The following is a 144,179-nucleotide window of genomic DNA, read 5'->3' as shown; positions in this document are numbered from 1 at the left end:
ATCCAGCATTGCCGCCACACTTATGAAAGGAGGACGAACTGCCCATTCCGCCCTGCAACTACCGTTGAATATAGCCGAAGAACAATTCCCGGTATGTAAAATCTCAAGAGTATCTGGACGGGGTAAACTTCTAAAACGAGTTAAAATTATCTTCTGGGACGAATGCACAATGGTACATAAAAAATCATTCGAAGCCATGGACAGAACATTGAAAGACTTCCGAGGAAACTCTGAAGTGATTAGAGGAGCTCTACTCATACTCTCAGATTTTCGACAAATACTTCCAGTTATCCCCAGTCAACACCAACAGATAAAGTCAATACATGCTAAAAAAGCCCATCTCTGGCCACACATACAAATCCTGTGATTTGCAAAAGATATGAGAATTGAACTATCGAAGGACGAAACAACAGCCCATTTTGCTCTAAAACTTTTACAAATAGGAGAAGGTACGTATCCTACTGACCAGACAACCGGCGTCATTGAACCTCAACAGTGATTTCTGCAACATAGCCACTACTGAAAACGATCTCATCGACCAAATTTATCCAAACATTGTTCACAACTATACCAATCCGGAGGGGCTATTTCAAAAGGCAATTTTGGCAACTAAAAATCATGTTGCAGACGATATCATTTTGTAGAGTTCTTCACTTCGGAATTCTAAGTTAATGTTGGAAGTGAAGAATCTAAGAACTGATAAGCGAATAATCACTTGAGTTCGGTGACAAGAAACAACAAGATAGAAGGGTAACTAACCCTTTATTATTTCAATAAGATTTAACTAAACTCCGCCTGGGAGTGTACAAACAAAGCCCGCACTTTGGCTTGAACTTAAAAGACTAAGAATTAAACTAAAACTAAGATTAACTAAAGAAGTATAGCCGAAGCTATCAAGGTTCAAAACGAGTTGGTCCCCTTAACTTATTTGACTACGAAGCTTAGCAAGGGCCTGAGTACGGCCGAGCGAAATAACAGCTTTGAGAGAGAGAGAGAGAGAGAGTGGCCAAAAAGGCAGACGCTCATCAATCAGAAACTCTGATTCTCTCTGACTCAGTAAGTAAGTTCGTGGTTTAAATACCGCTCCTCCTCATTAAATATTCAGCAAGATTCCAAAACTACGTTCTGGCCGGAAGTAATAAGTTGGAGTTAAGAATTTGACAGGAAAGGAACTTAAAATTTAACTGTTAATAAAATTAACATAATTCTTACAATCTTCAATATTCAAAGGAAAATTCTCGATGAAGAGTGAATATACAAACTGATTGACACAACGGGGAAAGCTGAAGAAAGTGCTAACTTCCCTACAGAATTTTTAAACTCTTTGCAAGTACCAGGAATGCCACTACACTGCTTTTGCCTGAAAATTGGATCTCTGGTGATACTACTCAGAAATCTCAACTCACCAAAACTATGTAATGGAACAAGGATGGTCTTCAAACAGCTATCGAATAACATCATCGAAGCAGAACTTATGAGCGGAAAGGACAAAGGACATACAGTATTTATCTCCAGAATAACACTTATATCCACTGAACTGCGAATCCAATTTAAAAGACTGCAATATTCAATCAGATTAGCCTATAGTTTTAAAATTAACAAAGCTGAAGGACAAACTTTAAAACATTGCGGCATCAACCTCAACGACTGCTTTTCTCACGGTTAGCTATATGTAGCTGCTCTCGAGTACGAAATTCGAAAAATTTGTACATATATACCTGGATAACAAAATGAAAAATGTTGTTTATAAACAAGTATTGTAAATAGTTAGAAATGTTTTCAATAAAAAAAATTACCTCTTTATATTTTAAACTTTATCCTTTTATTCCAACTACTACACAATCTCATATCAGCTTCCTGAGCAAAGCCGGGTACTCCAGCTAATAAGGTTATAAAAAGAAGTCTTAACCCTCTGTGGGCACAGTGCATTTACTAGATTTGTATATGACATTTATTTCTTTCAATTGAAAATAACATTAAACAGTGCATTTTATTTATTAGAGAATAAAACTTTAATTGTAACATTTATTACAGAATTTTAGTAAAAAAATCGATAAAACACGGTATCATAAAATTAAAACAAATTTATCAACATGTAGACATAATGAAGCCTTATTCATTACTCCAATTTATTTACAATCAATCTGTAAGAGGCATTTTCATTACGCCTGTTATATATTAAATGTAAAATAAAATACCTAATGAATAAATTTCAATAATCAAATTATTCTCAACTTTATTTCTGAAATGTCTGGAACAGCATTATACAGAAAAAAAATCTTTCGAATAATATAAAAAATATATTTTTATATGTATCAAAATTTTCGCAGCGAATCCTGAGATAAAATTTCATTTTCGTGATTAAAAATATTCTTTCTTTCTTTTTCTTTATTTTGATTTCTTTGTTTTTGTAATGTTTATAGGAATTTATCAGTTAATATTATAACTTTCTGTTCGAGGAAGTAGAATCAACTATATTTTCCCCCAAATACAGTTGAGTTCAAGTAAATGTAGATTGTAATTTTATTTGAAAACTGATAAAGCGTTTGCGATAAAAGTTCGAAATTATTAGAAAACAAATATGCACAAAAGAATTAAAATATTTTTGCTCATTTAGAAGTGCATTATATTATTAAAAAACGTGTTTCTAAATCAATGTGAATAAGAAATTGAAAATACTCAGATCTTCATTACAGGGTGTTTATAACTAGCGTTATTTTCAAAAGGCTGTAAAAAAAGAAACACTGGTCAGTATGACCTGAAATTTGACCTGAATATACATGAAGGAATGGGAATTTTGGAGATTTCCGGAAATACTAAAATTTCGTAAGAAGTTTGCCTATAGGTGGTCAAAATAGTCAGAGAGTTCACGGACCATAAGTTGCATTTTGAACTTCAACATATACACATGTGGCCGGAGCTATTACACATTCATCTAATTTTGCCGGCTCCATGACAAATGAGTCCTAAGCAGTGGCGTAGCTATGGTGGGGCAAGGGGGATCATCTGTCCTCGGGCGCAGCATCCAGGGGCCGCCAAATTGATGTCACAAAATTTTAGAATGCAATGTTTTCCATTCTTGGCACACAGAAAGTGGCGCAAAATCTTCAGTTATCCCCGGGTGCTGAAAATCATAGCTACGCTTCTGGCTCTAAGGCACGTGACTTTAAGTAGTTCCTGGAGTAGTAATCTCGCTAAGGAGAAAATGGAGGCAGGGAGGAAGGGAATGGGGGCGTTGAGACGAAGATCGGAGATACAATCGTAGAAATATTATAAACCAGAAATCTGACTGGATTGCTGAGATGAGAAAACAAGCAGTAATGTGATATCCTTTGATCCTGTGATAAGATTAGCAGCCTTATCATTGACCGAGATCACAATATCTGGTGTATTTGTCTCCATGTTAATTTTCGCAATCGAAAATGTACGAATAATTTGCATATCCACTAAGGATAGCTGTGTTGAAAAAGCATTCGTTAGTTCTTCGAAGATGGGTTTTAATATTCTCTGTTTTGAGATCTTTCTGAAGAAGAGCATTTGTAGCAAAGTAATGAGACTATCTTGTTCGCAATAAACTCTTACATAGAGACTTAAAGATAGCAGAAATTGAGGACTACATAAAAAGGACTAACAATAAATTCTTTAATAATGCTATTACGAATGACTTTGTCAATTATTCGCAAGTCTTCAACTCGGAGATTCTCCAAGAAAACAGAACCACCAGACCTCTCGCAGCTCATATTATCACAGGCTGTGGACAGAACTTTGTCACATAAATCTACATCAATTTTACTTGCATCATTATATTTTGCATCTGTATGATTTTCCCTTTTGTTTAACTGTATTTATTGTATGTTTACCTTGTAATTTGTACTCTTTTTGTATAACGTACCGGTATTTCGATATATTTTATTAACATGTAATCATGAAATTTATTCCGCCCACTCCAGTCTGTTTCCAGAATTATTTCTGTTTTTTCAGAAAGTCAGATTTTTCTCTCTGGGTTCTTCGACCTTTCGGTCACCCCACCTTTTTTATATCTTCCCTTGTCTCCGATTTTTCCTCTCAAGATTCCCATTCCCAGAACTTTATATTGTCATGTGCCTCAGTGCATTATTTCACAGAGCCGGCAACGTTGTGTTAATGCAATGTTTCGGTCTTAAAGCGTATGCCTATGTCTATGGTTGTATGCTGAAGCTCATGGAGCGATTCTCAAAAAATGGTTTTAAATGTTTCAAACATATTTTTTGAGAAAAATTGATTTCAAGGTTGGAAGACTTTCTGTGTTAATCTGGTTTACTGTAATCGCTATAATGCAACACAACCGCTGTTCTTACAGATAGCCTTCGCTTTCTGTACCGTAACTGATGAAAATTGTAAATCCATCCAAACTGTACATCAATTAATATGTTTTTTAATTATTTTAAACTGTGAAACTAATTTTTAATGTAATTTTATTATTGCTCGCTTAATCTTTCTGCTCAATAGATCGTATGGAAACGTTTTTAATTTTTAAAAGAATAACAAAACAAATCTTTCTTCACAGCAGTTAATGGTAGCTGTAAAATACATATGTAAAACATTTGCTGCTAGGTAATCTGGTGTTTAAAAAAATGCTTATTTTAAAAATTTATTCCCAATGTGCACCTAAAATTTTATTTATTTATTTATTTTTTTTTATTTATTTATTTTTTTTTAAATGCGTTAAAAATAATTTACCGGTTGGAAAAGCGATCCAAATATACCATCAGCAGCGCTAAGATCCAGTGGTTGTGATAATTTAGGAAAAAATGGGTCGTAATGAGCATCAGTGGCCATACTACATAGTTTGCAAACAAGAAACTCAGAACCTGTATGTAAAAACAAACATATCAAAATACAATCAACTGCATTTTTATTAACAGCATGCAAATCTATAAATCATGAAAATATTACTCTTTTAAAACCTTGTAGGGTATATTTTAAAACCATTATTTTAATTTAATTTAACTTTCCTATCTTCCCTCGTTTCAACTTAGAACTCCCTACCAGAATGAGTTTTTAGAATCGCGTTGAATGCAAATGAGTAAGAAATAGTATTAAAGGAAAGTTCAACTTCCAGAGAGAGAGCTACGAATCCTGAGTAGCGAACGTTTTCCTTTGGGCTAAGCTTCTGTTACGCTCGCCCATATATTACGTGCCTTTTGGTAGTTCGCCGGGTAGTTTAGATTATGGACCAACTACGTTAGAATTGTGTTAGCTTCGGCTAAATCTCTTCTGCGAATAATGGTAGAAATTTGAAGAGTCGATCTCATATAATATACCTGTATTTGTCAAATACATTTATTACAGCAGTCACCAACATGTTTTCTTTTTTTTTTAACCATTCATTTTAAATTATCTTGTAGCATATGAAGATGAATAGGATGTATTATAAATTAACTAGACTGCAATATACTATACTGCATTACTGAATGCTCATCTGATTACGAAACCGCAATTAACTAGACTAATATACTATATTGCATTATTGAATGCTCATCTGATTACGAAACCGCCTGCACTTCGTCATCTGTGATGTGATACTGACATATAAAAATTAAATTTATCATCTTTGAGATGTACGAAATGTTAATGTTAAAAAAATGGGTACTATTCCGTTTTGAGAACCGTAAAAAGTCGCCAAAGTATTGTTGATGCCAGTGCTACCAAAAATAATTTCGGCAACCCTAACGTAAGAAAGGAAGTAAAATAACTATTTAAGATTATTGTTTTAATTTAGATGAAAGGTTAATTTCATGTAATACTTTTTTATTATTATAATTTATACACTGACTACCAATAAGTATTTGGACACCTGTGATAGAAAAGAAAAACTAACTTTATTCAAAATCAATAGTTGGTAGAGCCTCCACGAGAGGTAATTACAGCGTGGACCCTCCGGGGCATACTTTCCACAAGTCTTTGTATGACAGCTAGTGGTATTTTCTTCCACTCGGCTTGGAGAAGACATAGAAGTTCCTTCACCGATTTTGCACAGGTAGTGCATCCCTGAATTTGGCGATGCAACTCGTCCCAGAGGTTCTCGATAGGGTTCAGGTCTGGACTCAGGGCAGGCCAGTTCATTCGATGAACTCCATTGGCACCATACCAAGCCTTGGTTAACGTCGAAACATGACAACTGGCATTGTCGTCCTGAATGTAACAGGGGTCGAACCCGTAAAACTGCCACAACGTAGGAAGCACATTGTCATCCAAAATAGTGCAGTAGGCATCGGAGTTGAGCTTACCATGAATGGGGACCAAGGGTCCCAGCCCATACCAGGAGAAACACCCCCATAATTCCATAATTCCACCTTCGCCGAACTTGACTGTTGGCACAATGCATTCTGGCAGGAGACGTTCTCCAGGTAGACGCCAAACCCATACCCTGCCATCCGAACGGTAAAGGTGAACCTTGATTCGTCACTCTAAAGAACCCGTTTCGACTAATTTACGGTCCAATTTCGATGTGCTTTGTACCACATTAACCGAGCAGCGCGGTTGGACTTTGTGATCAAAGGCTTATGGGCAGCAGCACGACCATGAAAACCAAGCAGATGTGCTTCCTTACGGATGGTATTCATTGAAACAATACTCCCGGATGCCTGTTGAAACTCCTCGCGGATGAGGGCTATCGGTTGGATGCGGTTCTTCCGAATTTCTCTGAACAACACTCTTCGGTCTCTGTCCCCCAGTTTCGTTGGTCTGCCGACTCGGGGCACATTCCGACAATCACCGCTCACCTTCCACTTCTTAATCACATAGGCCACTGTCGATATTGGGTACTTCAGATCGCTAGATATGTCCCTTAAGGATCGGCCACATTTGTGATACTCGATAATTATACCTTTCTCTAAATCAGAGAGCTCCGAACTGCGAGGCATCTTGCATGCGACTAAAGCCGATGCTGTTTCCTACACGATATATACCGGCGGAGTCCGTGGCGTACCTTGGGAACGCAGATATCGTCATTTGCATAGGTGTCCAAATACTTATTGGTAGTCAGTGTATAAAAAAGGTTAAACATAACTGGATGGAAGCATAAGAGTAAATAACTATTTCAGATTATTATTATAATTTATATTAAAAAAGACTAAACATAACTGAATGTATTCCTTTTTCACTACCGAGTTATTGCTGAAGCATAATTTCATCTCTGGTTGTTCAAACATAATTTTCTATAATGAATGATGTCTTTTCTTTGAAAAAATTCTATTCCAGACTTTTCGTCATGGACAATTCTCAAATTGTTAAATCTATAGGATATCAAAAACAAACAAAAAAAAAAATTAAAATCAAAAAAAGGATTTAAAAATTAAACTCGTATTTCAATGGCGTCTTAAGAAATATAGAACTATCTAAACTTACGCAATTTGAAACCAACGCGTACGCTAGATTTGGCGCGGTGTTAAATGGACGCGTTTGCTAGATTTGGCGCTTTTGCGCATACAATTTCGCTGCAATTTTTTTTACGGTGCTCAAAACGGAATAGTACCAAAAAAAGGTAAGCTGTTAATGCCGATTCTTGGATTGCAAGATTAAAACTTAATGTCATTTACAGGTTGACTCACAGCCAAGTCAACTGTGAGGTTGACTATAGCAAATAGCGTATCACAGTTCAGAAACGATGGTCGTTTGATAAAAGGAAAGAAAGTTTTATATGAACGCAATATGAAATATTTCACAAGAGTATAGTTTATGAGAATTCAACGAAAACAGTTTTCATGAATGCAAGCTATAAAATGAGCTGCAGTATTTTTTAACAAGTTCTATTCTAGGCAGCTACATTACATAGAACTACGGTGATTCACATTTTATTTTATGGTGGCTGCAATCGGTATTATCAGTTTTAAAAGGGTTCATTTATGATTAAAAAACGGAAAGTTTAATTAAGAACTTATAATAAATAAATATATATATAATAAGTTTATGGATTGGTCATAGTACTCAAGAAAAAACTTCAGTTCATTTGCTATATAGTAAACGTAATTATTTTGTGCAGGTTTTCACAGACATGTAGTATATGACTTGCTATTTGCTGTATTAGAGGCTCATCATTAGCTGAGTGGATTTGACAGCTAAGCTGTAGTTTTGGTAAAATCCTAGAATAAGGTACGATTTTGACGCGATTTTGAAAACTGCAGCCAACTCCAAAATGGCTCGTTTACTGCTCATCATAATGTTGCCAAATCCCATGTATACTGTATACTAGGATTAAATCAGTCGCCAAATCCCATGGGTATCTTATACTAGGATTAAAATCTTAGTTTGATTTTTGCTTAGGCTCGAATTCTGTCAGACACCTGACTGCATTGGTTTTTCCTGATTTTCCCATGTTTAATGTAAATATGAGCCCTTTAGATACGTCACTACAAAGAAGGTACAACTCTGATATACGCCCTAATTTCACCAAATGTGGCGATAAGTGTTCTGCGCTGATTTTTGGCGCGATTGCGTGTTGTATGGCAACCCTGTTGACGTTGAAAAATCTTTCGCTGGAGCTCGTTGGTTCGTATCTGTGTCTGAGAAGATAGGGGGAAAGATAAAATGGTGGAAGCTGTTGAATTGAAGTTCGGCAAAAGGAAATATCGTTGTGGCCGTTCTGTTGATGGGCAGTGGGTATTTGGAGGTGTGGAAAGAAGGTCTGGGAGATTATTTTTAGTGGTTGTGCATGATAGTAGGGATTTGTGATTATTTGTGAACCATAGTATGAATTTTCTGGATAGTGTGTGTGGCTGTTATATAAATACGATAGTGATTATGTGGCGGTATAAAATTGGTATTTCTGCTGTTCGAAAAAGCATTAATTCATATTAAGTGCATTTTATTTTATTCTTGTTCTTATTTTGTAGAATGTTATGTTCATTGTTTCTTTAGTATGAATTTCTGTACTTATTGTTTTTTTTTAATTGTTTGAAATTTGTTTTAGTTTATTTTGTTGATTAAGACACGGTTATTATTGTTATTAGTTAGTTATTATTTTGTTGATTAGTGCGTAGTATTTAGATTGTGCAATTAGTAGTTGTTTTTTAAAGTTGACATAGAACGCTGTGTACATGGTATTCTTTGAAATTTATTGTAATTATGTTAATTTATTAAAGCGAGGTGTGCATAGTTCGTAGATTCGTTCGTTGCCTAAATTGTGCAATTCGTAGAGGTTTTTTAAGTTTAAACAGGATGCTGTGTAGATGGTATTCTTTGAGATTTATTGTTGTTATGTTAATTTATTAAAGCGAGGTGTTCGTATATTTGTTCGTTGTGTAGATTGTGCCATTCGTAGATGTTTTTTTAAGTTAAAACATATCGCTGTGTACATGGATTCTTGTCAAATATTTTTGGTTAGAAACTTTACGTTTTGCAACCTAAATTTTTTGTTTTTGTTTTGGATTTTTAGCTTAAATTGTGTTTTCAAAGCGTAGTTTCTGCATGCACGAAAACCGCGTTTTTGGAGACATTTTTGGCTTAAAGTTCGAAATGTAGACAAAAAATTTAGATAGTAATATGGCAGCGTAGAGTTCCTCGCCAAAAATGTTTGGCGAGAAATTTGGCGACTTGAGCGCGCATATCAGAGTAGTTCCACAAAGAAATCTCGGGAAAATCCTAGTATACGGTACGGTCTTGGCATCATTTTGAAAATTGTCGCCAACACCAAAATGACTCGTTTACTACTCATCATAATGTCGCCAAATCCCATGTGTACCGTGTACTAGGATTAAACCGAAATCTCTTCTGTTAGGCAGGATTAACCATCTTCTTTTGTAGTATTCAGAGAAAGAGATTTAAAGTTACAAGATATTAAACTTTTGCTTTAAATGGCAGTTAAATTCTCTTAAGAAACATACACTTTGAACTCTATCTCCTATGTTTATAAAGAAAGTGTAGAAGAGGCAGACGAATTCATTACTTACAAGGGTTGGAAACCTCTGTTTGTTATTTGCTTGAAATTGGTTGGACATCTTCATTTGAACCAGTCTTGTAAACCAAAGTAGGAAAAACAGCTGATTAAATACTTTTAATAATATACGCACCGGTGATTCACATCCAGCTTCGTTAACAAATTTTTTCCATATCATTGCCTTCCTGAATCGATATTTAATTAATTCATTATAGATTGAAAAATAGTTTCACAAAGGATTAACCGGAAAGAATTTAGTTGATTTTGATTGCTTGAAATATATGCCACGTAGTTGATCACTGTTGAATTATTTATCTTTTTATAACTACGGGTGGCTATTGTTGTGAAAGAACTAAAATCATGTTCAATTTAAAAATATGTTGCAAAAAAAATTTTGATGGCAGTATTATAACTATAACTGTAACGTATTATAACTCTTTCCATAACATTGCTTAAACACTGTTAAGTATGCTGGCTGCGATCTTGCACGAATCAATTTTAAATATTAAGAAATGCCCGTATTTCTAAGTTAAGCAGCGATAAAAGAATAATTTATGACTCAAACTATTTACATAAAGGACATGGAAATAAATAATAAAATACATTTTAAAGAAGATGAAATGTGGCTCTAATTTGATTTTTATGCTAATATTTTATTCATTTGAGAATTTTAAAGTATGTACTTTTATGATCATCTCATCTCCAAATTAAAAAATACAAAAGTAATTGAAAAATATAACTGTTATGCAACTCTGTGAAAGAAAAATTTTTTAATATTGTCTGAAAATTACAAGAAAATACCAGACTGAAAATTGAAATAAGTATTTTACTGATTGTACGTGTGTTTCAGCTAAAGAAGTCTTTCTGTCTTAAATTACAACAAAATATGAATTTTAAGTATTAAAATAAGCACTTATTGACCATACGAGTATTTCAATAGACGTAGACTGCCAATCTTAAACTTTCCATAATTTTGTAAAAACAAATGTGTATAATCTGCTTTCATCTTTTTGATAGAAAAATTAATTTGTTGCAGTAGAAAAGCAAGCCAAAAATATTTATACAGATAATTTGGTTATGCAAGTCTATTTAATGATTCTCAAGAATTCAAAATGCTATTTTCTGAATCTTTAAACATCTTTTTAGATAAAGGACAAGGTGGAGCAGCAAATGACACATATTTCAGCAAGCAGCGAGCGAAACAGGATACTTTGATGCTTTCATTTGTGATAGCGTCAGCGTGAACTGCATCACGCTATTACCAGCACCTTAGGTAACCCTGTTTAGGGCAACCACACGTAAATATTCCGCAAATAAGAATCCTTATGGGTGAACTGCACATAAAATAAAAATAATGTAGGCCCATGTCTGGGTAAATATTACGAAAGAAGGAAAACTGAATATTTATATACGAGTTAGTAGGAGTGTAGCGTAGGGTCTAATATTGAAATCGATTTCAAGTAATTCATATCTGAAGTTGTCTGCGTAATTAATAGTGTCTGTGCTAATTGCTCTGTTAAAGAAATTTCTGTTGAGCCTGCTGATGAAAGTTTTAATGTCTCTCGAGGTTTAAGTCCTTCGAGTCCAAATCTTCGTTACGAATAACCCAGGCAGCTCCCGTGATTTTTCGCAGGAAGTTGTTTCGAAAGGTTTGTAATTTAACGAAGTCTGTTTTAGAAGCTGTGCACCAGGCAGGGATAGACTATTTCAGAATGGGACGGAGAATAGACTTGTGAATTCGTTTTTTCCTTGCAAGGTCTAGTGTTGAAGATGCATTCAGAATGTTGTTGAATTTCTACGACACTCCTGTTGCTTTGCCAATAGCAACAGAAACATACGGATTCCATGTGAGTGTAAAGTTGAAATGCACTCCAAGGCAGGTCGCTTTGGTGACCTTAGACACTGTTTCACTGAACAATATTATGTCATTTTCAACCAACGTTCTTTCTGCGATTACGACCAATGAGTAAAAGCTACGATTTGGAGGCAATACAAGTTTTCCATTTTCGGCACCAATTTTCTATCCCGTGTATGCGATCTTGAATACGTTTAATGGCGAAACTCGGGTTGAGCGAGCACGAAAAAATCGCGGTGTCGTCAGAGTAGCATGCGGTAATACAGTTGTTAGTTTCTTTAAATATAGGAAAGACCATAACGTAAATTAGATAGAAAAGTGAGCTTAAAATTGAGCCTGGGGGACGCCATCATTGATATTTCTGCTCATGGAATAGAAATTACCCTGTTTGACACTTAACGTCCTATTTGAGATGAAGGAGTAGATGAGAAGGATGATTTCGTAGAAGAGATTGAGAGGTATGAATTTATAGATAAGAGCTTTGTGCCAGACGCGGTCAAAGGCTTTGACAGTGTCCAACGTAAGAAACGCAGTTGTTTGGTGCCTGTGAAAAACTGCACTGATGAATCGACAATTCGAACCAACTGCATTGTGGTTAGACCTTTCCGAAACCCAAACTACTGACTGAGCAGCAAGCTCAATGCAGGATCCATGCGTTTAATACATGAAATTTTTCGAGCGGCAGGAATAAGCTAATCGGTCGATAATTTTCGACGCGAGTGAGATCTAAACCTGGTTTGGGAATAAGTATGATGGTGGCGTGCTTTCACGCCCTCGGAAAATAGGAAAGATAGAGACAAGCGTTAAAGATGCTACAGACTTAAAAGATATAATTATCAGAAAGGTTGTTTGAGCATTTTATTAGAAATGTTGTCCTTGCCTTGAGCTTTCCTATTGTGCAGTTTAGCTAAGATATTGGTAATCTCCGTTGGGTTAGTGAAGGTGGAGAGGTTATTAGCAGTTGGTTGAAGTAAGCATTTAGCAACATTGTTATTTACATGCTTAATAAAATCTGTATCAGCAGGATCAGTGTTTGAAGTGAATTGGTCTGCGAAGGCATTTGCTTTCTCTTCGTCCCTGTATAAGTGTCCGGTGCTGTGTTTAATTGGCGTGTTACGGGTCCTATTAGTTTTCTGATTACGAATGTACTTCCAGAAAGCCCAATCCTCTGTATTTAGGCCGTCAGTTTTGTTATTCCACATGTTGATTTTATGTTCGTCAATCATTTTCTTAATTTCTTTGTTCATGCTATTAACCAAAGTCTTAACAGCTGGGTCACGTGACTGCATGTATATTTTTTCGGAGTCTGTTCCGCTTGCGAATTTTATTTTTAAACTTGTAGAAGCCCTTTCAGAGATTTTTGTAAGTATTAAATTCCAATATGGGAGCCTTATAAGTGGTAGAAATGCTCTCCGCTGTTCCGCTTGCGAATTTTATTTTTAATGTTGGAGGGGAGCTTTAAGTGATTTTTGCTAGTATTAAATTCCAATGTGGAAAAGTTCATAAGTGGTAGAAATGCTCTCCGTGAGATTTTTAATAGCGGATAGATGATGTCTGTGGTCTTGAAAGGGTTTGTGATGGGACATTGCATTCTTTGAATTTATCTCAGTAAGTAATTTTAAAAGTACCTTCATTTTCGGATTTGTAAAAAACCAACGAACGCCAGGACCGGTATGTGGTCTTTGGATAAGTCGTTAATAACTTCCATGACAACAGGAAGATTTGAAGACGTCAGAAATAGGTCAAGAATGTTAGGATACTGTCTGATATTTTCAGGATGGAAAGTGTATTCTTCAGGCGTGTACAAATAAAACGGGTTATTGAATTACTGATTGAAATTATGCAGAATTTCTCCATTTTTTCTAGTTTTACGACAGCCCCAGCTGCTGTGCTTTGCGTTTAAATCCCCACCTAATGAAGTGAGGTAGGAATTATTCAGAAGATTTAACAAGTGGTGATTTTGTAAATTCAGGAAGGGAGGCTTGTACAAGGGGTACACAGTTAGGAAAAATGGGCTGCGATATTTATAGTGAAAACGTTTTTAATCTGATTGGACGAAATTGTTTAAAATTTTGTTTAGTGTAAGAACTTAAAGCGGGGGTGGAACGCCCCCCCCCCCGCTTTAAGCAGGATATTACTGTGGTTTTCGACTTATGACAGTTGCTGTTCCAGCAGTCACGTCGTAAGTCGATTCTGACTGAAAGGAGGTTTTTTTTTTTCTTTTTTTTCTTTTCTTTTTTTTTCTTTTTTTTTTTTTTTTTTTTGGATACTTTCGATAATGAGCTTTTATTTAACATCAAATAAATTTGAGCATCTGTATATATAACATATACAAATAATTTAGTTTTACACATACTCATAAGCACTGCATTGGTGTGTATTTTATAAAATTAAAGAGTACTCTTCTTTTAAATTTGTTAATATGAACAAAATACAAAAATATATAAAAGTCTTGAATAAAAATAAATGGTCAGAAATTGTTATTCATTTGAACGATTCATTGCAATCAGGAATCAGAAAATTAGTCAGTATTGTCCCCAGCTTTCATATTTCGAGGTAATATTCGATTGCTTCTTGAATTGGTTTGCGAATTGAATTTATAAAAATGTCAGGATCTATGTTTTTGACAGAGTTCACATATCTCATTTTGTAGGCGTGGCAACATTTTAACGGTCACACTGCGTTACGCGTATAAAAATAATACATAAATGAGGGTCATCCAGAAAATAAGTTCGGGTTTTTTATACAAAATGAAAAACACAACATTTATTGGAAAAAAAAAAAAAAGAAAAAACAATTCTGCTACATACCTGAAGTTTCTTTCTCATCGCTACATAATCACCACCTTCATTTAAACATTTGTAGTACCTGTTCACGAGCTTTAAAACTCCCATATTATATTCTACTGCCGCCAGACTAGAAGACTGCAGTGAAGAACAGAATCTTGCAAGATAAGCGCGCAACTGTCTACGAATTGCCGCACTATAATGAGAACAATTTTTATAATTATCTATACAAGCCACTAGGCCAGAGGTTCTCAACCAGGGTAAAACTAGGAGGAATTTCATAGTTTCCGAGGAGGGGGGGGAATGCGGTCAGCCTTTTATTTATCTGTAAAGTATTTAGGCTTAGTTTATGAATACAAAAAAAAAAAAAAAAAAAAAAAAAAAAAACTAGTTTTATTCAGAATTTGGTAATTATCAACATGTTCTCTACTTTTATTGTGTACTTATAAAATAAATTTAAAATTAATCTAAATTTAAATAAATGCTTAGTATATTTCGAGTTTTAGAAATGAGAAGGGGAATGATCGTTTAGTAATGGTGAAAGGGATTCATAGGCAAAAAATGTTGACAACTACTGCCCTAAGCAAATATAACATCTAATTTCCTTAAATTATTTTCGCTACATATTCGGAACATTTGTATTGGTTGAGCACATTTTATATGGAGTGGCTTTATTTTGCAAGTTTCTGCTTCATGATTCCCATGCTGGCAATTGCGGCACTGCATCATACCAGCACGAGCTTTGAAGCTCACTATTTATACAGAAAAATGAAGAAATTTTGTAATTTCGCAGGTTGCAAATATTGGCTTAGTATTATACTCTGACAATCGTGACTGTGGGGATATAAAATACATGGACATAGTTCCCACTGCCCAAACGAGCAGCCTATGCTGTCCTGGAGGGTGTGGCGTAGTCCATCCGAGTAGGTAGAGCAATGGTTACAGACGGTTTGCTATGCTTCCACCCATCGCGGTCTCATTCCCTCCGGGAGTAGTAACCCTGGAAAGTCGGTTCAGTGATGGGTGCATTAAGAAAGAATTCAATTTTTAAACGGTCTCCCGCCTGTGGGTTGGAAGCCCAGGGGCAATGCGGTAAGTGAACGATTCGATTTTTCTTCTTAGAGGAGCTTTTGATATGACAAACCTACCTCCCGCCTAATACGGAGGCAATGGGCTCATTCCACGTTGTACCCTAATTGACGAGGTGGAACGCGTAATTAAATAGGATATTTACCGCAGGCCGAAACTGGCGAAAGCGAGACTGCAACGCAGATGGATGCCTATGGTGATCAGTGTAAATAATGTATATATTTAATTTTATATTTTAATTCAATTTTCTACATATTTCATTTACTCCTGCCAATCCCCCCGGGGGTCGACGCAGAATGCTCTGTGCAGCACTGGCTCGGATCTGTACCTAGGCAGTCTCGGCCACGGAGGTATAAAATTTATGATCTTGGCGGTTCCCCATTTTGCATGGGAACCTCCAAGTTCATAAATTTTATGGTGGGAACATGGGGTGTGTCCTATACTCCCTTTTCATGGGACAGGAGGTGTCAATCCCTTCCACCAGGGTATTGGTGGCCAAATAGCACCTGGGCCATTGAGCATCCAGTCACTGCTGTCCTTGGTATTCCATGTAAAGCCTAAGGTTCCAATCGCATTATGTTTCGGATACGCGGGACTTGACATCGGGCCAATTCTCAGAACCCGCAGAATTCCGGGAAACACACATAGCTAGGTTACCATTCTCACTTACTACAAAGACTTTAACGCCAAACAGTAATCGATTATCGCTCAAATTGGGATCACGTGATCCTTCAGAAGCAGAACTTTTCGTCTGATTGGTTGTCTCTACCCGGGACCCGAGACATTTTCGGTGAGTTTTGAAAAAATCCCGCGTAGCCGCAGCATTATTTCCTCAGCTAGGCGGGACTTCGCTTCCAGCGGGGCGGTGTTCTTTTTCCTAGGAATCCTCCCATTTAAGCCAGTGCTACCAGAATCTCGTTTCTCAGAAAAGTCTCGTCTAGCAGGGACTGTAGCCATATATGATAACCTCTTAAGGAGAAAGGCAACCCGCGTAGTGCTGGCAGGTAGCCATTATGAACGGCTAGTCATTGCTCCAAGTTCTCAAGCCCACCCCACCGTGGTCTCGGTGCGGCCAGGACGGTGGTTCTGATTGGCCCGTGTTTAGCGGTGGGAAAGAGGGAGCCTAAAATTTGTTGGTGTCTCGGGGGTGTGGGACTCCGGTCCCAGCAGGAGTGTTTAAAGTCATCTTTTGTGTGACTCTAACTGGTACTTTGTGCCAGTCCTCGAATGTGATTTAGTTCACGAGCGGTGGTATAAATACAGTTACAGTTACTCCTGTCAAAACAGGATAGAGACTTTGCTCCCGTCAAAGCGGGTATAGACTTTGATTTTGTATTATGTATATACACTCACAAACGCTAGTCTCCGATTGTTCGAAAGAACGAACAGTCGCTTCAAAGTACCTTCCACTTCTTTTACTGCATGCTTAACATTACAATAACCAGACACCTCTCCGAGACTTCACAACAGATGGATGCTACTTCCGAAGCGCTTCAAGATTTCTCAATTTATTGTTTATAACTGCTACACTGCTACAAAATTAGATCCAAAGCAACATTGGAGATACAACACGGCTGTGTACAGGTATTCCAAATTCCTGGATTTCGATTTTTTCATTTAGGATCCAAAAGGACAAAATAGAAAGGTAAAGGCCTCCGGGTTGTACACCACTTAATATGAATATGACCTAAGACCTAATGGACGCCGCCTAGAAAGGGGCGCTAACAAACGCTTCTCTGATAGCAATCAACCACGTGGATTTTTATTATTAATTATGTGTTCATAAACAAATATACGGAAAATAATTAAATACGTAATGATAAAAATTGCAATAGCTTTTAAGCAATAAAACTTACGTATATTTTACCCCAGCTTTAAAAGCCTTTTCTTCCCGTTATGACGATACCAGGTGGGAAAAATTTAAGGGCAACAAAGATCTGTAGGCCCTGCACGGTAGAAGGCGTAACTTCAGTGTATTTTGAATATTTCTTTGTGAAATTTCGTCTGTTATATTCCTTTCTATTCATACAGTTCAGTCATATAGTTGAATCATTACAGCTATTCTGTGCGAAAAAGAGTCATACAGTTACGTAGTTGAATCAGTATCGCAAATATGAGTCACGTAGTTGAACCAGTTGAAAATATATGAGTCACATAGTTGAATCAATACAGCTCTGGGCAAAGATATAATAGTATTCAATTCAAGCTCTGTTTATTAATTAGTGAAGTCTAAGAAATATACTAATTGTAGAGCCTCATAATGGTCATCCCAGTTATTTCCTTTTTACTTCCCTTCCGTCTTTACGTCTTCTGTGGGCTTCTAGTGAGTCTCTACTAGACGCCTGGACTTATAAACCCCTATAGTCTTTATCATTCTTATACTCTTCATCATTTGTTTCGTCTATACTTCTTCTGTTTCCTTCGTTTATATTTTCAAAAAAACTGAACACTAGAAGTAACTTTAAAGGTTCGAAATTTTGATCTCAGTGTCAACAAGCCATTCCTATTTTACGATAACAAGTAACTTTAATATAGCATTAAACTCTATTCATCCCAAACTTAGCAGTGAGATTCCCATGGCCAAACTATAAGTTTCTCCCCAAAGTCAAATGCATTCCATTTTTTTCCCCCATACAAGCTAGAAAAATTTATGTGCGACGTTGCGTGGATAGACAGCAATAGAGATAATTCACATATGTAAAATCTTGAGTATAATACATTGTCAACTTCAGTGATTTACCACTGGTAAATTTTCTCCTAGAATGCCAGAATACCCATATTATTATTGTATAGTTTTAAAAAATATAATTGAAGTATTTGATATTTTTGATTTAGTAGCTTTGCAACTTTCAGCTTATTCAACACAATGCAAATTCCAATTGAAATAGAGGCATTTAAAAGTATCTCTTGAAAAACTTTATTTCACAGTAATAAGCCTCTAACTGTTCCCGTATCTGCGCTAGACTTTTTCTTTTAACGAATTCCAAAATTTTCCATTCTACTGTTTAGAGTTTAAAAATTTTTCAAATATTTAATCAAATATTCTTTCTTCGCTTCTTCACCAAAAAGCTAAGCAACTTTTTTAGTCTTCTTTTAGTATCTAATTTAACATAGAAGCAGCCGTCATATATCCAGAGGGAAAGCAAATTCGAAGATACCAAGTATGAGAAATTTATGCCCCCATTTTATTAGGAAATGGACGACGATATTTTTAATAAACCAGTACAATTTGAAGCACAAATTCTGTGCTTAAAAATTAATGCTTTTAAAATTTATTTTCTATTTGATAATTTGGCCCAGTATTCTCAACAGAATAAAACCTTGTCAAGAAATACTACATTCAAGATAAAATTATGAATATTAAACTTGCATTAGAATCCACTGAAGGGAAATAAATATTTTTCTTCAAATACAAATCTAGTTCTGATCACAGTAATACGCTTAAAACTACAAACAATTTAGTAAGGATGTAGATGGATAATTTGAATTGAAATCTGCAGTTAAAATCTGAACAAGGCAAAAGACTTGTCAGTTTTAGTATTAACATAAAGATGTACTGCAAACGCCTTACGACAAATTTAGAATTATGTATTTTATACGTTTTTGATATTGCATGGACATCCTTAAATAAACGTTTTGAACTATTAAAATTATACAACGGTAATTTTCGTTACCTATACATTTATCAGGAATTGATAAAACTAAAAATATACTGAAATATTTAAACAAACTGGAAAAAAATTCTAAAAATATGTGCTTTTAAAGATACTTAAAAAGATTAATTTAAAACTCAGAATCATTTCGACATTCTGCAATTAATTACATCCAGTGATTTATCTTTTCTAACTTCTCCGCTTGATTAAGAACATCACTGATTTTGCCCGTTGGGATTACAAACGGTGAAAGATAATTTTCCAAACTAAAATTAATTAAGCGTTATTAAAATATGATAAAGTCAGAAGAAAGATTTATTACACTTAAATTAAAAATTATGTATGTGCTGAATTAGACATAAAAGAAATAATTTCTAGTTTCAATTCATCTAAATCGTAGATAAATACAAATTCAGATCTAAAATAAATAAATAAATAAAATTATTTAATTAATCAAATTTTTATACGTAAATTTTTAATTAATTTCTTAATTATATATTTTGATTAAAATACAATTTAATTGCTTAAAATATGGTTTTGTTGTTTTATTTTTTCTTCTAAATTATCTTCTGTCATTGATAGAAAGTGAAAATGGAAAAGCTGTTCTTGAAGGGTGCTTTAATTTAATTCACAGGCTTCGGCTGAACACCCTAGTGCCAGCCTTGCTCCAGGCCTAGGGTGTAGTAATAGGAATCTGGAATAGAGAAAGTGTAAAACATGTTTAAGTTTCGTGCATCTGAGCAACTTTTATAACTTGGAAGCCTCTACTTATAAATTTGTTTCAGATTTCTGAAGTCGTATAGTCTATAGGAAGCTCTTTAATGATTGTCTTAGCATAGATTATGTGTAACTTTCTGTGTTATTTGACATGAAATACTCGTAAATGCAGCGATCGGCTGCTTCATTACTGGGGAATACCCTGAGAAAGTTCCCATTGATAGCAATGTTACTGTAACTTACTAAAAGCCTTGACTTTAGTTTTACTCTAACCGAACTATCGCACGAAAATAGGATTTTGTAAGCTTCTTGAATATTAGCCATAGTGGCACATGACAGTGGAAAATTGTGTACCGTGGGGATGTCACTAAGAAGAAATCTGAGGAAGGATGGCAGAAGGGCGGCCGCTGTTCTGAGAGAAGCAAGCAAAAAAGTAGATAGTCACGTAACACGTGCATGAAATCTGACTGGATTAGAGAGTTTACTTAACACTTTTTTAAGTTTTTTGATGATGATTCATTATATAAGCAAGAATGACACATAGCCATTGTTGCTAATATATCACTGTTGCCATTGTTGCTGATATCAGCACTGCTTCGACTCGGAAAAAGGAGTGCGATAATTCTGCGCAGTTTTTAAATTTAATGTTTCTCTTGGATACTGGACGTATGTCGAAAGAAGGAAACAGGAAGTTGGTTAATTTATTTATTAGGATAATCAATATTTGTATTAAGGGATATTGTTTATTTCAAAGGTATTAAGGCATATTGTTCATTCTTGCAATTTTATACATATATAATACAATTTTGTTGATTTTTTTTTTTTTTTTTTTTTTTTTTTTTTTGATAAAGTTTGCAGAGTGACAGTTGTTGCAGAGTAACAGTTGTTGAAAGTCTGCAACTGTTCTGCAGAGTTTTGTTGAGTTTTTAAATTTAATGTTTGGTGTTCCCTTTAGGCATTTTTCCGGTGCATTTAAAAAAAGAGGGCGATAATATAAAAGCCAGACGAAGGCTGACCGCGTAGCGGCTAGTAATCAATAATTAAATTAAAACTAAAAAAAATGTAAATATATAAATAAAAGTTAATATATTATTGTATGAAGGATAATAATTTTAACCTCATTTTATTTAGGGTTCTGGCTGGAATTACAATTTCACTAAAAATCTGTGAATAGCTCGGCCGAGCTCTGGCTAAATTTATACTCTCTCTCTCTCTCTATATATATATATCCTTAAATTACTATTTCAAGAAACTGTAGAAACAAAGACTATTCTATTTTCAGCACACCGATCAAAATGGTTAAAGCATCACTAATGAGAATAGAGAAAATGCTAGAAAAATATGAGAGTATGGAAGATGGACACATCTCCTTCCACCTTCCATACTGTCATTCATAGTATGAGATTTTAAAAGATACCGTGAACACGAAAACAAATTAAGAAAAGTCTACACTTTCTGACCACCTTCTCTGCCTTTATAATTCTAGTTGTGAAGCAGAATGTGGTAAAGGAAATCATTTTCCCAGATTCGAGGAATGATCTCTGCAAAGTGGTAATATTCGCCTCCCTTATTATATCCTTTCAAAAAGTCTGTAAGTGCTCTTTTCCGTGAGAAGTCACTTACACTAGATGCGCGCGACTAGGGTAATCGCTTCTATTACTTTCGGGAATGGAACTCTTTCATACTCTTATAATTCATTACATTTCCTGCAATATAAGCCTTTAGCATTTAGGTAGAGCTTTTCATTCCTTAAAAGTCTCAGCCCTCTCCAGAGAAAGAGTTTTGATACTAAGGTAGTCATACATTCAGGAGTTAGAATCGATTTTTAAGCCTTATGATTGAAATAAAATGTTAGAGATCTAAAGAATTTCCTTCTGAAATTGCAATTCACTTACGAAAAAGAAGAGCCTGAGCCCTCTAGTTTAGGGCCGGTGCGCTCCAGCTAAAATTGCAATTTGTGAAAAAAAACTGAGAAGCACCGGAGCCGGGCTCCGTAGAGCTCCGGTGCAATTTAATCTCTGAAGCCTTTTCGGTTTTCAGATTGAGTTTTGAAAACAAGTCTATAAGTGGCAGGAAACCATTTATTAATCCTTAAGCTTTGCTTCTAACCCTATCTTTGTATGATCATTCCGTGTAAGACATATAGTAAGGTGAATTCCCAGGTATTATGATTTTGTCCACTAGTCGCACAGTATGAGAAAATTAAGCATGCTTCATGTTTGGTACTTGGCCCACCGAACATAAATTTTTTACAGTCTGACCCTTTCTGAAAAACATTTGTCGACCACTAGAGGGACAAGTGTAGTCTCCTGGAATTTAGGATAGTAACCTTGAAGTAAAATGTTACCTAATATTAAAAATAATAATAATAATAAAAAAACATTATTTTACCATTTGGGGAGCTTTTCGAATATCTTCGAAAATTCATACGAATGGGATGCCTTGAGGCTTGCATAAGTTTTTTTACGATTTCAATTATTTTTCTAATAATTTTGAGCAGTTCAGCTTTGGATGATATTTTGAGAAATAATTTTAAAAAGCAAAACAAGTAGTAAAATCAACATCTTATGAGTGTGAGTCTGAATATTAAGCAATTTCTTTCTTTAAATCAATAGTAATATAGCATGTTGGCACTAAAAACTCCATCTCAGTACTTAATATAAATTGCGAGAGCTTACTATATCAGTATTTGCAATATAACTAATTCTACGATTCCCAGTGTTCATATTAGTTTATCCATATTTTCATATGAAGCTAATTTTTAATTTAAAGAAGTATAAATTTTGCGTTTATTATTATACTATAATGGGTTGTCTTTTTTTATAGATATTCTTATTTTATATACATTCTAAGATATTTTTAGTTAATTAACTTCAATTTAAATACTAAAAAGTCATAACCTCAGTGTAGTGGCGACTCGTGGTATATTTAAATAGAGGTTCACAAAACAAATTTCGAAAATTAAATATAAAAATACGACGTAATTTATAGATTGAAATAAATTTTTCACAATTTAAAGGAAAATAATTCAACTAAAAAAAAAAAAGTTCTCATAGGTGAAAAAATTTTAATATTTTATGTCTTACGATGGAATCTAATAAAACCATAATATTGCTTAGAGTATACCTTTGAAAGTTGATAACAAATAATTCTGTAAATCACTTGTCTGTTTTTTATTTTAACTGTTTTTGAGGCAAATAAATCAAAAAAGTTTTCATTTAACTTAGGTAGGCCATTTATCAAGCTTTTTCAGTTGAGAACATGGTTAGAGTACTTATTCTGTCCTAGTTCATAGCGATTCTTAAAAATGTCTTTACTCGTTTTAGAGTTGAGAAGGATCTCTCTGCTTCAACAATGGTCATTGGAACAGTAACAATAATTAACAACAGATTCTAGGTCTCCGAAAACGTAGTCTGTAAGTTATTTTCTGCAGCAAATTGTAGAAGACTAATGAAATAATCATATTTCAGAAATATGACCTGCTGTAGTTTACGCCTAATTCAGTTTTCAGATTATCCTTTTGTAACATGGAAAAAATATCAGTTGTTTGGTAAAGGTTAGAAATAACTATAACAAGTTGAGTTAACTTGAGTTGGAAGCGTTTCTCGTACCCTAGAATTTAGGAGCTTCGAGAAGAGGAATAGCAGAGTACAGTTCTATTTTATGAAAGTTTTCTCTTCCTTTTTCCTGAAATTTCATAATTCCGATATCTCCTTTATCACTGTATTCATTCTTTTCTTTTCTTTCTCTAATGACTGCTGCAAAATATTTGCTTGCTTTCTCTTGAGTGCTACATCAGTTTTCTGAAGCTGGTTGTATAACACATCAACATGTCCCATGATACTGTTAAACACTGTAAGCCAAAACACAAATTCTCAAGTCTTCTAACACAGGGCGAATAATCCCTGCTTGATTTATTACTACAGCTTGTCTACATATTGATTATACTTTTTACATGCATTCAATGAACTATTCTTTATAGTCATACACTGTATTGATGGTTTGACTTTTAAAATTCCATCTAGTAGCTGGATCATAAGGTATTCTTTTTCTAATAGTTTCATCTAGAATAGCAATTCTCTGTTAGAACTATTGAAAAACACTCAAGTTGGGGGGAAAATGCTAGAATTTTATGATTCTGAATGGTTGCTTGCTCACCAATCAAATTTAGCTGACGTGCGTAGCAGTGCACAGATTGTGAACTCTTGTAAGTGCGTTGACTAAAAATTTCAAAAAAAAGAACCACTTATTACGTTTGCATCACAGTAGCTCTGCGATATTAATTTCTCGGGTTCACCTACTACATTTTTCAAATTTGCTTGGATACATTGAGCTATAGATTTTGCATCATGCCCGGATTCGTGAATTTCCAGAATCTCTCAACGGTCATTCGTTACGCTAAACGTATCAAAAACGATAATCAATTGCGAAGTGAATGAAATATCAGTAGTTTTATCTGCTATTGCTGAAACAAAATTTGCTTTTGAGATCTCATTTTTTATGTGGTTCTTACAGTGTTCCTGCAGTTTAGTAAATCATTTTGAATTTATTTTGACGTTCCTTTAAAAACAATGGCACTACTGAAATGGTCTTTACGAGATGAATCAACATCTGTTGAGTAGTTGGTAAGACTCCTGGATTAATTATTCTCTGAAAATTTCCAGATTTAATGAATTCTCGCGTTCATCATGTCCTCGAAATGTAAGCTCAAATGCACCTCAAAACAAAACGCAATCAATAGTTTTTTTAAAGCATAATGATTTTTATAACCTTCTCATTGTCTCATTTAACATTTGAAATGTATGCACTAGCGAGTTGTTGGCGAATATGCTCCATTCCTAGCAAATTAAATTTTAAGATGGAGTTTAAATGTGTCTGTGAGTATTTATGTTTTTTATGTTATAAGTTAGATATGATAAATCAGCCGCTCTGTAATTCACCCAACTTGAATCACCATTCTGTTTTGCAAAGAGGAGATTTGGAAAACAAAACAGCCTCTTAGTTGATTCGCATCTGCAAACTCCACGAACATTTCTTACGCAAATCGGGTTTCATTCGTTCGTTGAACACTGCCAGCTTAGGATGGGTGATTAGCTGCTCCTACGACCACGTGTTGGTTATCGAAGTGTTGTGAATTGTGAGTCTGTACTCTATCACTATGGAAAACGACTGTGAAGCGATTTAGGATTATCATTCTGAGTTAAGTATAGATTACACAGTTAAGTATAGATTTCGATAAAGATCAGATCCTTTCGGATTTACTCTCTAAAAGGGCTTAACGATGTAGTGGACTTTATTAATGGTGTGGGTTTTCTGAAAACTTCGGATTGGTTTCGAAGATAAACTCATGCTCGCTAACAATAGCTACCTTAAGCAAAATCCGGACAAGGATGTGAATTTACATTGTGAGCTAGTGTGTACTCAAATTAAGGGAATGGACCAAAAGCTGACTATTCTAAAGGGTAAGTGCGAACTCTTTAGGGCTAATAACAAGTTTTTATGTGATTCTTTAGATGCTAGTTATGTTGTTAATGACCGTAGTGTTGGTGTTACAAATCATGTTAGTGCCAGTCAATCTCAAATTAGTAATGCAGTTTGTAAATTTAGTACTAGTAAGGATGTTAATGACAAAAATGTATTGTATTTTGATGTTGTTAAAACTGGTAGTACTTCTGATTTAGGTAAATTACTTTCTAGTTTTCCAAAACTTCTGTAAGTAGTTATAAAGTTCTCCCACTTCCCTAGCGTGCCTTTGTGGTGTAACGGTAGCACGCTGGGCCGGTATTCCAGAGGTCCATGGTTCGATTCCCGGCAAAGGCGGTTGCATATTTTTCCTCTCCCTGGCTACCAATTAACCTAATGACTCTACAAGCGGCACCCGAACTAAAAAGGGTTGTGGATAATGATTCTCCGCAGCCAGGATTTGGCGACTAGGTCCCCTAAAACCCTAGTCGCCCTTTAAAAGGGGAGTATATAAGGTATTTCTCCCATTTCCCTAGCGTGCCTTTGTGGTGTAACGGTAGCACGCTGGGCCGGTATTCCAGAGGTCCGTGGTGCGATTCCCGGCGAAGGCGGTTGCATATTTTTCCTCTCCCTGGCTTCCAATTAACCTAATGACTCTACATAGTAATAAGTCTAAGATGAGGATGGTTTCACTTCCCCTAAAAAAAAAAAAAAAAAACTGCTCGGCTCAACAAAGTTAGTAGAAAATTTTTGGATGTAGATGTTAATAATAAATCTGATGTTCTGTATAAAGATAATACAGGTTCCGCTCAAATTATGGATCAAAATAATTCTCTTGCGGCAGCAGAAGCTCCCAATGAGACTAGAATCAAACCCATTGTGGTAATTCCCCCATTAAAATTTCGTGAATACGTGAAGAAACTGATTGCGCAAACTTCTACTTCCTTTAATGCCAGAATTTCTAAAAATATTTCCGACAAATGCGGATGATCATAGATCAATCATTGTTTATTTATCTAGAAATCCAGTGCAACATTATGCAGTGTGTGCAAAGAAAGTGCGACCCATGAAGGCTGTTATTAAAGGAATACCTTCAGATTGCCTTGACGATAACATTAAAGAAGAACTGATACATGAAGGTTTCAATGTTATTAAGGTAACGGAAATGATTAGATTTAGGACTAGGGTGCCGATGCCTATGTTTCAGATTCAGTTAGTGAATGAACCCGGGTCTGAAAAAATGTATGATATTACTGATTTGCTGTATTTTTCTATACCTATAGAGGCATATAAATTGAAAGGTGCTGTAGATCAATGCCACAATTAGCAGCATTTCTCTCATTCCTCGGATGAGTGTAAACTCGAGCCGAGATGTGTAAAATGTTAATTTCCTCATAAAAGTTCTGAGTGTCAATCTAAGTGGATTTCTCATCTAGTTTGTTGAAACTGTGCTGCAATTCCCGCAGCCAACTATTCTAAGTGCCTGAAAAATCCTAAAAATATACAAAAAAAAATTCGGAAACTCCTGTACACGTGGTTACGAGCCAGACTCAGCTATGCATGAAAATATAGAAAATCACGAGGTTCCTACTCAGTCGAATGAGAAACCTAAAGTAGACAATATCAAAACTCTTCCTGATGAAACACCCAGGAGTAATATGTTTGAGAGGCCTAACACACCAGGAGGAAAAAAAAGAAAAAAAAAAGCCAAACAACTCGAATAGTATTTCTGCTACTCTTATGGATATCTTTAATGTTTTTAATGAAGTAAAAAAAAACTTTGCTGAATATTCAATACTTGTCGTTATCAAAACCATAACTGGCAGTTTAGGAGAAATTAGGGAAGATATTTGTAGTTTATAATATTCTTGAAGAAATTTTTAACGATGGTAATAATTTTAAATGTAATTAGTTTCTCTGCATTTGTAATTTCGATGCTTTTGTAGCTGGTACTTTATTGTCTCTGGTGGTAGTTAGTTTATACAATTTTGCGACTGTGTTGGTTATTATTTTCTTAATTTTTTGTATTTTGTCTAGGATTGATATATTTTAAAAATTGTTATTTAGCTCTTTAGATTTGCACTCGTCCTCCTGTGCTGTATTTTACTATTCTTGCTCTTCAGTCACCAATTACGTGGTTACGTCTATGCTTTTCTGATCATCTATGATTTATTTTATTGAACTTTTTATTTTAGTAGAACTTTATCCATTTCATGATGATAGTCTACCAAATACTAAATTTTTCGATGGAAGTGGGTTTATACGCGGCCGATGCTATTCGCACCAAAATTAGCAACGCATGCGCATTCAGTTGTCGGATTCGGATCCGTCATTTGGACCGAATCGAAAAGAACGAACCCTAAGTACGCAAAGTGTAAGTCTGTTATAGCAACACCGAATCTACTAGTAGAATCAATGTAGTTTATACGCAGGTACTCCGGTGTTGCACCATTCTACTGAGGATAAATCGGGTTTGATCCGATTCGATCCGAGCATCTTATGCCGAAATATTTCGCGGAAGCGCAACGTGCCCGGCTCAAGAACTGGAAATTTGCCTTTATGGCACATAACGTGAATGCTATATGACCGTGGTATCCCAAGGGAGGACTAGGGGTGGAAAGGTGTGTGGCCGACAGTAACGAGGCCAGTGAAGCAAATGGAGTCGTAAAATGGAGAAGCAAAATAGTGCGAGGTGTGAACCTCGCACTATTGAACCTCGCACAGCATGAAGAATAACATGTGAAAATAGAGATAATGCACAAAATATAATGCCGAGTAAATGAAACCAAATAAAATAAAATGCTAGTAATGAAGTTGAAGCTATATACCTATATACAGTGCAGTATTTAGGTGGGGAAATTAGAATGTAAGGTGGGCCGCGAGGGGGCGAATATCGTTCTTGCAGAATTTCATAATTAAAAACATTTAAAGAGCTTAGATGTATGCATTCACGTGCTTTAGCAAAGAATTTTCCGTTTGGAATCTGCAGGTAGTCATCCTTATACTCAATTTTTAAATCTTTATGCAAGGTATCGTTGCTAACAAAGTAGTGGGCGTTCGTAATCCGGCGTAGGTACTTATTTTGGGTGACCTGTAATTTTGCAATCTCTGAGTTAGAGGCCGAGGCCCATGCCGGTGAGGCGTAACAGAGCACCAGGTTGATAACAGCAGTGTAGATGTGCCTCTTTTTGACCAGACTGAGTTTTGAGCTTGAACGTAGCAGTGGATTTAATTGCTGAATAATATACAAACCCTTACGTCTGACCTTGTCAATATGGTCCGACCAGGTGAACTTATGATTGATGACAACCCCTAAATAAGTTGCCTTCTTTACAAGTGGAATCGTCTCCTTAAAAAGACTGAGATTAGCATTAATAGTTTTTCTTTGCCTTCTCCTGATAATCATTAATTGTGACTTTTGAGCATTTACGCGCCATTTGATGTACCAGTCTTCAATGTTAGGTATGAAGTTCTGCAAATGTTGAATAGCGTGCGTCAGACGGATAGATTTAATCGCTAACGCTGTGTCATCTGCGTAGCATCTGAGAAAGCTGTTGTGGTCATTCTGTAATTTACGGAAGTCCATCACGTAGTAAAGATACAAAATAGGTCCTAAAATGGACCTCTGCGCTACACCGGCGCACATTCTTCTGACGATAGAGGTGTCCTGACCCAATGAGACATAAAATCTTCTGTTAACAATAAAAGAATTGATTAGCAGAACTAGTTCACGCTCAAAATTTAGCTGGATCAGCTTATAAATGAGTCCCTCATGCCAGACGCGGTCCAAGGCTTTCGCCACGTCCAGCATGAGTAAGGCGACACTTTCCTTATTATGTAAGGCGCTGCCAATAAACTCGGTGAGTCTAACTAATTGTTTGGTTGTGGATAAGCCTTTTCTGAAACCAAATTGTTCCAAAGGTAGTCTGTTAAAGTAGGGAAATCAGGCTCAAGTTCCTTTTTAAAATCTTTAGTCAATTATTTCGTCACAAGGTGTTTGCCTGAGTAATTGCATTTCCATTTCCCCTACCCCCAAAGAGAATGTTGAAAAATGTAATTGATTTAGTTCCGACACACTGTTTTTACTAAGAGCCATCTTAAATTTTTACTCAAGTTCGTAAAAAATAATACGCGATAAAAAATGATAACAATAAAAATTAATAATAAAAGAATTTAAACGAATTAAGTAAATATAACAAACCAAGGCAGAATTCGGACAAGATAACTGCAAACAATGCGAACTTCCGCACACGGAAGTTGTGCCAATATAATGGTTATCAGCGGCGCCTTTCCCCTCCCGCTTCTCTGTCCGCTTCTGTTCCTATAAATTGGTTTTCAATAGCATTTCTTCGATCGCACATGCGATTGGGGAAAATCAAATGCTTTGTGCATTGGTAACTTACAATACAGCACCTTAGCTACGTATTAGCTTATTTAAAAAGAGGGGGACTCATAATAGAAACTGAGAAAACGTGTATTTAACGCTATTTTATTTAATTCGTTAATAAGTTTATTTATCGTTTTGGGGGGGAGGTTCATGTGCACAAATAGAGGACCTGCCACTGCTCCAGAGTTAATTACATGAAAATAAGCCAAAAATTATTCGCATATTAGAGGAAAGCAAGTCGAAAATAACGTTTTTTTACAAAATACAGTGTAGGGATAAAAAAACCTGACGAGGGATTTTTGTTTCGGACCACGCTGGCAACAACCCGTGTATTGCTTTCGTTCGGTCTTTTCAAGAGGAAGTGAAATTTGGTGTTGTGTAAAGTGACGTTGGTAAGTGTAAATATAGCTTTTATTTAGACCACGTTTATCGATTATCAAACATAATTTTGTTCTCATTAATTGAAGATTGTAGAATGGCATCTAAGCATTTATCTGCCGTATTTTCAATGTAGTTTTTTATTTTTTAAATGTGAAAGTTTGCCTACGACAGCCAAATAGCGGAATCATAAATTTGCAACCTATAATTGTATTAAGCTTAGATACGGATCTTTTTTAAACCGTGTATTTCGTTACCTTGAACCCTCACTTGTGATTAATTGATGAAATAGGCACGAATAGTGCGTCTGATTATGCTCTATCGGTGGATATGAAAATTTTTCCAATATATATTAATAATAAATATTATTAAGTAATTATATTATATTATAGTAATTATATTTATTATTAATATAATTCCAATATAATATAATAATAAATATAATTACTTATATCATATTGTGTGCTAGTTTATCTTCCTTTTAATTATATGCTGAAAGCTGATGTGTGGAACTTATAGATCGGTTGGTTTTGCTTGAATATGAATATTTCAATTCAGTAACATTCATATCCCCTTCATATCTGTTTGTTCTTCATATTTGTCAACTCACAGAATAATTCTATTGCACCTAGTCCGTTAACGTATAATGCAGGTCCGGCTATAGCATTTTGGGTGCCCTAAACGATCACTACTGTTGACGGCCCATATTAATAGTTCTAAACAAAATAAATCTTTATTTAGTAGTCGCTTGAGCGAACAACTTAACTGATGCCCTCCGAAAATCAGCGCCCTAGGCAGCAGTCTGTCACTTATGCTTGGAGCGTGCGTGATTTAGCGTATTCTTTATTTAAAAAATGAAGTTTAGAAATAAACTATATTTTTATATAAATATTATCATAATATTGAATTTATAAAAATCCAAATCATCGTAATTTATTATTGGGTTTATATTTTTTTGCGAAAATAAAATATTATGAATGACGTGGTAAAATATTTTGATTAAAAATCAGAAACTGCTTACATTATGTTACAAATCAATAAATAAAAATAGAAAAGACTAAAAGGAGAAATAAAAAACCCTTATTTCTAAAATCAGCTTTCATTTGTCTCCATATGGCTTTTAACATTGGTTATTTATCTAAAAGTAGTACTAAAAAAACATTATTTCATTCAGTATGTGTTATCAAACTTACATGGGTTAATTATGTATGTGAAGGATTTTATCATTATGGTGTTTAGAGCATAGTAGTGTGAAATTTTGCTTCCAGTTTAGGTTTTCCAATTTAGCAACAGGATTTTTACTTGATTGTATTAGTATACATGTGTAATTTTAAATTTAACTGTGAAAATGTAAAAAAAAAAGAATTTTTGATGGTAGAATTATGTATCTGATGATTCATTCTCAATGTTATTGAGAGCATAGTAGCACTAGGATAGCATGGTAGCATTGCGAAAAGTGCAGAATCGCCCACTGCTTCGCATGTTTCTCAAAATCGCCAACTTGAAAATAATAAGTCAAAGAACTACAGAAACTCGGTATTCATGCACACTTTGACCTATTTTCACTTAAAAAAACATCAGACACAAACTTGGCATTGCACACTCCTTTTTTTCATGTACACATCGATATATATCATATAAGTGGGCAATTTTGCATGAGCTTGAAAATAAAAAGGTAAAAGAATTGCACAAACTCGGTATCCATGTACACAGACCTATTTTCACTTAAAAAAACGTCAGAGAATTGCACAAACTTGGCATTGCGCACTCCCTTGACTTTGTCCATGTGCACATTGATACGTGCCATATAAGTGGGCAATTCTGCATTTTACCGGTAGCATTGAGGAAATTGTAATACATTTTATTGAATTTGTTTCCGAGACATTTTTCTGGGTTTCAGTACTGAATCAGCTGTTTGTGTTAGATTTATTTATGTGATTTCTTTCTCCGTGAAATATAAATATTAGAAAATTTTTCATAGAAATTTTATATTAGCAATAAACAATTTAGACCAATCAAAGGGAGTTTTCAGTTTTATATTAAAAATAATTCATAGTTGTTAAACAGCTAGCATGTAAGCTATCGGTGACATTTCATATTTCCCTATTGCATATTATGCAATTAAGTTTGCTCGTTTTGACAAGTGACTGCTTAAATAAAGGAGTATTTGCTTATCACCCAGGCATTTTAAGCCCAAAAGAATTAATCTCAGATCATGAGTTTGTGTTGATTTAATTTAAATGTTATCTGATGTAGACCCATTGTTTTACTTTTCATTCGAATCTGTTGTCATTTGGTAAAATGTCAGATATTTATCTTTCAACTTAAATCTATATATTGTTGAAGAAGAAACTAAGCTATTTAAAAGCAGTAAATGCAGTTCTCAAAAAAAAAAAAAAAAAATAATAATAATAATAATAATAAAAAAAACTTTTTAATTTAGGTACCCAAACGGGATAGTGGTTAGAGACTTTGACTGCTGCACTGAAGGGCCCGTGTTTGAATCCTAGAGAAGGCATTAATGTTTGTAAATGTATAGAATCTATGTGGTGTGGGGGCACTCTAAGAACAAGAGGTGTGGGAGACACTCTGACCCATTCTCTCGGGATACTCTCCATCAAAATTGGGGGCGGAACTGAGTAAAGTCACATTGTCACCTCCTGTATGGTACCCAAAGCTCTTGCCAAAAACAGGCACAGTCTTGCAGTCCTTGCCATGATGAATTTTGCGGGCTTGTTCTGATGCTGCTGTCTGACAAATGAGATATATAATAACAGCAACAACAATACTTTTTATTCTTAACGATTTAAGTAAAGTGATTGATTATGAAAACAATAAAAAATTTGAAAAAAATGTCAAGTAACATTTACTATATTTAAATCTTTGTGTAATAAGTATAAGATGTAAACTAAAGATTGCTTTCTAATTCTTTTCTGATTTTTGCCGTATCTGCTGAATTGTTGTCTACATAGCTACAACTTTAAATGTTTATATTTGTTGTTTACATTTTTAATGGCATCATCAACAGCAAGTATAGGTAAATTTTCACTTGTATGCTGTGTTAATAATGCATTAACAGTTTCCAATAAATGTTGCAGTTCCATCTGTTGTGCAATGCTTGTGCAGATTAATTATTGATTGTATGTTAGATCAGATAGCTTATTGTTTGATTATCTAAAACATTACAGCATTTCTATATTTATTCTTCCCATATATCGTTTAATGATTTACCACTTAAGTTACTTATATATGGGAGCTTATATCCAGGATATAGCATCTGCAGTAATTTTATGAAATGAAGATTTCTGACTTTGAAACAATGCAGTTGTAACATAAAAAAATTACATACTTTATAATTTATTTGAGAAAATGTTGTTTTTGCAATACATTTACTTATATCATATGCCATATCATTTGAATTGGTGCACTCACCATTAGATTTAGGTATGAGACTAGTGAAGTGACTAAACACTTCTTTGCTTTGCACTAATATGGCTTTTTAAAAGTATTTTGGCTAAGTATATGGTAACAGGTAGTTTGGCGACATTTTGGTAAGGCGATAAAGGTTACTAGCTAGGACTTTAGCAGTGTACATGGATACAGTCAAGAGTGTGTGCAATGCCATTTTTGTGCAATTCTGGGATTTTTTTTTAAGTCAAAATAGGTCAACATGTACATAGATGATACTGTGTATGTGCAATTCGTAAAAATGCGGCAAGCAGTGGGCGATTCTGCACTTTGCCCCGATTTCGCACCTAATCTTCATCATGATTAAGCACTTTTGTTCCATAAAAGTTCTAGCATAAGCGTAATTCGGCTAGCAGATTGTTGGAAAAAAATGTTGGAAATGTTGCGTAAAAAAAAAAAAAAAAAAAAGCCTTTACTTCGTGAAAACAAAATACCGTCCAAACAAAAACTAGTAGGTTGCTGTAGCAGGGTTGGTCACCAAAAAATCACCAAGTTACCATAATCCAAAGATTAACCAGTATTTTTAATAATTTTACTTCTTAAAAAGTTTCTGTTTTTAAAATTTAGTAATTAAAATCTCAGTACTTTCTAATCATTCACATTCTCTTCTTGAAAAGTCACCAACCATTGACCAGGGCTGTGGAGTCGGTAGAGAAAATTACCAACCCTGACTCTTACTCCTGGAATTTTAGACTCCGACTTCCACATATGTAAAATATTGAATGATCTAAAATTCATTGAATTTGAAAACAAGTTTTTCTAATGATTGCACAGTAGCTGCAAAGTAAGATAATAATAATTTATTTACTAAAGAAATATTGATTATATTATCTCCTAATATAAATTTAGTTAAATGTATCAAAAAGAGAAAATTTAACCCTGAAAATTGTGTTTTAAAAGAGCTTGAATGTAAATCATGAAAAAACTTTTTAAAGGGGACTTGGATTTAAATCATGAATAGCAAAATTTCAAACTTTGAAAAAGAAATTAAAAAAAAATGTAATTATCGCTGTTGATTGGAAATTAATTGACTTTTAAAGGGGAACAAACCAACCGTTTTCAATGTTCAATAATTAATAAATGTGAAGGTGTTTCGTCTTTTACTCAAGTAAGAATGATGATGTCAAATTGGCAAATTAAGTTGGGCCAAAATTGTAGTTCCGTGAAGTGATGGAATTTATAGTCAAAATAGAGTATCAAAGAACTCATTCTGAATGAAGCATTTTCACTAATACAGGATACTTGAGTAAATGTCCCCCTGCTAGGATAAAATTGGCTGTCGACTGCTAGGATAAAATTCTAGCAGTCGACACCTTTGCTTTTATGCATGTTAATTCAAGACTATTTTTATAAAAATAAGCAGTTTAATTTAGTTGGATTAGACAGTAAAACACAATTTTTATAAAAATAAACAGTAAATAATATTTGTGTTAAAATGCAGTTCTTGATCTGTCATTTCTTGGTTAAATCTTTTACTGTTTTCATATCTGAAAATCCTTTTCTGCCAGTTACTTGTGTTACTTGTCCTTTGCTGCCAGTTACCTGTGCTAGTTACTTTGTATGATTTCTTTGACTTCATTTTAATTTGTTGTAAATCCTTTAAAATTGTTAATGAATGATTCAATGTTGATAAACGAACATTGAATTATTTATGAGTGAAATTCTAGCAGTGGACAAATTAAATGGAAACAGTTTAGTAACACGTATATGTGAAATCGCATTTCACAAATTCATGTTTGGCAAGAGTTTACTGTGATGAAAATGTGATAACCAATTTATTTCACCTCCTAGGTAATTAAGAAAGATGTCATTATGAAAACTGGAAAGAATGGACATCGATGCTGTAATTTTTCCCTTGACATTTTTATTTGGACTTCAGGAAAAACATAAATATTGATTTCTTTCCTGAAGTTTGATTTTTGAGTTGCTGCTTTCTTTCCTTTTTAATAAAAGTAAAGAATCATAATAAATTGTATGACTTCAAATGATGAAGACTCAGGATTAAATTCTTCTTGAGTCAAAGATACCGTCTATGCTAAAAGATTGCTCAGAAAACCATGAAATGAAATTATATTTACTATTAGAGCACTGGAATGCCACTGTAATGAAAAATCATGTCGAGAAAAGAAATGTTTACAGAGCAGATCTAATAAAGTTTGAAAGAACTGTGGATTATATTGATTTCTTTCCTGAAGTTTGATTTTTGAGTTGCTGCTTTCTTTCCTTTTTAATAAAAGTAAAGAATCATAATAAATTGTATGACTTCAAATGATGAAGACTCAGGATTAAATTCTTCCTAGTCAAAGATACCGTCTATGTTAAAAGATTGCTCAGAAAACCATGAAATGAAATTATATTTACTATTACTGGAGCACTGGAATGCCACTGTAATGAAAAATCATGTCAAGAAAAGAAATGTTTACAGAGGAGATCTAATAAAGTTTGAAAGAACTGTGGATTTTTCCTAGTACCTATTTTGATTTATTTGCAGTTGTGAAGATATCATGTTGGTATAATTATAGATATGGTATGCAGTCTTTTTTTTTTTTTTTTTTTTTTAAGTTGTTTCAAGTTTATCAGTTTGACATGTTAAAACCAAATATCCAAGGTCGTTCTATTTATATGCCTTGGTTTCTTGGTTCATGATGTTTCCTATTTCAGAATTATCTGAAGATAACTTCTCACCTTGCTCATTTCAAGCAGCCTGTGGTCCCTGTTGTATTTTCACTTTTCCCAAAGAAGTGATGTGTCAGTTTCTAACATGTGCCAGGGGCTGCAAGATACTTGTTGCTTGTCAAACATTTCAACGTATTATGAGACACGTATCTTACCTTTCGTACTCAGTATGATTTGTTTTTCTAGTAAATATCAGAAGCTGGTAAAAACCGGAATGTCTGGGTAGTCACTTGGGCAGTTTTATAGTTCTAGAAATGTACTAGTTAAATTTAATGGAATTAAAAATTTAATGAGTTATTAAACTATTAATGGAATCACTTTCATTTATGCATTCTTGATTACTTTATTTATTTTTATATTTGAAAATACCATTTTAGTAGCACCATCTAAGAAATAATGAACTAAAAGTGGTAGGCAGCATAATACATCATTTCCGAGTTCTGTTAACTGCAACTAGAAATGAATCACTATACAACTGTTCATCAAAGCAATTGTACATATTCTTGTTCTTGACTTTCAGTATTTATCTTTACCTTTTGTATTTATTTTGCATTTAAGAAAATAACTATTTGTTTCATAAAACTGTATAGTGTTAGTTTTGCCATTTCTACATCTTGTTGCGTTTTGTACCAATATTTACATTTGATATCATGTGACATTCTGCTAACAAAAAGTAGCACTGGAATTATTTTATAGTTTCTGCTTATTGGAATAGAAGGCAGCATTACAATAAATGCATTACTGTTCAATGTGCAGTAATTGAATCTTGTCCTGAAAAGCACAACTTAGCATATTACTCTGGTATATCTATCTACCTAGCATATACTGGTGTGCAAAAATTAAGAACGAAGTCGAAAAATTAGCATATCAGCTGAACGAAGAGGCAGAGCGGACAGAAAGACCAATCAGAAGATTAAGTAAGGTGATGTACGGTAGCACATGTGTAGATATGCAGGTAGACGTAATGGGGGAGTGTCTGAATAGTATAAAGCATGTTGTCGGTGTAAGATCAGTATTTCTGGCAAAGAGATTGCACGCCGTATAGCAGTTAAAATCACACCGAGTTGCTGCCTCAGCGAGAAATGGCGAATAATCAATCTGTTAGACGACATCTGGATGCTTTTACCCGAGGTCGAATCATTGGGAAGTTGGAGGAAGGCCACAGTGTGACAAGTGTGGCTGCAGAATTCAGAATTGCTCACAGCATCGTTTCACGACTTTGGAGACAATTTCAAACTACAGGAACAGCTATCTGGGGGTTTAGTAGTGGTCGTCCATGAGGAACCACACCCGCAGATGACCGGTATATTGCCTTACAGGCCAGAAGAAACAGGCGGCAGACAGCGGGAGAAATCGCTAGACGCACGACACAGGCGACTGGACGACCGATATCGCGTTTTACCGTGGCCAGAAGACTGCACGGTGGTGGTCTGTTTGCACGACGCCCTGTACGGTGTGTACCTCTAACGTCTGCCCATCGGAGAAGGCGTTCTCTGTGGTGCCGGGAACACCGGAATTGGAAAGACAATGAATGGGGACGAGTACTCTTTACAGATGAGAGCAGATTCAGTCTGAGTAGCGATTCTCATCGCATACTCATCTGGAGAGAGCGGGGAAGCTGCAATCATCCCTCGAACATCATTCAAAGGGACAGGTATGGAGGTGGCAGTGTTCTCGTTTGGGGAGGCATCATGCTTGGTACTTTTACAGACCTTCACATCTTCGGCGCAGGTTCAGTCAATGGGACCCGTTATTGTAACGAGATTCTTCTTCCACATGTGTGACTTTTTAGAGGCGCTATGGGTCCGCAGTTCCTTTTCATGGACGACAATGCACCATGTCATTGCACAGTAGCTGCCGAACAGCTCTTTTAGAGTGAGGATACTGAACGTATGGATTGGCCGGCACGATCTCCGGATCTCAATCCCATTGAGCATATATGGGATTTTCTAGGCAGACACTTGGCAGCTCGTACCTTACCACCAGTAATGATTCCGGAGCTTCGATTGGCGCTGCAAGACGAATGGGCAGCAATGCCTCAACAACTCATCGACACCCTCATTCTCAGCATGGGCAGACGATGTGAAACCTGCCTAGCAGTCAGGGGAGATCATATCCTCTATTAAAGACCTGATGTTTCTTACTGGACACCCATCACAGGGATGTTTCGGCCTTCAGTCGCATTGCGCTCCATGCTACTTTTTCAGTAAAGCTTCTTTTTATCCCTCTGATTTCTCTTTTAGTAAGTGTTGCTTACATTACTCATGTCCTTACGTATTGGGGATCTTACGGTATAAAATATATTGATTTGGAAAGCTTTTGTACAAAGTTATATTGAAAAAACCGTCTCGTCCTTAATTTTTGCACACCAGTGTATTTTTATGGTGATTAACAGGGTTGTATTGAAATTAATAACATTGAAGATGGTCACTGTAAGTGATTTCTTTTAAATATGTGGTATAATAATATGAGTAGATCAAATCATATTCCCTTTAATCTGCTCAACTCTTCCATTATAAATTTCCTTTGGAAATGATATATGCCATATAATTTTTTTTACAGTAAATTTAGCCCAAAAGAAGAATTTAAGAGAATTTTGATTTTCTTCCATAAATCAGAGGGATTTCGAATTGAAGCTTGAAAAATTTACTCAGGGTATTATGATATGTATTCAGTAACATATTTCTGCAGTATATTTATTCTACACTGACGTGCTAAAGCATTATGATCGTCCTCACATATTTCTGTGAAGTGGTCTGGATGACGTGGAAGACACATGATTAAGTGAGAATGATACTTAACTGCTGCTGGAGAAGGTAAAGAATTATTCTTGCAGTTTTGTGAGTGATGGAAAAAGCTGCTGATCTACGTTAATAAAATAGAGGTCAGATTGTAACAGCCCAGAGACTCGGAATGAGTATCTTCAAACTGCACTGCTTTTAGGTTTTTCATTGCTGCTATTTATGCAAAGTGGATAAACAGCAGTGAAACCAGCAGCAGACGCCAAAGTGTTGAAATGTCCATGCGTCATCAAAGAAAAAGGATGTTGGATATTGTTCCGCTTGGTACAACAAAATCGGTGCCAGACAGTAGCGCAGCTAACAGCCGAATGCATTGCAGGTCTAAGTGCAAATGTTTCAGAACACACGGTTTAGCAGACACTGTTAGATATGGGGCTGCACAGAAGATGTCCTACTTATATGCCTCTGTTGACCAAGCACCACATCTACAGTGGACCCAGGAATATTGAGACAGGACCATGGATAAGAGGAAGACAATTGCCTGGTAGGATGAATCATGATTTCCCATTCATCACGTCAGTGGTTGGGTCAGAGTATGCCGTCTTCCAGGCAAGCAGTTGTTCCTTTTACCTTGTAGATTTGGGCGACATTCTCATGGGCTGCTCTGAAAAACTCCTAGTTATTGTAGAACAGACCATGAAAGCTGCAGACTATCTGAACATAATTGTTGATGAGTTGCACCCTAACATGGTGACTGTCTTCCCAACTGGAAATGGAATCTTCCAGCAGGACAGTGCCCCATGTCACATGGCCCAAACGGTGTCAGAGTTTTTTTAAGGTTCAAAAAAATGAATTCCAATACTGCTGTTTAGACATTTAGTACAACCTGTTTCTAGTCATCTACCAGGAACTTGTGGTCCATGCCAAGTTGTAGCTGTTTTGCAGGCTAAAGATTGTGCAAAGCCTAACTGAGCAGGTGGTCATAATGTTTCAGCTCTTCAGTGTACAATTACATTGTAGAAACGAGTAAATTTGTCATTGTCTTAGACTTGGAGGAAAAATAAAATGCTGAAATTGACCATCATGATGCATAGAGATGTTAAGGTAATCAAAGTTTGGATAGAATTAGCTATTTTTCTAAACCAGTTTTGATGAGATTTAGAAACAGTTTTTTTTTTTTTTTTTTTTAATTCTTTCAGATAAAATTAAGTACTTTTTTAAAAAAGAATCTGTATTATTTCTGTTGATCTGACTCTAAATAGCAAACAAGTTATAAAAGCTCAGATTCTTAAATTTGTTTTATATTTTATTGCTGTTTATACTTGCCAGATTCTGTCTTATGTTTAGAAGTACTTTACTATTGGTGCCACAACATAAAGTTCTAGGAGAGTTTATTTGCCATATGTGAACTTTGTGTCATCAGTCATATGCTTATATATTTGTAATACAATTACAGTAGATTTCTGAAAGTTCTGGCAACAGTAAAGCCAAATCACTTGAAATAGTACCACTGATCACCGCAGAAAATAAAAATACTTAACAGTGAAACAAGCGAAACCAAAATTAATGTCTGTAAGCTACATGATTTTTATACCGATTTTAAGACATAGGAAGCATAGGTTATGGTGAAAGGTATGAAGCAAGCAGGAAAGTGCTTGTCTGCATTATACTTTTTTTTTTGTTTACATTATTTTGGTATTTCAGGAGGAAATGCAAGTTACAAGATTAATTAGCTGTACACTTGATTTATTTTTTTATGATTAAATAATTTACTTTTAATGAATGATATAATAACATTTATTATATTCTGGATTATGAATAGTTAACAGCCAATTATTATAACATCATCTGTTATCACCACTGTTATTTTGGGTGTTCATCTTTTCCTTTTAATATTTTTTGTAAATTGTTTTATTTTACTCTGGTGATTTGTGTTAGTAATTTTCCCTTTACTCTGCAATGAACAAACTTAATTTTTTTAGATGGGGTTTAGTTAATTAAGAATCTATTGTATTTAAATTCGGTAATGCTATAGAGATCTTTATAGTGATTATTATTGAGTTATTGTTTTTTTATTGGTGTGACTTAACAAATCATGATATCACTACTTAACAGAGAGTTAAAAAGTTCAATAAAGATCCTTCTATAAAATTTTTCTTCTTGAAATCTTAATTATTCACTCTTTTTCAGTGTAATTGTTGTCAATTTAGATGATGATGATGATTAGATGTTCTTCACACAGATTCTGAAATACTTCTTTTTATCAGGGGAGGGGGATAAATATAATGTTGAAATACAACCTTCACTGCTGACACCATTTGTTGATTTTCTCCTTTTTCTTTATGAGGCTGTTTCTTTCAAGAGGTTGTGTTTCATGTCAGTTTACTATTTGGAAAGGAGGAACTTTTTGTCTTTAGTGACCACATTATTGAAGTTTGATGACTTTTCATTGTCCGATCTATCATCTGGTGTGTCTGTCTATCAGATGTGACAGCATGGAAAATTTGACTGTATTTTAGCAGATCTGGTGTCCATTGGTCAAAATTCATTATGGAGAATCAGATGTGTGTATGTTTTGAGACTTCTGAACTTTTACCTCGTGTATTTCAAGTTGCTAAGGTTTCATTTGTCATTTTCTTTAGCTCTAGAACAACTGCGTCTCTAATAGATAACTGAAAAATCTTTTTCTCTTTTTATTAGTCCAGTTAGAATAGATGAAAAAAATTTCTGCACATTTGAGTTGATCCTGTAAATGCTAATCCAGTGTATAAAAATGCCTTGTTGGGCTAAGAAATGTAGTAAAGAAAAGCAGTGTCAGTATTTGTTACTGCATATCTGCATAATTGAACCTCAGAGATGATTGCCAAGGAAAAGAGAGATTAGTTTTTAGATATAAATTTTGAATGTTCATCATCATCATCATCATCACATTTGCAATGCAAAAGTAATTCTGCATGTAACAAGAATAGAAATAGTGGGAACGTAATGTGTGGAGTATTCTTTACAGCTGATCATAAATAAGAATTTTGTGTAATTTTGTCTTGAATTAAGTGCTTATCAATATTTATGATAAATATACTTTCAAATAATATTTATTCTTTGATTGTTATTTTACAAGTTCAATATTTAAATTTATATACGATTCCTGTTATAGGTGTACTGTGTAAAAGCGATTTTTCTCCCGAATAAGATTCTTGTATGTCACTTTCAAACAATTGTTGATTAGAGAAGCACATACTGGTCAGTGAAAATACATTGTATTGACGTTGACCTCAAACATTTTCGGCTCTTAGTTGGTGGTGTGTGTGTATGTATGTAATATTTTCTCTAAGACCTTAACAATAAGGAAAATCTCAAGACATTTGTTTGGAATCGGATATTGCTCATACTAGTTTTTTTTTGTTGTCAGCAAAGAGAAAATTACATTCCAAGAAACTTAAGTTAATATAGCAAATTGCGCTAATCTTTAATTCTTTGATCCAGCTTTTCAGTTTTTGCAAGCTATTATTATTACAATTCTCGTATCAGAATTAAAATTTGGTTTTTGCATTATGTCAAAAAGAATTTCTAATTCTGGAACTATAGCAAGATGTGCAAAGCGAAGTATGTTTCGATGTCAATCAAGTAAGTGTAATTGGCTGCGAAAAATAATAAATAAGTAAAGGCGCATCTTTATACGAAGAGTATGGCATTGGAAAATCAACAGGATACGAGTAAAATAAAGGGGGGTTCTGTAGATTTTGACACCTGGATTGCATGAATAACAGAAAAATCATTATGTTGGAAGTGACGATAATGATAAAGTGATGATTGAATGAACGAGACAGCATCGCAGCGGGGGCGTGCCATTGATTGCACCAAAGGATAAATATTGAATGAGGAAATGGACTTAAAACTCGAGTTCATATATGTGACAGGTTGGCTAACCAAATTTAAAAATTGCCGTAGTACGAGGCAGTTAAAAATTTCAGGCGAAAGAGTTTCAACTGTTATTGAAGTAACCGAGCAGTTTACAGAATTCATCAAGAAGAATTAACAGCGAAAAATTATCTCAAAAACAAACACATAACGCTGACGAAACATCTTTTCTGGCAATATGCGCTTTGAAATACCTTGGCGACCTCTGCAGGAAAGTGTCAACTAGTGTCAAAAATTTCGAAGTGAGACATTTTGGCACGTGCAAATGCTGCAGGAACGCACAAATGAAAACGTTTCGTAATCGGAAAATTTCAGCTATTTAAAGGAATAAAATATGAAAAAGCATGGAGGACACAAACATTAAAGCAAGGCTCTGCGACATTTGAAATTTGTTGGTTTACTGGATGATGGAAAATTGTCCAGATTGTATACAACTGACAATGTTAGCACAAGAAATGAAATAATTCACTTAAAGTTCTAATAAAAGATAACGTCACCGTCTTTCCTCCAGATTGTACATCTACCATTCAACCATTGGATACACTGAAATGCATATTTTAAAAAAATTGTGCTAAATTTTCCAAACAGCAGCAAGACCATTCAAGAATTTTTTTAAATATTTTAACAAAACCTGCTCTTTGGAGCATTGCAGGTTCGTATGAGGACGTGTCTGTGGGTATTTTAAAAAATACTTGTCATAATTAATTTATGGCCAATTACTATGTTCCATGGTCGTGATGATGATGATAACTGCCATTTTGAAAGTTTTCAGATATCACAAGCGAAACGCGAAATTTTCCAATTAATAAAATTCGTGAGGAAGTGATACTAAATGAAGGGTATATAACAGAAGTTTTCCATTGGGATGACAGTGCCCTACTCAATCAGTCAGCTAATGGAATGCGAAATCTGTAATATAGTTTTAAATCGAGAAAATATCGCTACCGACAGTGAAGAAAATGACAGATTGTTGAGAATTACAGAAGGTATTTACATATTTTTGTTATGATTTTGATTTTCTGCATGAATTTAAATATTAATTTTAAAACACAAACATGACTGTTGTCAAATTGAAATAAGGTTTAATTATCGTCTGCAGCATTAAAAATATTCGTATGTATAAAATGTGTCTGAAAAATAAACAATGCATCGAAGGCTTTATTTTTGCACTGTCCGAAGCGAAATACTCTTATTCAATTATTAAAGAAAGATGTAAAAAGCATTATTTTAATATTTCTACAGGTAAAATAAGTGACATGATTAATATGAAAGGAAAGAAACATCAAAGTTTACGTCTGACTGGGAAAACGCAAAAAATGCATACCCCAAAAGAAGAGGGGGGCAGTTCTACTGGGCCGATTGACAAAATTCAACTAGCGTGTTTCACGTCTCGAAAGCGCGGCTTAGGCTATATATCAGATTTGTATATAGCATTGTTCTGGTATAGGTATTTTGACACAAAATCGGACTTTTTCTGAAATGACATGCCAATTTTTTTTCCATATTTTTTTATTCTAAGATTCAAATTATGCCAAACTGCTAAGTTTTGTAAAAAGCGTACAAGTATTTTTTAAAATTTTTAGCTCTCAAAATTTTAGCTCCTCCATGTTAATTGAATTGATATATATTTATTAATACCTCTTTTTTGTTAAATTAATTTGATTTTTCCTTTCACATTTCGAAATTTAAGTTCATTACAAATAAAATTCGCCCATTTTTTATGATTTATTTTTAAAATTTGTATTTTTATATAATTTTTATAAATTTGTCGAAAACAAATTTAGAATTATAACCATACAATTTTTACCATCATTTTAAAGTTGATATATTTCTAAGCATGCCTGCAAAAAATTAGTTTTTTTTTATTCAAAATTTCCTATGATATACGTGAATTAAGATATTGGCGCGTTTCGAAATCTGGCATGTTTGTTATAAGCCATAATAACGCCAAATGTGGTTTACGCACTTTATTAAAACTATTTGAAAATATGAATAATGACTTTTTTCCTGCTCGTCTACAATGAAAAAATGGCAAGGAAAAATAGGCTACTATAAATTACGAAGTTCACCAAGTGAAGTATTCTTGACGCAAACTGAAAAAAAAAAAAAAAAAAAAAAAATGGGCCAAGATAAATTTTCCAATTTCTCCATAAATTTCGCACCAAATCTTACAAAATTTAATAATTAGACATAATTTAAGTCGTAGAATCGAAATATGTGAAAAAAATTGCATGTTATTTCAGAAAAAGTCCGATTTTGTGTCAAAATATCCATATAAGAAAAATGCTATTATATAAACCTAATATATAAACTAAGTCGCTCTTTCGAGATATTAAAAACGCAGTTTGAATTTTGTCAATCGGCTCAGTAGAACGGAAGATATAGAACGCGGCTATTGCAAAATCTTTAAATATCTCTGTAGGAACTGTGAACAAAATTATAAAATCTGATTTAAAGCTAATCAAAACAAAAACAAAAAAAAAAAAAAAAAAAAAAAAATGAAAAACATGATATTCATCGCCTAACGTCGAAACATGTTTCTCAGTATCTGATTGCAATAAAAAAAATTGATTTACTACCGAAAAATAGAAGAAAAAGACTTAATATGTTGGTTGAGAGAAAACAAGGAAAGTTTTTCTTTTCTAAAGGTTTTATAATTATTACTGGATTCTCTTATAATGGAAAACTTAAAATAAGGAAAAGTAGAAAAAAATGTCAAAATTAATTCGGGTTACTATCAAAAATATGTTTTAACACCTATTTTTAAACAAGAAATTCCATCTCTTTATCCAGACAATCTTCACTGTGTTAAGTTCCATTCAGGATAAGGCTCCAAGCCATACCTGTAAATCTATTGCTGTATTTTTTGGAAAAAATGAGAAATGAAACCGGAATTGAAGCTATTTCGTTTAAATGCATCCCACCCAAGTCCCTTGATGTGTCTCGTATGCATTTGGACTTTAAAATAAGCTCTTTATAAGCGGTATCCTAAAACATTGGATGGACTCTGGAAGATTGTAGAGGAGTAGTGGAATAAAATCAACCTTGATGTTTTAAGGACTTTTATCTTGGAAATCAAGATGTAATATGTTAGTTCAACAAAAAAGTTATCAGACTGAACATATTAGAAAATAAAATTCTAAGGTTTGCTTATATATAAATCTTTGCAAAATCGTTACAAAAATGTGTTAACACCCTCTTTAAACATTCGGATTTAGAGTTACTGGGAGTTCTGGATACGGCAGTTACAGGACACGAGCAATGGAACTTAGTAACCGAGCAAGAACTTATGTCTGTTATAAAATTGAAACACAGATAACCTCAATCATCGATCAACTAACGGGCGGCAAAATCTGTAGTATGGTTTTAAATCCAAAAAAATATCGCTACCGATAGTAAAGAAAGTGACAGAAGGGCTGTTGAAGAGATTTTGATTGACCAGTTTAGTGAAAATTCTCTGTATGATAATCACAGGACTTTGAATAATGGAATTTTGTACCTGAAACAAGAAATTATCTATAAAATCAAAAAGAAAGTGTTAGCACAAAAAATGAAACAGCTTGAACAACTTACACTGAAAAAAATTGTTTAATAAAACAAATAAATAAATATTGTGGATTTTGTAAATTTTGATTTTCGTAAGGTATTAAATGCTTCCTTATTTTATAAGCAATTTCATATTTTTGATTTTATAATTTCGACGTGTCTTTTTATTGTATAAACTGATGATCTGAAATCGTAAGTTCGGACGATTCCGAATTTCGGTATGAATATGTTCTATATCTAAATATTAAATTAAACGCCTAAGTCATCAGTAATAAAAATATCAAGAAAAAGAATTGATACAAATTATTGGATCGATTATTTAGTGAATTTACATATGTCAGTGTTGCTCATTTATCAGTGTTCTTAGAGAAATTTAATAGAATAGCATAATTACACCACATAGGTATACTTTTAAACATTTCCAACATCCGTAGGGAAAATTAAATAACTTAAGTTTTCCTTGACCTTGGTGGGGGGAATTCCTCTGAAAATCATTTCTAACACGTGTAAGAAGGATAACGAGTGGTCGTGAAGGATAACGGAAAAGCCAGCCGGTATTCTAATCAAAAATTCAAGCGGCGTGTGGGATTCTTTTGTAATGAGCATGGCCTTAATCTTGACACGTCAATTTCGGAGACAGCGTGTAAAGCAAGCGTTCGTTAAATAGAACTGGAATGCAAGTGAAAAAAGATTTTTGACTTCTCTTTTTTCAAGGCTACGTTTACAAAGTAGCACTGCTTATGAAACGGAAATAAGCAATGAAATCATCGGGAGAGGCAGCACGGGAAGTTTTCTGGAATGATGATGTGAACTGGTTTAGACTGCAGAATAAAGAAACGTAAAATGCATCTTTAAAGCAGCGGTCTCAAATTGGCGGCCCTTTTTATATGACCTACGAATGCATTTCAATTATGTATCTGTTGTAAGTGTGGTACTCACAATTTTAGAGACATTAAGATATGGACTAAGCATATGTGAAGGAAGGAAAAAAATGAATAGGTTAGAGCTTTGCCGCTGTATGTTTGTATTCCAGGCTACATCATTGGCGTGAGGTGGGAGAACTTCACACGTCAGTACATCAGCCAACAATTCGAACCTCTTCTGTAGTCTGGTGTTTGCAGTCTTTTTCTGTTGAAGTTGGTACGAGTGATGTACACACTTTCCTTGAGTCAACGATTAGAGGTCAAATAACAAAAATCAACGTTATATTTGTAAATTTTCCAGGACTAGTTTCGATGGTTTTACTATCGAACCATCTTCTTCCTTCATCTTTGACTTTGGCAGCCGAGGAGGACGGTTTGGTAATAAAACCACCGAAACTAGTCTTGGAAAATTTGCAAGTATAACGCTGATTTTTGTTGTTTGACTTCTAAATTAATCAATGACGTGTTGTTTGTCCGAGCACGGTCAGTCCGACGATGTGGTAAACTGTTCAAGTACTGGCGTATGTTTTTATGCTAATGTGATGAAGCACCGTCTTGCTACAGAATGAAGCTGGGAACAACTTTCTCCAACTAAGGTAACAACCACTTTGATAGCTCTGATCTTGGTAAATGCACTTGTTAATCGATTTTTCTGCAAAGAAAAAAAAGGACCAAAAACACAGCTGTTGGAAAGGGTGGAGAAAACATTCACTTTTTGGAGAATCACACTCATGTTCCATTACACCTTGTGGATTTTCTCTGCCGCCATATCGTAAATTATGGCCATTAACTTTGTCAGAAATGTGAAAAGTGGCATCGTCCGTTTCCGAAACAATCTGCCTCCAGCTTATCATTTGCAGATTCTCACAGAAAACTTTACGGAGTGGTTAGTCAGAAGGTTTTTAACTCCTGCATCATCTGAAAGATGTATCGCCGTTTCCGTAACATACGCCTCACCGTTACATGAGATTTGAGTTCAGAACTCTCATGTTGCATTGTTTTTGTGGGACTTTGCAAAAGCATTTCACGAATTTTTCCAGTCACTTTGATTTGAGTACAATTCGCTTAGGGTTGGTTTTCTTACACAAATGGCCTGTGTCCCGAAACTGCTTCGCCCACCGTTCGATATTGTGACGATGCGGTGGTCTGTCCCAAAATTCGTGCGAAAATGTCTTTGAACGATGGTAAACGGGGATGTTTTGACGTACTCCAAAACACAGTATGCTTTCTCCTGCATGGATGGCGCCATTTTGATCAGCAGTGCCTCTAGTAGCGATTTCGAAACCGGAAGATTTTTCGCTGTTGTGAGGTAAAATTTGAATAATTTAGTTTCAGAATTAATTTGTTTCTGCTTAATAAATCGTTACCAGAATTTGTACTGTGCTATTCATTTTGTCCCATTCAATATGAAACACTGCATATTTGTGTATAAAATGTCATTAAAAAAACGCTCCCCCAGCTGCTTTCAGATTATGCATTTGGCCAGCATGCAATTTGAGTTTTGAGACCACTATTTTAAAGAATGACAGGAAGAATAGGAAAACATTTGGCTGTTCAGAGTTCGGATACTTTAACCGTTTTTATAATGGCGACTCATATGTGCTCTTGTTTTAGCATGTATATTAGCGATTAAAGAAGTAAAAGTCAGTATACTATTATGGGGAGATTTTATTGCAGATATATGTATTACTTCCGCCTGTACAGCATTGGCTTCACAATGGCGAAAATGCGTAGTGTACTCACTGCCCTTTATTTAGAGACGCTCTAAGAGAAACTCTTAATGAAAGTTTCTAAAATAGGTAAAAGATGTTTTTTAATTTTGGCTTCAATCCGGATCTGGGGTAATATAATAAATTTTATAGAAGACGATGATAAAATTCTGTTATTTGAAAGAATTCGTGTCAGAATCAGGATAACAGAAATTTTTTAGTGATAAACCAAGAGTTTAAATTAGAATTTACTCAATAAAAATCAGAATGACTAAATTCAGTGCATTAAAAATTGAAACTGTAAAGTGTCACTTAACCCCCCGAGTGTTACGGGTTTTTTCAGAAAACGACGTAAAAATAATCGTGTTTTCTTACCAGGACTGTCGCAAAAGTGGCAAGCATTTTTACTCAAACTGCTTCAAAAGCGGGCCCCCCTTACCATGTGGATATAATTAAGCTAATTCTCCCCTCCGTTGAATTTAGCGAGTGAAATTAGTTTTTCTCCCTATGGTATCTTCGTCACGAGACTGGTTGCTAAAATAGTATTTTATCTCCTATTTGGCTACTTTATAATTTGCACACTAACACATATGCTATATATTACTCGTACCTTAAATCAAGATGTGTGCCAAATACAGAAAGTTAGTCAATATACATCAGTAAGAGAAACTACGTAAAATACTTTAAATTTTCAGTTTCTTTAAGGAATTGCTTCGATAATGGTGAAAAATTAATCTTGCATTTTTTTTATCCTTATTTTCTGAGGAAATACTTTTTAATATGCGAAGGGAATTTGTGAGAATTTTTTTTCTCTCGTGTTCCAATTTTTCGAATACAAATTATTCGCAACTTATTTTGGTATTATGTTTATATTTAATTTTCAAATATTATAAGTTTATTCCAGTTTAAAGTGTTAGATTTAAATGATTCTTTAGATTGCATCATAAATTTATTAGTAGTTAGTTATTTATGACACCGTTTTGACTTGTGAGAAATAAATAAAGTATTGTAATTGCGAAACATTTCGATTTTCATATTTCAAAGGAAATTTCCATTTTGAATAGTTCCATCATCACGTTTACACGTACGTATGACGCATAACTAAACATAAAATGTTGAAATTTTATGTTTGGGACTTATGACTAGTTTTAGCGCGACCTATGTCTGTACGTATGTATGCATGTATATCGCATAACTCAAAAACGGTTAACCGTAGAATGTTGAAAGTTTCTGTATGGGGCATCTGTATAACATCTAATTGTGCACCTCCCTTTTTTATTGCTTTCGGCAGTGCCAAGGGGGCATTTTGAAATGGAAGATCATATCTCATTTTCAAACGAAATAGGTTTAAATGAAGTTTAGCAAAAATTGCGTTTCATTTATTTGTCGTACAAGGAAGTCATGTGGTGTCCGCATCAGATTTTTTAAGATGTTTCAAAATAAATAAATATATGGTTTGAATATCAAATGATCTCAAATGTATCAGCTTCATTTGTTTGTAAATATTCTACAAGGAAGTCAAGAAATAATCTAAATAGCATACCTTGAGAAGAAACACATTAAATACATTTTCTTTTCAAGGAAAGTTGAAATTTGAAAGAATAACTGATTAAATTTTCTTTAAATCCTTTTATAAAATATTACATATAAAACCAGTTACGGTTTTCAGAAAGACAATTTAAGGAGGAAAATATTGTTTTAGAATGCATATCGCACAATATTTCCACCTTAAATAGTTTTTCTGAAAAATATTTGTGTAATATTCATTATAAAGTAATATTTTTACTCATAAATTTGGTATGCTTAAATTTGTGTTATCTACCTGTATATAATATAAGCAGTCAGTTCAACTACAATGTAACAATGATACAAGCTCTGTGTAAAGATCGATTTCTATCATCTATGTCCATCTGTTCTATAATCTATTTCTAACTCTATATTCAGCCAAAATAGTGTTATAATTATCCTTTTGAATATTGGAACGGGTAAAATATATCAATATGAAATATGCGATCAAGTAAAATTATCTCATTGCTGTTACAGGAGGATGTTGTGTGTAAAACGTCCTTTAAAAGGTGGCAAAAACACATAAGTGTTTTAAGTTTAGTTTTATTTATTTGATTGCGGCAAAACAAGTATTCGTAAGTATTATCTGCCTAATGAAGGCATGCTTTCGTGGAGAACTGCTTAAGGAAAACAGGTTGGCACTTACGTTAACACATAAGGAAAACCATGAAAGCCTCCATGCAGTCAGCCTGTTCGTCAGAACTAGACACTGGCTCGAAGTACTAGTGTTCAGAGATATTACCGCTGTACTATGTTAGAATTTTAAATCTATGTCATCTTTAAGTTATTTAGCAGATACTATGTAACAACAAATTACTAAATTCTCAATGACTTGATTCAAGTAATTTTCTATAAAACTGGGCCTTCTGGTGGCCGATTGGATAAGCCCAAAGAATTTGAGTTTTCGACCTGGGCCAGAATCATGGCAAATGCCTGGCTGCATTTGTGGATTTCTCCATAGGGAGTACAAATGTGAGGTAGGTTTCCTTACAGAATCCTTCACGAAAGCATTATGCTCTTTAGGCAGATAACCTTAGTATTTTTTATCGCTTACAGTTAAATCAAATGAGCTTCCGATAAAGTGCGATGTAAAAGTAGGACCGACGAAGTACGACAGTCCTCTATATACATATATCGTTCTGAGGAAGTACGATATACATACACAGAGAAAGTATTACATAAAAAAAGGCAGTAAATACATTTGAAGTGTTGAAACTTTTTTCGAAGGAGAATAAAATGCAAACAATATTTTGCTTCTAGACACACTTTCCAAACTGGGATAAATCAGAGTGCAGAATGCACTTAAAACAAATTAGCTTGAATAATTTTATCAAAAAACTTATTCATGAATGAGAAATCATAAACACAATTTTTGTTATTTTTTACGTTCTAGAGACATTAGGTATTTTGGAAGCAGAAAAAATGAAAAATAAGCAATGCCGGGAAGCGAACCATGGACCTTTCAATTATGCGCTGAGCGTGCAGACTACCACACCACGAAGGCATACCAAGAAGGTGGGATTTGGCAACTGGGTTTTTAGGTCACCTAATCCAGGGGAAGGAGAATCATCATCCAACACCCTTTTAGTTCGGGCGCCACTGTAGAGATTAGGTAATTTTTGGAAAGCAGGAGTGATGAAAAATATGCAACGCCTTTGCCTTGAATCGAACCCCGGACCTCTCAATTACGCGCTGAGCGTGCAGACCATCACACCACGAAGGCCTGAGAAATACCTTATAATGTAATGAAATTTATAAGTATTAAAAATTTTAATACAGCTAAATTAAAACTGTATTTATATACAGTATATTATACATATAAAATATAAATACAGTATATTATACATATAAAATTAACTGCGATAATTCGATTCTTCGGTTATCGCCGTTTCAATTATGCAATTTTAATGTAATAACATAATTACAAAATATTTTTGCCGGTTTTTCAGCCACCTTCTAAAAAAGGAGCATATGATATGACGTGATTTTCTTCACTGCTTAGTTGTTCGATATATTGCTCATTAGCTGTTTATTAATCTGGTGTCTCACTATATATGTTATTAAATTAAGCAAAACTTTATGTATAATGCAACTTAATATTTGCCTATAGCAGTTCTGTTACAGATCGGACATACGTACATATTATTTGTCTCATCGGTATATCATATACCTGGGAGTCTAAATTCCCTTTTCTCATTATTTAAAATCTGATAAAATTATTACCTTTAAGCTGAGGTAATCTGGAATACCTTGTCACGCAAGGAAATTTCCCTTAAATTGTGCATTTTACATCCATTCGGTCGTTTTTTTTTTTTTAAGTCCAAAAGTACAGGTTGGCTCTGAAGGACTATTAATTTCGTTTTGGCATTTTGCTAAGAGGCTGAATCACTTTTGAAATCGTTGCCACCATGTATTATCGCCCTGTCTTATATTTAAAGAAATTAAATAATGAAGAATCTCAATAAATGTACGTATGTTTCTCGCATTGTGATAAAACAACGGTACCTAGAGCCACCCAAATTTGAAAAACATGATTTTCCATAGAATATGGGCACGTGGAAGCCCTAATTTGAACTTGAAATTTATTTTATTATAGATTTCAGATTTTGTAACCCTTCAACGAATTTTTGATTAGAAAAACGAAACGATTTTAAAGCAAGCAATAGCAACACTGTACGGGGAAGCCCTAATTTGAATTTGAAATTTATTTTATTATAGATTTCAGATTTTGTAACCCTTCAACGAATTTTTGATTAGAAAAACGAAACGATTTTAAAGCAAGCAATAGCAACACTGTACGGGGAAAAAAAATTATCTCCAGCGCGAGGCTCTGTATCAGAAATTCTAAAGATACGTAATTTGAGATATTGCTGTTGAACTGAATTTTATAGTTTGAGTTACAATGCAATTTCCTTGTAATTAACTATATAAGAGTTACAATGCAAGTATTTATATACTACTTGCATTATCGAGATGTTAATAGAAACCCAAAAAAAAAAAAAAAAAAAATCTTTGTAACAAAATTGTTAACGATATTATTTCTCCAAGACATTTACGCAGGTGTGTATTCTTTTCATAAATGATGAAAAATAAGTTAACAGTTTTCCGAGCAGATGCTCCAAATTATACAGCTTTGAAGATTAAGTAATGAAAACATAAACTCTTATTTCTGGTTATGTGCTGAAAAAGATATTACCCTTTTCAAAGAAAACACCTAATAGCGGAATCTTCAAGTTGACTTCAACGTAAATATACCTCCAGGGTAAACTGAACTAAAAGCTTAACACCTTTGTACATTTTCTACTTTGTATGGGAGACCATTACCTTTGTGCAAGGACAATCTATAATTCTGATCTTTCTCAGTTTGTTCCTTTTGTTAACTATGACGAGAAATGGAGCTGCCGTAAATTCTAAATTTATTGCTTCTTCCAAATACTCTGATTTCAAGTTGTGTATTTTCATTCTGTTAGTAATTTAAGCTACCCTGGCTTTAAATTCAGAAACATCCTTTCATCAGTAATTACAGTACATATAAACACAATATCATTATTTAAATTCAGACTTTAAAATCTTCATCTATGTTAAACTATAGAAAGCGCAAGCAGTTTATTTCGTGAAAATTTATCACATTTTTCGTAGGAATTATTAAAACGGTTTTGTATGTAAACTATATATATATATGTAAACACACAGAACAAAACACTGTGTATACATATGGTGATGTATGTTTGTGAGCATGAGTGCGCGTGTATGTTATATTTCCCTATTATATATCAGTATTTTATTGAAAGTAGTTGTAGACGACATTTAATAAAAAAAAAAAAAACTGAAAAGTATAGTAAATCTCAAAATGCCATTATGAAACTGAATATTACATGAAATCGAAAATTTATGTGAAGCAACTATGGAATGAAAATAAATTCTAGTTAGGTTTCACAGCATACAAAATAACACTTTAATCTAACCACTTGAGTAAAACGAATGCCAAGAAAATATCCTGAAAATGTATATCGGTGAAAAAAATCTCCGGAAAATGCCTCACGGAAAATATGCACCTGGTTAAAAATATCGCTAGAATAATAAACAATGTAAATCTTTTTATCAGGTACATATACACATGCACCTTGAAAAATATTTGTAATTTTTATACTTTGTAGAGATTTATAGAGGATTCTTTAACATTAAATATATTTTTCATTTATTTATTACAAAATATTCTTTCTTACTAAAAATATGCTTAATGATTACATCGTTTATATATCCTAATTAATTATAAATATTTTTTTAGTTTCTTGTTATTTGTGTTTCGTTTCTGAGAATTGTTAAAATTCAGGCAATCTGAATTTTACACACAAATAAATTCTTTCCTTAGTAACAAGTATAACTTTTGCATTCGAAATTATTCACGATAAATGCAATCTTGCTTTTTCGCCAACAGAATGTTTTGGCTTATTTGACTACATCAAAGCATGCTAGAGCTGTCTGCCTAAGAATAGGGTCTCTTCGTGGAGGACTTTTTAAAGGTTAGGTTATTTAATTACGGCAAAGCCTCGAGGGCTATCTGCCTAAGGGGAAGGATGGCTTCGTGGAGGACTTTCTAAGGGAAACTGGCTCGTATACACGTTACACATGGGGAAAACCACGAAAACAGCCATGCAGCCAGCCCGTTCGCGGGATTCGAACCTCGGACCGAACTACCAGTGTTGTTCAGCGACTTTACCGCTTGGCCGCTGGTGGGCCCCAGGACTTTTTAAAAAAACTGCTCGTATATATGTTATATATGCGGAAAACTATGAAAACGCCCATGCAGCCAGCCCGTTCTCCTAGAATCGAACTTAAGTCAGAACTCAGTATTCTGCGACTATTCAGCGACTTTACCGCTCCGCTGACAGTGACAGAATGTCTGCTACCTATACATTAATCTACCACAGAGGTATATTTGTTTCCGAGAAAGAGATGCGAATGTGCCAATTGGTAGTGCTCTATTTAAATGGTCAACGTGTAAGTTAAGTGGGTGGCCAAATCAAGTAAATGTTTTAATGATATATCTAGCATCTAGATATGATTCGAAATTTTTTTGAATTGGAAAGGCAATGATCAGTTTACAAACAAACTTAAAAATAATTGAACATAATATTCATTTTCAAATACTATTCTATCTAATTTTCGAAGTTAAAATGCCCAACAATTCATATAATTAATGCTGTCGTGCTAGTACATTTATAAAGACTTACTGGTTTACCTTGCGTCCTGTGGTGGTGCAAGTAGTAGCAGATCCAGCTAGTAAAATTGGAAGATCTGTGGTTCGAATCCCGGTCCTTAAGGGAGCAGAATATAAGGAATGATCTTTTTTTTGGGGGGGGGGGTGCCCTTGTAAGGTAAATTGACAGCACGTCTAGATGAATAAGTTTGAAGATTCATGATTGTGATCCAAGCCTCATCAGTGGTTAAGATACACCTCTGAATACATGCAGTTCGACCTGTTTTGGGTTCAATTACAAGCGAACTGACCGGCTGCATGTTTGGTTCTTACGGTTTTCCCCCTGTATAATATGCTAGTTTCTCTCAGAATGTCCTCCACGAAAGTATCCTTCCTCATAGGCAGGTAGCCCTCGCAGCTTTGCGTGATAATAACTGAATCGATCATGATTTTGATCCTTCCAAGGACGTTTTGAGTTTACCTGTTTCATGGCTTTACTATTATTAATAAATTCCACTCAGGATGTTATCCAAAAATATATTAACAACTCAGATTTTTCCAGAACTTTTTTTTCTATCCGAATACCCAGTAAACACCTTTGTTATGCGTGAAAACTCTTATTCATCAGTTTCGACTGAGGGATGGTAATTGAAAGAAATATGATTATTTTCTATGTGAGCTTTAGTATGGAAGAAGAAAGATACTAGGATGCCGAAACAATGAAATTTTTATTAATTACATAAGAATAAACTGGCGGTTCTAGCTTCATTAATCGTTCATATTATGCTATTTGTAATTATTGAACTTAGAGTGGATCACTTAGTTTTAAAAAACAAGTGATTTATGCATTTACAATTACCAGACAAGGCATTTTTTAAAGCATAAAGATAATTAAATGTATTTTAAAAATTGAGTTTGTAATCAAGCTTCGCTATCTAGGAATAAGATATAGCGCTGCAGTTAAGTTATATTCTTTCTTAAAAATATATTTCTTTTGTTTACCTATTAAAAATAACAATCAGCAGCGTGTGTTTTGAAAATATCCCTAAATGCAACATAAATACAAGGCAGATTTCTATAGGGAATCCTTTACGAAGACATTTTACCACTTAGGTGGAAAACGTTTTGCTAAATTAAACTCTAAATTTACAAAGGCGATTTTATGAGAAAACAGAAGGAGGACTCTACATTGGACTAATAATTAGAAAGTTGCTCATCAGGAAAAAATAATGGCAATCTTGGATAAAATGAAAATCAGAACGATATTATTGCAAATTCTTCAATAAAGCATCTAACATACTGCAAATTAAAAATTTAAAAAAGCGTTCTTTATTTTGTGAGTTTATTTGTGAAACTATGTGAGAAATAACCTCATTTTATCTTGTAATATTGGAAAATGTTTTCAGCTGTCATTATCTATCACAAATTAAATACCTTGAAATTGGATTCATTTTAAGCTGTTTAAAATATTATTTGCGTTCGTGCTAGGGTGAAGAAATGTTTGTGTGCTGTGTTCATTCATAAATATATGTATTTCGCCAGGATTTTGATTTTGCACTTCCCAGTTTTTATCAAATAACATAAAATTAGCATTTCATGGGGGAAAAAAGAAAACAACATTTTTTGTTTATCTTTAATTTAAACAGCAAAGGGATTAGAATTTTTGTTACTTTGCAAAAAGTACTTAGTAAAAAGATGGATTTCGAATTTGAAATGTTTTTGCTATTTGGTTAGTAAATTAATTAATATAATGTAGTATACTACTTAGTTAACTATGTTTTTATTGGGGGAACCATTTAAGGACATATTATAACGGTGGAAATTACTTTTTTTCTTTTTGAAGTTCCTCTATACATTATAAAATTAACCAATTGATCAAAATTTGCATTATACAATAAAATAAATACTGTAACACAACAACAACGATAAATAGCCTTCTTATATAACAGCCCCAATTAAAATTGCTAACTAACTAAAAACAACGAACGTGGAGACATTTCTATTATGTAGTAAAGGAAGCTTTAAAATATTTTGGAAGAACTGGTCATAAATTATGTGAAAGTGAATCCTATTTTCATTTTAAAAAATTTTCTTATAATGTGTCAGCTTATTTTAAGCCATTTTATCTAGTAATAACAACATGATATTGTTTCAGATTAAAAATAATGAATGCAATATCATCCATATTTCGAAATGGGCTTATTTAGTTATGCTGTTATAACTACTAATAACTGTTGATGAAACATTTCCACAGCAACATAATTTTGATCTGCTATGCAAGTTTATTTATGTGTTTATTTTAATAAATATTGAGTCGCCGAATGTAAAAGAAAGCATTAATAAAATCTTTAAATGCCTGTCTTTGAGTATGAGTTCGAACACAGCATATTTAAAACAAGAGACTATTACAAGACTTTGCTAGGATCCTGCTAGCCGCGCAAGACGCTTTGTTAGAAGGAAACAACTGATTGAAAGCATGTGTTCAAATATCACATCTGTCATTTATCTGTCGAAGAAAAGGTAGGACTTTTGTATGAGTATGTTTCAAATCTTGTTTTTCCGTTCCCTAAGTACGCCAATCCCCAGGGGTGTAATTAGTCTTTTACGACAAATCTGAACTACTGCAGTTCTTCCGAAACGTGAAGAGAATATACTTACGATGACATTACTGAATGATCTGAAAGCCATCTGCTATTCTGAACTATTTTGTACTTTCTTTAAAAAGGCAGAAGGTTATAAGTACAGGTTTTTTGCGCATCTACAGTTATTGTTTTCTAAGTACTGTCATGTAACATAAATGCAAAAGCATTTAATATTTATTTAGTCTTTCACATAATATGTCAAAACAAATTTCTCTTAAGTCATCTGTTTATGGCTGAAGTTGCTATGTGTATTTCTTTAATTTAGGCTATGGAAGTTAAAAATACAGCAATCAATAAAAAATATAAAAATTCTGCACATGTGAAAATAAATTATGGTAAAATGCTTGAACACCATCTCCAAAACAAGAGACTAAATTTTAAAAAAAATCATGTTTAAGCTAAAATATTAATGTCTTGCAAAATCTTTTCTAACATACGTGACAATTAGAGGGACAAGCTTTTTTTTTACTGCTTAGACCTAGAGTACTTTTTTTTACTTCTTACTAAAAAATCATAGATCCTTTCCCAGATTTTACTAATCAAGTCTTGCTGGCCTAAGATGTAATACTTTGATAAAGAAATTCTAAAAAGGTTAGCTTTTTTTATTTCAGTAATTCTAAATACTTTTAAAAATTCGGACTACTACAAATTTTATTAAAACTCATACTATGATTCAAAAAGGTGCTTCAGACCGAAGGTTTTTGAATTAAAAAGAAACTGTATTTGATATGGTAATGAAGTTAAAATATCATTGCACCTGCATAGACAATATTCAATCTAAGAATGCTACTATTTTAGAGAATTCTATGCATTTCAAATAAAAAATAGCACAAATAATTATTATATATTCAGATTATACACGACTACTGCGTCATTCGCCAACAACATATATTCAAAAAACAATAAAAATAAAAAAATAAAAAAAAATACGTCCAAAAGGACATTTCTTTAACGTTTTGTGTGCTACCTTTATTTATTAAATACAATGTTCTTTGCACTTACACCATAAAATTCAGTTCAATTGCAATGTCGATAATTTTAAAATGAGCATATATTTAGAATTTCCGGTACACAATTCCGCGCGTTAGAGATAAAAAGGTTTCCAACCCCGTAGAGTGTTGCTATTGCTTGGTTTGAAATCTTTGAGATTGTTACTCAAAAATTCGTTAAAGTTTCACGAAATATGAAATAGATAATAAAACAAATTCCAAATTTCAAATTTGGTCTTCCACATGCCCATATTCGTAGGAGGATTACGTCATTCAAATTTGGATGGCCTTTTTTCAAACCTTTTTTTTATCATAATGCGAGAAATATACATACATTTGCGCAGATTTTCATTATTTAATTACTTCAAATGTAATGCGGGACTAATAACATTTGGTGGCAATAGTCTGAAAAGTGATTCGCCGTTTCTAGTGATTCAACGCAAAATCGCAAAAACGAAAACTGTATTAGTATTTAAAACAATAGTCTCTCACGGACTATTGTTTTAAATACTAATACGTCCCTTTGGACTAATAAATAAAAATATGAAAGGTTTCAGATTTTAAACTACGTCCAAAGGAGCGTTTTTAACGTTTTGTGTGTTACCTCATTAAATATCATGTTCTACGTACTCAAACCATAAAGTTCAGTTCAAAGCAATATCTCAAAATTATTTTAAAATGACCGTATCTTAGAGTCTCTCGCGCTGGAGATAAAAATAGGATTTTTTTCGTACGGTGTTGACATTAGTCGCTTTGAAATCGTATAGTTTTTTAATCAAAAATTCGTTGAAGTGTTATAAAATATGAAATCGATAATAAAACAAATTTCAAATTCAAATTAGGGCTTCCACATGCCCATATTGTATGGAAGATTACGTTATTTAAATTTTGATAGCTCTAGGTACCGTTGTTTTATCACAATGCGAGAAACATGCGTACATTCATGCAGATTCTTCAATATTTAATTTCTTTAAGTATAATACAGAGCGATAATATTTAGTGGCAACAATTTGAAAAGTGATTCGCGGTTTATAGTTTTCAATGAAAAATGCCAAAGCGAAATTAAAAGCCCTTCAGGGCAAATTGCCCCTTTGAACTAAAAATAAAGTAAGTAAATATAAAAAAATAAATTTTCGTGCTTCTTTTCTTAATAGTATTTCGTTTTATTTATTTACTGCGGTTTTTTTTTTTAACTGAAATTTGTTACTTTTAGAAAAGTTGCGGGTTATATTTCGGACATTCAGTTGTTAGGCTGTAGGTTGGTTATTTTAATAATTTATATAGCAAAATACAGAAATTTTAACACACCTTTGCCTTTCTGCTTGTAGTTATTTTGCGTTGAACAATGTAATTACAATTATGTAAAAAAATCAAACTCATTGAATTTTTTTCTAATAAAAATCGCATTGAAGTCAATGTACATAAAAAGATTTGGAATATTTGAAATGAATTTGAACAGAACTTCATCAAACCAGTATAAGCCACGAATATTGTTCCAAAATGAATAAATAATTCGCCATTATTATTTTTACTATCAAATTAGATTATGCTTCATAAACCCGTTCAAAATACGCTTATTATAAATTACTGTTGATGGCTAATTTTTATTTGAATTATTGCTTAATTATGTTATTCTTTACATGTAATTATATATAATTCATATTAAATGCAGTAATTAAATGCGCTTCGTTTCGCTCGAATAATTAAAATTTATAACTTATCGGTTTTAATTATGTATCTATATATCCATAAGTAAATTTGTTTAAATATTTCCTAATGCTATTTTTTAATTGAATTCACGAGCATTTCGCATATTTCTGAACATTCAATTTAAAAACTAAAGGATATTTTATGAAAATGTTATCTGTTTAAAGAGAGTATTGAAAAAACATGCTTACATGCTACTTTTTTATTTCGCAAAGAATGTCCACGTTTGTTTGTTTTTATAAACCACTACATGCTCAAGCGTTTTCTTGGCGATTAAACATATCGGTCTAAAACGAAAAAGAGCAACCCTCTTTGCCTCCTACTGAGAACTGTCATTTAGAGATCTCCAGGGTTCCAGAAATAAGGGGGGGCAGGAGATATCTGCACGGCCGCTTTAAGGCGGTCATAACGCTTTCGAGGTCTTCACCACTGACCGCCTAGAACCGTCAGTAACGCTTTCGAACACTTTTCCAGTGACCGCCTAGAAGCGTCCGTAACGCTTTCGAGGTAGGCCGTCTTGACCGCCTAAACCCGGTCATAACGCTCAGAGGGTTAAAAAGAGGCAGCAAAGAGAATGCAGAGCAAAATTGTGCCAAATAATTTACTTAGCAAAGAAAGAAAACGCAATATTGCTAAATTTGCTTTTGTTATCGAATTCATTTTTAATCATAATCGAAATAACAACCGTCTATAAAAGCGCTCTAAATCCTGCCGTTTACACACGTTTGCAGTTTTGATATAACAAATTAACTTATCTACGGGTACTTTTATTTGGAAACGAGATCAAAATACCTATCGATAGCTTAATCTTTTACATCTATGAGACTATATCAGAAGCACTGCATCACGTGATTTCGCCAGTCTGCACAGCTCGTGAACCTTCTTGCTACGTCAATGCTAAGTGCTATAAATGAGAAAAGCAAACAACATGCCGTGTTTAATTTTAATCTTTGTTGAAATTTTCTGGTAGAAGCATATTCACGGTTTTCAATGTAAAATTTCGAATTGATGGGTCTTGTAACTTTATTATTATTTTAAATTCTTGTGCTGAACAAGTGGGATAACTCGTTTAACCACTTGCGCTAAAAAGACGTGCCCCGCACGTCGAGATGCTTTTGTCTCAAACCGCGAGCGACGTGAACACCACGTCGATAGGCATTAATTGCAAAAATGAAAATAACGTGGTGCACGTGTTGCCTAACAACGAGATTGTTTATTTCTCGAGTTACAGCTCTGGGTTGCACTCGCAGACGCTGAGCGGCGTAAATAAGACAATTTACCGCTTGTTGTATCGTAGCGCACGGCACCGCAACCGTGAAGTTTAGTCGTAGCGCAAGTGGTTAATTAAGAAAGTTGCAAAAGATAGATTTTACTTAACAATTCGCGGTAAACATTCCCTTTAGCATTTTTTTAAAGTGCCTGTTCAAAAGTAAATCAAATGAAAGTCAGACAAATGCATAGCTTTCTTCTGTAAAAATGCACCAGCTTTGATTACACAGAATATGCCTTTTTCTTTTCTTTTCTTTCTCTCTTTTTTTCTCCCTCTTTCTTTCTGCTGATTATTATGTGACAATTGAATTAAAGTTTTTTTTTTTTAAAACTGGAATTAAATTCAGATTATCTCTACAGAATCATCTACGAATAAAATATTGGTATCACTCCTTTAATAACATTAAAATTTCGTAACATTTTTTGAAAGATATTTTTAACCGAATTCCTTGAAATTAAAAATATGCAGCAGATTTGAGATCACACTGAAATATACCCGAGCATAACAAAGACTAATCATAGAATAACCCTGAATTCTTTTTTAATTGTATATGTGAATGTAATGATAGAATTAAAAGTCGAAGTTGTGCGTATTTTCACGGGGGAAGCCTATATTGCATATAAATGTCATTACATGTCAGGTTATTAAGGTCATGAGGGTTAGTTATCAGTGTCTTTGAAGATTGATCAGGGCGTGCAGTCCTTAAGACTGGTAGCCGATATTGTAAATTTCTGTAAGTATTTAAGTTTGATTGGACTATTGTTTTTGTACATTTTAGTTATGTTTTATATGTTTATTTAGTTATTTAAATTTTTTTGAATTATTGGTAATAATTTTAGCGTTCGTCTGTTATACAAATGACTTTGTAACCACATGTTTTGTAAATAAGTGTTTATTTCTTGCCTAGGCTTGTAAACCTTTCAATTCTGAGTTCAAAGCAGTTTAAATTGTTAAAATACAGTGGATGGACAAAAATATGGAAACACCTTGTGAAATGCATGTTTGAAAAGAAAGATTGATTTTAATGAAATATGTAGGTGGCGCTGGCGTTTTTGACTACTGACGCCACCTATACAACTTCGTAAATGTGCTAAACAGTTCAGTTGTTGTCGGAGTACTGTTATGTGAGGTTGTCATTGCATTATGTCAGAGTTAACAGACTTCGAACGTGGGCAAATTGTTGGAGCACGTATGGTAGGTGCTTCCGTAAACAAGGTAGCCGAGGTGTTTAGTGTTTCAAGAGGTACTGTATCGAAGATTTATTCCGCATATTTGAAAAGCGGAAAAACATCATCTGCTAAATCACAGCGCGGACGAAAGTGTGTCCTGAGTGATCGTGACAGACGATCATTAAGGGCAATTGTGACGAAAAATAAGAAGACCACAGCTGCAAAAGTTACTGCTGAAATGAATGTTGTGTTACCGAAACCGGTGAGTACCAAAACAATTAGAAGGGAGCTTCATAAACAGGGAATTGCTGGCCGTGCTGCAATTGAGAAGCCACTCATCAGTGATGCTAATGCCCGTAACAGGAAAAGGTGGTGTTTAAGTCATAAAGCCTGGACTATAGAGCAGTGGAAGCGAGTAATATGGTCTGACGAGTCTTCTTTCACATTGTTTCCCACTTCTGGCCGAGTTTACGTCTGGAGAACGCCATCTCAAGCCTATAATACAGACTGCTTGTTGCCAAGAGTGAAACATGGCGGGGGTTCTGTTACGGTTTGGGCAGCCATATCGTGGTTCTCTGCTAGCCCCATGATAACTGTGTCAGGGCACATAACTGCCAAGACTTATGTGAACATTTTGGCCGATCAAGTTCATCCCATGGTACAAACTTTGTTCCCCGATGGTGATGGTGTCTTCCAAGACGACAAAGCCCCTGTTCACACAGCTCACATTGTCCAGGACTGGTTTTCTGAGAACGAGGTTGAGTTGTCCCATCTCCCCTGGCCACCACAGTCACCAGACCTGAATATTATCGAACCTTTGTGGTCTACATTGGAACGGAAAGTGCGTTCTCGTTATCCACCGCCAACATCGTTATCTGAACTTGCCACCGTTTCGCAGGAAGAATGGTATAATATTACCTTGGCAAACATACAGGAACTGTATTTATCCATTCCGAGAAGACTGCAAGCTGTTTTGGATGCCAACGGGTTTCCTACACCGTATTAAGCAAAGAAACATGTTTTTTTAAAGGTGTTTCCATATTTTTGTCCAACCCCTGTAGTTCCATAAGAACACGCGGGAATAGGCATAAACGTTTCTGACGTTCTTCGGCGATGTTTGGCGATTTTTCGTCAATTTGGCTACTTTTTAGAAGTCAATTTGGCTACTTTTTAGAGAAAACTCATTTTCGAAGCCTTAGGACGGATTTTTCAAGTACCCCGTGCAATAGCATGATAAGGACGGTTCCAAAGCCTTCGACGAGTCATGTTAATCAGCTTTAAAAATTTTGCATTTCAAAAATAGTTTGCTGAGTAGCGTTTCAGACTTTATTGATTGAGTGACTTTTTGAAAACTCACGATATTTCTCGTGTGCTGAGGAGGGCTTGCTAAATATCCGCGTTCTCCTCGAGTTATTTGTAGCTATTTATTGTACTGTGTCTCATCATTATTTATGATAAGTTGTGAGTTTCTCATTCAGAGTCGTTATTTAAAGAGACAAACACGACTCATAAATCGCTACGATATTTTGTCGTGTTAATCTACAGTCTGCGAGTGATATTAGTAATTTGCTGTTTCTTGTGCATTAAAGATTTTCTTGTGTACCTGCCCCCTTCTTCAGTTCTTTACATTGTTTTTGCTGTGCTTTGTATCTTTCAAATAAATTTCCTTTTTTTCCTGTTCACCTGGAGAGATTATTTAAAGAGACATCTCTAATTAAAACCTTACTAGTAGAGATATAGTCTTCTATTTTCAAATGGGTATTTCCAAAATTCTAGACTACCATCTCCTCATTTACAACTTTAACATGTGTCATCTTTGCCCATGTTACATTTGTAATTGAAGAGAAAATTAAGAAATTTTATCAAATTAAAAGGACTCGATTGCCTTTCACAGCAATCGTCACCATAGTTACGAGGTAAACAAGGAAGAGGTATATAACCTTAAAGTGCCTATTCTATAGCAGTAGGCTGTAATCATTGTATCCTAAGCCCTCAAACTTATGCGTCAATTGCTAGTTTTCTGTAGGCTTCGGTACCTAGTTATTTCATGTACACTGCCCTCCCTCAAAAATGGGACAGTTCTATATCTCGCTTTCTACTGAGCCGATTGCCGAAATTCAGATTGCGTTTTCCATGTCTCGAAAGCGCGACTTAGGATATATATTAGATTTATATATAGCGTTGTTGTAACACAGGTATTTTGACACAAAATCGGACTTTTTCTGAAATGGCATGCCAGCTTTTTTTTTGCATATTTCGATTCTGCGACTCAAATTATGCCTAAATATTAGATTTTGTAAGATTTGGTGCGAAATTTATGGAGAAATTGGAAAATTTATCTTGGCCCATTTTTTTTTTTTTTTTTTTTTCCCCCAGTTTGCGTCAAGAATACTTCACTTGGCGAACTTCTTAATTTATAGTCGTCTATTTTTCCTTACCATTTTTTTCATTGTAGACGAGCAGGAAAAAAACCATTATTCATATTTTCAAATAGTTTTAATAAAGTGCGTAAACCGCATTTGGCGTTATTATGGCTTATAACAAACATGCCAGATTTCAGAACGCGCCAATATGTAAATTCACGTAAATCCTAAGAAATTTTGAATAAAAAACTGTTAATTTTTTGCAGGTATGCTTAGAAATACATATGCTTTAAAATGATGGTAAAATTTTTATGAGTTATATTTTAAAAATGTTTTCGAAAAATTTATAAAAGTTATTTAAAAATATAAATTTTTAAAATAAATCATAAAAAAATGTTGATTACCGTTTTCTACCGCACAGGGAATTATCCCTAATGAATACGTGCCGGATGGTCAAACTTAATGGTGAATTTTATTGCCATGCTATGAAACGCCTCCTGGATCGCATTCGTCGTGTTCGGCCCTATCTCGCTGCATCAGGCAAGTGGTTTCTGTTGCATGATAATGCACGCCCTTATACTGCAATGTGTGTTAGACGGTTCCTCGCGCAGCTAAAGGTTACGGAGTAACTAAAGGAGCACCGATTTTCAAGCATCTCAGACATTCAAACTGCTGTTACCAAAGAACTTAACACAGTCTCAAAGTTCTGGAAACTTTTGAAAAGTTTCCAGAACTTGTATGAACGTTGTCTGAAGTGTATTGAAGACGGCGGAAACTACTTTGAAGGACAGTGATGTATTTTTATGTAAATATATAATACAGTTATTATTATGACATCAGTCTACTTTTTGGTGTCACTTTGTATAAATCTAATACATGTCCTAAGTCGCGCCTTCGAGACACAAAAAACGCAAGTTGAATTTCGTCAATCGACCCAGTAGAACGGGAGATGTAGAACTGTCCCCCCTTTTTTTTCCCCGCAGTGTACATGCTTTACCTTGTTTTTTCATTTTACATTGATATGATATAATGAACAAACGGGAAAGGACCATATTAACCACCTAGAAAATGCTCTGATGTTCGTGCCTGACTATGGGGTTTTAAATTTCTTATTTGTTTATTTATTGTCAAAGGCCATAATTTGGTTTCTAATTAACCATTTAAATTTTTAATTAACATTGAACTTAAGTATTTTTACCTCGCAATTTTTTCACATGTCATTTTAAACATTATTTTAATTAAAATTGTTCGTTATGAACGGTGCTTTTAGATTCATTTGAATGCATAATGAATTAGAAATTCCTGCATATTTCAATGTAGTTTCTTAAATAACACATTTCAATATATAGTAAAGATGTATAGAGATCTGACTACTAAAGAAATTTGCCAACAGTTACAAGAACTGGGGGGAAAAAAAAAGTTTGAGTAGAACGAAGTTGAAGCAAAGATAGTATTTAAAAGAAGCACAGTAGTGAATTTGAGCAATATGTCAAGAAGGAATGGTTAATTTTATTAAATAGCATAAAACACCACATAAAAGTCTATTCGCAGAAAGCGTAGCATTTAAGTATAATACTGTAATTTATTACAATAATATGTTAAAAAGTTATAATATTGGAATAGCAATACTATTTTAATGCATTCCTTAACGGTAATTTCATTGTGCATTTTACGCGGCGTAGCCTATTCTCGTAGCATGTAGCATTTTTTAACACGCCTGTTATAAGATTAATTATGGAAATTAAAAGCGTTAGAATACATGTGAATTGGATATATTGTATGGAATTTGTATTATATTTAAAGAAATTGAATAATCTGCATGAATGTATGTATGGTTTTCGCATTGGGAAAAAAAACTGTATTTAAAGGCCATCAAATTTTGAATAACGTAGTCCTCCACCCGAATTTCGAATTTATTTTATTATCTATTTCATATTTTTTTAAACTTTAACAAAATTTTTGATTAACAAACTCATCAATTATAAAGCGAGCAATGACGACACCGTACGGGAAAAGAAAAAACTTTTTTATCTCCAGCGTGCCAGACTGTCGATCGTAAATTCTAAAGATATGCTGTTTTTAAATATTTTTAACCCAAAAGGGCGTTAGCCCAAATGCTCTCGAAACGTGTATGCATGTGTAAATTAAAAATACCCCCCTTTGGACGTAGTATAAAATCTGAAAGCTTTTAGTTTTTTTTAATATATATTCTAATATATTTATATCTCCCACATACTTTTTTCATGTCGTCATTCGTCGAAAGCACAGTTGATTTTTCAAAATTTCATGCTGTTGAAAGATTTAACAACATTAAATATGCAGTGTAATGAATTGAATGCTTATGAAAAATTTCGCTGAATGATTCGGAAATTTCTATTTTTGAAGATTTTAGTAAGCAGATACGATTGGAAAGAGCTTTTCCGGAAAGTATATTTTGAAGAAGGGGGTGGGGGTTAATGATGCTTTATGAATATACATCGAAAATTTAAATTTAAAAAAAGTGACAGTTTATGGAGTGGGTGGCCCACTGCACCTGAGCTTTTGAAAGATCTTTATTTTAAGACACTGGGTATGTTTACTAATTTTTTAATTAACTAATTGTTTGGAGGCCCGTTGCAGTTACGAGTTGCTGGAACCTTGTAAATTCGCTTCTGTATCTATCAGGAAAACAATTCTTATAGTACTGATATTTTTACAAAAAGAGTGAAGTGATTTTGTTTAAAAAAATGTGGGATTCTTTTTCTTTCTTTTTTTGTTTTTCTTAAAAAAGTTAAAAGTTAAAACAAAATAATATGAATTATTTATATGTGCACACTTTTGTGGTCTTATTTTTAACAACCTATAAATTTTATTTTATATTCCTTTTTGGATTAATTATTCTTTCATTTATCTCCTTACGGTCGTGTATCTTAGAGGCTGGTTTAGAGTAAATCTACTGTAACAGCTTGGATTGAAGTGTTTGATTACAGCGAAGCATACGAAAGCGATATGCGGAAGGAAACGGATGCCTTTATTAAGGATTTTTGGGAAAAGTTATGTAGCTCATGCAGTTAGCTCGCTCAGCAGAATTCAGACCCACATCGATCTTAATTATCTTTACTCAATCATTGTGAACAATATAATTTGTAGTAGTTTGATATAGTTTAAAGGTAGGTAGGTATGGCGCGGTCCACTCTCCTGGCAAGTCCGAGCTCGCCTTATGGCTTTTCTACACCGGCCACGAAGGAAAAACATATAGAACAACACAACATAAATAAACGAAGTCTCCAGCAGCAGCCATATTGGATGTTGTTTGTTATTGTTCTATTCCAATTGTGACCATGTTTTTATTAATTATTTCCATGATCTTTGCTATATTTATTGCTTCATTTCTAGTATAAAACCAGGCCTTTCAAGTATTTTAAGATAAAAATATTTTATTCCGTACAGTGTGTTGCCATTACTCACTTTGAAATCGTTGAGTTTGTTAATCAAAAATTCGTCAAAGTTTAAAAAATATGAAATAGATAATAAATGAAATTCGGAATTCAGGATTCGGGCTTCCGGGTTCCCATGTTCGGGTGGAAGACTACGTTATTCAAAATTTAAGGGCTCTAGGTACCGTTGTTTTTTCACAATGTGAGAAACATACGTACATTCATGCAGATTCTTTTAATTTCTTTAAATGTAATACCACACGATAATATTTGATGGCAACAATTTCAAAAGTGATACAGCTGTTTACAGTGATTCGGTGCAAAAGGCCGTTTAGCCCTTCTGCGCTAATGTCCCTTTGAGCTAAAAAGATTTTTTTTTGAATACGTTTCTATTCTGATCATGTTTCTTCTGTATTTCTTCTATTCATAAAATAATTAATTTCTTCAAAAGGGGAAAAATATTCACATTTATCATTCACTTTAGTAGGAATAATAGATTGAAACATTCTCTTTACAGAATTCATCCGCAGTTTCGAGTAATTAAAACGTGGGCGCCTAAAAAACGAAATATATTAATTTTTATTATTATGTAATTATTAAATGTATTAATGGCATTGTCAAAAGTATAGTCAATTATCTTTATAAATTCATTTCCATGCTTTAATAATTCGTGATGTAAAATTGTGGATGAATTCCATAAAAATAATTTTTTAATCCCATTAAACTATATGATACATTATTTTTCTCCTTAGAGTTCATTAATTATTTATGAGCTTTAAAAACATTTTAAAAATATTTTTTACTTTCAGTACTTTATTTACTTTACGTTTTTGTATCTGATGATATACATCTTTGTATCTCAACTGAAGATATTTATTTTTCTGTATAGTAGTCTGAGATAACGAGAAAATTACAAATCAAATATTTAAATTGAACATAATTTTTGTGCAAAATTTTGAAAAATTCACTCGTATTTTTGGAAATTTTATTGTTAAAACGGGAATTTCGAAAACATGTATGAATTTTTTAAAAGTACTGCATTATCATTTTACTTTCTGATATCCTTTGAGGTTGTGCATGAAACTATTTAGAATCTAAAATTTGTTACGTCTTTAGTCATTGCTCATCTTTTAGATACTTTTATCTTACTAATTAGTTTATAAACTTATTTTAGTAGTAAAAAATTCTGTAAATCCCAACAATAAAAAAGATGATTATTCTTTTAAAATTATTTTGACAAAGTAAAATTTGTGAAATTAACCGTAAATGCCATTTTAAATATAACGTAAATTTCCAATTTGAAAATCAAAAATTATAGTTAAAAAATTAGAAGATTTTTCTTTTTAGAAGATTTTTCGAATATAGCCAAAATGTAATTATAGTTTGTGTTTACAAAATTTTTCATTTAAATTACAAGTTCGATTGAGTTTGTATCGACTTCTTTGGCTAATAATGTTTTTTAAAGCTGATCTGTTTTGTAAAATGATATTATTATTTGAAACTTCGTCTAAAAATTTTTTTTTAAACTTCCCCTTTTTAAGCTTATCATTTGTGTAGCATTTTAAAAGAAGAAAGCTATTGTTACCAAATGCATAACTCAGAAACAAGTTTTGCCATAAGTAGGTCACATATTTTTTACAAATTTACTTTTTTTTTAATGGCTTACCATGCTGTCTGAGCCATTCATTGTGCATATTGGTTATTTTCTAAACCGTTACGTAGCTTGTCGGATCATTTTCCCCACTAGTAACATTTAATAACCTTTTCCTTAAACTACCGCATGCCTTTTAGTTTCTCCGGTAAGCTCCACTGAATTCATTCTCTCGCGCAGTATTGCATCAGCCGGAATGACGCTGGTGTCTGCAGCTGTGTCACGGAAGCTGTCAGGTTTTTCGTGTTCTACCGTCTGCTGATTTATCATAACCGCTTGATGCGTACTAGTAGGTGAGTTATTTGGCATCTATGTATCTATGCTGGAGGAAACTTCGGTCATCGCGTTAACCTGTGTTTTAATTTAATATTCAAGTTCAGAATGTATTTCAAAATTATATAATATCTATTAATAATTTTATCGTTTTTTTTGTTGAAGTTTACTTATTATTCAGTTTTTTAATTGTAAGAACTTACTTTAAAATTCTGTTTTAATTGTACAATTTTAAATAATTTTAATTTTTTAATTAAAATTATTTTAATAATGCATTGATTTTTAATGGATAAAATGATTGCTAAGGAATTTTATGGCTAACGAAGTTGGGAAGTTAATTTTAAGAATTTGTCATTTTCGTTTTGATCCTGCATGTTTCATTTTGACATTTTTTTAAACCTGGAAAAAAAATTTTTTTCTTTTCATTTATTGATAACATTTTGTTTGTTATAATTACAGTAGAAGTCCATTAGTCCGGCATCCAACAGTCCGGAATGCCCGATAGTCCGGCATCGCTCCGGAAAATTGTAAAAATTTTGGTTTTCTCCAAAAGTGTATCTTTAAAGCAAATAAAACCGCTCGAGAGCTATTCGGAAGTTTTCGGGGTAGTTCGAGATCATCCGGAAGCGCTCGGTATTGTTCGGAAACAATTAGCGGCCGGCTAGTCTCAGCTGTCACAACAAATTCAGGTGCAGTGCAGCTCCGTTAATCAATCACGAAGCGTCTTCGCCATTTTTTTGTGCGTTGTTGTTTTGTGTCCTTTCACATCGCAGTAAACGTAACTTTTGAAACTGTTTATAAAAAAAGTGATTTTCGTTCTAACTGTACAGTGACCATGTTTTCAAAACCTAAGCCTTCGAGTTCAAAAGGAGAGAAACGAAAACACGTAACACTGACTCTCAATCAGAAACTAGAAATCATCAAACGGCTAGAAAAAGGCGAGAATAGAAATGTTTTAATGAATGAATTTAATATTGGCTCATCAACTATTATGATTTATCAACTATTTATGACTATTTAATATTGGCTCATCAACTATTTATGACATTAAAAAACAAAAAGATGAACTAATGAAGTTTACTAAACGTTTGCTAAATTTTATACTAAACGCCAAAAGTCAAGAAAACAAAAAGACATTCGTGACTTTTTTAAATCTAAGTGAAATATGTTTTACAATACGTGTACATACATTATATGAAATGTAAAATAAACTTTGTTGTATGTATTTGCTTACTGTATTTTTAGTTTAATTATTAACCTAATTGTTCTTATAATTACCGCCCGATAGACCGGAATTTTCGGTAGTCCGGCACCGAGCCGGTCCCGAACGTGCCGGATTATCGGACTTCTACTGTATAGATCCCAAAACATATTGTTGTCAATCAACAGTACGTAAAATCTTATATTTATCATCGATGTTATAAAAGTGCATTGCTCGTCAGGGAAAGAAAATGAATAATTTAAAATGTTATTTTATCTATATTTCTTAATAACATTCTCCAAAAACTCTTATTTTGTGACCTAAGTGATAAATATGTACTAATTCAGAAGTCAAACAACAAAAATCAGCGTTATACCTACAAAATTTTCACAGGACTAGTTTCGATGGTTTTACCGAACCATCATCTTCAGCTGCGAAAATTTTGTAGGTATAACGCTGATTTTTGTTGTTTGACTTCTGAATTAGTATTTATTCGGCGTGTTATTGTGTCTTAATGATAAATATGTGTTTAATCTGTGTAATATGATTTTAAAATTTCTGACTCTTGCTTGTTCTGTTGACATACATATAAAATGTTTTATATTACATGTATATTTATTTATTTATTTTTTGTTCGAATGATAATATGCGTTTTTAATATTTCGATAATTTTCTGTTGAATCCATTCTACATCCCGCCTCCCCGAAAAAAGTGCGAAAATAAATATGAGAACTTCTAAAATTGAGGTTCTTTTTTTAATTGAATTTTAATTTATTTATTGCTAAAGATTTAGTTTTTAAAGAGATTTAGTTTCCAAAAATATATATTCTTTTTAAACTGATAAATAAATTATGTTTTTTATATTAAAGGATTACTTTTATATTTCTTAATTAAAATATTAATAGTAAGCCGCTTTTCGTACTGGACTGTACTTTCAAATTTTCGAATCAGGACCTTTCAGATTACAAGGTAATATTTTTCAACACCTGTGAAATCACCTCCCAACGTGTGCGAATTTCGCGTCCTAATGAAATTATCATCACGTTAATTGAAATTTTTCCTGCAAGCTTCGTGCATAAGTGATTCTGTAAGAAAAAAAGGTACGCGATTAACATCTTGAATATTTATTTTCTTATTTAATTATTTGCAAATGTTTTGAAGTGCCGTTAATTTATGATGGAATAGTATTGTAGTGTGCTTTTCCCCTTGCATTGTCGTTCCGTATTGCTATTTTGAATATCCTGTGAATTGTAGGAGATTAATTGTTTATAAGTTATAGATTAAACCTTTTTTAGGCATTAACTTGAAATCTGAATGCAAAGATTAGATTGAAAGTGTTTCCACCCCTTCTTCCTTTAGACCATAGTCTCTAATTTGAAGATATCAGTTGACAGTTTGAAACGCCTCCGACAATGATGTTAATACTTTTAGTTTTTATACTCTAGGTTTATAAGGGGAAAAATATTTCTGTAAAATGTATCTGCATAAAAATATATGTAGATACACAGGAATATTATGTATTATTTTTCACTGAACTTTTTATTTTATTCTTGTTTGTATATTTTTTAACTTTGTTGCGAGCTAGGATTGTTGATGTTTCTTTAAATAATGAGTCCATATAGTGAAGAAAAAATGAGCAATTTATTAAGAAAATAGCCACAATAAATAAATAGTACTCACAACGCGGTAATGACTGGAAATAATTCAAAGAGAACGCGGATATTTAGCAATTCCTCCGTAGCACGCGAAATTCTTTAAATTCTCAGTGTAAACTGTAACTCGTAATTCAGCTAACCGCTAAGTCTCACAGCTGATAGGCAACTGATTCCCAAATGAGCTCCCTAGTCCTCCAACCCATATTTATATTTTGCAGAGTGGGGTTTTACGTATTACTTACGACCAGCTGAGTTGCTGTACCGCCTATTATATGACTATCAGCATTTGTACTTAGTTGGTGAGGCATTCAGTTGTCGTTAGGCCTAGCCAAAAATATCTATAAAATATTAAAATTTGTAGCGGAATATATAAAGTTACTTCGGAAGATGGGTATTTGTGACCTATGGTTGTTAAACAGACCCTGTCATTTGACTGTGCTGATTGAGGATTTTAGCATTGTTTTATGCATTGTGATTCTTAGTTTACAGATAATGTTTACTCTAGAAGTCAGTGGTAACTTGGATATAAGAAGTTATTCTGATGCATTTATGCTGAACAATATCAATTGGTTAGATCAATGTACATCATATGTGCTGTTCATATAATTGGCAAAGTTCTTATGTAATATTTCTTCACATTCATAGTAGTCACTTGCATTATTTACTTATTTACGGTTCACTTACAATGTATAGTCTGCCTGATAACTGAAGATGACACTGAGGAAATTTCGGTAGAATCCGCCATAGGGTTTCGAAAATGTTTTCCCGAATCTTCCAGAAAGTCACTAAAGTGGCGAGAAATCGCCATACTTTACCAACTTCGGTGCCAGTTGGGTTGCCAGTATTCATTGTTACCATCAATTCCATTAATTCCAAAATGACTCAATTCATGATCTTCCATTTATGCCTTTCTTAGTTCTTTTCTTCTTCGGGGATCAATCTCTGATGCTAAAGAGTAAGTAATAATTTGTTTAACAACTGGAACTTCAAAGCCATATTTTAACTTCGCTATCGAACAATATTTGCACTTTTCTGCACAAGGTCGTCTCGAAAGTATATCAGCTCTATAATGGCTTATCCCCAATCGAAATGCAACTCCCATGTGAAATTTCTCTACTATATCGAATGTCCATATCATATTCATGTATCCATGTAGACACCTGACTCTCCGGATTTTTGAAATTATGCAGCTAATTTAACGCATGGTCGGTACGCAACAGGAATTTCCGACCATGTTTGATTTCTTTAGCGATGACTAACAGTTCTTTTCTGATGACGTAGTAATTTCTGCCTGGTTTTAAGGGGTTTTACTAAAATAGGTAATGATGTATTCCTGGACATCAATTTCTTGTGAAAGAATATCTCTAATTCCGCCATTGCTGGCGTCTATGTCTAGAATAAAGTTGCATTTCGGTTGGGGATAAGCCATTATAGAGCTTATTTACGTCGTAAATACGTCGTAAATTATTAATTATATACGACGTAATTACGTCGTATATAATTAATAATATATGTATATTTACGACGTAATTACAAAATATTTACATCGGATCGTATCAAAACCCATTGATCTTAACCCTTTCCGGCACGCTACTTTTTAAAGTTGGAGTTTTGATGGAAAAAAAAAAAAAAAAAAAAAAAAGGTAGGCAGTCAAATTAGGCCTAGAGGAGTACACAAGTAAAATTTTGTGAAGATAGCACTTATCGTTTAATTCTGTGGTGGGCACACTGATTGAATAGAGCTTCGAAAAGAGTGCTGAAACGAGCATTATTGTCAATGAACTGACCGATGAGATGCGGAGAAACAAAGAACACAGACTCTTAGTTGTTCTAGATTATCGGTGAGCCCTGTCTGGGCACACCTAGGGTTCGCTATTTAATTTTAAGCAAGATTTCAAGGTAAAAATTTAAAACTAATATAGAATAAGGAGATTAGCATACAGCCAAAAAATAACATAGAAATTTCTTTTCAAACAATTCCTTTTATACCCTAAAAAAAATCTGGAAGATTTCTTTGAAAAATGAGGGTCTTAAAAACTAAGCATGTCTAAAATATATGGGCCGGTTTGTGTTGAGCTGCCATCTACTATAAATGAAGAAAGTTCGGAGTAACCTATAGTAACCTATAAATCCTTTTTCATTCAATTTTTCTGTGCGTACAGAAGGAAATTTTTAGGTGTGTCCAGACCGGACACACTGTGCCGCAAAGGGTTTTTTAAATGGTAACTGACTGAATATTTTGGTCACCCCGAAGGGATCGCTAATGTTTCAAAGCAGTGTATGGGGAAAACCGGTTAGGGTTCTTCTTCTTACTTCCCTATCTCCATATTACTATGTAGTATCTCATTTCATTTTCATCTATTCCAAACATCGGTATTTCATCCATTTCCATCATGGCTTTCATCTGTTCTTTTGTCCTATTGGTTATTGGTATCCAAAGAAATCCCACTTCTGACACTGTTCTGTCTTTCCTTGCATTTTCTGGATTCTATAAGAAGTAGTTTGACATCTTTGCTTTTCATAAATCAATGCTTTTATAATGATTGAAGGAATATTCTTATGGAAAACCCATAAAATTTCGTATCAGAGACTGTTATTGTGTATAATCGACAGCGTACGGGATCTCAACTCCTACTTACTACATACTCAGGACATCCCGGGATATCGGCTTTTGATTGCTAGCCTAATTTTTAAACACATCCCATTATATCCTCTGAACATCTTATCTAGGTCCCATAGACAGCGTATGGGATGTTATTAGGACTTTATAAAGCCCTACTTACTATATCCTGAGGATATCCCGTAATATCCTAGTTTCCTTCTAGACTCATCCTCCCGAGTGCTTAATGTCACATCCCATTATATCCTTAACACATCATATCTAGGTCCTACTGAATGCATATGGGATGTTATCAGGATTTGAAATACTAGTTACCGATATCCCTTTAACCTCTTAAATAGTATATACTGCCAACTGCTTAATGTCACATCTCAGTATATCCCCAGGAAACTATGAATATTATTAATGTTTAGAAACAACTTAGTAAAATAGATATGAAAATTAAATAATGTACAGTGTCAAAAAACTAAACTGGTAAATTTGAGAACAAATATCCGCAGAATGTTTGACAATCGAAGTCCTCCGGACAATGCAGTATGAATATCCTCAGGATGTGAAATTGGTGAAGTCCTCAGGACAATCTGAGAATCAACATCTTCATGACATCCTATCATATCCTGGGACATAGTGACTTAAATAAGACATCCTCAGGATGTTAAATTACGATGTCCTCAGGTCATCTGAAAATCAACATACTCAGGGCATCCTAAGTATGTCCCGGAATTCTGCGACTTAAATAGGACGTCCTGAGGATGTTCTGTGCTAAGGGGGGTATTGAATGCAGTATTTAATGTTATATAATTTCTTTCACGTCCTCGAGAATATAGTCAAATATTTAATTAAAATAAAAGCTCACGCTTATCAGATATTTTTAGTGGTGTTAAATATATATATTTAATATCAATAAAAGCGTAAATTTTTAACATCAATAAAACTGGCCCGGCGTTTACTTACGGCTTGTTAAATCTTAAATAAATTGATGTGTGCTTATAGGTATATGTTTATTTCTTACAGAGCTTTGCTTATGTACTTCAGAATATATTAATTTTTTTTTTTTTTTTTTTTTTTTTTTTTTTTTTTAAGTTATCCGAATACATGAGCACATCAAAGACCAAGTGCATCAAGATTACTAAACGGTTGAAAATTTTTAAGAATTTCACCGTAAAGATTTTCTAAATGAGCATCCATCATACAGTTAATGCGCAACTGTCATCTGCATATTTTGTTTCTTTCTTTTTACCTTCTAACTTTAATTTCAACATTTTGAATATAAATTTAACTTTTTAATGCTCGTATTGTCTAAGTGAAGTAAGTGTGTCCTGATGATTTGAAAAATGTATAATTTGGCATGAAATGAGATTGTATTCATCTTCTGCAATGATACTTTGTTAATAAAACCACGCTTTGGATTTCTCAGCAAAGAAAAGGCTAATAGTTTCCTCTTCTCGCCTACATGTACCAGGTTCATCGTTGCCTTTGTTTGAAAAATAAGAATAAAAATCCTTGAGCAGTCTCATCTGGAATCAAGAAGGGCAGCCTTCATTCAAAACTCGTTCTGTAGTCGTTATTCTCAACTATCAGGATCGCTCCCAGTAATTTTAATAAAAAGAAAATTCATAAGATTTTTTTTAAATCAGTTTTTTTTTACATTTGCCTACCTTTCATAATAAATATATTTAACTGAAAAAAGTATTAAATTACTTGAAAAATGAGAATCAATTGTTTTCTTGGGCATCGAAAAATACTTGTATTTCGTAATTGTAATAGCAGTCATTTCGGAATATTATTTCATATGTGATCTTTTATAAATTTTTATACTTTATCACTGTTATTTTAGAAAAACTTACTGTTAGGTTTCCGTTATATTAGGGTGTTCGGCTTCGTCTTGATCAGAGTAGGTTCCCTAGCGTGGTCTGTGTTGCCTCCCTGGGGGATGATGAAGTTTTAAAGAGGGTCACTGATAATCAAGGCGTCGATAGCAGAATATGCACTGGCAGTTGGTTGGCAAACTGAAGATTATATTGATTATGAAAAATTTATTAATAAAATTAATTATTAGTTTTTTTATTGCTATAAAGCTGTATCATACGGCAAAGAAGAAATCGTATAAAATAAATATAAGGAAAATATGCACTAAAATAATATAATATGTTTAAAAAAATCAATAATATTTTTGAAAAATATATGTGCATGTATTATGCAATTAGTGCAGCATAAAAAATTAAAATGCAGCAACACCTGAAAACACACACACACACCCCAAAAAAATTAGAATAGAAAACTAGAAACTAGTAGAATATTTTTGAACGAGGTGATTTGAAAATTAAATTAAGCATTTTTATCCCAAGTATTATAAAACATTGCATCACTGCATCAAGCAGAATCATCATTTTAATTAAAATCGAACTTTTGTGCTATTAGAATCTGTGCTTTTTGTCTATAAAAGATTGTTTATTTTAAAAATAAAACAAGAAAAATTATAAAAAATGATTGTATCTAAAAAAACCATTTTTCAAAACGTTTTCCACATTCTAAATCTAATTATTATTTCTAAGTGGTTTATGCACAGTTTATTTGTATTATAATTATAATTGTGTACTATATGTTATGGGGGGGGTCGATAAAGAAAACTGTTCCTTTAAAAAGGTCTAATAATAATAATAATAATAATAATAATAAACGCCTTGGGCAGCCTGTTTTCAGTATTTAATGATGTTAGATACTTCTGTAAAATTTTCATATTATACATTAAAATAAGCTTTGCTGTAGAACCGAAGTATTGTTTATGATGAATAGTAGTTTTTGGTTATACAAGTGCAAAAATGTTTTTCCAATCTAATTTAATTTCGTAAATCTGTATCCATATGGCATGACACGGTGGTCAGACGTAATAAAATTTTCGTATTAGTTTTAATTTAGGATAATGTTGAAGATTTTTTTATTTATTTGTCTGTTTATTAAATCGTGTAAAGTTTTGCTTTAGCTATAAGAATGGAATGTAAATACTATTTGAATTAACCCCCAAAACGAATGGCATTTATTGAATTTATCCCTTTTTTTTAAAGAAACTAAATGCATATAATTAATGGATTCGTAATGAATATTAGATTCTAATTAATGAATATTTTAATAACCATGAACGCTAGTGAAATTTATAATTTATTGCATGTTATATATGATATGGTGGTTAGTTTTTTTATATTAGATTAATTGCAACATCTCAGTCAAGTTCGTCTGACTGAAAAAAAAAAGTTCAGTATTCACAGTATTAAGGAATAGATATGTGTTTGCGAGAATATATCATATTATAATTTATATATTGTAGATCTTTCGTTGAAGTTGAGAAAACAGCCCATATTTAATATTAGCATATTTACTGTGTACAGTTAACATGCTGTAAAATTATTAACATGCTATATTATGATTTTTTTGGGGTGCATTTGAGAGCCTTTGATTTAAATTTAGCGCTTGATATTATTCTGATTTATTAACGAAGGTATAGAAAAACATTCCGAAAGTGACGTACAGTTATTTTGACAATACATAAGTGAAGAATTGGCTTATTAAGAAACATATCGAATCTAAGCTTATTTACGAGAAATGTTTAACATCCGCATCTCTTCACTTGCCTTTCGGCTTGTCAAACCAGACTGGTGCTGGTGTCACTACATTCCATATTGAGGTTATCAAGAATTAGATCGTGACACACCTCCAAATTACGTGGAACCCCGCCTGTCACTACATGCGTACCATTGGATAGTTTTTGAGTGGTTTCCAAGCCTTAGGATTTATTCGATATCTGCTTTGCCTTGAATATTTGAATTAGCCTTTTCTGCAGGTTGCATTCAAGAAGTGTCTCTGTTGTTTGTTTTTAGGTAAGGTAATTTGATTTGCCATTCTGTCATTGCACGTGTTGTAATTTTTTTTTTTTTTTTTTTTTTTTGTTTGTTTCTTAGAGATTAACTTAATATCCATTTTGTTATTTCCGCAGCTATTTTTATTCAAGGAAAAGATCTATCGGTAGTGTGTTGATTCTGCAATTTAATTTTCAAATCTTTTTTCCTAACAATGCTGTTGGAAGTGAGATAGTTCAATTTATTAACTATTTTCGCTTATTCCTGAAACTGGGTTATGTGCTCTGTATCGATGACATATCTCAGTATCCTTGTTTTATTAGACAATTTTTTAATGCAGCTGAAATATCCTCTGTAAATCATTAAAAAATATGAAAGTATGTGACAGAAATATTAAGCCTAGGTAATTTCTTTTAGCTAAAATGAGTGCGGTGGGATTTCATTGTATGTACTCTTACGAATTTATTTTACGGTTGATAAGAAGTTGGTTCACGGTTGTTTACGACTAGTAATAATTTGAAAAATTATTATTATTGATTAAGTTTCATTTTATTTGAAAGCTTAAATATATAAAGATTTGGACTACGATTGGAATTAAGAATCCAAACTTCGCTCCTTAGACTGTTAAGCATTGAGCTTCAAATAATTCCTTCTATAAGGAAAATGTAAAACTTCGTCTGGAGCATGTGACTTGAGCGATGTTATGTATTCATGGACCTCCATGTTTGTATTCTAACGACGTATTCCAAGCAGGTGCACTCTTCTCAAGCGCTCTTATTTGCGTCTCGTTTAGATTTATAATGCGTTTTCTTTCAGCTTTTAGATGTAGGCAAATTTAATCTTTCTCATATTTACGAGAAATATATACCTTGTGAAGTATATTCCTTTATCGGATACAATAGATTTCGTTATTTTATGCACTAAATTGGTTATTTTACGCAATATCGCACAAAAAATACGTACTGCTTTTATTCGTATAGGATATTTTATTTTCGTTTTATTCGATTATTATTTTCGTTTTATTCGTATTATGCAGATTTTATATTATTTCGTATTATGCAGAATAAAATAGCAAACCCTTGCGCGTTAAAAGGAAGCAGTGAAATAGTATATAATAATTCTGAGCATTATTCAACATAATTTTCCTATTTTTATTACAGTTTAGGTTTGTTATATTTGATTTATACATTTCTTGTTAAATATTTATTAAATAATAAATTCTAAAATTGTCATATAGCATGTAAGTACAAAAATTATGGCTGATAGAAATTTACTGCAAGATAATTCATCAAATTCTTTAATTTGTGAACTTTGAGTAGAGTGATAATTACTTAGTATGTATATTTAAGTTGTTAAAACGACTATATGAGCATTAATTGTATGGTTAAGATATTGTTTTGTTCGAATTTAATCTCAGAATAAAAGTACTTATTGCATTATTGTTACATTATCAATTACTAAAATTAATCGTTTGAAAGAGCTCGATTAAAAGTTGTTAAAAAGTTTTTATGTAGCATTAGTTTAACTATTGTGAAACATTTTTGTATTTAAATTACAGTAAAATGAATTTATTTTTGACAGTATTAAAATTTTTAATATGCAGTTCGTTTCTATCATTAGGTTATTCTTATGACTGTTCTATTTTGAGTGGCTAATTTTTAGTATCGTGTTGTAACTCCAAATTTCAAGACCCTTCATTAGTTGATACGATCTTGCATTGTTTTCAACAAATCACTCTCAATTATTTCGAAAACGAGCTTTTTTTAAAAAAAGTTGTTATTATTTCACCAGAATTAATGTGCGGATAAATGTAACTTCTCAACAGACAATATATATTTGGTTGTAACGAAAGTTTTTCGCAAAAAAACTTTTTTAAAATAAAGTTAAGGAAAAAAAAAAAAAGCAGTACCTTTAGAGTGGCTAGTAATCACTCCCAAAAATCTATGATTTTCTGCCAACGGTGTGATACTTTTTCAAAGCCTTCGGCCCAGAAGCTTGGTGACCGCGAGTCCAAAAATAGATCAGTCTCATTTTGGACGTTCTATGCAGAATGGAAGATAGCACAGTAAGATGTAGCTGCAGGTATAAAAACAGTAGAAGTACGAAGGAGCGATGTCAGGGCTTATATGGTGTGTGTGTGCCAAAAGATCCCATTCGAGTCCGTATAGATTCCAGCCGGTGAATGCAGGCACATGTAGTCTTGCATTATCTTGATGGAACATTACCTTTTCCCGCCGGAACTGAGTTCGACGTTTTTTCTTGATAACAGCGTCAACACGGACTAGCATCTCGTTGTACACCTTACTGTCGAGGGTTTTACCTTCTTCCAGATACACTTTGCGTATAATACCACGGCAATCACACCAGATACAAACATGATCTTTTTGTTAGTCAAATTGCGCTTTAGGACGCTTTCACCGGACGCAGACCAACCCCCCTTTCGGTCTGTGCTTTAGAAGTAAATCCACTTTTCATCACAAATAACTATCCGGTCCAGCATTAGGTCCTTTCGTTGATATTCGAGCAGATTTAGTGCAGTCCCGAACAATGTCTGTGCTTATTTGCTTGAGTCAGCACGCGGCCCCTAGCGATTGAACTTATACTTATACGTCAAGTTTATGCGATGCATAGCGCAACTAATGGTTATGGTATTAACATCTAACTCCTTAGCAAACTCTCGAGTGGTTGCGTACTGATCTTCTTCCACAGATTTTCGCAGGCGGGCCTCATCAACATCAGCAGGCCGGCTAGAGAGCTCTGCTTCTTGAATGTCATAGTCCATGTTTTTGAACTTTCGGTGCCAAACCTTCACAGTGTCATTTTATACAACATTAGTACGTAAGATTTGGTGACGTTCTGTAGCTGAACTTTTTTTGCAGCAGAACTGGAAGTAAATGATGTTTCTAATCTGGTAGCGTGATAGTTCTATTTCAGACATCTTGTACTTAATGATAAGGATACTTTTTTTTTTTTACAAATTTGACAGCACAGTGTTCTAAAAGAAATCTGTTTCTTTCAAATATCAAAATTTGTTTGACAAAATATAATTAAACACGCCAACGCGAACTGTTTGCGCAAACGATGTATGCGGTGGAGGGAAACTTTCGTTAAAACCCGATATTTACGAATAGTAGTTATATTCGATTAATATTTAATTTTCTGGGAAATTAAATAATTGATATCCATTATTTTATAATAATCACGAAATTTAATTACTATACTTTTTTCTTTCTTGTTTATTTTGTTTAAAATAAAATATGACAAATAATTATGTCGTAGCATATGTAAAGGAATCTTCACACAATCATTTCACAAGCCACATCAATCTTCTCACAAGCCAAGATGCAGAAAAAGGCAAATCGGTTGATTTTAAATCCTGTGATGACTGCATTCTTGTGAAAGGCTTAAAATGAATTCATTTCACGGTTGGTAAGAAGTTGGTTTAGGGTTGTTTCCGGTTGGTAATAATTTGAAAAGAACAAGTTTCATTTCATTTCAAAGCTTAAATGTAAAGATTTGGGCTGCGATTGCGATTACTAATCCAGAACTTCTATTTCTTAGACTGTTAAACATTGAGCTTCAAAATAATTTCTTCTATTAGAGAAATGTAAAACTTCGGCTGGAGCTTAAGCACTGTTTATGTATTCTAACTACGTATTCCAAGCAGGTGCCTTCTTACTTGCACCTTGTTTACATTTATGACGCGTTCTCTCTTTCAGCTTCTAGATGTAGGCAAATTATACCTATCTCATATTTACGATAAATATGTACTTCAAGTATATTATATTGATTTATCGAATACAGTATATTTTGTTATTTTATGTACTAAATTTGTTATTTTAAGTAATATTGCACAAAAAGTACGTACGGCTTTCAGTCGTTATAGGATCTCGTATTAGTTTATTGCAGAATATAATAGCAACAACTTGCACGTCAAAAGGAAGCAGTGGAATAATAAAATACGATATAATAATTCTAAGCATTATTCAGCATGATTTTTCTATTTTTATCACAGTCTAGGTTTTTTATACTTGATTTATACATTTCGTGTTAGATATTTGTTAAATAGTAAATTGTAAAGTTGTGATGTATTATGTAAGTACAAAAAGTATGATTGATAGAAATTTAGTACATGGTAATTCATCAGATTCCTTAATTTGTGAACTTTGAATAAACTGATAATTACTTAGTGTGTATATTTTAGACCGGTTTAGTTTAAAATATATAAAAAAACTGTTCTATGAGCATTAATTCTATGGTTAAATTTTTTCTTTCTAATTTAATCTCAAAATAAAAAAACGGAAATGTTAAATTTTTAATTTGCATTGTCGTTAAATTATCAATTACTAAAATTAATCTTTTAAAGGAGCTGGACTAAAACTAGTTAAAAAGTTGGTACAGCATTAGTCTAACTACTGGAAAACATTTTTGTATTTAAATTACAGGAAAATGAAATTATTTTTTGACAATATTTAAATTTTTAATGTGTAGTGCGTTTCTCTGGTTTAATTAAGTATACTAAAAACAAAACTAAGAAAATATCATTAGGTCATTCTTCCGACTGTTCTGTTTTGAGTGACTAATTATTAGTATCGTGTCGTAACTCCAGATTTCAAGGTCTTTCGTTAGTTGATGCGATCTTGCAATATTTTCAATAAACATTCTAAATTATTTTGAAAAAGAGCTTTTTTTAAAAAGTTTTTACTTTTTCACCATAAGTAAGATGCAGACTTAAGTAGAACTTCTCCGTAGCCAATATATATTTACGAATAGTAGTGTATTCGATTGAGATTTCTCTAAGTGTAATTAATATTTAATTTTTGGGGAAATTAAATAATTGATATCCGTTATTTTATGATAATCAAGAAATGAAATTACTATGTGCGCCTTTTTTACATTTTCTTTTTTTTTCCCCTTGTTTATTTTGTTTAAAATAAAGTATGGTAAATAGTTAGGTCGTAGAATATCTAAAGAAATCTTCAGGTGCTCACAAGCCAAGATTCAGAAAAAGGCAAATCGGTTGACGTGAAATCCTGTGATGGCTACCATACTTACTTTGTTGATTCAGGTTTTTAACAGTAGCTGAAGAAGGATCATAATATTTACTCTCCTTCATGATGTCAAATCATAACAAATCATTGGCAGTATTGAAAATGACACGTAGTGACTCTCTGCCTGCTCCATAAAATTTTGTCATCAACAAAAAATGCAAAGGATTAAATTATAACAATCAGCAGCAAATGTACTGAAGTATAATTTCAAGGAAGGTACAGAGCAGGCTTTATTCTACATACGGCTGCAATTCGTCTTCTTAATTTACTACTTAGAATTTTAAAGTATATTAAGGTATTTCTCCCGCCTTCTTAGCATGCCTTCGTAGTGTAGTGGTCAGCATGCTGGGCGCGTATTCCAGAGGTCAGTGGTTCGATTCCCGGCGAAGGCGTTGCTCATTTTTCATCTCTCCTGCTTCCAATTAACCTAATGACTCAACAGTGGCGCCCTAACTAAAAGAGTGGTGGATGATGTTTCTCCACTCCCAGAATTTGGCGACTGGGTCCCCTAATCCCCATTCGCCCTTTGAAAGGGAGAGTATGTAAGGTATTTTTCCCGTCTTGGCAGGCCTTCGTAGTGTAGTAGTCAGCATGCTGAGCGCGTGTTCCAGAGGTCCGTATTCCCAGCGAAGGCGTTGCTCATTTTTCAAGTCGCCTGCTTCCAAATAACTTAATAGCTCTACAAGTATTGTGAGCTTTAAGAGTAAAATTAGTAAAACAATAAAATCTTCTTAATATTAATGTTAATAGGTTGCAGTAAATTGCTTTTTGTCTAGTTTTATGGTGGTGTTGCTGTAACATATTTATTAATTTTTTTTACGAAACTCGCGATAATTTTTGGCTCCTAAATTCATTTGAAAATTTTTGACTTAGCCCCTTACACAAAAGTTTGGACAGTTCTGATATAAAGTGTAAGTAAATAAATATTAATGGGAGCAGAAAGAACAATTTCTGATAAGAAAACCAGTCAGTATTCACATTGGTAATAGCTTTTTTATAAGCTATGCGAGTGAAGGTAAGACGTATTAATATTTCTTCTATTTAATGCATTAAAATTTTAAGCAAAATGATATGCATGTCAGTTTTGGCCAACTTCTGTAGATGTGAGATGTGTGCTGGAATCGTGGGGCAGGCAGTATATTTTATTTTTCTGATGTTTAGGAAATACGTTCTTTAATGGTAAATATGAATTATTTCAAGATAATTGTAATTCTGTCAAATTATCTGTGTAAACGATTCGGTATATAAAATAGCATCAGGACAAATTATTAAATGCAGGAATACTGAATGCTGTTTTGAATATATTTTTCAATGAAATGTTTATGTTCTTAAATTACGATCTTGGATATTCTTTAGGTGTGAAGTATAATACAAATTAACGAGTATTCATGGTATTCATGCAAAGTAATACATTTACTGAAGACAAATTTGAACTGAACTCTATCAGAAATGTGCACGTATTCTAGACGTGTGTCTATGGCATATGCAGATACTGTTATACATCGGATATATATATATATATATATCCGATAATATATATATATATATATTATAAGTAAGGTTGTAAGAATATATATATACCAGAAAGCCCGGCGGCGGTTCTCAATGCATTTTGATTGAATAGTTAAGATTACTGTAAAATTACTATTGGCTCGCTTAGAGCAAAGCCATCGTATTTTACATATATTACATAAATGTACGTCTGTGTATTTTAAGTTTGCGAAGAAAATAATGGCGAAAAATATACGCATTAAGAAGTTCGCGTTTAATACTACGAGTAGTAGCAGTAAATTCAGACCGTTTTGTGGGTAATGGGGGGGGGGAGAACTTACGGAGCTATGTTGTCTCTGGCATGTGTGATATAGGGTGTGCATCTGATAATCTGCAAGAAAATGCAAGATAGTTAAGCATGGTAATAATAATTGTGTAAAATTAACATTTATAGCAGAAAATAGCAATTTCACCGATTTTCTGTTCGAAGATTGATATAAATAATGTAATTAAAATGCTTCTTTCTCCGCCCTTTTTTTAATCGACAAAGTATCCATTAAGTTCGCAGTTTTTGCGGCATATGTAAACTCACGAACCCTTTTTTAAATAAGTGCATATTTTGAGTAAAACATTTTTATATTATGTAACTTTTAAACTTATCATTAAAATTTGTTATTAACTTTAATTTAAAAATGTACTTGGATAACTTCACTCAAGATTTTCCATTCTCTTTCCTGGAACTGATCATGTGGGCTGTGAAAACTCGTTTGGAAGTCTGTTATTCTTAATTGGTTTTATGTTCCATTGCATGAAATACTTATGACTATAAAAAAAATTTTGGATTTATTTTGTTTTTGTATTGAAAATGTGTTTCGGGAAATCTTAAAAGTTGCATTTACAAAAGTCGGGACACATGTTTTTCGGATAAAGGAAAGGGGGCCAAAAACGAAAGAGAAATTTATTATCTTGTACTTTTTTAGTATTCCAAGCAGAATAAAGCTGTTTATTAATTTCTCTCTCCTATATATTCTGGAGAACTAAAATTATAAAATTTGAGTTAGTTAATCATGCAGACCGAATAACACACCAGGTCTTGTTAAATAGTGCGAAACGACATGTTGCAGAGTTTTTTAGAAAATTAATTCAAGATATAAAATCTTGCAAGTGTGCCTACGTGTGTTGAATTGAGTAATCCTTCTTTTTTAAGCATGCGGTTTTTATTGTTTATGTAATAAGGTTTCGCATTAATAATATTTCACTTCGGTTATAAATCGTGTTTTAAAGACTGCCTTCCTTTTTCTTGGGCATATTTTTGTCAGAAATGCATTTTGCAATAATTACCTTTAAGTTTTTGAAAACATGTATTTATGTTAAGAGGAAAAAGTCTTCAAATATAATTTTTCATTCGGTATTCAAATAGAATGAAAATATTCAAAGTTGATGAATATGATCTTTCCATTTTTAAATCTTAAAAGCATATTATATGGGCGTTTTATGAACAGAATGAAGCCTAAGTGTTGGGAATGGATAGATTACTTATCTGCTTTCTCCTTAGAATTTTATTACGAATATTTTCTTTAAAACAAATTCAATTTTAAACATAAACAGTGATGCCATTTGCATCAAGAAAATTATTTCGTTACACATACTGCCAGATTTGGTTTGTACCCATCTGAAAGTGGAGTAATTATGCGGCAGATAGATATATTGCGTTGAAGCTGATAAATCTTGCATGAAAAACATACTATGAAAAAAAGGCAGAAATATTGCCCATCAAAGCCTTAATATCACGAAAGGGAATATGCAAAATACCAGATCTGCGTTTCCAGTGCAAATATTCTCTAGATCTTCCTGTTTCTGGTAAGTTCGAGAGGTGACGAATTTGATGATATTGCTCCAGCATGAAATCAGATTCTGACGCGAGCATCGCCAAATTACAAGTTGCACAGAACAGCACAAAATCATCGACAAAAATCAGAAATTTGATATTGTTTATGATTGATTTACGATGATTGTGATATTGTTTACGAGTTTCACGCAATTTTGGTAACATACATGGGGTCTCAGATTGCATGCGGGCCAAATGCACGAACTCAAAACAGGTGATGGACCAGATTTTTTTTAAAAATAAAACAAAATAAATTTTTTTTAAAAATCTGAAACCTTTCAGATTTTAAATTACGTTCGAAGAGGCGTTTTTTTAACATTTTGTGTATTACCTTTATTTATTAAATATCACGTTCTTTGCATTTACCATAAAATAAAGTTCAATAGCAATGTCACAAAATAATTTTAAAATGAGCATATCTTTAAGATTTCCGATACACAGTTCCGTGCACTGGAGATAAAAAGGTTTTTTCCCCCACCGTAGTGTTGCCATTGCTCGCTTTTAAATCGTTGAGTTTCTTACTCAAAAATTCATTAAAATTTTACAAAATATGAAATCGATCATAAAACAAATTCCAAATCTCAAATTTGGGATTTCAGATGCCCATATTCGCAGCGGTATTACGTCATTCAAAATTGGATGACTCTAGGTACCGTTGTTTTATCACAATGCGAGAAATATACATACTGTTACGAAATGTACATGCGCGGTAAGATGGCTTCCCCGCAAAGCAGTTTTAGGGTTGCCATAAAATGGAAAATGAAGACAGGGTTGCCGCATTTGGCGAGAAATCGCCCATTTGGCGACAAAATTGGCGATATACCATGAACGGATGGAGAACCTTCTGGAACGAATTCTTACCGCTTTAGCCCAGAATGTTCTCGAACATCAGCCAAAAGCTATTTAAACCCTGCTGGTACGCGGAGAGATAAATTAAAAAAAAAAATGTTTTTATACGTTTTCTGCTCTAGCAAATGGCAAGGACTCTCAGCCATCACATGACATGGTCAACTACTGGACTTTTATTCTCCATGTAAATATTGTAAATACTTTTTTCATATTTTATCAAGACTCTCAATTATCGGTACTCTCATCTGGAACTATGTGTTTTTGCTGCTTGAAATTATCTTTGTATCTTATTAATGTTTGTGAACTCATCTAGTATTTGAATTATTTATTACATACCCCACGATGTAAAATTCTGTAGTGGCAAAGTGCCACCCTTCCCTTTATTTTTCACATCTTGTTTCTGTGATACCTTTTGCTGATGTTCTTAATTCCAGGACGCCATATTAGCAGACAACTGGCAAAAAGCCTGAAAATTCACGTAGGCTAGGCCCGGTATAATAGCGGTAAATGGAATGGAGAGTTAGTTAGTATCGAGTTGGTGTCTCGTCTAGCGAGTCAGTCCGTGCGGCGTCGATCGAGTTGACAGCCAGGCAGCGAGTGCCGAGTGGGTCGTCTAGTGCACCGAAGGAGTCTGTTAGTGTATCGCGGTTAGTGCATCGTCGAGAGAGCGTGTTGAGCTCCGGGTACGACTGAACCGAAGAGTCGGGAGCTGTGCTCGTGTGTCGTCGAGTGCATCGCGAGTTGTAGCGTGGAGAGTCTCGAGAGTACGTGGAGTTCCGAGAACGACCAAGCAGAGTCGGGAGCTGTTCTCTGGTGTTTTGCAGGAAGCTGTCTCCACCGTTATTGCCTGAGAGTGTGAAGGCTGTGTCGCTGATTGTTCCAGCGTGTTTATAGTAGATCGTCGGCGACTGGAAATATTGTTGTTGGAGCTGTCCTGATTAATATTGGCTAAATAAAGTGTGTTTCGATACTTCATCAAGTGTCGTCGTTATTCACTCCAAATCTACGAACCCCGTACGAACGTGAAGGAAGAAAATAACGTAATAACTGGTGTCAGAAAAAGAAAAACGCAACAGTACATTTATGCAGATTTTTCATTATTTAATTTCTTCAAACATAATGCAGGACTCTAACATTTGGTGGCAACAGTTTGAAAAATGAAACGGACATTTATAGTGATTCAACGTAAAATCGCGAAACGAAAACAATAATCCTTCAGGGATAAAACCCCTTTAGACTAAATATAATTTTAAAATAACAAAATTAAAAAAAATTAATTCAAAATTTCCTTACTAATATTTATAAAAACATACATAAACAATAATAATATAGCAAAGGTAGAATTAAAATTTATAATTATTTTCTACCTGAAATCTAAAGTTTGGTATCTGCAAGATATTTTTGTTGATTATGCTATGTTATTTAAATATATTTATAGCTAAATATTAAATTATCAGACTGACATTTATTTCAAATAGTTCTACTATGTTTAAGTAATCATTAAATAACTTACTTTAAACTGAAAATTAAAAAATTGTGAAAACTTTCGTCATGAACGAAACTTGAGCACGAATAATGGCAGCTCTTTCTCTTATTTATCGAATTATTCTCTAACATATAAATAAATATACAATGTGTGTGATTGTAAGCATTGTACATTTTTTATTTTCTTACTATAGCTTGATATTTGATAGCAGTTCGATTCTGATAAAATTTGTAACCTTGAAAAGAAATTACGGTACTTTTCCGTTTCGCCGGCGCAAATCTTGCCAAGCAGACTTTATTGGCGACAACATGCAATACACACATAAAAAATGTTAGTTCTAAGAATTTTTTATTTTGAAGACATAAACATTTTAATATCGTTTAAAATTTTGCAAAAAGCCAATAAATAAAGACCATAAATTTGTAAAAAGACATCAATTTAAGAATTTAGTATGCTGTCATGGTTCAACATCTTGTTTCGCTGGTTCATATCACGTGACCCTAAGTGATCTCATCTCGCGTAAACTACGCTACAAAAATCTGATTCTCTTAATAATTATCTACATTAATTTCAAATTAATTCTTAATTTCGAATGCAAGAATTATTTGAATTCGTACGAATAACTTACTCAGAAATTATGTGCTTTACTTCGCTAATGCATTCTCATTAGAATTGATCATTTTAACCCTTCACTTTGCCTTTTCTATATTTTTGCCTTCGGGTGAGCGATGTGATTGCATCCTAATTGACTTAATTACCGCGAATGGCCTTAAGGCATAAAATTGAACTATCTGATATAAATTTTGTGTAATTGTATGCCAGTATTGAAAGAAACCAATCAATTTGATAAGAAATGGCTGCGATTTGTTTTGAAAATGATGCGGAAAAGGTTACCAGCGAGGATATTGCGTTTGGCATCAGTTGTACCATTATTGGCGACTTTATCGCCTGCGCCGACAAAACGGAAAAGTACCGAAATTACTAGAAATTATCTTCATCACAAATTATAGATGCTCATCAATCAGTTAGATTCTTTTCTTATTAATTTTCAACTGTGGGGAAAAAAAAGTGCTGTTCATTCATTCCCAAACAAAGCGATTATTCTTAATGCAAAAATTCGTCTCTGAGTATATTTATTTTTTAACAGAAGTTCAAATAAAAGTGAATAAAATCCATATCTTTAAATCTGAGATTCATGTCTCACTGTAAATTAATTAGCTGCAATTTTAGCTTTGCTGGTATGTATTCCTGTTCATTTTTGACGGTAATGAAAGTAATATAAAATTGGATTTAAAATAAATAAAATTTTGAAATCTTCCCCATATTTGCACGAAATACATTATTGAAATGTATTCGGGGGCCCAGCAAAAATTGCTTCGGAAGAGGAATGCTACTCGCAAGCCGCCAATTTGAGATGACTGTTCTTTACTACTTGTATTACGTTATCGTACTTGTATTACGAACTAAAAAACAGGCACATAATTATAGAAATTACACAATAATTTCTATAATTATGTGCCTGTTTTTTAGTGTGTTTAATTACTTATTCATTGAATCCTTGAATTCAGGAAATTGACCATCTACAAGAGCGACCATTCCTGGAATTTCTCATCTTGGAATACTTTGAACATGCTTCGTAAGCCATTTATTCAGACTTCTAGCTTAGGCCATTTTACTTCTTTTAAGAATATGAAAATGAGAATTTCAATAGGTGCAATATAAAGACAGCAATCCCTGGTGTTTCAGTCCTGAGAGAGTTTGGAGAGTAGATTTCTTTATGCTGCGTGGTAGTAGAGATTTCTTTTTAGAAAGCTCGAAGTAATTGCACTGATCGAATGTTTCTGCTTTATCTTTTCCCCTGGTGTCCATCTTCAGCCACTAGTTACAGTAGAATATTACGACGCTTATCATCCATTCAAAAATTACTTCCTTCGTTAGTTCCTTTTAAAATTTATCATTACAGCGTTTTATTTGTAATAGAAATTACCAGATTTTAATAACATAACTTAGTCCAAGGAATGGTTAATTGTACAATACACAAATGATAATAATAAAAGCAATATTGAGACAGTAATTAACAGTAATAGTACATTTTTAGTCATATACATTCATTCGTGTGCCATTATTAATATTTTGTTTTAGGTATGCATTTTCTAATCATATAAGTTTTTCATTTACTCTTCTTCTAGAGATATAATATTTCCCATGTTGCCCGTAAAAAGTTGCGGCTTAAAAACCTAGAGGGGGAAAATATTGATACCGTATACTATATAATTATCATGGATGTATATAGTATATCATATGATATCATAGGATGTGTGCGATTATGATAATACACTGTATCATTGCTCACAAAATATGCATTTATTATAAATTTACTCAACTGTATGCTTCTTGTTTCAGCATATTTTTCCCAGGAAATTACAATAGGAGGAGGGATTCCGAGTTTTCTCCATTATCCAAAAATGAAAACTTTCTGTTTTCATATTTGGCTGCGGCTATGTTTCTGAGATATAAACATTGCTATTAAGTGATGAAATATAATTTCATTGATGTTTAATAATTATATTTTTAAGTAATAATGTGTAATATTTACAATAAAATTCAGCGCTTCTGTTGAATTTGTGTTCTAACGTAATAGAGGTGACAGTTATAACTTGCTACATATTCGAAATTCTGATGAAATATTGTGAAATTTGACCGCTATATTTATAGTATTGAAGCTCTCTAAATGATGTTTTTGTACATTTTATGAATTTATTTAGGTTTTATTATCTGTTTGTTACGCGTTAAAATCTTCAGCATTTTCTGTAAAACTTTTAAAAAACGGATATTTCTTACTTATTCACAAAAGTATTGCGACTGAATAAAGACACATTTAATAGAAAAATATTTCGGAAATTGGAGAAAAATTCTGATACACAAATGAACTATAGAACTATTAAGTTTCTCATTTATTAATTGTGCGAGGGGAGATAATAAAAGTATTCTTCGCAATAAAAGAAGTTTTTAATTTCTGAAAGAAATAGTCCGCAGTTGCTGGAAATTGATGTTTGTTATCGTTAGAGGAAAAAGCACGTGTTAGCGTCTTGCAATCTCGAAATATTTATCTCATTCTCTTTAAGTTTTTCGTTTCTTTAAATAAAATTTAAAAAAAATAATTTTAAGATTGCAGTACTATGTCTCACATTTCGAAACTTGGCGATAAGATAATTTTCACTCCAGGTACTAAGATTAGCATTGCGTTCGAATTTGACGTAATCTGTCAATTTTATTTATTAACTTACGTGTTGTTGGCGATCTCCCAAGTCATGAAATGACGCAATAGTCTTGGTGGCATGGACCTTATAAGAAATAGACTAACCCAAATGGGTTTTCTCTCTCGTCTGAAGCGTTCCCGGCTGTCACCTTGATCACATTCGAAGGAGTAGGGACGACTTGCAGAAATTTAACAGTGGTTGCCTATTGTAGCATGTATAATTGTCAAGAAAAACCTGCTTGTAGCGCGTCATGTCACAAAGAATTTCTACATATTTTTATTTTTGAAATTGAGATTGATTTTTAGAAATTTAGCATATTTATCAAGCATAATTAACGTTCCAAATAATTATAAAGCTATTGCATGCTTTCAAGGCTGGATATGTGTTTAGCTTTTCTTATGCCGTAAGGAAATTTGTAACTACTTCTTTTAGAAAATAATATTTTAAATCTGAACTAATAGAAAATTTCAAACAAGCAATTTTCTCTTGCAATTTTTATGCTTTTTATTGGTGTAAATAAGTAAAAAAATACTAAAATATTTAAAAACGAATTTTTGAAAGTTTTGTCTAAAATTCTAAATTGTGCTGCTTTGTTAAAATTATAGATGAATATTACAGCACAATTTCCGTAAAAGAATTTTATTTCAATTATATTTCATAATACATCATAGTGATAAACACTTTTGACTCCTGAATAATTTTTATACATTTAATTCTAATATTAAAATTGTATTTAACCGTAATAATTAATTTTGCTTGTATTTTATAGTGATTATTTTTTTAATTTATTTTTAGTTCTGCATAAGATTTATTTATTTATTTATTTACTGTTAATTTAATTTATTAGCCCAAAGGGGCAGCAGCCTAGAAAGGCTGTTAATTTCGAAGCGGCATTTTGCGCTGTTTTACTGTAAATGTCCATGTCTCCTTGCAAATTGTTTTTACCAAATATTATCGCCCTGTACAGTCAAAAGTCGTTAATTCGGACACCCATAATACGGAATGATCTATAATCCGGACCTCAAAGCTAAAATCTTTCTGCACATGCGCCGCGTTGACGCATGCGCATAGGCGTTTTACGCGTGCGCGCAAGACATTTACGACTGCGCATATGTGTCTGCGCAAGCGCAGAATACGTTTTCGTGTGCGCGTTTATTGTAAAACGGACGGTATAAGCTAAAATGATCTATTTCAGTTAATGTTGATGATTGCGTTGTTCCTTAATCTTCGAATTGGATCCGGCTTATTATTTTTTGCAGACTGTAAGAGCAATTTTATAAAAATAAGCTTGAACTTTCGATTATGTCAAATAGAATTTCCGATGCTGGAGCTCCCAAAGGATCTAGAAAACGAAAGTATGCTTCGATGTCCATCAAACAAAAAACGAATTGCTATAAAAAATGGATAAAGGCATATCCTTTGTTTATCTAACGGTTCCGAAATCTGTTTATCAATTTCACGCTGCTCTGCGCGGGGGGGGGGGGACGTCGCGGCGCGCAATGAACTGGAAGTTGATTTGTCAGCACTATCGTTATCTTTAGGGCAGATGTTTTTATTTTATTCGGCTTATAATTCCTTACTAAATGTAGTATTTAATCTCGATGTACTCCGTCTTTGATATGATTTAAATCAAATTCCTCGTCATTATAAATATCATTATAAATATCACGAATACAAATCAAATAGTTTTCTGGTTGCAATTTTCTAATTTCGGCTATGCGTAAGGTATGCTTTACGCATGCGCGCGCTGAAAGAAATGTTTAATAAAGTAAACAAATAAATATTAAGCTTCTTTTTTTGTAAATTTTGATACCCTTTAGATCATAATTGCTCATTATTTTATAAATTACGGTTTCATATTTTTAATTTTATAATTTCTGCATGCCATCTTACCAGATTTAAACTAATGATCTATAATCCGGAAAAATCGATAATCCGGAATCGCCGAAGTCCCGACGAGTCCGGATTAAAGACTTTTGACTGTATTATATTTAAAGAAATTAAATAATGAAGAATCTGCATGAATACATGTATGTTTCTCGCACTGTGACAAAAACGACAGTATCAAGAGCCATCAAATTTTGAATAATGTAATGTTCCACCCGAACATGGGCATCTGGACGGCTGAATTTTGAATTTGTTTTAATATATTTCATATTTTGTAAAACTTTAACGAATTTTTGATTAACAAACTCAACGAGTTCAGAGAGAGCTTTGTACAGAAAATAACAGTTTTATCTCCAATGCAGAAATTCTAAAGATATGCTGTTTTCAAATGTATGTGGTTTACGGGCAAAGAACATGATATTCAATAAATATAGGTAACACACAAAATGTTAAAAAAAAGGTTCCTTTTGGGCGTAATATAAAATCTGAGTTCTTCTAGATTTTATTTTACCTCCCCCCTTCATTACACTCAGAAAGTTTTATGCTCCGAATTTTATTAATTACTAAAATAATTATTCCACTTTAATGTTAATAAGTTAATGATGATATAATCAAATAAATGATTGTTTTGTAATGTTATTATAGTTTTGAAAATCACTGCTGAAAATGGTCATTAAATTAAAAAAAAAAAGTTATCAGATCTTGTTTAATTTTACGTTATTTGTACCCAAAATTAAGTTCATAAATTTTGTGCTTAGAGTTTTTACCGTTTTACCAAAGTAAAGATGTTTGTACAAGAATTACGCGTGAAAAAACACACGAAATGCAGTAAAAAGTGCTTTAATGAGATATATTAAATCCTATTTCAAGAAAACTGTGGTTTTCATAATCTCATCTCTATACAATGTATCACATTTAATAATTAAAAAGTGTTATGTGATACAAACGTTATAGGTTTCAGTGTTAAAGTAAACCAGATCGTCCCTACTCTTTCTTGCCCACATGTCGGTGACGCGTGCCCCGCCCACTGGGTTTGTATATCTCTTATAAGGTCCATGTTTGGTAGTCAAAAGGAAAAACATTGGTTGCGTACGTTAAGATGATAAGGCTTAAATCATTTAGAATTATTTATGGTTATCTGTGGCTTTATTAATTATGGAATCAAAGTTTGCATGATGATGGAAAACATGTTCTCTATTTAGAATTCGTTAATGTCCTATAATTTATGGGGGGGAAAATTAGGATTTACACAAAACAAATATTATTTTAGTAAAACTTTGAAGATGCATGTTAAAGTTGCATTTATTTGACTTAAAATTTATGAAACTTTTTGTACCATTCATCTATAAAATTCTCTGTTTACTCATCAGCAGAATTTGGTGTTTTGGATTTTTGATAAATTGTAAATGTTTTACTTTTTATGTTTGAGTGATTAATTAATTTTGAATTACACCCACATTTACTTTTGAGAAATGTAATAAATTTTTTTATTTGTTATTTTTGAGAAATATTTAATACACATGTCCTTTTTAACAACTAATTAATTTATAATTTTAAAATTTTGCACCTGATTAAATTTTTTTTTGCAAACTTTAAAAAAAAATATTTAATAGAAATGTTGTATAATTTCCATTTAATTATAATCCAGCGTCCAGTGGTTTGTTAGTATTTAAATCAAACGCTATTTGTGTAAGGCATGATATCCAGTCTGGGCTGTTACATCCCCTTTATTCAGGGAACATTGTGTAAATGAAAAAATACGGCAACATTAAATTTGAAAATGAGAATTGATTGAATGATGTAGCACTATAAATGGGTGTGACTGCCTGTTTACATGGATTGAACATGGATATCTTTAAGGATAAAATCAATTAATAAATTATGTTTCTTTTTATAATGGTATATGAGATTAAACTGAAATGTAGCAGTTTGTTGTTAAAAGCAACTATTTCATTATTTCTGAAACTATCTGTCGGAGAAAAATATGCAACTTTGATTGTCATATTGTTAAAAGACATAAAAAATAAACTTAAAAGATTTCAGAAAACAGCAACTGTATTTCAGGGTGTTTTTATTTTCCAAATAATTAGCTGTTTTCTTTTATCTAAGTTTGCCGAAGGGAAAGTGATATTTTTGTCGCTAGAAAAATTAATTTTCATCTCACAGAATCTAATTTGTTAATTAAATCTTTATTTGTGCATGTGAAAGATAAAATATAATACGTAATTATTTTACAATAATCTTCAGTCTTATGCTTCATTATGGGAAAATGTAACACTCAAATTTATTTAGTGATTTCTGCTATATTACAGAAGGTCAGGTCTCAGGTCGGAACTACCAGTGTTTGGCGATTTTACCGCTCGGCCGCTGGTGGGCTCATATTACAGTATTACTGAAGTATGAAACACAGGGAAAAGCTATTTTAATGCTTTATTCATTAATGATTGATAAGATATTTGATAATTTGATGATTGATAATTCATAAGATATTTAAACGATGCATTAATCTCTCAGTTTTAATTGTAAAAGAGCAGATGTGAAAATTATATTTTCAAACTTGTAACTTCATGTTAATACAAAAAAAAGTCTGATGTGAACATCATGACTTCTTTGTACGTTCAATTAAATTATGCACATTTTCTTCTGTACTTTGTTTAAACTTATTTCAATTCAAAGTGAGAAACGATCCTCCATTTTTTTAATAAATTGGTGCACACAGACTTAAGTTGTCAGGGTACCAGAAGTTTTCTGATTAGTTGAGACTTAATGCAACACCAAATAAATAATTCAGCATATTATATTTCTGCTTAAGTTTCAGTACTAAAAGTATTAGACTTGGATTAAAGAGAACAGCTAATTATTTGGAAAATAAAAATTTTATGAATAAAAGAGTCATTGATTAACTTTTTCTATGATATCATGCCTACAGTCATCGTTATAGATGCTCAAGTTAAGGTTTTCACCATTAATTTGAAAACTAAAAGAGAGGATTGTTTTTAAGTTAAATAGTGGATTAGTTTTATAAATAATAACAGCAATAAAACTGTAACAAATATAAGGACGATATACATTAAATGCACATGCGTAAAAGTATTATGTGCATGCGTAGAAAGTTTGTAGCTTTGAGGTCTGGATTAAAGACTTTGTACCGTATAAGATTTATCTTAGTACCACAGCAAAATTTGCAGGCTTGTTCTGAAATATGCAGTTTTATGCTCCTCGCAGATGACGTATTTCGACTGCAGAACCCCTAATTTGCATGATGAAGTTTTGCACATGAATTCTTATTTGACAACATACTGAAATTTTATACGGATTGGCTTATTTTTGAACAAGTTATCACTATTTTTGTGATTTTACCTTAATTTTTGGAAACCAGTGTAATTAGATATAAAATGCATTTTTCTAATTTTTATTTAATGGTTATGCAATATGCATAATATTAAGTATTGCTTTCATATCTTTATATACAGAGATTTATATATTTAATGTCATTTTTACAGGTGAAGTTCTAATTTTGTTACATAAACATGGAAGTGTACATGAATGGAGATCATGTTTCACCTGAAACAAAGCTTAACTTAATCAAAAGGAACCTACAGGTGAGTACTAGATAAATAAATTTACTGTACACATGTAGAAGCTGTTGAAATGTTTGTTATTAATTCGTTCAAGAAGGGGTGGAAGCACGAAATTGAAAATTAAGGTCCAGCTTTAAATGTAAATTACAGTTTTTGCCAGATTTTTAGATTTAAACTTAATTTGGTGTCATGTCAATTTTAAAAAAAATCAGCTATTTTACCAAAAATTAGATCTTGGAACAGTAATTAAATCTAATTTATATTCTTAGTCATCTGTTTGATATATGGAAAATGTATTTGAAATGTGAGCAAAAAACAGGTAAAAGCTCAGAATACACTGCATAAACAAAATTGCAAAGGTGGAGCTTAGGACGTCATAAATGGGTGGGACTAAACTTATGATGCCACAATGTATTTTTCAGTTTTATACTACATGTAATCAAGTATTTTCTACTGAAAATAACTATAATCAGTTATTTATTATTGAAAATAAACATTAAATTCTTTATTTTACATTTACATTTCTAACCATTAAACAATGGTTTTACTGAAAATAAGTACAATAAATTATTTAAGTAGAATAATTCAGTTACCATTTATTAAAACAGATGGACATCCTAGACTCACATATTTGAATTTCAGACAGATTCAGTATTTTCAAAGATTTTTAAAGATTTCAAAGACTTTGGCATTAATACAAATAAAAAAAATTAATTTAAATTTACATCATAGAATTCTCTAATTCTACTGTTTTCACAAATGATTTTATTGTTACACCATGTCACAATCCATTATATCCTATTAAGCAGACAGTTTCATTATTTTATAATTGTACAAAATGACTGTATTAATAAAAAATGGAAAATCATTTTTATGGCAAATGAATTTCGTACATAGCTTTAATTTCACTGTTTTTCAGATACCTAAAGGACATTATACTCTCTTTATGCATATAGTTATTCCATACATCAAGTATATAATTTCTGACAATAAAAAAATCGTAAGATACGAAAATAAAAAACTTAAGTTTGGAATAATATGCAATGATTCAAATAGAAAATATAATATCAAGTGCAATTACAATAGCAAATACTATATTTTAAAATAATAATGCAAGAGTTACTTGTCGGATAATTATGTGGTTTTAAGGTCTCTTCAAAGATCTTCAAACTGTTGATATTCATTATAAGTCAAAGATATTATCAACATACCGCATAAACAGCATATAAATTCCTATTCAAAATACAAAAATTATGATTAAAATACAATTTACAATTAATACAATATTACAAATCAAATACACAAAAATGATACAGTAAGTTGTAAGCATAATGTACAATACATTACTTTTGTTTTCCCCATCTGCTTTCACTACCCTTTCCCCTCAAAAAGTACTGACAACTGCACAAACTTGGCATTGTATACCAGCCATGACGATAACTGTCCAAGAACAGTTGAAACTTAAAAATATCCTTCGATGTAATGAAAATAAAAGAGTGTCCTGTCTTCATATTTCCTGTAGCAGTTTGAAAAATAAACAGCATTTAAAAATAGAACAAGTGACCAAGAGAGAACTATCCCACAATTCCACTGATTTGTTAAAAAATAATAATAATAATAAAAAAAAACAAAACCATGTTTTCAGAATAATGACACTGCAATAAAAGTCAGGTTAACAGAATAATATCATTACCCAGCCATGAAATCACCAAATTTGGTGTGCACCTGAACACCGTTACTTTAACCAATAGAAAAAACTACCAGACCCTCTTTCCATACTTCTAAACAACCACTGCCTTCAACAGGATGCAGTTGGTGATATATCCTTTTTCCAAATTTTTGTCAACTTCAGCCACCTTATCCTTACCTCCTGTTTTCTCAGAAGCATTGCAAATGTAATCCAAAATGGTCTCAATGAACTGATGCCAGCCACGCAAAGTATGTGAATTAAACTGCTGTTCCTTTACTATTTTGACATGTTTCTCCAATTTAAAATTTTCTCCAATTTAGAAGCAAAAATAAAAGTCTCCTCTGTAGTCAACTTGTTGAAAGTAAACCAAGATCCAAACCTCAAACTCCATTGACTACCACATTCCCATTTAGAATTTTTCTACAGACCAGCACATCTGAACATCTCATATGAAACATTATTTTTCTTCTTTAGCTTCATTTCAGATTCACTATTTTTCTTTTTTAGTTTCATTTCAGATTCACACTTCTCACATCTTAAGCCCAATTATTAAAATAAATAATTAAATCTATCTACTTGTAAAAATCATTCATAAGTGCACCCACTGATAACAGGAGAAGCATACCTATCTCTAGAAAACCAAGATTTAATGTCATCCAAAATATGAGGTATCTCTCAACAACATCCTTCACTGACATACTAGCCATAGTAAAAAGGCAATAAATAAACAATCAAAATTTTGAAAATACACCCGAGAGATGCAGCTGAATAAAATAAAAATAAATAAATAAATAAAAAAAACCTCTCAGATACAGAAATGCCTGAACTGATTAAATGGGTTGCCATATGAAAGAAAATCTTGTCAAAATCATGTGGATAGCGTGTGAAATAAAATATCGCCAGATTTGGCAGCTGGTGTATCTGGCACATTTGTACCCAGTTTCATAAATTAAAAGGAAATATACAAGTCCTTTTCTTTTCGTTCTCCTTCTACTCACTGCATGAACTAATGACATTGCAGTGTGTAGAATTATTTGAAAAAGTTTTTTTTTTTTTTTTTTTTTTTATATATATATATATATATATATATATAAGCACTGCACTAAGAAACTTTGTGGAAGTTTGAAAGTGAGAAATTGCAAAGGAAGCTAAATAAAGCCTAATTTTAAGAGCATTGATTATGGTGATACAATAGCCTTATAAAGAGTATCCCATTGTTAAGTTATGATTTGTAAGACAATGTCTGATCTATTTCTGCTTAAAATATTTCTGTGTTCATTTTATGTTTAGCTAAATGTAATATATGTATCTGAAAAATTTGTTTTGGAATTGTTGTAGCAGAAATATAAATTAAATCCATACTTCGTATTGATATGTTATAGGAAGTATTAGGAGAAGATAAAATGGTAGAAATCTTAAAGGAAAGGGATTTAAAAATTTATTGGGGAACAGCTACTACTGGAAAGCCTCATGTGGCCTACTTTGTTCCTATGTCAAAAATTGCTGATTTCTTGAAAGCAGGTTGTGAGGTATGTAATAATATATTTTTCAATGATATTTTACTCATTTATGAACTCATGAACTTTTATATGTTATTTCATTATTATTATTATTATTTTAAATGTCTTGTATCAATGTCTGCATCACAAGTGGTATGTGCTTTTCAAGAGACTAAATTTAATTAAGTTCTTTTTATGAAAAAATTTCAATGTTTATACATTATCCTGTCTGCTGTGAAAGCTTGCCAAAATTGCACCAGTTGTTCCTATGGAATTTCGAAAGAACCAATGCCTCTTTATTTAGTGAACTAACAGACATGACTGTTTATTTACTTGTATCATTGCCAGATGCAAATTACATATTCAGTGCATAAAAACCTATATAAATATTACGTCAGCTACTGGATTTACCGGCAAAGCAATTCATTAAAATCTGCACCAGTTACTCCTGCAACAAAAAAATTCATGATAGCATTCAAACTAACAACAAGGTAGTCATCCTTCAATTTTACAGGAAGCTGTATTTAAAATGTTATGGGTTCAGACTTATCAAAGATGATTTTACCAATCTTTTACTGTTTTGTCCACAATATCCAGCTGTTATTTTCCCCATTCAATGGCTATTACTTGACCAGATGTAATGAACTGTACTACACTCACCAGTATGATTCTATAGCCTTCGAACCACGTTCCTGTTCGAAAGGCTATTATGTTGTCGCTAATTTTCATGTTATATCTTCATTACACGTAAAGTGCCATATTGTGTTCATTAATACACACCTTTTTTCGTGGTAGGATTTCATAACTTTGAAAATAATCCACCACTTGCTGTTCTATAGAAACAGGTCCCAATTTTTCCCCCTCAAAATGCAAGTAAAATTAATGCAATGACTGTTAATTTTTATTATTGTTCATAAAAACAAAAGGTGGGTAACCAAGAATCAATCACTTTTCCATCATACAGAAGTACAGACATTCTGAGTGTGTTATCCCGTCATGCTTATTCATATTTGGCACTAAATCGTGCTGCTTGATAACAGTTTCACAGTCAATGGGATAATAACTAAGTACACAAATGTCTTTTTTAATGCTATTTTCTTTTAGTGCTATTACAATCCATAAAAATAAAACAGTGTTTATAAAATTACCCATTTTTATTATAACTTATTTTGAATATTAAAATAAGATTTTATAAATAAAAATTATTCAAAATTCTATGCATTTAAAATTTTTTTAACCCTAAAATTTTTTATTTATCATGATTTAGTATTTCTTAAATTGTCACTGATTTTTCTGTGTGTGACTTACTGACCAATATTTTTTAAACAAATCATATTTTTATAATAGAATAAACGAGCTTAAATTTAGTCATAATTCAGGTGCCTCCCACTGTGTGAATTTAATAAGTGCTATTATAAAGGACCTGAACTATATTAACTTTTCTGTTAACAAAGGAGATTCAAAGAGAATTTAGTACTGTTCTGTTATTAGGGGACTGGATTCAGAAATGTATGTATGTACATACATGCATACAAGCACACACACATACATACATATGTACATGCATACATACATACATATCTGAATCAGTTCTGATAATAGTAAAGTACCGAGGATTGTCAGTTTTGCAGAAAAAGCTGAAACACAAAAGTATGGTTCAATGTTTGCTTTATGCAGTGATTATAGAAAACATGATTAATTTTGATGCAGCATGCAGGTTTAAGCAGTTTTTGCAACATGCTTTGATTGCCTACAGTGAGCTATACAGCAGGGGGACAAAGTCTTTCTAGCTGAGCTTAGTATCTTATTTTCAAGATTTTCACATCAGCCTGAAAATAAATAATTATCATTTTTTTGCCCTTGATCCAGGTAAGCATAAAAATTTTAGATACAGTAATTTGATGGATAGAAATGTTGATAAGGTAATAAATTATCTTCCTCACTGTTTTTGTGCTGTGTAGGCTTTGTTTCTTGCACTGTCAAGTTTCAGGTATTTCAGTGTGCCATCATCATTGCCACCACGTTTGTGGTTTTTAGTCGGTCCTCTTGCTCTCTTTTTAAATTTTGGCAGCTGAAATTACACTGTATGCATGTTACTTTTATTTATATGGTTTGTGTTTTTGTAACATCATTATTTGTTTATCTTGAGTTTTAAGATACATTTGAAGTTTTTTCCTTGGAAGATCTATGAATGTCTAAAGCCTTTTTTTCTTATAAATAAATGATAATTTCTTTACTTTTGTTATTTTGGCTTATAAAAAATTTCACAGGAACACTGTTTTGTAAAATGATGGAAATTTGTATTTTTAATTTCAGTTGCTATGTACCAATTTAAATTATGTTTTGTCAGGGAAGTAAATGTGTAGAGCCAATTATGGTCAGATTTTTTCAATTTGTAAAATATAATTTTCACTTTGCTGATGAGCAGCAAATTAAATTGTGGTAATTGTAGTATTTAAGGACTCTGATTTTGATTTTTAGGTCACAATCTTGTTTGCAGACCTTCATGCTTATTTAGATAACATGAAAGCTCCTTGGGAACTTTTGGAGCTACGTGAAAAGTATTACGAAGCAGTCATTAAAGCTATGCTGGAATCAATTGGTGTGCCTCTCAATAAACTGAAATTTGTTAAAGGATCTGATTACCAGCTGAGCAAGTAAGTAAAATGCATTTCTCTTGTTTGACATCATTTTGCTAAAATTACATTATTTAAATTAAATATTGGAGCATGTTTTCAGAAATATTATGTGCACTGAATTGAATTTCTGTGTCTGGTTATCTGCATGTTGTTTTTAAATAAAACACTGTCTCTTATATAATATAAAATTCATTAATATTATCTTATTTTGTAGCACTGGTGTTGGAGAAATCTTTTTCAAATCTCTGTTATTATTATTATGGTGCTAGCAGTCTCAAGAAACTTTTCTGTTTGAAACCATTTTAGGAATTTCTCTTCATAATATAGCATTTATTTGCTGTGTATCTAATGAGAAATATGTTAACATAAACAAAAAGCTGTAGTAAACTCTCTATTTAAAAAAAAAATATTTTTTCAAAGACATTTAAATACAATATTTAAACTATATATATTTTTTGAAAAATTTTAAAAGTAGCAACAACAGTTTTCTAGAGCTTATATATTTTTTCACATGATAGCCATTGTTGCTACATACACAAATATTGAAGGATATAGCGCTGACAAACAAAACTATGTAATTCATTAACTTAAACTATTTTTTAAAACATCTTCAATATTAAAAGAAGTATAACTCTTTTATTATTTTATATCAATAAAAATGTTTACAAAATATCGTGTTTGAAATATTTTTTTAAACATTCTTTAAATTTGCTTGAATTTTTCACTTATTATAACTTAAATAAGAAAACTGCTAAAGTCTTTTAACATATGCTTGTATGTACTCAAACTAATGCTTGTTTCAGGGAATATACTTTAGATGTGTACAGACTAGCTTCCCTTGTAACTGAACATGATGCAAAGAAAGCTGGTGCTGAAGTTGTGAAGCAAGTAGAACATCCATTCCTTAGTAGTCTCATGTACCCAGGACTTCAAGTAATTTAAATTTGTAAATGTGCATGAAATTTTATATTTGCAACTACGCAATGAATATTCATTATTAAAACTTTATTTAAGTGTATGTAACTTACTGGGCTAGATTTTATGAATTTTACAATTGGCAATGTTTTCAGTGTGTTTTATTGCACGCTTTCCAGATGCTGAACATCCATGTCTCCTAGGACCATTTATGAAGTTCGCCCCATATGGTTTATTACTTAGTCTTAATACTTTGCTTTTCATTTTAATAGATTCTAGAACAAAGCGATGCTTTCTAAATTGTTAAAGAAAATAAATGAGTTAAATTATTTATAAATTAAGGCATAAAATAAAATGAGATCTCATCAACAAATATGAGAAACTGTGTCACTCAGAATGTCAGTAAAAGATGACTGTATGATTTTCATTGCAAAATAAAATTGTGTTAGAATTTATTTATTATGCAAGAGTATTAACACATAATTATGCAAATATGAGTATAACATTTATTATGCAAGAGTATTAACACATAATTATGCAAATATGAGTATAACATTTATTATGCAACCATAAGTATTAGCAACTTGAAAAACTATTCTGCCCTATAAATAAAATTTGAATTCCTCCCTGAAAATATTTTAAATTTCACACTGCTGCTAATTCAGTAAAGTTTCTGTGCATTCTTCTTGAGTTGCTTAAGTAAAAGATGTACAGTGAAACTTTAGTTCATGAACTTAATTTGTTCCTGAAGGTAGTTCATCATCTAAAGTATTTGTAAACTGAAACAGTTATCCTCAGAGTAATTAATGTGAAATGAATTAATCCATTTTTGTACCCTGAAAGATTTCTTCTAAAAGAGTACTTTGTATGTAGGTTCTTGATGCAATACCAATGATTAAATCTAACTAACACCTACACAATGTTTAACACAATAGTAAACTAAAAAAAGGAAAACTTTAACTAACTTTTAACTATTTCTATGAAAAGGAAAGTTGGCAGTGCTATTAGAAAACTGAAAAAGTCAAAATTGTTTGAAAGGGAAATCCTATTCCTTTAAAATATCAGGTAATTGCTAGCTTTCTCTTCCCCTCTTTTCTTTTCTCTTTCTTTTTACACCACTTTGGTGTACTTGAGAATCACTAAGCTTTTGATCCATTAAAAATTTATCTTCTCTGATTTGACTCTGTTTTAAAATGCTCTGAAAGCAAGGCATGGCCTTGTTATTGCAAATATTTATGCTATGGCTTATTGCTACTTATAACAACTTTATCATGGTGACAATGTTCTTTGAACCTTACCCCATTTTGCACATATTTACATATTTAGTGAATCAAATAACTAGGAACACCTTCCCTTCTGTCATTTTCTGAAGTCATTTCTTCCATTGCATTAACTGCAGTTTGGAATATCATCTGTTACCACCTTACTTGTTTGTATCTTGAAACATCATTTATTGTCCAAGACATTTTTTGTTTGGAAAATATGTTGGTAAACCAAGGTTCCACTGAAATTGAACTGTGCAGTGTAAATGGCAGAATTTAACCTATCAGCTATTGATTAATGAACAAAGCTGCTTAAAAGCAATAGATGCAGTTTTTTTTTTACTTTTTAATCTGATAGATATAAATAACAAATTCATTTAATTCATAATATATTGTTGCGTGCGTACGGGTTCGTTACGAAATGAATGCACAAGTCCGATGAAAAATGAACAAAAATTTATTATTATCACAACAAAAATGCTTAAATTTTCTCAAATTATCATGCAGTATTACAATATCTTACAGTAGTTATCTTTTAACTACTCAAATGTCCAATAGAACGTAATTCAAAACAGCTAAAGAACGCTAATTCGCGAATTCACTACAATCCACAAGAGCAGTTTTCTAAACAACAACAAACTAAGCAACTACTACAAACTGCAATGTTTTCCTCCTTTTATAAGATTTTAAAACCACGTGCTAGAATTTTCCAGTACTTTCTCGAAATCAAAAAGAGATATTTATTTATTTAATGCACGCGCTCTTGTATTTTCAATTTTCCGGCTTAGCTTTCTTTTAATATTCGTCACGCGCTGCACTGCGCGAGAAATAAAACCATTTAATTTATAATTGAACTAACATTAGCTTTTTAAATACCAAATTCGTAACACTGCCCCCTTCCCAAGGACTGCACGTCCCGGGCAGTACAATCCCTGGACAGGAAGCTAAACTTACAACTGTGGCATAAATGCATTAATAAGCATTACATTACAATAATAAACAACATGAACAATAAATGCAATAAATAAAACAAATCAAATACTAAATGCAAATCAAATACTAAATATAAATCAAATACTAAATATAAATCAAATCAAATACACATTTAAAAACAAAATGGACCATGGTCTTATACTATTTACAATTATTTACATTATGTACTATGGCCATAGTAATGAGCTAACCTGTCGTAATGAACGACCTTAGGTTTAGAGTTCGAAGACTTACGAATCCGAACCACGACGTCATTCAGCCTGTTTAGGACTGTGTACAGGCCATCCCAAGTTGACTGTAATTTCGGACAAAGTCCTTTCCATCGAGTCGGATTCCACAACCACACCTTGTCTCCTTCGTGGAATTGATGTTCAGTAGCTCTTGTGTCGTATCGGGTCTTCATCTTCTCCATCACCAAGTTAACTCACTCTCGTGCAAAGTTGCGCATCACTTCAAAACGGGCCTGGAAATCTTGAATATATTCCTCAGACGAAGAAGGAGCATCCGGAGGGTGGCCAAACAGTAGATCACAAGGCAGAGCTAGATCACGACCGAAGAGCATCTGTGATGGAGAATAGCCGGTAGTCTCATGGACAGCACTGTGGTAAGCCAGTAAAAAGAGTGGTAATTTCTTGTCCCAGTCCTGTTGGTTTCTGGAAACCACTAATGAGAGGTTATTAAGGATGGTTCGATTGAACCTCTCTACCATGCCGTCCGACTGGGGATGCAATGGCGTCGTTTGAGTTTTGTCAATGCCGAGTAGTTTGCATAGTTCTTTGATTACTGCCGAGGCAAAATTCCTTCCCTGATCGGAATATAACTGAAGAGGCACTCCGAACTTGGAAATCCAGTGCTGTATCATTACCTCAGCTACTGTGACAGCCTCTTGATCAGGAACAGGGTACACTTCAGGCCACTTGGTGAAGTAATCAATAACAACGAGTATGTATTTGTTGCCATCAGCAGTTCGTGGCAGAGGTCCCAAGATGTCAAAGGCGATACATTCAAACAGCGCACCTACGTTGTAACGTTGCAGCTTGCCTCAGCTGCATTTCCTCGGTCCTTTCTGACCTGCACAGGCATCGCAGGATCGGCACCACTTTTGCACGTCATCCTTTGCATTATTCCAGTAAAAGCGCTCACGAACTCTCTGTAAGGTCTTCATTATTCCAAAGTGACTTCTCGTAGGGCTGTTATGTAGTTCTTTAAGGACATCAGGAATGCGGGATCTTGGAAGTATCAGCTGCCATCGGAACGTCTTCCCATCATCCGCTTCGAATTTCCGGTATAAGACGCCGTTTCGAATGTGAAGTGAATCCCAGAGTGCCCAATACTGTTTGGTTGTAGGACTACAGATAGAAATGTCCTGCCAGGTAGGTTTTCTGGTTGATGACTCCATTGAATCAATTATGGGTTTAATGTCGCGGTCTTCCAGCTGGTCTTTCCTGACTTCATTATCACTCCACGGTTCTCGATCAGCCGATGTTGATGTTGTAATTTGTCTTGCGACTGGAGTCAGCAGCTCGTATTTCACTTCCACCCTGGAACAATATCGGCAGCTTTCTTGGCAAGGTCTTCTAGACAGGGCGTCGGCGTTTCTGTGTGATGATTCCTTACGATGACGGATAGTGATGTCATATTCTTGGAGTCTCTGTATCCACCTGGCTATTTGACCCTCAGGATTCTTGAAATTTAAAAGCCAGGTCAATGATGCATGATCAGTGCGGAGCAGGAATTTTCTGCCGTATAGATAGTGATAAAACTGTTCTACGGTTTTAACTATGGCGAGCAACTCTTTCCTCGTGACACAATAATTCCTCTCTGGTTTAGACAGGCACTTGCTCCAGTACGCCACTACACATTCTTGGCCGTCTATTTCTTGGGACAAAACAGCACCGACACTTTAATTGCTCGCGTTGGTGTCGAGAATAAATGGTCAGTCGAGCTGAGGATACGTCAGGATTGGAACAGATGTTAAAGCCTCCTTTAAGTTGTTAAATGCATCCTCGCACTCTTTTGTCCACAAGAACTTCTGCTTGCTCTCTGTCAGCTTGTGAAGGGGTCTTGCGATGTAAGAAAAGTCCTTCACGAATCTCCTATAATAGGTGCAAAGCCCTAGGAAGCTTCTCAGCTGATGGACATTTTCGGGATGTTTCCAGGATTTAACCGCTGATACCTTTTCAGGATCCATGCGCACATCTTCTGCAGAGATGACATGTCCCAGGTAAGTCACTTCCTTTCGGAACAATTTGCATTTAGTGGGACTCAGCTTCAGATTGGCTTCTCTCAGTTTCTGAAGCACCTTCCTAAGATTTTCTAAATGTTCTTCAAAACTCTTTCCGACAATGATGATGTCGTCCAGGTATATCAGGTAGGCTTTGTAGGAAAGGCCTTTCAAAACAGTCTCCATAAGACGTTCGAATGTTGCTGGCGCATTACACAGTCCAAACGGCATCACCTTGAATTGCCAAAGCCCTTGTCCCGTAGTAAATGCCGTCGCCAATACCCACTCTTTAAATCAAGTGTTGAGAACCACTTGCTTCCAGAAAGAGTGTCTAGAATGTCGTCAATTCTAGGAAGAGGGTAACTGTCTTTCTTTGTAACCTCATTCAACCGGCGATAGTCGACGCAAAATCTTGTTGAGCCGTCTTTCTTTCTGACTAGGACGATGGGAGATGCCCATGGACTTACTGAAGGCTCGATGACATCGCCTTCTTCCATAACAACAGTGTTCGCACCTCTTCCTGTTTAGCAAATGGTAGACGTCTTGGATGTTGCTTGATCGGGGGATTATCGCCGGTATCTATTCTATGTTGTGTCAAACTAGTTCGACCAACGTCAGAAGACGAGTGGGAGAAAACAACATGAAGATCTTTAATGACGCGATCGGCAGCATTCCTCTCTTTATCGTTTAATTGCGCATTCTGCAATAACTCCGATGTAATGCTCTCTGAGGACAGGGATTCTTGGATGTTATTCTTTCTTTCAACCCTGGTTACTGGAGTACATGCTGCAACCACTTCACCTTTCTTAATAATTCTCCCCTTCTCAGTTACATTGGCGACTCTCACCGGGATAACCGTTCTGGATAGGTCGACGAGTGTTGAGGCTACTAATACTCCTTTTGGGCTATTTACAGTTATTGGGATATTCTATGCTTCTGTAGCGGAAATTTCTGTTTTTGGCTATGGATCCAGGAAGTAAAATTTCTGTTCTTGCCGGTATTGTGATATTGTCTTGTGCTATGATTTTATGAACAGATTTAACTTCTTCATCATTAACTCCAAATAACGTTATATCCTCAAATGTAGAATGCAATTCGTTATTTTTAAAGTCCAAGGAAAAATTGTATTTCCTTAAAAGTCTAATCCGAGTATGCAAGAATCAGTGATCACTGCTACATATGCCGCGTGATGGTAAGCGGCACTTCCAAACGTGATGTTAACATTTACTTTTCCATCGATGTCGATCTTCTCACCGGACACAGTCTGTAGGGTAATGCAGGGCGCCGTCCAGATAAGTTTGCTTCCTAGTTGTTCAGCCAAATCTTTTCGGACGATGGTAATGTTGGCTCCTGTATCTATCATCATATTGCAGGGAACTCTGTTAATATGTCCTATTATGAAAAGTCCATTACTGCTGCCTCTCACTGCAGAAATCTGAAGCGCTGTAAACTGGGGCTTTTCATTATCTGGCAACCTCTGCCCCGCGAGATGGCCACTAATTAGTTTCCCTGCTGTTTGTTAGGAGCGGTTTTAACATCTGTACCCTGGGGTGTTCTGCAGTTTTGTCGTATGTGTCCTTCAGCACCGCAGTTCCAGTACTTTAGGGTCGGTTTCTTTTCACCACTATTCCGTCTTAAAGCATTCACTGGTCTTGTCAACTCATCCGTTTTATTATCCGTGCCCTGGGGTGTTCTGCAATGCTGTCGTAGGTGACCTTCAGAACGACATCTCCAGCACCTTACAGCCACTTTGTTCTCACTGCTACTCCATATCAAAGCATCGACTTGTCTGGATAAATCATCTAAACGAGCCATCAATTGATCCCCTGGCTCGTGCACTTGCACAGCTCTGACTGAGTAGTGATCTCTATGAGTTGCTTGCTGGGCTGCCTCCAATTTCACGGCGTACAACAGAGCGCGTTTTACATCTTTAACATCCACCATTCGCAGTGCTTTCAGTATTTCAGGGTCCCGGATGCCATCGATGAAATATTGCAGGGACAGGATTTCTCTTGTTTCGGTCGGGCACTCCGAAAAGGCGCGATGTGATAGCCTTTCAACATCCATGGCGAGCTCCTGAAGTGTTTCGGTAAGCTTCTGTTGACTGGATTTTAATTGGCGCCTACTGTAGTCTTTTAAACATTTCTCGCCGAAGCGCAGCTCCAAAGCGCCGGATAGAGCTTCGAAATCTAGCCTTTGATTTTCGGGAAGCATCTGCAGGATATCCGCTGCGTCTGCTCTCAGAGAAGCGGCAAAATGACAGGCCTTAGCTTGGGAATCCCATCCATTCGCATCCGCAACAATAGAAAATTGTGTTTTATACACCTGCCAGGAGGTCTTCCCATCATATGTAGATAACTTCAGAGAGGGACTAGCAGGCATGGGTAGAAATTTAAAGCCATCACTATTGTTCCCTGCCATCGTTACGAATTTCTTTAAAATATCCACTTCTTTGGCTACTGCAGAAATCCTATCATTAATTTGTTGTTCGATTTGGTGTTGGACGGCACAAGCTCTTCCTTCAATTCGTTCCTCCACAGCAGAAACTCTCCCGTCTATTTGTTCTTTAAGGGAGGAGACTCTTTCTTCAATTTCTCCAACCTTACTTTCGACTATCTATTCTATTCTACCTATTAGTACCTAGAGTCTATTCTACCTTCTACCTTCTATAGCCTCGAATTTGTTTTCTATTACGCAGGTAATTTCTCTTTTCATTTCCTCTTGACCTGCTTTCATCTCGTCTTTAATAGATTTCATCTCGTCTTTAACGGATTCCTGTCTTGCTTCAATCTTTTCCTGATTAGATTTCATCTCCTGTTTCATTTCTTCTTGACCTGTTTTCATTTCCTCTTTAAATGCAGCAAAGGCTGATATCAGCTGTCTTAACTGCTCTTCCATCGCTCTTGTGATTGGCATTCAAACCCCACTCCTGACACCAAAAATTGTTGCGTGCGTACGGGTTCGTTATGAAATGAATGCACAAGTCCGATGAAAAATGAACAAAAATTTATTATTATCACAACAAAAATGCTTAAATTTTCTCAAATTATCATGCAGTATTACAATATCTCACAGTAGTTATCTTTTAACTACTCAAATATCCAATAGAACGTAATTCAAAACAGCTAAAGAACGCTAATCCGCGAATTCGCTACAATCAACAACAGTAGTTTTCTAAACAACAACAAACTAAGCAACTACTACAAACTGAGATGTTTTCCTCCTTTTATAAGATTTTAAAATCACGCGCTAGAATTTTCCAGTACTTTCTCGAAATCAAAAAGAGATACAGTTAAAAGTTGTTAATCCGGACTCCTCGGGACTTCGGCGATTCCGGATTATCGCTTTTTACGGATTATAGATCATCAGTTTAAATCTGGTAAGATGGCATGCAGAAATTACAAAATTAAAAATATGAAACCGTAATTTATGAAATAAAGAACAATTATGATCTAAAGGGTATCAAAATTTACAAAAAGAGAAAGCTTAATATTTATTTGTTTACTTTATTAAACATTTCCTTCAATGTAAGTTGCTTCGTTTCATGTGATAATACTTTCTCTTTAATTCTATTAAACAGACATAATTTCTTGTTTAGTTACAAAGTTCCGCTGTTTAAGTCCTATAATTGCTGTGTTGAGAATACCGACTAATTTGTCAATCGAAATGTTTTCGTTTTCAATAACCTCTGGGTCACTTTCTTCACTATGGGAAGCGAATTATAATGACCAGGAACTTGATTTAAATCATATCAAAGAGATGAAATACTACACTTAGTACGGAATTATAAACCAAATAAAATAAAAACATCTGCCCTGAAGATAAGAATAGTGCTGACAGATTAACTTCCAATCCCCCGCCTGAAATTGATAAACAGATTTCGGATTTCAAAACATACTTTTGCTTTGTAGATACAAATTACATATTAGTAAATATATATTGGAAATTCTATTTGACATAATCTTTCTAATCTATCATAATCTAATAATGACGTTTCTGCCCCCCCCTCTGCCGCAGAGCAGCGTGAAATTGATAAACAGATTTCGGATTTCAAAACATACTTTCGCTTTGTAGTAAATATATATCGGAAATTCTATTTGACATAATCGAAAGTTCAAGCTTACTTTTATAAAATTGCTCTAACAGTCTGCAAAAAATAATAAGCCGGATCCAATTTGAAGATTAAGGAACAATGCAATCTGCAACATTAACTGAATTAGATAACTTTAGCTTAGCCTATAACTCCGTTACACATTAAACGCGCATGCGCACAAACATATCCGCAGCCGTAAGGGTCTTACGCGCTCTCGTAAACGCCTGTGCGCATGCGTGAACGCGACGCATGCGCAGAAAGTTTGTAGCTTTGAGGTCCGGATTATAGATCATTCCGGATTATGGGTGTCCGAATTAACGACTTTTGACTGTATTTATTTATTTAATGCACGCGCTCTTGTATTTTCAATTTTCCGGCTTAGCTTTCTTTTAATATTCGTCACGCGCTGCACTGCGCGAGAAATAAAACCATTTAATTTATAATTGAACTAACATTAGCTTTTTAAATACCAAATTCGTATGTAATAAAAAATGTTACCTATTTATATAAAATTATATTATACATTTTCTGCTTTTCTAATATACAGAACATAGTACATAATGTTCCCATATTGGTGTAAATGTATACTCATCTAATATTGTATAAAATGTTTCACTATTCCATTAGGCCATTTGTATTGATAATCTCTACTGATAAACCATATGAAAAGTCTTTCGAGCAACCGTTAAAATTTGAGCCCTTTAAGATTTTCTCTCTCTCTCTCTTTGTTTTTTTTTTTTTTTTTTTTCTTCTACTTTGTTCTTTAAAAAATTTTGTATTCTTATTTTCTGTAATGATCTTGAAATAATTTTCATTATTTTTTAGCTATGATAATAAACACTTAGGTTTGTTATATTACAAATTAAAGTATGAATATGTCACACTTCATACATGGTTTGAAAATATAGAACCACTCTGAGGTTCGGTTAAATTGTAAACCAACTGATATCTTATTCTGTGCATTTATTTCCACCCTTTCTTAATCTATCAACCAAATTATAATTGAGCAGATCTTGCTGAGTTAAATAAATAAATATGTATTTAATTGTATTTTATTTCTGCAATTTTGTGTCTAAAGAATTATATTTAGTGTTTGGGGTATCTTTTACTGTAATGTTAGTAATGTATTTCTAAATTTTTTTAGGCTTTAGATGAAGAATATTTAAAAGTAGATGCTCAGTTTGGAGGAGTGGATCAAAGGAAAATATTTACATTTTCTGAAAAGGTGAAATTTTCTGTACTTTTATGTTGACTAAAAATCTTTAGTTTGCATTGTAAATCTCATGTATAAAATATGTAATCTTTATGCGTTTGTATATGAAAACAGATAATACAGTTTTTGATTCTTTGAAAGACATGAAATTTTTTTTAACATTATTTATGTCAAGATGTATTAATCATTTGTATATAATTCTAAAAGATATTGATAACAAATTATTTATTTTTCTTTTCTCCTCTTTTTTTTTTTTTCTTTTTTTGTGTGTGTGTGTGTGTGTGTTTGTGTTTGTGTACTTGTTTGATATTCTCTCAGGCTTTCTTTTTCTGTAGCAGCTTTCAAACTCCTGTAACTTATAAATTAAAGGGTGAAAGAAATAACAGTCTAAATTGTTTTAATTTTTTTTTGGGGGGGGAATAAATGTATTTATTTACAGTCTAAATGGTTGTAAATTTTTTGAAATAACAATCTAATATAATAACAGATTTAGTAATCTAATGGTTGCAATTTATTTTGAAAAAATATATTTAATAGCTGTATAATAATAGAAGTAGTAATAAACAAATTACTAGATAAATTAGTGTAAAGATAAAAAAATGGCATAGAGATAAAGTTAAAAAAATTATTGTAATATGTAGAATTAATCGATTTTTAGAATTCTGATTTCTATCCCAGTTTGTGAAATTGTCAGATGATACCTAATGCTTAAGTTTTCAATATAATGAATTGAAATATAAAATTTGTCCAGTAATGCTGATTTATTTATTGATTCCCATTCTCATACTATTGTGTATTAAGTAATTTGTATTTATGTGAAGGTAGAGGGAAAATTGTAGCAATATTTTTTGTGTCTGATCACTAAGTATTTCTAATATAACTTTTTTTATTTTAGTATCTTCCCCAATTGGGTTATTCTAAGAGAATCCATTTAATGAATCCCATGGGTAAGTAATATTAACATAATTATTTTTTATATGTTTAAGAGATATAAAAGTGTTCTGAGCTATTTATTTTAGTATTAAATACCTTAAAAAAATGTATAAAGAATTATTTTTTTCCCCCTTGGAATGAGTTGATTATTATTTACTTTAGTAATTTTTTTCCAGTCCCCGGTCTTACTGGCGGCAAAATGAGCTCTTCATTAGAAGATTCAAAGATTGATCTCTTAGACAGTCCTGCAACAGTTAAGAAAAAACTTAAAAAAGCCTTTTGTGAACCAGGGAATTTGGAAGAAAATGGAGTTCTAGCTTTTGTTAAATATGTTCTTCTACCATTGTTTAAAAACGAAGGTTTGTAATACATATACATTTAGGTTAATTGTGAAATGTAAATATTATTTGTAATTAAACAGGCGTGTAACTTTAATCCTAGACATTATGACATTGACCCAGTTATTATTTGTAACAAAGGCCAAAGTTAGAGTCTTTATTATAAGTAAAATCAATTTATGCATGTATTTTACAGGAATAAATCATGTTCTATGCAGTTTCTTAATTAATAGTATGTATTGATGCTCCAGTTATTCATGAAAGCTGAGTATTATGTTCATTGCATTAATATATAAATAAATCTATGCCTCAGTAAATGTTGCAGATGAAGGAAATACTTTCATGTAGATATTTTAGGAATTTAAATATGAATATTTCTTATAAACTAACTGATGGTTAAGACACAATAACACGCCGAATAAATACTAATTCAGAAGTCAAACAACAAAAATCAGCGTTATACCTACAAAATTTTCACAGGACTAGTTTCGATGGTTTTACCGAACCATCATCTTCAGCTGCAAAAACGCAAATGAACAAGATAGGAAATAATGATTAGATAAGATAAGAAAGCCTGGACAAGAATAAGCAAGTGGCGCCATCTGTTGGCGAAACCAGAACTAAAACATAATTTCTCTAAAAGCCGAAGGCAAATTTGGATTGGAATTAGGATCGTTAACTAGAACAGAAAGACTTTTATGAATGTGAAATGCCTCTAGAAAATCCAGTTCTCCAATGGAAGATGTTTTTTGAATAATTTTGGCAGCAGAAAAATTGAAAGTGGGATTTTCGGACCAACAATGTTGAGCAACAGAAGACTTCTGTGTTTCCTTTTTTCTAACATATGCCTCATGTTCTTTGACGCGAAATTTTAAGGCTCTCTTAGTTTGGCCAATGTAAATTAAACCACACTGGCAAGGAATCCTATAAATACCCCAGGAATTCATATTCGGAATGGGGTCCTTGAGTATAGAAGTTGGAATTTTATTGATGGGAGAATAAACAACCCGAAAGTTAAATTTCTGCAAAATATGTGCAACTTTATAGCTAATTGATGGAAAGAAGGGAATGACAACAGAATTTTTATAATCTCCTAAAATAAGAGTGTGGCTTTTAGTGTGTTCAGATGAGAATTTTTTAACTGCTTGATTAATAATGTTGGGTGAAAAGCCCCTGTCAATAGCTATTGCTTTTAAATAATTTAGTTCTTCATCAAGGGCTAATTTGGAGGAGCAAACTTGAAGAGCACGGAAAACATAGGAATAAAATGAAGCTAACTTTTGTTTAGTCGGATGACATGATTTAAAGTGTGGTGGAAGGCAAACCGATGAAGGTTTACGGTAAACTGTAGTACTGAAGTTGGATGTGTTACGTGTGACCAGAATGTCGAGAAACGGAAGAGAATTGCAAGTCTCAAGTTCAAAAGTGAACTGAATAGCAGGATCAATAGAATTCATTGTTGAAAGAACTTTATTTAAATCATCTTTATTACCTTCAAACAGGGTAAAAGTATCGTCTACGTAGCGGAACCATGCCGGGAAGTTTAAAGTTTCAAACAATTTTGATTCACGATAATGCATGTAGATATCAGCCAGGATGGGACTGAGGGGGCTTCCCATGGCTAATCCCTCAGTTTGTTTGTAATATTTATTTTGGAAAACAAAATGTGTTTGTTTCAAACAGAGTTGAGTGAGAGAAATGAGCTCCTCAATTTCGATGCAAGAGAAATGAAATTCGCGAAGTCTGGTTTCTAGACATCTTAATGCACCCTCCACTGGGACGTTGGTGAATAATGATTTTACATCAAAAGAAACCATGAGTAAATTACTAGGAGAAATGTTTTTAACCTTTTTTACAAACTCTATTGAATTTTTTATGGTGTAAATGTTATTGTCTAATAGAGTGGAAAATCTAGAAACCAAATATTTAGCTAAAGGATACAAGGCAGTACCTAAATTTGATACAATAGGGCGGAAAGGAATACCACTTTTATGAATTTTGGGAAGAGCATATAATCTGGCACAATTCGCAACAGATGGGATAAGCAAATGTTTTAAGTTGCTTGAAATGATTTGCGAAGATTTGATCGCAGTTTTTATTTTGGATAAGTCCGAAGGTGAAGGATCTTTAGGGATCGGATTATATGGTCCTTCGTTTAAGAGTTTAGTGACACCATCGATGTAAGTTTTCTTATCCATGACGACTATCTGGCCGCCTTTGTCGGCCTTTGAAAGCTAGGTCGGTTTTAGTTCTGGTTTCGCCAACAGATGGCGCCACTTGCTTATTCTTGTCCAGGCTTTCTTATCTTATCTAATCATTATTTCCTATCTTGTTCATTTGCGGTTTTGCAGCTGAAGATGATGGTTCGGTAAAACCATCGAAACTAGTCCTGTGAAAATTTTGTAGGTATAACGCTGATTTTTGTTGTTTGACTTCTGAATTAGTAACTGATGGTTGTTTGTGGCAACATCTACAAGATAATGTTAATATATGAAAATAGTATCTGCAAATAAAGTTTTCTCTCTCCCTTTTTTCTTTAAAAATTGTTTTTTCCACTTAAGCATATTCCAGAAGATTTAAGCTCATAGTTATACTGATTGATGAAATTTAGAAGTCATAAGGAATGTATTATTATCAGCAATGTGTTTAGTTTCATTGAAGTACCCTGTATTGTGTCTGAAAATGGAATAAGTGATATTGATAAAAGCTTGGTTTAAAAATGTTGCTTAACAATTGGATTGGTGAACAGTTATCAAATGTTGGAAAATTATTAACTGTAATTATAAGCTAAAAATCTTCGCATCTAGTCATGAGCAATAGTGTGAATAGTTTTAATAATAATGTAGTAATTAAATTCAGCAAGACACTATCAGGTTCAATGTTCCTTCTAACCTTCTTCGGGAACATACAAGGACCTGACTAGGAACAGAGAGCTTACTAAAGCTATGTTCACTAATTGTAGTAAGTAGACAGGATACAGACGAAGGGTATACAAAACCCTTTATTTTTCTCTATATACAATAACTTCCGTACTTTGGAATACAATGACCCGCCACTCGGGGTCTAACGTAAAAGTAAAAAAATAAAACTAAACTCTAATTTAACTTTAGAATAATACACTTGGAAGATTGGCCTTATAATAACAGGAAGCGTATGTAGCCCAGAGACTGTGAACACTACAATACGTTTAATTTATCAAGAGGATTAAAACCTCTGGCCTGGAAGGCAAATAGCAACTGCGTAACTTCTAAGGTAAGCGGCCTGCTTCGAACTCACTGCTTCCTCTCTCTCTTGCTTGGCAAAAAGCCACAACTTAAGTACTTGGCGTTCGCCAGACAAACTTTGCATAAAATCCTTCACGCTTATAATTCTGGCCGGAAGTAGAAAATAAGAAGTGATAGTAAAGATTTAAAATAAAATAAACGTTAGTAAAACTTAAGATCCTTACAACACCAGGTGTTCTCTGAAATTCTGCTTTTCTTATTCAGATATATTCATGCAAAAAGGGAACAGTGAAATGTTTGGTTAAACACCGTTTTATGGCATATGGCTAATTAAAAAATATTCTCTTCTCTTTGGTTTAGTATTTCTGTTGAATGGTGAAGCAATCTGAGATTGGTTACTTAATTGACTACCAAAATATTGTAATAAAACTAATGGTACCTTTTGATCTTAATGGTACCTTTGAAACTAATGGTACCTTTTTGTTCTGTGGTCCGAAAAGTTACTTACTCTTTGTCGAGTAATTTTTCATCAAGCTAATATGAACAAAGTAACAGCGATTTAAAAAATGGTAGTACATTATGAATTCCATAAAAGAGCAATGAGCATAAAATATTTATCTCCTTCAAGAAATCCCTATGTAATGTTTATTTTAGCACTGTTGTTCTCCACATGTATACTGAGATCTGTTTTTGCTTCAAAAAACATAATCCATAAAATTTATTCATTTAAAAAGTAAACTTAATGACTTGTTACTGATGATTATTATCCTGTAAAATGAATCTTTTAATTGATAACTTGTTAAAATCTGTAATGCAAATCTACCAGTAACCAAGTGACTAAGACCACTGAAAAAGGTAATTTAGCTATTGGTAACTTGACTAACAGACTATATGAAGTTTTAATGAAATTTGTTATGCTTAATATGAATCAAACCAATTCCCATTAGAAAATGTTGTATGAATACATCACTTCGAAAGGAGATAACTTCAAATACTTTGTGATAAATAATCTAACCTGAAGACTACTAATGCAGTTTTAATGATAGACTGATACATAGGTTATGTTTTTTAATGCAGATATAGAATACGAAGATAATATAAAAGTAACTTCCAGCTACTTTTAAAAGATGATCTAGTATTTTATAAACTCATTCTCCAGTTGCTGTTTCAAGTTTTGTGTTTCTAATGCCATTTAAAAAAAGTTTAAAAAAAAAGGGGGTAGAGAGAGATTAGAGTACTTACCTAATGTAATAGTATAATATTAACAAGATGGCCATATGAATGTAGATTTATGAATTTCACGTAAACCCCTCTTAATGATAGAGAGACTTAAAATGAATATGTTAGTACACACTTGAAGTGCATTATTTGGAAGTTAGAGTGAAATTTTAACCTAAATCTCTAAGTAACATTCATATTATTTAATTTCTTTGCATATTCATATATTTATTATAATACTAGCCGCCATGCGGCCATCCTTCATCTGGCTTTTAAATGTACCAGAAAAATGCCTTCAAGGAAACACCAAACATAAACTTTAAAAACTGCACAAAATTTTACTCTGCATTATTTAAAAAAAAAAAAAAAAAAAAACAGAAATTTCAATAATTGTGTTATACATGAAAAAAAATTACAATGAAATATGCAATATCCCTTAATACAAATATTAATTATCCTAATAAACAAATTAACCAACTTCCCGTTGCAAAATCTTAAAAATTCAAATGGTGTAAAGGAAGTTAAGAACTTTGTTTATTACAAAAACATCATGCAAAACTGTGTATATAATTAAAACATAATATAAAACAATTACAATGAAATAAGCAATAAATTTCATATTTTCAAGAGAAAACGGTCAACAGTCCAATAACCAAAGTAGTGAATGAAAAACTGTTGCCAAAACCATATTTCTAAAAGAACGAAACTATCATCAGAAAACAATAGCCAATCAAAATTGTGCGTTGTGGATGATATAATTCAAAATATACAAACCTCTTTGCCATTAGCTAATAAAGAGAGAGGGAAAGAAAAAGAAAGAAATTCTTTCTGTTGTGTCTTGCGAGACGTATGTGTGTCAAAATAAGAAAATTGCAATGTGCGTGTTGTGTGTATAATTAATAATATTTTATCACATATTTTCAACAGTCAGTTTTTAATTTCTAGTTTATGATTTAAATTTTGTTTGCTATTTTTAGATTTTACTGTGCAGCGAAGTGAAGAAAATGGTGGTAATATTGTATACAAAGATTACACATCTTTAGAAGCAGATTTCAGAAGCCTAGTAAGTTTTGCTTTAATATAACTTATTATACTTATAGGTATGAATTTGATTAGAAAAGATACATCATATGTAGTGCAAAAATAGCATCATCCTTTTAAAAGCTGTTAATAATTAACACAAAAATTCTTTTTGACTGGATATGGGCAATAAGTTGATTATAAGTATTCTGTAATATACGAAGGAGGCTGTTTCAATGGGCATGTTCCACTTCCTTTCAAAAGGCACATGGAACTTAGAGACAGTGAGTAAGATCTTCGAGTAAAATCACAAAGAGAAAAGTATCTGGAAAGCTGTCATCAAAATAAAACTGAATATCTAGAAATATTGCTTTTAATTAACTTTTGGAATTGGGTTTCCTCGGAAAATTTGTTGCAAGTTGCCTTATACTGCATGCAAACAGCCGCCAGTCGTACAATCGTGCATTGCTTTCACCATAAATGCTATCACCAGTTACTTCTGTTTCCTTCAAGAAGTCTTAACAAATTTACTTCCAATAATAGAATCAATGAAAGAATTTTCCGTCCCTCATTACTGCAAAGTTCCAGGAGTCGTTTCCAAGCCTCCACCGACATTTTACGAATGGACAATGCAGACCAGTATCATATTCAATGTATTCAATGTAAAGTTAACAAAGTATTAGATTTTTCTCTTAGGAACACTTTTTACGTAGCTTTTTCTAAAAGCGTAATGCTTCATTTAATACTTAGTCATAATAATAAAAAATATAATGTGTCTAGATATGTATATTGTACTCATGATATATGTATATTGTACTCATGATATATGTATATTGTACTTGATATGTATATTGTACTCATGATATTGTTGTAATTCATTTAACACATATTTTATTATAATTTTAGACTTTACATCCTGGTGATCTAAAAGCTGCAGTAGAATCATATTTAAACAGATTACTTGATCCTATCAGAAAGAAGTTTGAAAATCCAGAGTTAAAAAAACTGTCTGAGCAGGCTTACCCACCGCTTAGCAAGAGTAAGATTATTTTTTATTTTAAAGATTTAAACTTTTCGCCATATTCCAAGTTTTTTTATGTATGTTACTAACTTTTGTTTATTATTTCTTGAAATATGAAATTTTTAATTTTGCAAAATTTTTGCTTAATTATATGTATTTGCAGTATTGATTTTGCTTTAATTTTTCAACTGGAAGTATGTTACAAGAGAGCAATGAATGTTATGTCATCATTACTCCCAGCTTTCAGAAATAGCTATATCATAACTGTCATAGGAATCAATGAAATTTCTTAATACCATTTTCATTAGATATAGTGAATGAATTTGCATGTTTTTGGTATGAAAAGAGTTAATTTCTAAGTAGTATTACAGTATATAATAATTATTTGAAAAAAATTTTTGATTAATTTTATACAAATGCACTGTTTTCTCAAATCATGATAATCAGTCAGTGGAATAACGATAAACAAAATACTTTGTGAAGAATTTTAATGAAATTTCGAGAAAATCTGAACTTCTTTTGAAAGTTTGAACAATGTAAAATTGTTTTATGTTGGCATTTTACATCAAAGCATTAGCTTAATAGAGAAACTTGCCTCAAAATAATGTAACAGATTGAAATTAGCAGATGACTTTAATAATGAGAATGATTAAATCAAGTAGCATTGCAGGGCAAGGAGGGATGTTTAACATTGCTTATGATAATGTCATTCACCTCAAATAAAAAATAAAGATACTCAATACAAAGTAAAGATCATTTTCCTGTAAAGTAGATTACCGAGCAGTAATTTACTCTTTTGGTCCCTGAATCTATGTGTTTTTGTAAGAATCTTGAACCAAATTGCCAATATTTCCAATCCTCATCATGGGCTAACCCATCATCATATGTCTGTGAACTGCTCAGACATTTCTTATTCAGCATGTAAATATTGCTTGAGACTTTTGTTGTTAATAGTCATTTAGGATATTTGAATATATGTTTTTTATTGTGCTATAGTAGGTAATCCTTGCTCTTATTTCTTTGTTTTGAACCTATTTGGATTACAGATTCTCTTTCAAAAAGTTTTGCGAGCTTTTGCATGTTCAGCTTGTTACTTTAAACAACAAAATATGTACTTCCTGTATGAAGTTCCTGAAGAGTAATTTCTTTTATTGTATTCAAAACATGGAGTAATGATTCATTTTCAGGTAACTGTATTGGATACTGCAATACAGTTATATAAATTGTTATATGTAGTGGCACAATATTCCTTTACTGGCTATGTGGCCTAATTGCAAGGAGAAATTTTAAGTTTCTGCACTTTTTCTATCTTTTAACTAATAGAAAACGATGTGATAACTAAGAAGGTCTTATCTTTTGTTATTGAAAAAGTTTATTCTTGTAAAAATGTTATAAAATGTGGCTTGATAAAATTTTAACCCCTTAATTGCCGCAGAAAACATACAAGATTCATTTCCCAGTGCCACAGTTTTTCATACAGGAGCGCATAGTTATACAATGTATTGGGGGAAAATAAGTGCAAGTTTTACTTTCTAAAAACTGTTTACTTTCACAAAATAAAGAATAAAAGAAAAATAATTAATGCATAAAATTTAATGTTTTGAGTAAAAGTATAATAAAAATGATGTTTTTATAATAAAAAGATCTCTAAAATGGAGTTTCGATCAATTCATTTTTAGACCAGTAAAGTGTAATATCAGGTTTCAGTGTTATACCTTATGAAATCAGTATGCTTAAAAAAACATGTATTTCTTTTGAACTGGTTGAATGCCACGATTTTGTTCTTGATTTTTTGTTTGCAAGGTGTTGGTTCATATACTCATCTACAAAATGGTTAGTTTCAGTAACAATATGAAGCACGAGCAGTTCATCAAAAAATAATTCAAAAAAGATAAATGGGTTTGAAACATCCGTTATATCTTTCTTTATTCCTACAACAAAAAGTAAACGAAAATGGAGGACACAGGAAAAAAAAAAAAAAAAAAATGTTTTACTCAAACAACACCAGCCAATACTGCACAGTCATTACTTTCATCACTTTAGACACACCCATCTCTCCAATTTTCCTTCACACTTCTCTGAAATAGTATCCGCCTTCGCATACTTTGTCAAGGTCATTGTGGTGTTGCATTCCAAAGCTTTGCAAATAATTTTACAAGTAGCAGTGCAAAGCAAATGATAGTAGTTTGAAAGGGCATATATGTGTGCCCGCGGCACTTAAAAGGTTAAATGGGTTCAGTGATAATCAAGGTATTGATAGCTGGATATGCATCAACATTGTCAAGATCCCATTGTATAAAAAATCTTATTAATAAAGTTAGTAAATAATAGTGTATTAATATAAAGCTGTACCATGTGTTAAGAAAGAATGATGTAAATAAATGCAAGGAAGAAATACAAAAAAATTATTTAATATATTTTCAAAATCGGTAATATTTTTTTAAATATAAAAAAAGTAAAATGTAAGAACAAAAAAATACAACCGAAACATTATGAAGGATGCAAAACTTCCTCAGGTGACTTATTGTTATATACAAAACATTTGCAAAATTTAAAAGTTATTTTAATATTCACTTCCAAGATTGTGAAAATTTGGATGTGCCAGCATAGCTCACAGAACTGGTAAACTGTGATATATCTCATCTTGATATTAGGGTGCAAGAAGAGTTGATTGCATTGAAAGAGGATGTTCAAGCATATTATTCAAAACACATGGGTATGCTAAGTTTTAGAATATAAATGTGATCCAAAAGAAATATCCCCAAATAAGGGTTGTTATTAAACATTATTGACATTTCCTTCTTACTTAACAGAAGCAGGCTTTATTCAAGTAAATAAATATTTTTGAATGAAAGCAATTTTTGAAAAATATATTTAAAAAAAAAGTGCCTCAGTACTTCAAGCACTCTGATTAAAATCAATTTTTTTCTCTACTCAGAATCTATGATATTGTGTATGAAAATTTAATGTATATTTGTAAAATTAAAAGTACAGTACAAAGTCCGAAACCCGGACTCATTGGGACTTCAGCAGTTCCAGATTTGGGATTTTTCCGGATAACAGGTCATCAGTTTAAATCTAGTCAGATGGCATGTAGAAATTATGAAATAAAAAATATGATATTGCGATTTATGAAATAATGAAATATTTATGATCTAAAGGGTATCAAAATTTACCAAAAAAAAAAAAAAAAAAAAAAAAAGCTTAATTTTTATTTGTTTACTTTATTGTAAACATTTTTTTCAATGTAAGTTGTTTTGAGTTGCTTCGTTTTTGTGCTAATATTTTCTCTTTAATTCTGTAGACAGACATAATCTCTTGTTCAGTTACATTGCTGAAGTCCTGTAACTGCTGTTTCAAGAATTCCGACTAACTTGTCAATCAAAATCGTTTTGTTTTCAGTAACTTCTCTGTTACTTTCTTCGCTGTCGATAGCGGTATTTTCTGGATCTAGAACCATACAACAGATTTCACCATTCATGGTATAAAAACTTCTTTTATATCATCATGATTTATTACCACTTCTCCACATATCTTTACAAAATTCATTAATTGGAAAATTTCACCTTTGTTTTGCAATATCTGAAAACCTTTAAAATTAGCGGCTATCATCATCAAATTTAGCTATCCTTCACTATACATATCTGACCACCTGATGCAGTCTGTGTGGGTCCCAAATTCTGTGACTCGCTGCGGCCATACGAGCCCTGGCGCTGGTTCTGGGTTTATGTGAGTAACAAATTACTTATTCTTAATTTAAATAGCCCTACATGTAATCTTTGGGTCTATGAGTATCATCAACAAAATCTATTTTTAGTATATGGAAAGAAATTTTTGGTAAATTCTTCCTCGTCAATATTTTTAGCACATTTAATTTAAATCTGAAATCATCACCAAGCGTAATGTCAACGTAAAAGGTTACCATAATCCTTTATTATTCAATTACTAACATAAAGAAATCGTTTAGGCATCACTACATGAATCATCACTCAAGTTGTCATCTTTTGATAAACATGCAGTGATGAAAGGAAAGTATAGTAAATAATGATTCGCCAGGTTGGTGTCAGATCAACAGTTTATCTATGTGGAATGTTTCGGTTTGAGATGTGTGTCAAGGAGACACGCAGCAACTGAGCCAAATTACTGATCGTATAAATTTATGCTAAAATGATTGTTTCTTCAATAACAAGGTATTTTATTTAGCGTCAAAGTGAAATTAAGAATCAGGACTTCTCCAGATGTTTTATTATGCGCAGGGGGGGGGGATCAAATGCGCATGCGTAAAGCCTACGAGAAAAACTTCGTTGGTAGTTTTGAGGTCCAGATATTGTACGTCTGGATTTTGGACTAATAATATAAAAAGCAATAAAACATAAAGAAAATTTTTTCCAAAACTTTTGTTCATAATTTTAGTCCAATTGCTATTTTTAAGTTATTTATGTGCAATTATTTACATTATAATTACGTTGTATGCTGTATATTATAAAGAAAAATGTAAGGGACTCAATGAAGAAAACCATTTTAGAAGGTATCAATGTAAAAAAAGGGTTGGGAATCCCTAGTTTAATTGAAGATTTACTAAGTTTTTGAAGAAATATTATCTACTGTTACATAGTTTTTCTATTTTTTTTTAAGCCTTCATATTTAAAATGTGTTTTTTTTTTTAAACCTGTTAAATACTGTGACAACCCTTAGGCTACCACAGCATTAAACATTCATGTGGCAGGGTTCAATAAAATCTTTAATTTCGTGCACTAAGAAGAAAAAAGTAAGAGAGATTTAAATTGTAAATATATTAAGTATATCTAGGATGGGAATTTGCATGTGAGCTTTCAAGTTTTTGATCCTTCCTTTCACCAACTGAGAATTGCCTAAATTAGCTTGAACATAAATTGATACAAGTGAAAAATTATGCTTAGGTTGAACATTTTCGAGTTCATAATTTGAAGTGTACACCATGTAGCATTTTCATTATGTCAGTTTTTGAGAATCACTTAGCAACTCGCTAGTTCTTTATTGTGACAAAGATGAAAATTATAGGAATATTACTTGATCTGCTGAACAAAATCAGCCAAACTAGCTTGTGCCTTTTTTCCGTAGTTTCAGTTATACAATATATTTGTGTATATATATAAATTAAATGTTAATCTTTGTGCATAGTTTGTAATTCATGATGAATAACAAATGAAGCTATGAACCAAAACATCTAAACACGCTATTATTCACATCATTGATTAGTTAATTAATTGAAGGACATAAATGTGCTGCATTTCCTGTCTTGATCAGGGCAGTATCCACATTGATAATTTATATCTCAGGAGCTCAGGAACTCTCTGCTAAACTTGGCATGGAAGATCTCTCAATAGGTATTCAATTGTAGTTTTTATTATGTAAAGCTTTTATTGGATATTTGTTATATTGATGTTACAGTTTGTCTTCTTAAAATATTATAATATATTTTCATTGTAGAAGGGAAACTTGTAAATGATCTTCCTGTTTCACCTGCTCGGCTAGATATTCGAATTGGTAAAATTCTGGAAATTCAAAAGGTGAGCTATTTTGTAATTTTTTCTCATAGTTTTTGATGGAATGTTTGCATGTGTGCAATCTTATTTAAAAATTAATGTCTTAAGTTGAGTAATTTCTGCTAGCTGTTGGTACTGCTCATAGGAGTTGAAGTGTGCATTTTAATTGGGTGTATCAGATTATTACAAGTCATTTTAATTTCTAACTCTCTGAGTTGATCTTTTTAACTAAATGTGTTTAGAAAATTTGGCTTTCCTGTGTGATATGTAAACAGATTCTTGAAATAAAATTCCATTTATTAACTATAATAATAAAACATAAATTTGCTAAATGGAAAATCTTGAATATCAAATTAAAAACAAAAACTGTTATTTTATTTTTGTAATTGGTTTCTCGTAGGATCAGAAATAATCTCATAAATAAATTTTTCTTTAAATACTTTATAAACTGTACTGTATGATTATTTCCATTTTTAAATTTGAAATTCTTTATTTTTAAACCTTTTCACAGATATGTGTATCTAGTGTAAGATTATAATGATGCAGAAACGCTCAAACACCAAATGAGCATGATTTTAGTATTCTTAAAGAAAAATAAAACTTATTTTAAAACAATCTGAAAGGGTTCAGATTTTAACCAAAAAGGGCTCTTTTAAAGTTTAATTTTATTTATCAGTATAGGAACCATATTCATATTTATCAGTATAGAAACTTGAGATGTTTTAGTGAAATATATGAAAGTTAAAAAAATATCAAACAAGTTTATTATGTAAAAATAAGATAAAATGTTAGATAGTTTTAGTGAGACAAACCATATGAATGTCTAAAATTGATAAAAGAATTATGAAGAACCTGGTATGGGAAAGCCATTAAACAAAAAGTACATTCCAGAAAAATTCTGCACTATTGCTATTCAATTTAGGTTACTTGTCTTTACACAGCTTGCACTGGAATTTGCTTTAGGTTTTCCTTTAGAGATGGTGTTAATGAAAGATACACACCATATAATTTTTTTCTGCTTTTCATTTCTCTCCATAGATGGCATTAGCTGCTTATTTTCCTTTTGCTAAAGCCAACTGTTAAAGCTTACAAGGAAAAAGTTTCTTTTGTATGTTACTGAAGGCTGGAAAAGTCACTGACTTTCAGTAGCATAAATAAAGAAAGAAATCACACTTCAGAATAAATATGAACTTGTTTGTGCAAGTCACTACTTGCATCATAGTTTTTAAGTAGTGACTTGCACAAACAAACTACTTGCGTTGATTATTCGCAAAAATAAAACCCAGCTTAAAATAAAAAAATTAATAATAAAAAACAACTGAGAGGATAGGATTTAGATTTTAAAATCACACAAGTAGATTTGTTAAAATTTGTATGCTTTAGCTGAGCACCATAAGTTACCAGTCTGCTCTTGAACTCATTTCACATTTTTTTGTCTTTTCAGCTTTTTTTTATTAAACATAGCTTTCTTTATACTTAAACACATAAAATTCAAGAGAAAGATATTTAAAAACAGCATATTTCTTAATATCCTGATAGAGTGTTAAGGTTTGCCATATATATTTTTTATATTCACTATATTTCTTTAAAAACTAGCCACTTGAGCAGCTAGCCACCTGAAAGAGTTATGAATAAAAAAAGTATGTAATGAATCTAATGCGTCTAGCTAGTTCATTTCATAAAAATATATAATTTTCTAATTAAACATTTCATGATTTAAATCAATCAGATTAAAAAGTAGGAAAAAAATTAAGAAGTGTGTTTATTGCTTTTCAGTCACTTGATTTGCTACTTAGTGACAGAAAGATTGAATATCTGTACCAAATGGCAACGAACTGGTGCATAAGTGTTTTATTTGAGGCAGTGGCAACACATTGCTTTTAAATACCTCATTTTGTGGATTAAAATTGAAAGATAAATATCCTACATTTGACTGAATGGCAGTTTGACAGGTTGGAGATAAAAAATGTGTCATTTCAAACAGTATTGCCAATTCTTACTTTCAAGTTGAAAGTTTCAAATTTCTTGCTTGAATTTGTAACAAAAGTCCATTAAATTCATACAAAATAAGAAATAAATTTTAAAAAAAAAAATGTGAAGTTCAGAATTTGGGCTTTGATTTGCTCATGTTTGGGTTGAAGACTGCTGGTATTAAAAATTTGGTATCTCTAGGTGCCATCATTTTCCCACAATGCGAGAAGCATACATACATGGTCTTATAATACATTACGATAACTTCTGGTGACAATGGTTTCAAAAGTAATATGGGCAAAAGTGAGTTTTGAGACTAATAGCACCTCTGGTGCCAACAGTTTTTTTGAATATCACTTATATAAACAGGCAGCAAGTTTCTGTTTTCTTGTATCTACTTGCAATAACTGAGATTTGAAATTGTCATATCATAATAATGTAGATTTTCTAGTTTATAGTGTAGCACATTTCTCAGTTACTTAATATTCTTTCCAAACGGCCAGCAATATTATTTTTTGTTATATTAAGGGTTCTTTTCTCTTTCTGTAAATCATCCCCCTTTTAAAAGAATTGTTTTCATCGACCCCCTGACATTTTTGTATATAATATCCAGCATACAGCATCATCACAGTACAAATACACTGGTGTGCAAAAATTAAGGACGAGACGGTTTTTTCAATATAACTTTGTACAAAAGCTTTCCAAATCAACACATTTAATACCGTAAGATCCTCAATACGTAAGGACATGAGTAATGTAAGCAACACTTACTAAAAGAGAAATCAGAGGGATAAAAAGAAGCTTTATTGAAAAAGTAGCATGGAACGCAATGCGACTGAAGGCCGAAACATCCGTGTGATGGGTGTCCAGCAAGAAACATCCGGTCTTTAATAGGGGATATGATCTCCCCTGACTGCTAGGTAGGTTTCACAGCGTCTGCCTATGCTGAGAATGAGGGTGTCAATGAGTTGTTGAGGCATTGCTGCCCATTCGTCTCGCAGCGCCAGTCGAAGCTCCGGAATCGTTACTGGTGGTAAGGTACGAGCTGCCAAGCGTCTGCCTAGAAAATCCCATACATGCTCGATGGGATTGAGATCCGGAGATCGTGCCGGCTAATCCATACGTTCAATATCCTCACTCTCTAAGAGCTGTTCGGCATCTACTGTGCGATGACATGGTGCATTGTCGTCCATGAAAAGGAACTGCGGACCCATAACGCCTCTAAAAAGACGCACATATGGAAGAAGAATCTCGTTACAATAACGGGTCCCGTTGACTGAACCTGCGTCGAAGATGTGAAGGTTTGTACGACTACCAAGCATGATGCCTCCCCAAACGAGAACACCGCCACCTCCATACATGTCCCTTTCAATGATGTTCGAGGGATGATTGCGGCTTCCCCACTCTCTCCAGATGAGTATGTGATGAGAATCGCTACTCAAACTGAATCTGCTCTCATCTGTAAAGAGTACTCGTCCCCATTCATTGTCTCTCCAATTCCGGTGTTCCCGGCACCACAGAGAACACCTTCTCCGATGGGCAGGCGTTAGAGGTACACACCGTACAGGGCGTCGTGCAAACAGACCATGGTAAAACGCAATATCGGTCGTCCAGTCGCCTGTGTCGTGTGTCTAGCGATTTTTCCCGCCTGTTTCTTCTGGCCTGTAAGGCAATATACCGGTCATCTGCGGGTGTGGTTCCTCGTGGACGACCACTACTAAACCCCCAGATAGCTGTTCCTGTAGTTTGAAATTGTCTCCAGTCGTGAAACGATGCTGTGAGCAATTCCGAACTCTGCTGCTACACTTATCACACTGCGGCCTTCCTTGAACTTCCCAATGATTCGACCTCGGGTAAAAGCATCCAGATGTCGTCTAACAGATTGATTATTCACCATTTCTCGCTGAGGCAGCAACTCGGTGTGATTTTAACTGCTATACGGCGTGCAATCTCTTTGACAGAAATACTGATCTTACACCGACAACATGCTTTATACTATTCAGACACTCCCCCATTACGTCTACCTGCATATCTGCGCATGTGCTACCGTACATCACCTTACTTAATCTTCTGATTGGTCTTTCTGTCCGCTCTGCCTCTTCGTTCAGCTGATATGCTAATTTTTCGACTTCGTCCTTAATTTTTGCACACCAGTGTAAATACACATTAATAACTTAAGATAACAATTAGACTACGAATATAAAAGAAGTATTGGAAAAAATGTTTTATGCTTTTTAATTTTATAAATGTAAAAAATAAATAAATATAATTAAAAAAAAAAAAAAAAGAAACAAAGTCATTGATTCTAATTGCACTAAAGTTCGATTCTAATTATTTTCATAACTCACTTGATGTATTGATGAAATATTTTTTAATAATATAAAAATTGTTTAGTTTAATTCTTAAATCACCTCGTTAAAAATATTCAGTGTTTCCTAGTTTCTGCAGCAAATTTTGACTTAAGACAGCCTCCACTACGAAAGAAGAGGAAAAAATTAATAATGTTAATTCAGTAACAACCTCTGTTTTGGGATATATCTTTCAGATGACTTTTTAATTCGAAAACTTAATGTCCCTATGTGGTTTGAAGACTTGTCCTTGAATACCCTGCTTCAGTGCAATCAGTTCTTTTTTCATAATACCAAGATTAGATACATGGCATTTTGCCACAGTAGTTTCCACAACAGATGTGGTAACACAGTGTAAAGGTTTCTTCTGTGATGGGAAAGAAAAAGAACAGGATTTAGATAGTGGACTTCTTGTTAATATAAGGGTACACTTACATATTGAAGAAGTCATTTAACCTGAACTTGACAAGTTTCAAGGCCTGAAATCAGTAAAACAATAAATAATGTTCGGGTTTATTAAACAATTAATTATATTAATAATTTTATTTTTTGGGGGATCATGTATATATCAATGGGATCTGATGAATTTGCAGTGCATATTTGGCTGTCCACATCCTTTAAAATTTCAATAACCACCCAGTGGGTTAATACTTACCTCGTTGGGAACGTATGTTGCAAAGAATTAGTTTGTATAATGTTACATGACATCTCTCATTTGTATGCAATCTTAAGTAGTATTTCATCACTGCATGTAATGTTAAGTATTATTTTTATTCCCTTTTTGCTTTGTTTTGTTAAAAAAACCATTGTTCCTTTAATTTGCTTATGTGTTTCATTTTTGTTTCTAATTGAATATATAATATTTATTGTTATTCAGCATCCAGATGCAGATAGTCTTTATGTCTCCAAAGTGGACTTAGGAGATTCTTCCAGGCCTAGAACTGTTGTTAGTGGATTAGCAAAACTTATTCCTCAAGAAGAGCTGGAAAATAGACTCGTTGTAGCTTTATGCAATTTAAAACCAGCCAAAATGCGTGGAATTGAATCGCAAGCTATGATATTGTGTGCATCACGGTAAATACTTTATAATTTTATTCATTCACATGCTATAAGTGAATAAAATTGAAGACTTTAATAATATTAATTTTATATATGTATGTGTTAGATAAATTTTGCAAAAGTAATCAATCTATTATGAGTTTATTATTCATATATTTGTATTAATCGCAACATGTTGATTTTCATTATTCTAGACAATAAAGACCGTTAGTTTTTTTTATTTGAACGAATTAATGAGCATATATATACATTAGAGATTTAAAATTTTAGGTAGGTTATGTGGCATGCATGTATATATTAATGGATAAATTAGTAAACCGAGTTATTATAAGTATTTAATAAATGTGTATTAAGAAACAAAATATATTTATATATATAGTGGAATAGTATATATATTTATTGTCACATATAAAACAATTTTTTCACCTTGTACTGATTATTATTGATTAATATTAACAACCATCTTTCTATGGAGAATGGTTTTTCTCAGTATCACTCACTAGTTTTACAAAGTTGACTTGTAATCAGGGCTGTGAGTTGGTAGGGAAAATGACTGACTCCAGCCCTCTCATATATACGTATATGTAAACATATACGCATAGGATACAGCTTATTTTTTTAGTATAAAAGAAGTCAGAGATGCTACAAAAAATATATATTAATTAGCATTTATTATGATATGGAAAAACTGACATTAGTTATTTCTAAGAAACAGTACAGCTTTGGTAAGATCTTTGTTGGAGGGCCATAGATCCGATTTGATAAACTTCAGAGCTGAGAAAAGTCTTTCCACACTAACTTGAATAGGAGGAAGAGCTGTTACTATTAGGGCTATTTCTTTTAACTTTTCAGGATACATTTTTATAAGTTCTAAAAGAGATGTCTTGCAAGCACAATCATATTTCTCTATTTCTTCAAAGGCCATGTGGAAATCTTGTTTCTATTTTTTCATTTTTATATCTAAAGGCTCTTGGTTCTTTATTTTCATTCGCTTTGCCTTAACCTTTTCGATATTATCCAAAAATATTTATGAAAATCTAATTCATCTTTGGAAGAGGATGATAGAGACTCAGTTGCAATGTCTGCAGTTTGACGTCCTGATTCGAATTCTCCAATTGTTCTGAGAATAATTTCATTCTTAATGAAAGTTCATAGATGGCTCTCTTTGCTTTTTTAATTTGTTCGTCATCCACAAATGTTTCGGATCTACATATATTGAACGTAGCAAGATCTCATTGTCTAGCAAACTAGTTTTCTTTTCTTAATTGAAGAAATGATTCCTTCTGCAATAAACCCTCCATTTTAGAAAGAACAAACATCACATTCTTCCATTCTCACCTCCTGTCAGTTCTTCAGATTGCAGCTATATATGCTAGAAAAAAAGAGTTTCCAATTGTGCAAGGTCATTTCACAGTCTTTCTGTTAGCGAAATATTAGGGTTATCTACATCTTCTAAAAAAGTTCTTAATTCTAACAATCCCTTTATCATCAAATATGTACTTCTCCATTTCGTTGCTCCTTTTCCTGCTCACTTTCTAAGAATGACATCAATTTTGGGAGTTCTTGCTGCTTACGTAAATTCACCAATGAGATTAGTAACTAAATGAATCAGTTTAATCAATAATGGCAAATATCACGTCCATCCTGCTCCCTTATATTTATTTATTAATATGTCAATAAAACAGAAAATAACTATTTATTAATGTATATTGTTCATGAATAAAAATAATAACTCAGCTTGTCATTAATTTTTTTTCAATCCATATAAATTTCATTTCAAATTCAAACTGTCCAATGAAAACTGGAGTCGAAGTCGACCTGTTTTTAGTGACTCCAGCTCCAACTCCTTTTACTCCAAAATCTGCCTGACTCCAGAGTCCTGCTTGTAATATCATAATTAAATTCAGCATAGAGCCATGAGCATTTCCATATTTCCTGCATCACCAACAGTGTTGTGGTCTCTTCTGTTTATTCACCGTCTTTGAAAATTTGTTCATTCAACTGTTCAACCAAAATGAAAAATCTTGTCATTAGGGCAGGCAAACGAATCGATCATGATCCACTTGCAGCTGCTATTTACAGTCAGTTCTGAAGGCTAAATCATGAATGTTCTCATCTGATACCATATTACCTTTATGAAACTCCAAATGGTATAAATACTTTATGATGATTGTGATTGAAACCTTCTGCGAGGACATCTGAAGGCTTGCAAATGCTGTTAGAATGTTGATTAAACATAATGTTGCATTTTTTTTTTTTTTTTTTTTTTTTTTTTTTGTTGGGTGGGGAAGAGGGAGGAAGAGAAGAGAAAAAAGAATAAACACCAGTTTCAGATGATGTTTTTTATTGAATTTACTTCTTGCACCATGATTCTCAAACAGAAAGGCAGAGAGATCTTGTCACCATTCACATGGGCATTGCACTAATGTTCCACCCACTGATGCTGTGATGTTCCTTAAATCAAATTAACTAACTATCAATGTATGAGAAAAATTTTAATTTTCTTCCATTTTGATATTCTGCTGTTTTATTTCATATAACTCTTATTAATGGCCATATTTTTACTGTACTGTGTTAAATTATCTGAAAAGCAAAAATTCAATTCTAAGCACTGTAACAAAAAGTTCAAATGTTCTGAATATCTTTGTTTATCCTGGATTCTCAGAACAGTTGGCAGTTGAAGAGTAAAATTCATTATCCTCTCATTGTGCAGAAATTCAGGGAAGTTTTTGCGTTTGATGTACTTCCTTCCCGCTTTTGGTAATTTTTACTTTTTCCCTAATTGACAGTGCATTATTTTGATTAGAATGTTTTTGCTATTAAAAGTGCTTGCATTACTTTGGCATATCAAGTTTTATATCTAGTTTCTTGCTATTTATGAACTATCCATTCTATTTTATGATATTCTAGTATTTTTACTCCTTTTTTATATTAAATGTAGTTACTCAATTACTGTTGCTGCTTTAATTAACTTGTTCATATTATTCTACATTATTTTTATTATAATATTTTTTTCTAAAAAAAAAATTCCATTTATATGTTTTTTAAGTGAGGAACCAAGAGAAGTGGAACTTTTATGCCCACCAAACAACAGTAAACCAGGAGATCGAGTATTTGTGGAAGGTTATGAAAATTCTCAGCCTGATGATCAACTTAATCCTAAGAAAAAAATATGGGAAACACTGCAGGTAAATTTATCTTGATAGCAAAAATATTTGTTGTAAGAAATGATCTGATAAATAACAAGCATAAATATGATAAATGCAAGTTTTTTAAACCTCTTTAATTTAATTAAAAAAAGATTTTAAATCTCTCTTTAAATTGAGAAATGTGTATGTGTAGAAACACTGAAAGCAAATCATTGCAGCAATATTAAAATATTGGATGCACTGTTTGTATCAAAAGCAGAAAGTTATTTTCTGTTAAGGAATATGTTTGCAATTTAGGTAGCAAAAAATGCTTTCATTTTATATATCCCCCATTCTTCCTAATCTAATGCTTATCATAGTTTCAAGTGAATTCTTGTTTTCTTCTAGGCTGATTTACGGACTTCTAACAACTGTATTGCAGAATGGCAAGGGAATGCATTATTAACATCAGCAGGAACAGTTAGAAGCTCATCGATGAAAGGAGCACCTATTAAATAATTTTACTTCTAAAAATAAATTATGTAAAGGCTTGCTTTGTATTGTGATAAAAATAGATTACATGTAACACAGAAATTCAGTATGTTACAATTAGTACAGAAGGGTACAACTTTCAGTGATATATTTATTTATTTTCTTAAAAGGACACTTGCTGAATGCTTCACTCTGAGCTTTAATGTTTTATTATTTTATTGACCAAAGTCTTTTCAGTTTTGCTAATGCTCATGATGATAACTTTCTGTTCCAGCACAATCGTTTTCCCATGCTCTTAACTATGAAAAAAATAATTAAACTGTTTCATCTGTTATCTGTATCAATTAAATGCAGATATGGCTTAAATATATCTACATGTAAATAAGTTTTAATTTTAAGACATAAATAAAGTATGAAGACTAAAAATCATTACGACCAGACATTCTTATTTATATTTAATCTGAACATTTATTGGATTAACTATTTATAATTCTTGTATTATTCTGTGCATAAAAATAAAGTTAGATTACAAAGAAAAATTCTAAATATTTTTGTTAGTGATAGTTCAAATTTTAATAAATTTCTAATACTACCGATTTATCACCGATTGAATTTAATTGTTTTGTTAATACGCAAATAGAGTTCTTTAGTCTTTTTTTTTTTCTCTCCCTTCACTGAAAAGTTAAACCATTAAAGAAACCGATCTCACAAAAAAAAAAAAAAAAAAAGTGCAATTAATGAAGTTTATTGGGAAATGAGTAATTTAGTTAGCATACTTTTTAGCATGCGACTATATGCAAGACTTCCAGAATATATATAAATTATTAAATTTTTATATAATCTTATACTTTTAATTTCTTGATTTTTAACAACTGGGTAGGCGTCAAGTATTGTTAAAATGCATGTGCATCTGTTTACATTTTTCATTTAACACACAGCTTTTTACTTATTTATTTAAAATTTAAGAAATGCACTATATATAATTAAACTTTTGGCAGATAAACTTGCATAATTAACTTTCAGTTAATAATAATAATCAGAGTAGTAATGTAACAAAATATTATTGTTCTATGTATAAAATTAATATTACACTTAACATACTAGATTCATTTTTTATAATAAATGTACAAAGTGTTTAAAAAATGTGCAAACATGATTAAAAGCAATTTGTTTATTAATTTACTTGTAAATAAATTTTACCATTTAAATTAAAAAAGACAAATTAAAATTTTTTTAAACCACACCAAGTTCAAACTGATCACTATTCTGGTTCAAGCACTGCTGAAAGCATTGACCCATTGGAAATGTAAGCATCTGAATAATTTTGTTTGGTATACAAAAACTTTAAAAAAAAAATAATAATAATAATAATAATAATAATAATAATGGGTACTTTCAATTTATTATCTTTGGATGATTTTATATCATAAACCTCATCTTTGATGTGTACACTTCTAAAAATTCTAAATATTTTTGTTAACTTTTGGATCGGTGCATCTTTTTTAGATACATATGGAACAGCAGTTATGCATTTAAATGGTAGTTTGTTTTTAAGATTTTTTTAAAGAAATATTTTTAATAACAGTCTTTTATACTAAGTGACAGTAAATCTGGTAATTGAATAAAGACGATCATTTTGCCTAGAGGTTTAAAAACAGTGTTTGGCATGAGGTCTGGTTTAGGGGATACATTTAATGCTGGCCCTTGATTAATCAAGCCATTCAGTACATTTTCATGAAAAATAAGCCCTGTACATTGCGAAGATAGTCAAAATATGTTTCTTCGATTATCCAGACAACTGGAACTAATATTGGATACTATTTGTAGACAGTGGAAATAAACTCCCTGTGTACTTTTTATTAGTGCTGTAAAATTAATATGTATTTATGCCTTTAGATTAACTGGGGCTACAACCCTTTCTAGAAAGGTAAGTGGTTCCCCCCCTTTTCTGTCCAGGCCAAGTATGCGTTATGATGTGAAAGAGAAAATACATTTATTTTATTATAATAAAAGCTTATTTATTTTTAAAAAATTCCATAAAAGTAAAATACAAAACGTTTTTGACAAAAGGAAATTTAATCATCTCAACACATTTAATTAAAATAAAACACTGAAACTTTATTCATATCAGCCATGAAACCAAATATATAAACTTGTATATATCAATATGTAAATTTATATAGTGATAAAAATATCTTCCCCCCTCCCAAATGCATAATTATTATGACTATACAATACAGTCAAAAGTCTTTAATTAATATTTATTTGTTTACTTTATTAAACATTTCTTTCAACGCGCGCATGCATAAAGCATACATTACGCATAGTCGAAATTAGAAAATTGCAACCAGAAAACTATTTCATGTGTATTCGCGATATTTATAATGATGAGGAATTTGATTTAAATCATATCAGAGTACATCGAGATGAAATACTACATTTAGTAAGGAATTATAAGCCAAATAAAATAAAAACATCTGCCCTGAAGATAAGGATAATGCTGACAGATCAACTTCCAGTTCATTGTGCGGCATGACGTCCCCACCCCTTCCCGCAGAGCAGCAGCGTGAAATTGATAAACAGATTTTGGAATGGTTAGAGAATCAAAGGATATGCCTTTATCCATTTTTTGCAGCAATTCTACTTTTTGTTTGATGGACATTGAAACACGATTTCGCTTTGTAGATCCTTTGACAGCTCATGATGATTCTTTTTGACATAATCGAAAGTTCAAGCTTACTTTTATAAAATTGCTCTAACAGTCTGCAAAAAATAATAAGCCGGGTCCAATTAGAAGATTAAGGAACAATGCAATTTGCAACATTAACTGAAATAGATAATTTTAGCTTAGCTTATACCGTCCGTTATACATTAACCGCACATGTGTAAAGGTATTATGTGCATGCTTTAACGCATATGCGCATGCGTAAACGCATTAGAGCTTGTAGCTTTTCAGGTCCGGATTATGGATCATTCCGGATTAAAGACTTTTGACTGTATTAGTGTACGTTTCCTAACTCTTAATAAGCTTTTATTATGCAACACAATTTTTATTATTTAATTTTCTGAAGTTATATTCAGAGGTAGAATTCAGGTGCTCGTACCAGTTATGCAAAACTGCTTTTTAAAATGGTTTTCGTTTGGCAAACAGATTAAAATTGAACTACAATATATATATTCTGACAATACATTACTATTTAATAACTAATGTTATTGCTTATTAGGCAATAAAATGGTTCTTGAAATTATGAATCGGTTATACTGAAAATACTACATGGATATTAATGAAACTGATTGCAGATTCGTTAAACAGTTTGTAAAACAATCAAGTGACTGCTCGGCTTACTCTAGAATAGTGGTCTCAAACTGCATGCAAGCCCCAAATGTCGAACTGCATGCAAGTCCCACATGTCTGCATGTAGAATGTAAAAGCGGCTGATGGGTCACAGTTTTTTTTAATAAAATGCAAGTGACATATATATATATATTGAACCAACCAAATCAGCAGACAAGAAGTTATGTAGGGTTCTAAATGACTGGTATTCAGATAATGTAGATCTATGAACCACATGTTACAAAGGTTTACTTTATCTCCATCTGTATAGCACTGTAATATAAAATGTGCATGTGTCGCCAATTAGTTACTGAGTGAAAGAAAGTATACATTAGAAGTAGCAACTGAACAGATAGAATCAGAGACATCAAAAATACTAAAATGGCAACAACTATTGGCTGGCAAAATAAATTTAATGATTATACTGATATGGGGTACCCCAGTCAAGTGGCCCAGCATACAAACATATGGTAATATACTATAGGGGCCCTCTTTTTTTCTCAGCATCAGTCATGCACATAAGCTCTATCTATATCAAAAATTATAAATACTATATTTATAACAAAAACAGTATTAAAATGCATTTGGGGGCTGCACGAAGCCTGCCAGTTTCAGGCTACTGCTGTAGAAGACATAATTTTTCATAATTTGTAAAACTAATGCATGTGCACAAATTAAGGTCCTCACCAATAAAAAAAAAATATTTATTTATATGAAAGTAACTATATATATATCATAAATTGACATTTGACTTAAAAATTTCAAATCTAAATAAATTTGATGCAATACAATTTCAAAACAAAGCTGTTTAATATAGTACAAAAATCTTTCTTATGTTAATTACCTTAGTTTTAATTATTACTTTGTAAATAAGTTTAAAAAAATCACTTAAATGTAAAAATTTTAGTTATGAAGTCTTGGAGGATATGGTTCAAGGTTAAACATAAATGCTAATACTGTCTGTCTATGAAAAGAACAGCTCCCATCACAAAGGGTGGCGGTTGCTATAGCAACTGGTCGAGTACATAAAAGTAGGGCCAAACCAAAGAATGCTTTATTATTTTGTTTTTGGCAACTGTTTGCTGCAGGAAAAAGAGCTTATCAATCATCTTCAAGACACCCCTATGGAAAATGGGTCAAGACTCGTTTCTACGGCAAAAGACAGCTGCAGACAAACTCACGAGAGCTTTTCTTATGATAGGCAGACTGTATTAGCACAGTTCTAAATAATTATGCAGGCAATATAATACGACTTAATTTTATAAAAAAGAATAAATTTTTAAGGGAATGTTTGAATGTGCGATACCAGAGAAAAGTAACTCACATCACAGTTAACTTTAAAATTGTCTGCATTTTTCTTGAAGGACTTCATAAAAGTCATTGTTATTAAGAAGCCTAAATATTTCAATATAATTTGACTTCTGAGACAGTTTATTTTCAGAAATCATTTCTTGTTTTGAAGAGCATGAACATTCGCTCTGAAAATCAAATGACAAGTAAAAGACATTTGACTCATCTTTTTCTAACAGAAAAACATGGAAAAAATCTCAACAGTTTTATGAAAAGTCAAAAATTTGTTGGACAGGAAAAGAATTTTTCTATTAATTTATATTCTAATATAATAATAAACATAGCTAAATTTTACTTCAGCTTATTTGTACAGTTTAATTATCTGGACTGGAAAGAACTCTGTACCTAGCAATTTACTGACCATCATGAAATCATTATTGATCTAAATTAACTTAA

The 144,179-nt window shown here is 32.9% G+C and overlaps 2 protein-coding genes across 4 annotated transcripts in view; one reads left to right on the top strand and one right to left on the bottom strand.

The window, feature by feature from the left end:
• Window positions 1-10,132, bottom strand: part of LOC118182542 (uncharacterized) — a 17,085-nt gene extending 6,953 nt beyond the window's left edge. The window contains exons 1-2 of the mRNA XM_035351897.2: window positions 9,930-10,132; window positions 4,720-4,850 (exon numbers count right to left, since the gene is read on the bottom strand). Of these exons, the coding sequence (XP_035207788.2) occupies window positions 4,720-4,850; window positions 9,930-10,094 (296 nt within the window). The 5' untranslated portion in view covers window positions 10,095-10,132. The remainder of the gene's footprint in view (window positions 1-4,719; window positions 4,851-9,929) is intronic.
• A 20,070-nt stretch (window positions 10,133-30,202) lies between these two features.
• TyrRS (Tyrosyl-tRNA synthetase) lies at window positions 30,203-139,528 on the top strand. 3 transcript variants are annotated; one of them, XM_035351894.2, is made up of 14 exons: window positions 30,203-30,258; window positions 100,217-100,315; window positions 103,367-103,513; window positions 105,965-106,140; window positions 106,926-107,055; window positions 116,754-116,834; window positions 117,718-117,769; window positions 117,932-118,114; window positions 123,513-123,598; window positions 124,462-124,594; window positions 130,046-130,125; window positions 135,298-135,494; window positions 138,529-138,667; window positions 139,016-139,528. In XM_035351894.2, exons 2-14 carry the CDS (start codon window positions 100,244-100,246, stop codon window positions 139,124-139,126), a joined length of 1,587 nt encoding a protein of 528 aa, XP_035207785.1. In that variant the 5' UTR covers window positions 30,203-30,258; window positions 100,217-100,243; the 3' UTR covers window positions 139,127-139,528. The 3 variants fall into 3 exon arrangements, with proteins under 3 accessions (XP_035207785.1, XP_035207787.1, XP_035207786.1); XM_035351896.2 differs by lacking the exon at window positions 30,203-30,258 and adding an exon at window positions 66,637-66,671; XM_035351895.2 differs by lacking the exon at window positions 30,203-30,258 and adding an exon at window positions 71,380-71,491.
• The last annotated feature ends 4,651 nt before the right edge of the window (window positions 139,529-144,179 follow it).

This window comes from Stegodyphus dumicola, chromosome 12 (assembly GCF_044657685.1).
Source record: "Stegodyphus dumicola isolate Sdum_Otavi_A_Nest chromosome 12, ASM4465768v1".
In the NCBI taxonomy this organism is placed as follows: Eukaryota; Metazoa; Arthropoda; class Arachnida; order Araneae; family Eresidae; genus Stegodyphus; species Stegodyphus dumicola.
Note: the sequence above shows the minus strand (reverse complement) of the source record. Positions and strands in the feature narration are given on the sequence as shown.

What these genes read in the sequence shown, in the direction of transcription:
- TyrRS (XM_035351894.2), top strand. Translation starts at nt 100,244, where the DNA reads ATGGAAGTGTACATGAATGGAGATCATGTTTCACCTGAAACAAAGCTT. An exon ending in TAATCAAAAGGAACCTACAG is followed by an intron (nt 100,316 to 103,366) that starts GTGAGTACTAGA and finishes GATATGTTATAG; the next exon opens with GAAGTATTAGGAGAAGATAA. An exon ending in TTACCCACCGCTTAGCAAGA is followed by an intron (nt 124,595 to 130,045) that starts GTAAGATTATTT and finishes TTTTCATTGTAG; the next exon opens with AAGGGAAACTTGTAAATGAT.